Consider the following 144,179-nt stretch of genomic DNA (forward strand, 5'->3'; position numbering starts at 1 on the left):
AAAGATTTCTGCTTCAAAAAAGTTAAACATTTTCATGAAAAGATTTCGGCTTCAAACAAGTTGAACATTTTCATGAAAAGATTTCGGCTTCAAAAAAGTCGAAAATTTTCATGAACTATTTCGGTTGAAATTTTTCATGAAAAGAATTCTGCTTCAAAAAAGTTGAAAATTTTCATGAAAAGATTTCGGTTTCAAAAAAGTTGAACATTTTCATGAAAAGATTTCGGCTTCAAAAAAGTTGAACATTTTCATGAAAAGATTTCGGCTTCAAAAAAGTTGAAAATTTTCATGAAAAGATTTCGGTTTCAAAAAAGTTGAACATTTTCATGAAAAGATTTCGGCTTCAAAAAAATGGAACATTTTCATGAAAAGATTTCGGCTTCAAAAAAGTTGAACATTTTCATGAAAAGATTTCTGCTTCAAAAAAGTTGAAAATTTACATGAAAAGATTTCGACTTCTAAAAAGTTGAAAATTTTCATGAAGTATTTCGGCTTCAAAAAAATGGAACATTTTCATGAAAATATTTCGGCTTCAAAAAAGTTGAAAATTTACATGAAAAGATTTCGACTTCAAAAAAGTCTAAGATTTTCATGAAAAGATTTCTGCTTCAAAAAAGTTGAAAATTTTCATGAAAAGATTTCGGCTTCAAAAAGTTGAAAATTTTCATGACAAGATTTCGGCTTCAAAAAAGTTGACCATTTTCATGAAAAGATTTCGGCTTAAAAAAAGTTGACCATTTTCATGAAAAGATTTCGGCTTCAAAAAAGTTGAAAATTTTCATGAAAAGATTTCGACTTCAAAAAAGTCTAAGATTTTCATGAAAAGATTTCTGCTTCAAAAAAGTTGAAAATTTTCATGAAAAGATTTCGGCTTCAAAAAAGTTGAACATTTTCATGAAAAGATTTCGGCTTCAAAAAAGTCGAAAATTTTCATGAACTATTTCGGCATCAAAGAAGTTGAACATTTTCATGAAAAGATTTCTGCTTCAAAAAAGTTGAACATTTTCATGAAAAGATTTCGGCTTCAAACAAGTTGAACATTTTCATGAAAAGATTTCGGCTTCAAGAAAGTCGAAATTTTTCATGAACTATTTCGGCATCAAAAAAGTTGAAATTTTTCATGAAAAGATTTCTGCTTCAAAAAAGTTGAAAATTTTCATGAAAAGATTTCGGTTTCAAAAAAGTTGAACATTTTCATGAAAAGATTTCGGCTTCAAAAAAGTTGAACATTTTCATGAAAAGATTTCGGCTTCAAAAAAGTTGAAAATTTTCATGAAAAGATTTCGGCTTCAAAAAAGATGAAAATTTTCATGAAGTATTTCGGCTTCAAAAAAATGGAACATTTTCATGAAAAGATTTCGGCTTCAAAAAAGTTGAACATTTTCATGAAAAGATTTCGGCTTCAAAAAAGTTGAAAATTTTCATGAACTATTTCGGTTGAAATTTTTCATGAAAAGAATTCTGCTTCAAAAAAGTTGAAAATTTTCATGAAAAGATTTCGGTTTCAAAAAAGTTGAACATTTTCATGAAAAGATTTCGGCTTCAAAAAAGTTGAACATTTTCATGAAAAGATTTCGGCTTCAAAAAAGTTGAAAATTTTCATGAAAAGATTTCGGTTTCAAAAAAGTTGAACATTTTCATGAAAAGATTTCGGCTTCAAAAAAATGGAACATTTTCATGAAAAGATTTCGGCTTCAAAAAAGTTGAACATTTTCATGAAAAGATTTCTGCTTCAAAAAAGTTGAAAATTTACATGAAAAGATTTCGACTTCTAAAAAGTTGAAAATTTTCATGAAGTATTTCGGCTTCAAAAAAATGGAACATTTTCATGAAAATATTTCGGCTTCAAAAAAGTTGAAAATTTACATGAAAAGATTTTGACTTCAAAAAAGTCTAAGATTTTCATGAAAAGATTTCTGCTTCAAAAAAGTTGAAAATTTTCATGAAAAGATTTCGGCTTCAAAAAGTTGAAAATTTTCATGAAAAGATTTCGGCTTCAAAAAAGTTGACCATTTTCATGAAAAGATTTCGGCTTCAAAAAAGTTGACCATTTTCATGAAAAGATTTCGGCTTCAAAAAAGTTGAAAATTTTCATGAAAAGATTTCGACTTCAAAAAAGTCTAAGATTTTCATGAAAAGATTTCTGCTTCAAAAAAGTTGAAAATTTTCATGAAAAGATTTCGGCTTCAAAAAAGTTGAACATTTTCATGAAAAGATTTCGGCTTCAAAAAAGTCGAAAATTTTCATGAACTATTTCGGCATCAAAGAAGTTGAACATTTTCATGAAAAGATTTCTGCTTCAAAAAAGTTGAACATTTTCATGAAAAGATTTCGGCTTCAAACAAGTTGAACATTTTCATGAAAAGATTTCGGCTTCAAGAAAGTCGAAATTTTTCATGAACTATTTCGGCATCAAAAAAGTTGAAATTTTTCATGAAAAGATTTCTGCTTCAAAAAAGTTGAAAATTTTCATGAAAAGATTTCGGTTTCAAAAAAGTTGAACATTTTCATGAAAAGATTTCGGCTTCAAAAAAGTTGAACATTTTCATGAAAAGATTTCGGCTTCAAAAAAGTTGAAAATTTTCATGAAAAGATTTCGGCTTCAAAAAAGATGAAAATTTTCATGAAGTATTTCGGCTTCAAAAAAATGGAACATTTTCATGAAAAGATTTCGGCTTCAAAAAAGTTGAACATTTTCATGAAAAGATTTCGGCTTCAAAAAAGATGAAAATTTTCATGAAGTATTTCGGCTTCAAAAAAATGGAACATTTTCATGAAAAGATTTCGGCTTCAAAAAAGTTGAACATTTTCATGAAAAGATTTCGGCTTCAAAAAAGTTGAAAATTTTCATGAAAAGATTTCGGCTTCAAAAAAGATGAAAATTTTCATGAAGTATTTCGGCTTCAAAAAAATGGAACATTTTCATGAAAAGATTTCGGCTTCAAAAAAGTTGAACATTTTCATGAAAAGATTTCTGCTTCAAAAAAGTTGAAAATTTTCTTGAAAAGATTTCGGCTTCAAAAAGTTGAAAATTTTCATGAAAAGATTTCGACTTCAAAAAAGTCTAAGATTTTCATGAAAAGATTTCTGCTTCAAAAAAGTTGAACATTTTCATGAAAAGATTTCTGCTTCAAAAAAGTTAAACATTTTCATGAAAAGATTTCGGCTTCAAACAAGTTGAACATTTTCATGAAAAGATTTCGGCTTCAAAAAAGTCGAAAATTTTCATGAACTATTTCGGCATCAAAAAAGTTGACCATTTTCATGAAAAGATTTCGGCTTCAAAAAAGTTGACCATTTTCATGAAAAGATTTCGGCTTCAAAAAAGTTGAAAATTTTCATGAAAAGATTTCGACTTCAAAAAAGTCTAAGATTTTCATGAAAAGATTTCTGCTTCAAAAAAGTTGAAAATTTTCATGAAAAGATTTCGGCTTCAAAAAAGTTGAAAATTTACATGAAAAGATTTCGACTTCTAAAAAGTTGAAAATTTTCATGAAGTATTTCGGCTTCAAAAAAATGGAACATTTTCATGAAAATATTTCGGCTTCAAAAAAGTTGAAAATTTACATGAAAAGATTTCGACTTCAAAAAAGTCTAAGATTTTCATGAAAAGATTTCTGCTTCAAAAAAGTTGAACATTTTCATGAAAAGATTTCGGCTTCAAAAAAGTCGAAAATTTTCATGAACTATTTCGGCATCAAAAAAGTTGAAAATTTTCATGAAAAGATTTCGGCTTCAAAAAAGATGAAAATTTTCATGAAGTATTTCGGCTTCAAAAAAATGGAACATTTTCATGAAAAGATTTCGGCTTCAAAAAAGTTGAACATTTTCATGAAAAGATTTCGGCTTCAAAAAAGTTGAAAATTTTCATGAAAAGATTTCGGCTTCAAAAAAGATGAAAATTTTCATGAAGTATTTCGGCTTCAAAAAAATGGAACATTTTCATGAAAAGATTTCGGCTTCAAAAAAGTTGAAAATTTTCATGAAAAGATTTCGGTTTCAAAAAAGTTGAACATTTTCATGAAAAGATTTCGGCTTCAAAAAAGTTGAACATTTTCATGAAAAGATTTCGGCTTCAAAAAAGTTGAAAATTTTCATGAAAAGATTTCGGCTTCAAAAAAGATGAAAATTTTCATGAAGTATTTCGGCTTCAAAAAAATGGAACATTTTCATGAAAAGATTTCGGCTTCAAAAAAGTTGAACATTTTCATGAAAAGATTTCGGCTTCAAAAAAGTTGAAAATTTTCATGAAAAGATTTCGGCTTCAAAAAAGATGAAAATTTTCATGAAGTATTTCGGCTTCAAAAAAATGGAACATTTTCATGAAAAGATTTCGGCTTCAAAAAAGTTGAACATTTTCATGAAAAGATTTCGGCTTCAAAAAAGTTGAAAATTTTCATGAAAAGATTTCGGCTTCAAAAAAGATGAAAATTTTCATGAAGTATTTCGGCTTCAAAAAAATGGAACATTTTCATGAAAAGATTTCGGCTTCAAAAAAGTTGAACATTTTCATGAAAAGATTTCGGCTTCAAAAAAGTTGAAAATTTTCATGAAAAGATTTCGGCTTCAAAAAGTTGAAAATTTTCATGAAAAGATTTCGGCTTCAAAAAAGTTGACCATTTTCATGAAAAGATTTCGGCTTCAAAAAAGTTGACCATTTTCATGAAAAGATTTCGGCTTCAAACAAGTTGAACATTTTCATGAAAAGATTTCGACTTCAAAAAAGTCTAAGATTTTCATGAAAAGATTTCTGCTTCAAAAAAGTTGAAAATTTTCATGAAAAGATTTCGACTTCAAAAAAGTCGAAAATTTTCATGAAAAGATTTCGGTTTCAAAAAGTTGAAAATTTTCATGAAAAGATCTCGGCTTCAAAAAAGTTGAAAATTTTCATGAAAAGATTTCGGCTTCAAAAAAGTTGAAAATTTTCATGAAAAGATTTCGGCTTCAAAAAAGATGAAAATTTTCATGAAGTATTTCGGCTTCAAAAAAATGGAACATTTTCATGAAAAGATTTCGGCTTCAAAAAAGTTGAACATTTTCATGAAAAGATTTCTGCTTCAAAAAAGTTGAAAATTTACATGAAAAGATTTCGACTTCTAAAAAGTTGAAAATTTTCATGAAGTATTTCGGCTTCAAAAAAATGGAACATTTTCATGAAAAGATTTCGGCTTCAAAAAAGTTGAAAATTTACATGAAAAGATTTCGACTTCAAAAAAGTCTAAGATTTTCATGAAAAGATTTCTGCTTCAAAAAAGTTGAAAATTTTCATGAAAAGATTTCGGCTTCAAAAAGTTGAAAATTTTCATGAAAAGATTTCGGCTTCAAAAAAGTTGACCATTTTCATGAAAAGATTTCGGCTTCAAAAAAGTTGACCATTTTCATGAAAAGATTTCGGCTTCAAAAAAGTTGAAAGTTTTCATGAAAAGATTTCAGATTCAAAAAGGTTGAAAACCTTCATGAACTATTTCGACTTCAAAAAAGTTGAACATTTTCATGAAAAGATTTCTGCTTCAAAAAAGTTGAACATTTTCATGAAAAGATTTCGGCTTCAAAAAAGTTTAAAATTTTCATGAAAAGATTTCTGCTTCAAACAAGTCTAAGATTTTCATGAAAAGATTTCTGCTTCAAAAAAGTTGAAAATTTTCATGAAAAGATTTCGGCTTCAAAAATTTCAAAATTTTCATGAAAAGATTTCGGCTTCAAAAAGTTGAAAATTTTCATGAAAAGATTTCGGCTTCAAAAAAGTTGACCATATTCATGAAAAGATTTCGGCTTCAAAAAAGTTGAAAATTTTCATGAAAAGATTTCGGTTTCAAAAAGTTGAAAATTTTCATGAAAAGATTTCGGCTTCAAAAAAGTTGAAAATTTTCATGAAAAGATTTTGGTTTCAAAAAGTTGAACATTTTCATGAAAAGATTTCGGCTTCAAAAAAGTTGACCATTTTCATGAAAAGATTTCGGCTTCAAAAAAGTTTAAAATTTTCATGAAAAGATTTTGGTTTCAAAAAGTTGAACATTTTCATGAAAAGATTTCAGCTTCAAAAAGGTTGAAAACTTTCATGAACTATTTCGACTTCAAAAAAGTCGAAGATGTTCATGAAAAGATTTCGGCTTAAAAAAAAGTTGAACATTTTCATGAAGTATTTCGGCTGCAAAAAAGTCGAAGATTTTCATGAAAAGATTTCTGCTTCAAAAAAGTTGAACATTTTCATGAAAAGATTTCTGCTTCAAAAAAGTTGAAGATTTTCATGAAAAGATTTCGGCTTCAAAAAGTTGAAAATTTTCATGAAAAGATTTCGGCTTCAAAAAAGTTGACCATTTTCATGAAAAGATTTCGGCTTCAAAAAAGTTGACCATTTTAATGAAAAGATTTCGGCTTCAAAAAAGTTGAAAATTTTCATGAAAAGATTTTGGTTTCAAAAAGTTGAAAATTTTCATGAAAAGATTTCAGCTTCAAAAAGGTTGAAAACTTTCATGAACTATTTCGACTTCAAAAAAGTCTAAGATTTTCATGAAAAGATTTCTGCTTCAAAAAAGTTGAAAATTTTCATGAAAAGATTTCGGCTTCAAAAAAGTTGACCATTTTCATGAAAAGATTTCGGCTTCAAAAAAGTTGAAAATTTTCATGAAAAGATTTCGGCTTCAAAAAAGTCGAAAATTTTCATGAACTATTTCGGCATCAAAAAAGTTGAACATTTTCATGAAAAGATTTCTGCTTCAAAAAAGTTAAACATTTTCATGAAAAGATTTCGGCTTCAAACAAGTTGAACATTTTCATGAAAAGATTTCGGCTTCAAAAAAGTCGAAAATTTTCATGAACTATTTCGGTTGAAATTTTTCATGAAAAGATTTCTGCTTCAAAAAAGTTGAAAATTTTCATGAAAAGATTTCGGTTTCAAAAAAGTTGAACATTTTCATGAAAAGATTTCGGCTTCAAAAAAGTTGAACATTTTCATGAAAAGATTTCGGCTTCAAAAAAGTTGAAAATTTTCATGAAAAGATTTCGGTTTCAAAAAAGTTGAACATTTTCATGAAAAGATTTCGGCTTCAAAAAAATGGAACATTTTCATGAAAAGATTTCGGCTTCAAAAAAGTTGAACATTTTCATGAAAAGATTTCTGCTTCAAAAAAGTTGAAAATTTACATGAAAAGATTTCGACTTCTAAAAAGTTGAAAATTTTCATGAAGTATTTCGGCTTCAAAAAAATGGAACATTTTCATGAAAATATTTCGGCTTCAAAAAAGTTGAAAATTTACATGAAAAGATTTCGGCTTCAAAAAGTTGAAAATTTTCATGAAAAGATTTCGGCTTCAAAAAAGTTGAAAATTTTCATGAAAAGATTTCGGCTTCAAAAAGTTGAAAATTTTCATGAAAAGATTTCGGCTTCAAAAAAGTTGACCATTTTCATGAAAAGATTTCGGCTTCAAAAAAGTTGACCATTTTCATGAAAAGATTTCGGCTTCAAAAAAGTTGAAAATTTTCATGAAAAGATTTCGACTTCAAAAAAGTCTAAGATTTTCATGAAAAGATTTCTGTTTCAAAAAAGTTGAAAATTTTCATGAAAAGATTTCGGCTTCAAAAAAGTTGAATATTTTCATGAAAAGATTTCGGCTTCAAAAAAGTCGAAAATTTTCATGAACTATTTCGGCATCAAAAAAGTTGAACATTTTCATGAAAAGATTTCTGCTTCAAAAAAGTTGAACATTTTCATGAAAAGATTTCGGCTTCAAACAAGTTGAACATTTTCATGAAAAGATTTCGGCTTCAAGAAAGTCGAAATTTTTCATGAACTATTTCGGCATCAAAAAAGTTGAAATTTTTCATGAAAAGATTTCTGCTTCAAAAAAGTTGACCATTTTCATGAAAAGATTTCGGTTTCAAAAAAGTTGAACATTTTCATGAAAAGATTTCGGCTTCAAAAAAGTTGAACATTTTCATGAAAAGATTTCGGCTTCAAAAAAGTTGAAAATTTTCATGAAAAGATTTCGGCTTCAAAAAAGATGAAAATTTTCATGAAGTATTTCGGCTTCAAAAAAATGGAACATTTTCATGAAAAGATTTCGGCTTCAAAAAAGTTGAACATTTTCATGAAAAGATTTCGGCTTCAAAAAAGTTGAAAATTTTCATGAAAAGATTTCGGCTTCAAAAAAGATGAAAATTTTCATGAAGTATTTCGGCTTCAAAAAAATGGAACATTTTCATGAAAAGATTTCGGCTTCAAAAAAGTTGAACATTTTCATGAAAAGATTTCGGCTTCAAAAAAGTTGAAAATTTTCATGAAAAGATTTCGGCTTCAAAAAAGATGAAAATTTTCATGAAGTATTTCGGCTTCAAAAAAATGGAACATTTTCATGAAAAGATTTCGGCTTCAAAAAAGTTGAACATTTTCATGAAAAGATTTCTGCTTCAAAAAAGTTGAAAATTTTCATGAAAAGATTTCGGCTTCAAAAAGTTGAAAATTTTCATGAAAAGATTTCGGCTTCAAAAAAGTTGACCATTTTCATGAAAAGATTTCGGCTTCAAAAAAGTTGACCATTTTCATGAAAAGATTTCGGCTTCAAAAAAGTTGAAAATTTTCATGAAAAGATTTCGACTTCAAAAAAGTCTAAGATTTTCATGAAAAGATTTCTGCTTCAAAAAAGTTGAACATTTTCATGAAAAGATTTCTGCTTCAAAAAAGTTAAACATTTTCATGAAAAGATTTCGGCTTCAAACAAGTTGAACATTTTCATGAAAAGATTTCGGCTTCAAAAAAGTTGAAAATTTTCATGAACTATTTCGGCATCAAAAAAGTTGAACATTTTCATGAAAAGATTTCGGCTTCAAAAAAGTTGAAAATTTTCATGAAAAGATTTCGGTTTCAAAAAGTTGAAAATTTTCATGAAAAGATCTCGGTTTCAAAAAGTTGAACATTTTCATGAAAAGATTTCGGCTTCAAAAAAGTTGAACATTTTCATGAAAAGATTTCGGCTTCAAAAAAGTTGACCATTTTCATGAAAAGATTTCGGCTTCAAAAAAGTTGACCATTTTCATGAAAAGATTTCGGCTTCAAAAAAGTTGAAAATTTTCATGAAAAGATTTCGACTTCAAAAAAGTCTAAGATTTTCATGAAAAGATTTCTGCTTCAAAAAAGTTGAAAATTTTCATGAAAAGATTTCGGCTTCAAAAAAGTTGAAAATTTACATGAAAAGATTTCGACTTCTAAAAAGTTGAAAATTTTCATGAAGTATTTCGGCTTCAAAAAAATGGAACATTTTCATGAAAATATTTCGGCTTCAAAAAAGTTGAACATTTTCATGAAAAGATTTCGGCTTCAAAAAAGTTGAAAATTTTCATGAAAAGATTTCGGCTTCAAAAAAGATGAAAATTTTCATGAAGTATTTCGGCTTCAAAAAAATGGAACATTTTCATGAAAAGATTTCGGCTTCAAAAAAGTTGAACATTTTCATGAAAAGATTTCGGCTTCAAAAAAGTTGAAAATTTTCATGAAAAGATTTGGGCTTCAAAAAAGATGAAAATTTTCATGAAGTATTTCGGCTTCAAAAAAATGGAACATTTTCATGAAAAGATTTCGGCTTCAAAAAAGTTGAACATTTTCATGAAAAGATTTCGGCTTCAAAAAAGTTGAAAATTTTCATGAAAAGATTTCGGCTTCAAAAAGTTGAAAATTTTCATGAAAAGATTTCGGCTTCAAAAAAGTTGACCATTTTCATGAAAAGATTTCGGCTTCAAAAAAGTTGACCATTTTCATGAAAAGATTTCGGCTTCGAAAAAGTTGAACATTTTCATGAAAAGATTTCGACTTCAAAAAAGTCTAAGATTTTCATGAAAAGATTTCTGCTTCAAAAAAGTTGAAAATTTTCATGAAAAGATTTCGGCTTCAAAAAAGTTGAACATTTTCATGAAAAGATTTCGGCTTCAAAAAAGTCGAAAATTTTCATGAACTATTTCGGCATCAAAAAAGTTGAACATTTTCATGAAAAGATTTCTGCTTCAAAAAAGTTAAACATTTTCATGAAAAGATTTCGGCTTCAAACAAGTTGAACATTTTCATGAAAAGATTTCGACTTCAAAAAAGTCTAAGATTTTTATGAAAAGATTTCTGCTTCAAAAAAGTTGAAAATTTTCATGAAAAGATTTCGACTTCAAAAAAGTCGAAAATTTTCATGAAAAGATTTCGGTTTCAAAAAGTTGAAAATTTTCATGAAAAGATTTCGGTTTCAAGAAAGTCGAAATTTTTCATGAACTATTTCGGCATCAAAAAAGTTGAAATTTTTCATGAAAAGATTTCTGCTTCAAAAAAGTTGAAATTTTTCATGAAAAGATTTCTGCTTCAAAAAAGTTGAAAATTTTCATGAAAAGATTTCGGCTTCAAGAAAGTCGAAATTTTTCATGAACTATTTCGGCATCAAAAAAGTTGAAATTTTTCATGAAAAGATTTCTGCTTCAAAAAAGTTGAAAATTTTCATGAAAAGATTTCGGTTTCAAAAAAGTTGAACATTTTCATGAAAAGATTTCGGCTTCAAAAAAGTTGAACATTTTCATGAAAAGATCTCGGCTTCAAAAAAGTTGAAAATTTTCATGAAAAGATTTCGGCTTCAAAAAAGTTGAAAATTTTCATGAAAAGATTTCGGCATCAAAAAAGTTGAAAATTTTCATGAAGTATTTCGGCTTCAAAAAAATGGAACATTTTCATGAAAAGATTTCGGCTTCAAAAAAGTTGAACATTTTCATGAAAAGATTTCTGCTTCAAAAAAGTTGAAAATTTACATGAAAAGATTTCGACTTCTAAAAAGTTGAAAATTTTCCTGAAGTATTTCGTTTTCAAAAAAATGGAACATTTTCATGAAAATATTTCGGCTTCAAAAAAGTTGAAAATTTACATGAAAAGATTTCGACTTCAAAAAAGTCTAAGATTTTCATGAAAAGATTTCTGCTTCAAAAAAGTTGAAAATTTTCATGAAAAGATTTCGGCTTCAAAAAGTTGAAAATTTTCATGAAAAGATTTCGGCTTCAAAAAAGTTGACCATTTTCATGAAAAGATTTCGGCTTCAAAAAAGTTGACCATTTTCATGAAAAGATTTCGGCTTCAAAAAAGTTGAAAATTTTCATGAAAAGATTTCGACTTCAAAAAAGTCTAAGATTTTCATGAAAAGATTTCTGCTTCAAAAAAGTTGAAAATTTTCATGAAAAGATTTCGGCTTCAAAAAAGTTGAACATTTTCATGAAAAGATTTCGGCTTCAAAAAAGTCGAAAATTTTCATGAACTATTTCGGCATCAAAAAAGTTGAACATTTTCATGAAAAGATTTCTGCTTCAAAAAAGTTGAACATTTTCATGAAAAGATTTCGGCTTCAAAAAAGTTGAAAATTTACATGAAAAGATTTTGACTTCAAAAAAGTCTAAGATTTTCATGAAAAGATTTCTGCTTCAAAAAAGTTGAAAATTTTCATGAAAAGATTTCGGCTTCAAAAAGTTGAAAATTTTCATGAAAAGATTTCGACTTCAAAAAAGTCTAAGATTTTCATGAAAAGATTTCTGCTTCAAAAAAGTTGAACATTTTCATGAAAAGATTTCGGCTTCAAAAAAGTCGAAAATTTTCATGAACTATTTCGGCATCAAAAAAGTTGAACATTTTCATGAAAAGATTTCTGCTTCAAAAAAGTTGAAAATTTTCATGAAAAGATTTCGGTTTCAAAAAGTTGAAAATTTTCATGAAAAGATCTCGGTTTCAAAAAGTTGAACATTTTCATGAAAAGATTTCGGCTTCAAAAAAGTTGAACATTTTCATGAAAAGATTTCGGCTTCAAAAAAGTTGAACATTTTCATGAAAAGATTTCGGCTTCAAACAAGTTGAAAATTTTCATGAAAAGATTTCGGCTTCAAGAAAGTCGAAATTTTTCATGAACTATTTCGGCATCAAAAAAGTTGAAATTTTTCATGAAAAGATTTCTGCTTCAAAAAAGTTGAAAATTTTCATGAAAAGATTTCGGTTTCAAAAAAGTTGAACATTTTCATGAAAAGATTTCGGCTTCAAAAAAGTTAAACATTTTCATGAAAAGATTTCGGCTTCAAAAAAGTTGAAAATTTTCATGAAAAGATTTCGGCTTCAAAAAAGATGAAAATTTTCATGAAGTATTTCTGCTTCAAAAAAGTTGAAAATTTTCATGAAAAGATTTCGGCTTCAAAAAAGTTGAACATTTTCATGAAAAGATTTCGGCTTCAAAAAAGTTGAAAATTTTCATGAAAAGATTTCGGCTTCAAAAAAGATGAAAATTTTCATGAAGTATTTTGGCTTCAAAAAAATGGAACATTTTCATGAAAAGATTTCGGCTTCAAAAAAGTTGAACATTTTCATGAAAAGATTTCGGCTTCAAAAAAGTTGAAAATTTTCATGAAAAGATTTCGGCTTCAAAAAAGATGAAAATTTTCATGAAGTATTTCGGCTTCAAAAAAATGGAACATTTTCATGAAAAGATTTCGGCTTCAAAAAAGTTGAAAATTTTCATGAAAAGATTTCGGCTTCAAAAAGTTGAAAATTTTCATGAAAAGATTTCGGCTTCAAAAAAAGTTGACCATTTTCATGAAAAGATTTCGGCTTCAAAAAAGTTGACCATTTTCATGAAAAGATTTCGGCTTCAAAAAAGTTGAAAATTTTCAAGAAAAGATTTCGACTTCAAAAAAGTCTAAGATTTTCATGAAAAGATTTCTGCTTCAAAAAAGTTGAAAATTTTCATGAAAAGATTTCGGCTTCAAAAAAGTTGAACATTTTCATGAAAAGATTTCGGCATCAAAAAAGTCGAAAATTTTCATGAAGTATTTCGGCTTCAAAAAAATGGAACATTTTCATGAAAAGATTTCTGCTTCAAAAAAGTTGAAAATTTTCATGAAAAGATTTCGGCTTCAAAAAGTTGAAAATTTTCATGAAAAGATTTCGGCTTCAAAAAAGTTGACCATTTTCATGAAAAGATTTCGGCTTCAAAAAAGTTGACCATTTTCATGAAAAGATTTCGGCTTCAAAAAAGTTGAAAATTTTCAAGAAAAGATTTCGACTTCAAAAAAGTCTAAGATTTTCATGAAAAGATTTCTGCTTCAAAAAAGTTGAAAATTTTCATGAAAAGATTTCGGCTTCAAAAAAGTTGAACATTTTCATGAAAAGATTTCGGCATCAAAAAAGTCGAAAATTTTCATGAACTATTTCGGCATCAAAAAAGTTGAACATTTTCATGAAAAGATTTCGACTTCAAAAAAGTTGAAAATTTTCATGAAAAGATTTCGGTTTCAAAAAAGTTGAACATTTTCATGAAAAGATTTCGGCTTCAAAAAAGTTGAACATTTTCATGAAAAGATTTCGGCTTCAAAAAAGTTGAAAATTTTCATGAAAAGATTTCGGCTTCAAAAAAGATGAAAATTTTCATGAAGTATTTCGGCTTCAAAAAAATGGAACATTTTCATGAAAAGATTTCGGCTTCAAAAAAGTTGAACATTTTCATGAAAAGATTTCGGCTTCAAAAAAGTTGAAAATTTTCATGAAAAGATTTCGGCTTCAAAAAAGATGAAAATTTTCATGAAGTATTTCGGCTTCAAAAAAATGGAACATTTTCATGAAAAGATTTCGGCTTCAAAAAAGTTGAACATTTTCATGAAAAGATTTCTGCTTCAAAAAAGTTGAAAATTTTCATGAAAAGATTTCGGCTTCAAAAAAGTTGACCATTTTCATGAAAAGATTTCGGCTTCAAAAAAGTTGACCATTTTCATGAAAAGATTTCGGCTTCAAAAAAGTTGAACATTTTCATGAAAAGATTTCGGCATCAAAAAAGTCGAAAATTTTCATGAACTATTTCGGCATCAAAAAAGTTGAACATTTTCATGAAAAGATTTCTGCTTCAAAAAAGTTAAACATTTTCATGAAAAGATTTCGGCTTCAAACAAGTTGAACATTTTCATGAAAAGATTTCGGCTTCAAAAAAGTCGAAAATTTTCATGAACTATTTCGGCATCAAAAAAGTTGAACATTTTCATGAAAAGATTTCGGCTTCAAAAAAGTTGAAAATTTTCATGAAAAGATTTCGGTTTCAAAAAGTTGAAAATTTTCATGAAAAGATCTCGGTTTCAAAAAGTTGAACATTTTCATGAAAAGATTTCGGCTTCAAAAAAGTTGAACATTTTCATGAAAAGATTTCGGCTTCAAAAAAGTTGACCATTTTCATGAAAAGATTTCGGCTTCAAAAAAGTTGACCATTTTCATGAAAAGATTTCGGCTTCAAAAAAGTTGAAAATTTTCATGAAAAGATTTCGACTTCAAAAAAGTCTAAGATTTTCATGAAAAGATTTCTGCTTCAAAAAAGTTGACCATTTTCATGAAAAGATTTCGGCTTCAAAAAAGTTGAAAATTTACATGAAAAGATTTCGACTTCTAAAAAGTTGAAAATTTTCATGAAGTATTTCGGCTTCAAAAAAATGGAACATTTTCATGAAAATATTTCGGCTTCAAAAAAGTTGAACATTTTCATGAAAAGATTTCGGCTTCAAAAAAGTTGAAAATTTTCATGAAAAGATTTCGGCTTCAAAAAAGATGAAAATTTTCATGAAGTATTTCGGCTTCAAAAAAATGGAACATTTTCATGAAAAGATTTCGGCTTCAAAAAAGTTGAAAATTTTCATGAAAAGATTTGGGCTTCAAAAAAGATGAAAATTTTCATGAAGTATTTCGGCTTCAAAAAAATGGAACATTTTCATGAAAAGATTTCGGCTTCAAAAAAGTTGAACATTTTCATGAAAAGATTTCGGCTTCAAAAAAGTTGAAAATTTTCATGAAAAGATTTCGGCTTCAAAAAGTTGAAAATTTTCATGAAAAGATTTCGGCTTCAAAAAAGTTGACCATTTTCATGAAAAGATTTCGGCTTCAAAAAAGTTGACCATTTTCATGAAAAGATTTCGGCTTCAAAAAAGTTGAACATTTTCATGAAAAGATTTCGACTTCAAAAAAGTCTAAGATTTTCATGAAAAGATTTCTGCTTCAAAAAAGTTGAAAATTTTCATGAAAAGATTTCGGCTTCAAAAAAGTTGAACATTTTCATGAAAAGATTTCGGCTTCAAAAAAGTCGAAAATTTTCATGAACTATTTCGGCATCAAAAAAGTTGAACATTTTCATGAAAAGATTTCTGCTTCAAAAAAGTTAAACATTTTCATGAAAAGATTTCGGCTTCAAACAAGTTGAACATTTTCATGAAAAGATTTCGACTTCAAAAAAGTCTAAGATTTTCATGAAAAGATTTCTGCTTCAAAAAAGTTGAAAATTTTCATGAAAAGATTTCGACTTCAAAAAAGTCGAAAATTTTCATGAAAAGATTTCGGTTTCAAAAAGTTGAAAATTTTCATGAAAAGATCTCGGCTTCAAAAAAGTTGAAAATTTTCATGAAAAGATTTCGGCTTCAAAAAAGTTGAAAATTTTCATGAAAAGATTTCTGCTTCAAAAAAGTTGAAAATTTTCATGAAAAGATTTCGGTTTCAAGAAAGTCGAAATTTTTCATGAACTATTTCGGCATCAAAAAAGTTGAAATTTTTCATGAAAAGATTTCTGCTTCAAAAAAGTTGAAAATTTTCATGAAAAGATTTCGGTTTCAAAAAAGTTGAACATTTTCATGAAAAGATTTCGGCTTCAAAAAAGTTGAACATTTTCATGAAAAGATCTCGGCTTCAAAAAAGTTGAAAATTTTCATGAAAAGATTTCGGCTTCAAAAAAGTTGAAAATTTTCATGAAAAGATTTCGGCATCAAAAAAGTTGAAAATTTTCATGAAGTATTTCGGCTTCAAAAAAATGGCACATTTTCATGAAAAGATTTCGGCTTCAAAAAAGTTGAACATTTTCATGAAAAGATTTCGGCTTCAAAAAAGTTGAAAATTTTCATGAAAAGATTTCGGCTTCAAAAAAGTTGAAAATTTTCATGAAAAGATTTCGGCTTCAAAAAAGATGAAAATTTTCATGAAGTATTTCGGCTTCAAAAAAATGGAACATTTTCATGAAAAGATTTCGGCTTCAAAAAAGTTGAACATTTTCATGAAAAGATTTCTGCTTCAAAAAAGTTGAAAATTTACATGAAAAGATTTCGACTTCTAAAAAGTTGAAAATTTTCCTGAAGTATTTCGTTTTCAAAAAAATGGAACATTTTCATGAAAATATTTCGGCTTCAAAAAAGTTGAAAATTTACATGAAAAGATTTCGACTTCAAAAAAGTCTAAGATTTTCATGAAAAGATTTCTGCTTCAAAAAAGTTGAAAATTTTCATGAAAAGATTTCGGCTTCAAAAAGTTGAAAATTTTCATGAAAAGATTTCGGCTTCAAAAAAGTTGACCATTTTCATGAAAAGATTTCGGCTTCAAAAAAGTTGACCATTTTCATGAAAAGATTTCGGCTTCAAAAAAGTTGAAAATTTTCATGAAAAGATTTCGACTTCAAAAAAGTCTAAGATTTTCATGAAAAGATTTCTGCTTCAAAAAAGTTGAAAATTTTCATGAAAAGATTTCGGCTTCAAAAAAGTTGAACATTTTCATGAAAAGATTTCGGCTTCAAAAAAGTCGAAAATTTTCATGAACTATTTCGGCATCAAAAAAGTTGAACATTTTCATGAAAAGATTTCTGCTTCAAAAAAGTTGAACATTTTCATGAAAAGATTTCGGCTTCAAAAAAGTTGAAAATTTACATGAAAAGATTTTGACTTCAAAAAAGTCTAAGATTTTCATGAAAAGATTTCTGCTTCAAAAAAGTTGAAAATTTTCATGAAAAGATTTCGGCTTCAAAAAGTTGAAAATTTTCATGAAAAGATTTCGACTTCAAAAAAGTCTAAGATTTTCATGAAAAGATTTCTGCTTCAAAAAAGTTGAACATTTTCATGAAAAGATTTCGGCTTCAAAAAAGTCGAAAATTTTCATGAACTATTTCGGCATCAAAAAAGTTGAACATTTTCATGAAAAGATTTCTGCTTCAAAAAAGTTGAAAATTTTCATGAAAAGATTTCGGTTTCAAAAAGTTGAAAATTTTCATGAAAGGATCTCGGTTTCAAAAAGTTGAACATTTTCATGAAAAGATTTCGGCTTCAAAAAAGTTGAACATTTTCATGAAAAGATTTCGGCTTCAAAAAAGTTGAACATTTTCATGAAAAGATTTCGGCTTCAAACAAGTTGAACATTTTCATGAAAAGATTTCGGCTTCAAGAAAGTCGAAATTTTTCATGAACTATTTCGGCATCAAAAAAGTTGAAATTTTTCATGAAAAGATTTCTGCTTCAAAAAAGTTGAAAATTTTCATGAAAAGATTTCGGTTTCAAAAAAGTTGAACATTTTCATGAAAAGATTTCGGCTTCAAAAAAGTTGAACATTTTCATGAAAAGATTTCGGCTTCAAAAAAGTTGAAAATTTTCATGAAAAGATTTCGGCTTCAAAAAAGATGAAAATTTTCATGAAGTATTTCGGCTTCAAAAAAATGGAACATTTTCATGAAAAGATTTCGGCTTCAAAAAAGTTGAACATTTTCATGAAAAGATTTCGGCTTCAAAAAAGTTGAAAATTTTCATGAAAAGATTTCGGCTTCAAAAAAGATGAAAATTTTCATGAAGTATTTCGGCTTCAAAAAAATGGAACATTTTCATGAAAAGATTTCGGCTTCAAAAAAGTTGAACATTTTCATGAAAAGATTTCGGCTTCAAAAAAGTTGAAAATTTTCATGAAAAGATTTCGGCTTCAAAAAAGATGAAAATTTTCATGAAGTATTTCGGCTTCAAAAAAATGGAACATTTTCATGAAAAGATTTCGGCTTCAAAAAAGTTGAAAATTTTCATGAAAAGATTTCGGCTTCAAAAAGTTGAAAATTTTCATGAAAAGATTTCGGCTTCAAAAAAGTTGACCATTTTCATGAAAAGATTTCGGCTTCAAAAAAGTTGACCATTTTCATGAAAAGATTTCGGCTTCAAAAAAGTTGAAAATTTTCAAGAAAAGATTTCGACTTCAAAAAAGTCTAAGATTTTCATGAAAAGATTTCTGCTTCAAAAAAGTTGAAAATTTTCATGAAAAGATTTCGGCTTCAAAAAAGTTGAAAATTTTCATGAAGTATTTCGGCTTCAAAAAAATGGAACATTTTCATGAAAAGATTTCTGCTTCAAAAAAGTTGAAAATTTTCATGAAAAGATTTCGGCTTCAAAAAGTTGAAAATTTTCATGAAAAGATTTCGGCTTCAAAAAAGTTGACCATTTTCATGAAAAGATTTCGGCTTCAAAAAAGTTGACCATTTTCATGAAAAGATTTCGGCTTCAAAAAAGTTGAAAATTTTCAAGAAAAGATTTCGACTTCAAAAAAGTCTAAGATTTTCATGAAAAGATTTCTGCTTCAAAAAAGTTGAAAATTTTCATGAAAAGATTTCGGCTTCAAAAAAGTTGAACATTTTCATGAAAAGATTTCGGCATCAAAAAAGTCGAAAATTTTCATGAAGTATTTCGGCTTCAAAAAAATGGAACATTTTCATGAAAAGATTTCTGCTTCAAAAAAGTTGAAAATTTTCATGAAAAGATTTCGGCTTCAAAAAGTTGAAAATTTTCATGAAAAGATTTCGGCTTCAAAAAAGTTGACCATTTTCATGAAAAGATTTCGGCTTCAAAAAAGTTGACCATTTTCATGAAAAGATTTCGGCTTCAAAAAAGTTGAAAATTTTCAAGAAAAGATTTCGACTTCAAAAAAGTCTAAGATTTTCATGAAAAGATTTCTGCTTCAAAAAAGTTGAAAATTTTCATGAAAAGATTTCGGCTTCAAAAAAGTTGAACATTTTCATGAAAAGATTTCGGCATCAAAAAAGTCGAAAATTTTCATGAACTATTTCGGCATCAAAAAAGTTGAACATTTTCATGAAAAGATTTCTGCTTCAAAAAAGTTAAACATTTTCAAGAAAAGATTTCGGCTTCAAACAAGTTGAACATTTTCATGAAAAGATTTCGGCTTCAAAAAAGTCGAAAATTTTCATGAACTATTTCGGTTGAAATTTTTCATGAAAAGATTTCTGCTTCAAAAAAGTTGAAAATTTTCATGAAAAGATTTCGGTTTCAAAAAAGTTGAACATTTTCATGAAAAGATTTCGGCTTCAAAAAAGTTGAACATTTTCATGAAAAGATTTCGGCTTCAAAAAAGTTGAAAATTTACATGAAAAGATTTTGACTTCAAAAAAGTCTAAGATTTTCATGAAAAGATTTCTGCTTCAAAAAAGTTGAAAATTTTCATGAAAAGATTTCGGCTTCAAAAAGTTGAAAATTTTCATGAAAAGATTTCGGCTTCAAAAAAGTTGAAAATTTTCATGAAAAGATTTCGGTTTCAAAAAGTTGAAAATTTTCATGAAAAGATCTCGGTTTCAAAAAGTTGAACATTTTCATGAAAAGATTTCGGTTTCAAAAAAGTTGAACATTTTCATGAAAAGATTTCGGCTTCAAAAAAGTTGAACATTTTCATGAAAAGATTTCGGCATCAAAAAAGTTGAACATTTTCATGAAAAGATTTCGGCTTCAAAAAAGTCGAAAATTTTCATGAACTATTTCGGCTTCAAAAAAGTTGAACATTTTCATGAAAAGATTTCTGCTTCAAAAAAGTTGAAAATTTTCATGAAAAGATTTCGGCTTCAAAAAAGATGAAAATTTTCATGAAAAGATTTCGGTTTCAAAAAGTTGAACATTTTCATGAAAAGATCTCGGCTTCAAAAAAGTTGAACATTTTCATGAAAAGATTTCGGCTTCAAAAAAGTTGAACATTTTCATGAAAAGATTTTGGTTTCAAAAAGTTGAAAATTTTCATGAAAAGATTTCGGCTTCAAAAAAGTTGAAAATTTTCATGAAAAGATTTCGGCTTCAAAAAAGTTGAAAATTTTCATGAAGTATTTCGGCTTCAAAAAAGTCTAAGATTTTCATGAAAAGATTTCTGCTTCAAAAAAGTTGAAAATTTTCATGAAAAGATTTCGGCTTCAAAAAAGTTGAACATTTTCATGAAAAGATTTCTGCTTCAAAAAAGTTGAACATTTTCATGAAAAGATTTCGGCTTCAAACAAGTTGAACATTTTCATGCAAAGATTTCGGCTTCAAGAAAGTCGAAATTTTTCATGAACTATTTCGGCATCAAAAAAGTTGAAATTTTTCATGAAAAGATTTCTGCTTCAAAAAAGTTGAAAATTTTCATGAAAAGATTTCGGTTTCAAAAAAGTTGAACATTTTCATGAAAAGATTTCGGCTTCAAAAAAGTTGAACATTTTCATGAAAAGATTTCGGCTTCAAAAAAGTTGAAAATTTTCATGAAAAGATTTCGGCTTCAAAAAAGATGAAAATTTTCATGAAGTATTTCGGCTTCAAAAAAATGGAACATTTTCATGAAAAGATTTCGGCTTCAAAAAAGTCGAAAATTTTCATGAACTATTTCGGCATCAAAAAAGTTGAACATTTTCATGAAAAGATTTCTGCTTCAAAAAAGTTAAACATTTTCATGAAAAGATTTCGGCTTCAAACAAGTTGAACATTTTCATGAAAAGATTTCGGCTTCAAAAAAGTCGAAAATTTTCATGAACTATTTCGGTTGAAATTTTTCATGAAAAGATTTCTGCTTCAAAAAAGTTGAAAATTTTCATGAAAAGATTTCGGTTTCAAAAAAGTTGAACATTTTCATGAAAAGATTTCGGCTTCAAAAAAGTTGAACATTTTCATGAAAAGATTTCGGCTTCAAAAAAGTTGAAAATTTACATGAAAAGATTTTGACTTCAAAAAAGTCTAAGATTTTCATGAAAAGATTTCTGCTTCAAAAAAGTTGAAAATTTTCATGAAAAGATTTCGGCTTCAAAAAGTTGAAAATTTTCATGAAAAGATTTCGACTTCAAAAAAGTCTAAGATTTTCATGAAAAGATTTCTGCTTCAAAAAAGTTGAACATTTTCATGAAAAGATTTCGGCTTCAAAAAAGTCGAAAATTTTCATGAACTATTTCGGCATCAAAAAAGTTGAACATTTTCATGAAAAGATTTCGGCTTCAAAAAAGTTGAAAATTTTCATGAAAAGATTTCGGTTTCAAAAAGTTGAAAATTTTCATGAAAAGATCTCGGTTTCAAAAAGTTGAACATTTTCATGAAAAGATTTCGGCTTCAAAAAAGTTGAACATTTTCATGAAAAGATTTCGGCTTCAAACAAGTTGCACATTTTCATGAAAAGATTTCGGCTTCAAGAAAGTCGAAATTTTTCATGAACTATTTCGGCATCAAAAAAGTTGAAATTTTTCATGAAAAGATTTCTGCTTCAAAAAAGTTGAAAATTTTCATGAAAAGATTTCGGTTTCAAAAAAGTTGAACATTTTCATGAAAAGATTTCGGCTTCAAAAAATTTGAACATTTTCATGAAAAGATTTCGGCTTCAAAAAAGTTGAAAATTTTCATGAAAAGATTTCGGCTTCAAAAAAGATGAAAATTTTCATGAAGTATTTCGGCTTCAAAAAAATGGAACATTTTCATGAAAAGATTTCGGCTTCAAAAAAGTTGAAAATTTTCATGAAAAGATTTCGGCTTCAAAAAAATGGAACATTTTCATGAAAAGATTTCTGCTTCAAAAAAGTTGAAAATTTTCATGAAAAGATTTCGGCTTCAAAAAGTTGAAAATTTTCATGAAAAGATTTCGGCTTCAAAAAAGTTGACCATTTTCATGAAAAGATTTCGGCTTCAAAAAAGTTGACCATTTTCATGAAAAGATTTCGGCTTCAAAAAAGTTGAAAATTTTCAAGAAAAGATTTCGACTTCAAAAAAGTCTAAGATTTTCATGAAAAGATTTCTGCTTCAAAAAAGTTGAAAATTTTCATGAAAAGATTTCGGCTTCAAAAAAGTTGAACATTTTCATGAAAAGATTTCGGCATCAAAAAAGTCGAAAATTTTCATGAAGTATTTCGGCTTCAAAAAAATGGAACATTTTCATGAAAAGATTTCTGCTTCAAAAAAGTTGAAAATTTTCATGAAAAGATTTCGGCTTCAAAAAGTTGAAAATTTTCATGAAAAGATTTCGGCTTCAAAAAAGTTGACCATTTTCATGAAAAGATTTCGGCTTCAAAAAAATGGAACATTTTCATGAAAAGATTTCTGCTTCAAAAAAGTTGAAAATTTTCATGAAAAGATTTCGGCTTCAAAAAGTTGAAAATTTTCATGAAAAGATTTCGGCTTCAAAAAAGTTGACCATTTTCATGAAAAGATTTCGGCTTCAAAAAAGTTGACCATTTTCATGAAAAGATTTCGGCTTCAAAAAAGTTGAAATTTTTCAAGAAAAGATTTCGACTTCAAAAAAGTCTAAGATTTTCATGAAAAGATTTCTGCTTCAAAAAAGTTGAAAATTTTCATGAAAAGATTTCGGCTTCAAAAAAGTTGAACATTTTCATGAAAAGATTTCGGCATCAAAAAAGTCGAAAATTTTCATGAACTATTTCGGCATCAAAAAAGTTGAACATTTTCATGAAAAGATTTCTGCTTCAAAAAAGTTAAACATTTTCATGAAAAGATTTCGGCTTCAAACAAGTTGAACATTTTCATGAAAAGATTTCGGCTTCAAAAAAGTCGAAAATTTTCATGAACTATTTCGGTTGAAATTTTTCATGAAAAGATTTCTGCTTCAAAAAAGTTGAAAATTTTCATGAAAAGATTTCGGTTTCAAAAAAGTTGAACATTTTCATGAAAAGATTTCGGCTTCAAAAAAGTTGAACATTTTCATGAAAAGATTTCGGCTTCAAAAAAGTTGAAAATTTACATGAAAAGATTTTGACTTCAAAAAAGTCTAAGATTTTCATGAAAAGATTTCTGCTTCAAAAAAGTTGAAAATTTTCATGAAAAGATTTCGGCTTCAAAAAGTTGAAAATTTTCATGAAAAGATTTCGACTTCAAAAAAGTCTAAGATTTTCATGAAAAGATTTCTGCTTCAAAAAAGTTGAACATTTTCATGAAAAGATTTCGGCTTCAAAAAAGTCGAAAATTTTCATGAACTATTTCGGCATCAAAAAAGTTGAACATTTTCATGAAAAGATTTCGGCTTCAAAAAAGTTGAAAATTTTCATGAAAAGATTTCGGTTTCAAAAAGTTGAAAATTTTCATGAAAAGATCTCGGTTTCAAAAAGTTGAACATTTTCATGAAAAGATTTCGGTTTCAAAAAAGTTGAACATTTTCATGAAAAGATTTCGGCTTCAAACAAGTTGAACATTTTCATGAAAAGATTTCGGCTTCAAAAAAGTCGAAAATTTTCATGAACTATTTCGGTTGAAATTTTTCATGAAAAGATTTCTGCTTCAAAAAAGTTGAACATTTTCATGAAAAGATTTCGGCTTCAAAAAAGTTGAAAATTTACATGAAAAGATTTTGACTTCAAAAAAGTCGAAGATTTTCATGAAAAGATTTCTGCTTCAAAAAAGTTGAAAATTTTCATGAAAAGATTTCGGCTTCAAAAAGTTGAAAATTTTCATGAAAAGATTTCGACTTCAAAAAAGTCTAAGATTTTCATGAAAAGATTTCTGCTTCAAAAAAGTTGAACATTTTCATGAAAAGATTTCGGCTTCAAAAAAGTCGAAAATTTTCATGAACTATTTCGGCATCAAAAAAGTTGAACATTTTCATGAAAAGATTTCGGCTTCAAAAAAGTTGAAAATTTTCATGAAAAGATTTCGGTTTCAAAAAGTTGAAAATTTTCATGAAAAGATCTCGGTTTCAAAAAGTTGAACATTTTCATGAAAAGATTTCGGCTTCAAAAAAGTTGAACATTTTCATGAAAAGATTTCGGCTTCAAAAAAGTTGAACATTTTCATGAAAAGATTTCGGCTTCAAAAAAGTTGAACATTTTCATGAAAAGATTTCGGCTTCAAAAAAGTCGAAAATTTTCATGAACTATTTCGGCATCAAAAAAGTTGAACATTTTCATGAAAAGATTTCGGCTTCAAAAAAGTTGAACATTTTCATGAAAAGATTTCGGCTTCAAACAAGTTGAACATTTTCATGAAAAGATTTCGGCTTCAAGAAAGTCGAAATTTTTCATGAACTATTTCGGCATCAAAAAAGTTGAAATTTTTCATGAAAAGATTTCTGCTTCAAAAAAGTTGAAAATTTTCATGAAAAGATTTCGGTTTCAAAAAAGTTGAACATTTTCATGAAAAGATTTCGACTTCAAAAAAGTCTAAGATTTTCATGAAAAGATTTCTGCTTCAAAAAAGTTGAAAATTTTCATGAAAAGATTTCGGCTTCAAAAAAGATGAAAATTTTCATGAAGTATTTCGGCTTCAAAAAAATGGAACATTTTCATGAAAAGATTTCTGCTTCAAAAAAGTTGAAAATTTTCATGAAAAGATTTCGGCTTCAAAAAGTTGAAAATTTTCATGAAAAGATTTCGGCTTCAAAAAAGTTGACCATTTTCATGAAAAGATTTCTGCTTCAAAAAAGTTGAAAATTTTCATGAAAAGATTTCGGCTTCAAAAAAGTTGAAAATTTTCAAGAAAAGATTTCGACTTCAAAAAAGTCTAAGATTTTCATGAAAAGATTTCTGCTTCAAAAAAGTTGAAAATTTTCATGAAAAGATTTCGGCTTCAAAAAAGTTGAAAATTTTCATGAAAAGATTTCGGCATCAAAAAAGTCGAAAATTTTCATGAAGTATTTCGGCTTCAAAAAAATGGAACATTTTCATGAAAAGATTTCTGCTTCAAAAAAGTTGAAAATTTTCATGAAAAGATTTCGGCTTCAAAAAGTTGAAAATTTTCATGAAAAGATTTCGGCTTCAAAAAAGTTGACCATTTTCATGAAAAGATTTCGGCTTCAAAAAAGTTGACCATTTTCATGAAAAGATTTCGGCTTCAAAAAAGTTGAAAATTTTCATGAAAAGATTTCTGCTTCAAAAAAGTTGAAAATTTTCATGAAAAGATTTCGGCTTCAAAAAAGTTGAACATTTTCATGAAAAGATTTCGGCATCAAAAAAGTCGAAAATTTTCATGAACTATTTCGGCATCAAAAAAGTTGAACATTTTCATGAAAAGATTTCTGCTTCAAAAAAGTTAAACATTTTCATGAAAAGATTTCGGCTTCAAACAAGTTGAACATTTTCATGAAAAGATTTCGGCTTCAAAAAAGTCGAAAATTTTCATGAACTATTTCGGTTGAAATTTTTCATGAAAAGATTTCTGCTTCAAAAAAGTTGAAAATTTTCATGAAAAGATTTCGGTTTCAAAAAAGTTGAACATTTTCATGAAAAGATTTCGGCTTCAAAAAAGTTGAACATTTTCATGAAAAGATTTCGGCTTCAAACAAGTTGAACATTTTCATGCAAAGATTTCGGCTTCAAGAAAGTCGAAATTTTTCATGAACTATTTCGGCATCAAAAAAGTTGAAATTTTTCATGAAAAGATTTCTGCTTCAAAAAAGTTGAAAATTTTCATGAAAAGATTTCGGTTTCAAAAAAGTTGAACATTTTCATGAAAAGATTTCGGCTTCAAAAAAGTTGAACATTTTCATGAAAAGATTTCGGCTTCAAAAAAGTTGAAAATTTTCATGAAAAGATTTCGGCTTCAAAAAAGATGAAAATTTTCATGAAGTATTTCGGCTTCAAAAAAATGGAACATTTTCATGAAAAGATTTCGGCTTCAAAAAAGTCGAAAATTTTCATGAACTATTTCGGCATCAAAAAAGTTGAACATTTTCATGAAAAGATTTCTGCTTCAAAAAAGTTAAACATTTTCATGAAAAGATTTCGGCTTCAAACAAGTTGAACATTTTCATGAAAAGATTTCGGCTTCAAAAAAGTCGAAAATTTTCATGAACTATTTCGGTTGAAATTTTTCATGAAAAGATTTCTGCTTCAAAAAAGTTGAAAATTTTCATGAAAAGATTTCGGTTTCAAAAAAGTTGAACATTTTCATGAAAAGATTTCGGCTTCAAAAAAGTTGAACATTTTCATGAAAAGATTTCGGCTTCAAAAAAGTTGAAAATTTACATGAAAAGATTTTGACTTCAAAAAAGTCTAAGATTTTCATGAAAAGATTTCTGCTTCAAAAAAGTTGAAAATTTTCATGAAAAGATTTCGGCTTCAAAAAGTTGAAAATTTTCATGAAAAGATTTCGACTTCAAAAAAGTCTAAGATTTTCATGAAAAGATTTCTGCTTCAAAAAAGTTGAACATTTTCATGAAAAGATTTCGGCTTCAAAAAAGTCGAAAATTTTCATGAACTATTTCGGCATCAAAAAAGTTGAACATTTTCATGAAAAGATTTCGGCTTCAAAAAAGTTGAAAATTTTCATGAAAAGATTTCGGTTTCAAAAAGTTGAAAATTTTCATGAAAAGATCTCGGTTTCAAAAAGTTGAACATTTTCATGAAAAGATTTCGGCTTCAAAAAAGTTGAACATTTTCATGAAAAGATTTCGGCTTCAAACAAGTTGCACATTTTCATGAAAAGATTTCGGCTTCAAGAAAGTCGAAATTTTTCATGAACTATTTCGGCATCAAAAAAGTTGAAATTTTTCATGAAAAGATTTCTGCTTCAAAAAAGTTGAAAATTTTCATGAAAAGATTTCGGTTTCAAAAAAGTTGAACATTTTCATGAAAAGATTTCGGCTTCAAAAAATTTGAACATTTTCATGAAAAGATTTCGGCTTCAAAAAAGTTGAAAATTTTCATGAAAAGATTTCGGCTTCAAAAAAGATGAAAATTTTCATGAAGTATTTCGGCTTCAAAAAAATGGAACATTTTCATGAAAAGATTTCGGCTTCAAAAAAGTTGAAAATTTTCATGAAAAGATTTCGGCTTCAAAAAAATGGAACATTTTCATGAAAAGATTTCTGCTTCAAAAAAGTTGAAAATTTTCATGAAAAGATTTCGGCTTCAAAAAGTTGAAAATTTTCATGAAAAGATTTCGGCTTCAAAAAAGTTGACCATTTTCATGAAAAGATTTCGGCTTCAAAAAAGTTGACCATTTTCATGAAAAGATTTCGGCTTCAAAAAAGTTGAAAATTTTCAAGAAAAGATTTCGACTTCAAAAAAGTCTAAGATTTTCATGAAAAGATTTCTGCTTCAAAAAAGTTGAAAATTTTCATGAAAAGATTTCGGCTTCAAAAAAGTTGAACATTTTCATGAAAAGATTTCGGCATCAAAAAAGTCGAAAATTTTCATGAAGTATTTCGGCTTCAAAAAAATGGAACATTTTCATGAAAAGATTTCTGCTTCAAAAAAGTTGAAAATTTTCATGAAAAGATTTCGGCTTCAAAAAGTTGAAAATTTTCATGAAAAGATTTCGGCTTCAAAAAAGTTGACCATTTTCATGAAAAGATTTCGGCTTCAAAAAAATGGAACATTTTCATGAAAAGATTTCTGCTTCAAAAAAGTTGAAAATTTTCATGAAAAGATTTCGGCTTCAAAAAGTTGAAAATTTTCATGAAAAGATTTCGGCTTCAAAAAAGTTGACCATTTTCATGAAAAGATTTCGGCTTCAAAAAAGTTGACCATTTTCATGAAAAGATTTCGGCTTCAAAAAAGTTGAAAATTTTCAAGAAAAGATTTCGACTTCAAAAAAGTCTAAGATTTTCATGAAAAGATTTCTGCTTCAAAAAAGTTGAAAATTTTCATGAAAAGATTTCGGCTTCAAAAAAGTTGAACATTTTCATGAAAAGATTTCGGCATCAAAAAAGTCGAAAATTTTCATGAACTATTTCGGCATCAAAAAAGTTGAACATTTTCATGAAAAGATTTCTGCTTCAAAAAAGTTAAACATTTTCATGAAAAGATTTCGGCTTCAAACAAGTTGAACATTTTCATGAAAAGATTTCGGCTTCAAAAAAGTCGAAAATTTTCATGAACTATTTCGGTTGAAATTTTTCATGAAAAGATTTCTGCTTCAAAAAAGTTGAAAATTTTCATGAAAAGATTTCGGTTTCAAAAAAGTTGAACATTTTCATGAAAAGATTTCGGCTTCAAAAAAGTTGAACATTTTCATGAAAAGATTTCGGCTTCAAAAAAGTTGAAAATTTACATGAAAAGATTTTGACTTCAAAAAAGTCTAAGATTTTCATGAAAAGATTTCTGCTTCAAAAAAGTTGAAAATTTTCATGAAAAGATTTCGGCTTCAAAAAGTTGAAAATTTTCATGAAAAGATTTCGACTTCAAAAAAGTCTAAGATTTTCATGAAAAGATTTCTGCTTCAAAAAAGTTGAACATTTTCATGAAAAGATTTCGGCTTCAAAAAAGTCGAAAATTTTCATGAACTATTTCGGCATCAAAAAAGTTGAACATTTTCATGAAAAGATTTCGGCTTCAAAAAAGTTGAAAATTTTCATGAAAAGATTTCGGTTTCAAAAAGTTGAAAATTTTCATGAAAAGATCTCGGTTTCAAAAAGTTGAACATTTTCATGAAAAGATTTCGGTTTCAAAAAAGTTGAACATTTTCATGAAAAGATTTCGGCTTCAAACAAGTTGAACATTTTCATGAAAAGATTTCGGCTTCAAAAAAGTCGAAAATTTTCATGAACTATTTCGGTTGAAATTTTTCATGAAAAGATTTCTGCTTCAAAAAAGTTGAACATTTTCATGAAAAGATTTCGGCTTCAAAAAAGTTGAAAATTTACATGAAAAGATTTTGACTTCAAAAAAGTCGAAGATTTTCATGAAAAGATTTCTGCTTCAAAAAAGTTGAAAATTTTCATGAAAAGATTTCGGCTTCAAAAAGTTGAAAATTTTCATGAAAAGATTTCGACTTCAAAAAAGTCTAAGATTTTCATGAAAAGATTTCTGCTTCAAAAAAGTTGAACATTTTCATGAAAAGATTTCGGCTTCAAAAAAGTCGAAAATTTTCATGAACTATTTCGGCATCAAAAAAGTTGAACATTTTCATGAAAAGATTTCGGCTTCAAAAAAGTTGAAAATTTTCATGAAAAGATTTCGGTTTCAAAAAGTTGAAAATTTTCATGAAAAGATCTCGGTTTCAAAAAGTTGAACATTTTCATGAAAAGATTTCGGCTTCAAAAAAGTTGAACATTTTCATGAAAAGATTTCGGCTTCAAAAAAGTTGAACATTTTCATGAAAAGATTTCGGCTTCAAAAAAGTTGAACATTTTCATGAAAAGATTTCGGCTTCAAAAAAGTCGAAAATTTTCATGAACTATTTCGGCATCAAAAAAGTTGAACATTTTCATGAAAAGATTTCGGCTTCAAAAAAGTTGAACATTTTCATGAAAAGATTTCGGCTTCAAACAAGTTGAACATTTTCATGAAAAGATTTCGGCTTCAAGAAAGTCGAAATTTTTCATGAACTATTTCGGCATCAAAAAAGTTGAAATTTTTCATGAAAAGATTTCTGCTTCAAAAAAGTTGAAAATTTTCATGAAAAGATTTCGGTTTCAAAAAAGTTGAACATTTTCATGAAAAGATTTCGGCTTCAAAAAAGTTGAACATTTTCATGAAAAGATTTCGGCTTCAAAAAAGTTGAAAATTTTCATGAAAAGATTTCGGCTTCAAAAAAGATGAAAATTTTCATGAAGTATTTCGGCTTCAAAAAAATGGAACATTTTCATGAAAAGATTTCGGCTTCAAAAAAGTTGAAAATTTTCATGAAAAGATTTCGGCTTCAAAAAGTTGAAAATTTTCATGAAAAGATTTCGGCTTCAAAAAAGTTGACCATTTTCATGAAAAGATTTCGGCTTCAAAAAAGTTGACCATTTTCATGAAAAGATTTCGGCTTCAAAAAAGTTGAAAATTTTCAAGAAAAGATTTCGACTTCAAAAAAGTCTAAGATTTTCATGAAAAGATTTCTGCTTCAAAAAAGTTGAAAATTTTCATGAAAAGATTTCGGCTTCAAAAAAGTTGAAAATTTTCATGAAGTATTTCGGCTTCAAAAAAATGGAACATTTTCATGAAAAGATTTCTGCTTCAAAAAAGTTGAAAATTTTCATGAAAAGATTTCGGCTTCAAAAAGTTGAAAATTTTCATGAAAAGATTTCGGCTTCAAAAAAGTTGACCATTTTCATGAAAAGATTTCTGCTTCAAAAAAGTTGAAAATTTTCATGAAAAGATTTCGGCTTCAAAAAAGTTGAAAATTTTCAAGAAAAGATTTCGACTTCAAAAAAGTCTAAGATTTTCATGAAAAGATTTCTGCTTCAAAAAAGTTGAAAATTTTCATGAAAAGATTTCGGCTTCAAAAAAGTTGAACATTTTCATGAAAAGATTTCGGCATCAAAAAAGTCGAAAATTTTCATGAAGTATTTCGGCTTCAAAAAAATGGAACATTTTCATGAAAAGATTTCTGCTTCAAAAAAGTTGAAAATTTTCATGAAAAGATTTCGGCTTCAAAAAGTTGAAAATTTTCATGAAAAGATTTCGGCTTCAAAAAAGTTGACCATTTTCATGAAAAGATTTCGGCTTCAAAAAAGTTGACCATTTTCATGAAAAGATTTCGGCTTCAAAAAAGTTGAAAATTTTCATGAAAAGATTTCTGCTTCAAAAAAGTTGAAAATTTTCATGAAAAGATTTCGGCTTCAAAAAAGTTGAACATTTTCATGAAAAGATTTCGGCATCAAAAAAGTCGAAAATTTTCATGAACTATTTCGGCATCAAAAAAGTTGAACATTTTCATGAAAAGATTTCTGCTTCAAAAAAGTTAAACATTTTCATGAAAAGATTTCGGCTTCAAACAAGTTGAACATTTTCATGAAAAGATTTCGGCTTCAAAAAAGTCGAAAATTTTCATGAACTATTTCGGTTGAAATTTTTCATGAAAAGATTTCTGCTTCAAAAAAGTTGAAAATTTTCATGAAAAGATTTCGGTTTCAAAAAAGTTGAACATTTTCATGAAAAGATTTCGGCTTCAAAAAAGTTGAACATTTTCATGAAAAGATTTCGGCTTCAAAAAAGTTGAAAATTTACATGAAAAGATTTTGACTTCAAAAAAGTCTAAGATTTTCATGAAAAGATTTCTGCTTCAAAAAAGTTGAAAATTTTCATGAAAAGATTTCGGCTTCAAAAAGTTGAAAATTTTCATGAAAAGATTTCGACTTCAAAAAAGTCTAAGATTTTCATGAAAAGATTTCTGCTTCAAAAAAGTTGAACATTTTCATGAAAAGATTTCGGCTTCAAAAAAGTCGAAAACTTTCATGAACTATTTCGGCATCAAAAAAGTTGAACATTTTCATGAAAAGATTTCGGCTTCAAAAAAGTTGAAAATTTTCATGAAAAGATTTCGGTTTCAAAAAGTTGAAAATTTTCATGAAAAGATCTCGGTTTCAAAAAGTTGAACATTTTCATGAAAAGATTTCGGTTTCAAAAAAGATGAACATTTTCATGAAAAGATTTCGGCTTCAAAAAAGTTGAACATTTTCATGAAAAGATTTCTGCTTCAAAAAAGTTGAACATTTTCATGAAAAGATTTCGGCTTCAAAAAAGTCGAAAATTTTCATGAACTATTTCGGCTTCAAAAAAGTCTAAGATTTTCATGAAAAGATTTCTGCTTCAAAAAAGTTGAAAATTTTCATGAAAAGATTTCGGCTTCAAAAAAGTTGAAAATTTTCATGAAGTATTTCGGCTTCAAAAAAATGGAACATTTTCATGAAAAGATTTCTGCTTCAAAAAAGTTGAAAATTTTCATGAAAAGATTTCGGCTTCAAAAAGTTGAAAATTTTCATGAAAAGATTTCGGCTTCAAAAAAGTTGACCATTTTCATGAAAAGATTTCGGCTTCAAAAAAGTTGACCATTTTCATGAAAAGATTTCGGCTTCAAAAAAGTTGAAAATTTTCAAGAAAAGATTTCGACTTCAAAAAAGTCTAAGATTTTCATGAAAAGATTTCTGCTTCAAAAAAGTTGAAAATTTTCATGAAAAGATTTCGGCTTCAAAAAAGTTGAACATTTTCATGAAAAGATTTCGGCATCAAAAAAGTCGAAAATTTTCATGAAGTATTTCGGCTTCAAAAAAATGGAACATTTTCATGAAAAGATTTCTGCTTCAAAAAAGTTGAAAATTTTCATGAAAAGATTTCGGCTTCAAAAAGTTGAAAATTTTCATGAAAAGATTTCGGCTTCAAAAAAGTTGACCATTTTCATGAAAAGATTTCGGCTTCAAAAAAGTTGACCATTTTCATGAAAAGATTTCGGCTTTAAAAAAGTTGAAAATTTTCATGAAAAGATTTCGGCTTCAAACAAGTTGAACATTTTCATGAAAAGATTTCGGCTTCAAAAAAGTCGAAAATTTTCATGAACTATTTCGGTTGAAATTTTTCATGAAAAGATTTCTGCTTCAAAAAAGTTGAAAATTTTCATGAAAAGATTTCGGTTTCAAAAAAGTTGAACATTTTCATGAAAAGATTTCGGCTTCAAAAAAGTTGAACATTTTCATGAAAAGATTTCGGCTTCAAAAAAGTTGAAAATTTACATGAAAAGATTTTGACTTCAAAAAAGTCTAAGATTTTCATGAAAAGATTTCTGCTTCAAAAAAGTTGAAAATTTTCATGAAAAGATTTCGGCTTCAAAAAGTTAAAAATTTTCATGAAAAGATTTCGACTTCAAAAAAGTCTAAGATTTTCATGAAAAGATTTCTGCTTCAAAAAAGTTGAACATTTTCATGAAAAGATTTCGGCTTCAAAAAAGTCGAAAATTTTCATGAACTATTTCGGCATCAAAAAAGTTGAACATTTTCATGAAAAGATTTCGGCTTCAAAAAAGTTGAAAATTTTCATGAAAAGATTTCGGTTTCAAAAAGTTGAAAATTTTCATGAAAAGATCTCGGTTTCAAAAAGTTGAACATTTTCATGAAAAGATTTCGGTTTCAAAAAAGATGAACATTTTCATGAAAAGATTTCGGCTTCAAAAAAGTTGAACATTTTCATGAAAAGATTTCTGCTTCAAAAAAGTTGAACATTTTCATGAAAAGATTTCGGCTTCAAAAAAGTCGAAAATTTTCATGAACTATTTCGGCTTCAAAAAAGTTGAACATTTTCATGAAAAGATTTCTGCTTCAAAAAAGTTGAAAATTTTCATGAAAAGATTTCGGCTTCAAAAAAGATGAAAATTTTCATGAAAAGATTTCGGTTTCAAAAAGTTGAAAATTTTCATGAAAAGATCTCGGCTTCAAAAAAGTTGAACATTTTCATGAAAAGATTTCGGCTTCAAAAAAGTTGAACATTTTCATGAAAAGATTTTGGTTTCAAAAAGTTGAAAATTTTCATGAAAAGATTTCGGCTTCAAAAAAGTTGAAAATTTTCATGAAAAGATTTCGGCTTCAAAAAAGTTGAAAATTTTCATGAAGTATTTCGGCTTCAAAAAAGTCTAAGATTTTCATGAAAAGATTTCTGCTTCAAAAAAGTTGAAAATTTTCATGAAAAGATTTCGGCTTCAAAAAAGTTGAACATTTTCATGAAAAGATTTCGGCTTCAAAAAAGTCGAAAATTTTCATGAACTATTTCGGCATCAAAAAAGTTGAACATTTTCATGAAAAGATTTCTGCTTCAAAAAAGTTGAACATTTTCATGAAAAGATTTCGGCTTCAAAAAAGTTGAACATTTTCATGAAAAGATTTCGGCTTCAAAAAAGTCGAAAATTTTCATGAACTATTTCGGCATCAAAAAAGTTGAACATTTTCATGAAAAGATTTCGGCTTCAAAAAAGTTGAACATTTTCATGAAAAGATTTCGGCTTCAAACAAGTTGAACATTTTCATGAAAAGATTTCGGCTTCAAGAAAGTCGAAATTTTTCATGAACTATTTCGGCATCAAAAAAGTTGAAATTTTTCATGAAAAGATTTCTGCTTCAAAAAAGTTGAAAATTTTCATGAAAAGATTTCGGTTTCAAAAAAGTTGAACATTTTCATGAAAAGATTTCGGCTTCAAAAAAGTTGAAAATTTTCAAGAAAAGATTTCGACTTCAAAAAAGTCTAAGATTTTCATGAAAAGATTTCTGCTTCAAAAAAGTTGAAAATTTTCATGAAAAGATTTCGGCTTCAAAAAAGTTGAAAATTTTCATGAAGTATTTCGGCTTTAAAAAAATGGAACATTTTCATGAAAAGATTTCTGCTTCAAAAAAGTTGAAAATTTTCATGAAAAGATTTCGGCTTCAAAAAGTTGAAAATTTTCATGAAAAGATTTCGGCTTCAAAAAAGTTGACCATTTTCATGAAAAGATTTCGGCTTCAAAAAAGTTGACCATTTTCATGAAAAGATTTCGGCTTCAAAAAAGTTGAAAATTTTCAAGAAAAGATTTCGACTTCAAAAAAGTCTAAGATTTTCATGAAAAGATTTCTGCTTCAAAAAAGTTGAAAATTTTCATGAAAAGATTTCGGCTTCAAAAAAGTTGAACATTTTCATGAAAAGATTTCGGCATCAAAAAAGTCGAAAATTTTCATGAAGTATTTCGGCTTCAAAAAAATGGAACATTTTCATGAAAAGATTTCTGCTTCAAAAAAGTTGAAAATTTTCATGAAAAGATTTCGGCTTCAAAAAGTTGAAAATTTTCATGAAAAGATTTCGGCTTCAAAAAAGTTGAACATTTTCATGAAAAGATTTCGGCATCAAAAAAGTCGAAAATTTTCATGAACTATTTCGGCATCAAAAAAGTTGAACATTTTCATGAAAAGATTTCTGCTTCAAAAAAGTTAAACATTTTCATGAAAAGATTTCGGCTTCAAACAAGTTGAACATTTTCATGAAAAGATTTCGGCTTCAAAAAAGTCGAAAATTTTCATGAACTATTTCGGTTGAAATTTTTCATGAAAAGATTTCTGCTTCAAAAAAGTTGAAAATTTTCATGAAAAGATTTCGGTTTCAAAAAAGTTGAACATTTTCATGAAAAGATTTCGGCTTCAAAAAAGTTGAACATTTTCATGAAAAGATTTCGGCTTCAAAAAAGTTGAAAATTTACATGAAAAGATTTTGACTTCAAAAAAGTCTAAGATTTTCATGAAAAGATTTCTGCTTCAAAAAAGTTGAAAATTTTCATGAAAAGATTTCGGCTTCAAAAAGTTGAAAATTTTCATGAAAAGATTTCGACTTCAAAAAAGTCTAAGATTTTCATGAAAAGATTTCTGCTTCAAAAAAGTTGAACATTTTCATGAAAAGATTTCGGCTTCAAAAAAGTTGAAAATTTTCATGAAAAGATTTCGGTTTCAAAAAGTTGAAAATTTTCATGAAAAGATCTCGGTTTCAAAAAGTTGAACATTTTCATGAAAAGATTTCGGTTTCAAAAAAGTTGAACATTTTCATGAAAAGATTTCGGCTTCAAAAAAGTTGAACATTTTCATGAAAAGATTTCGGCTTCAAAAAAGTTGAACATTTTCATGAAAAGATTTCGGCTTCAAAAAAGTCGAAAATTTTCATGAACTATTTCGGCATCAAAAAAGTTGAACATTTTCATGAAAAGATTTCTGCTTCAAAAAAGTTGAACATTTTCATGAAAAGATTTCGGCTTCAAACAAGTTGAACATTTTCATGCAAAGATTTCGGCTTCAAGAAAGTCGAAATTTTTCATGAACTATTTCGGCATCAAAAAAGTTGAAATTTTTCATGAAAAGATATCTGCTTCAAAAAAGTTGAAAATTTTCATGAAAAGATTTCGGCTTCAAAAAAGTTGAAAATTTACATGAAAAGATTTTGACTTCAAAAAAGTCTAAGATTTTCATGAAAAGATTTCGGCTTCAAAAAAGTTGAAAATTTACATGAAAAGATTTTGACTTCAAAAAAGTCTAAGATTTTCATGAAAAGATTTCTGCTTCAAAAAAGTTGAAAATTTTCATGAAAAGATTTCGGCTTCAAAAAGTTGAAAATTTTCATGAAAAGATTTCGACTTCAAAAAAGTCTAAGATTTTCATGAAAAGATTTCTGCTTCAAAAAAGTTGAACATTTTCATGAAAAGATTTCGGCTTCAAAAAAGTTGAAAATTTTCATGAAAAGATTTCGGTTTCAAAAAAGTTGAACATTTTCATGAAAAGATTTCGGCTTCAAAAAAGTTGAACATTTTCATGAAAAGATTTCGGCTTCAAAAAAGTTGAAAATTTTCATGAAAAGATTTCGGTTTCAAAAAGTTGAAAATTTTCATGAAAAGATCTCGGTTTCAAAAAGTTGAACATTTTCATGAAAAGATTTCGGCTTCAAAAAAGTTGAACATTTTCATGAAAAGATTTCGGCTTCAAAAAAGTTGAACATTTTCATGAAAAGATTTCGGCTTCAAAAAAGTTGAACATTTTCATGAAAAGATTTCGGCTTCAAAAAAGTCGAAAATTTTCATGAACTATTTCGGCATCAAAAAAGTTGAACATTTTCATGAAAAGATTTCGGCTTCAAAAAAGTTGAACATTTTCATGAAAAGATTTCGGCTTCAAACAAGTTGAACATTTTCATGAAAAGATTTCGGCTTCAAGAAAGTCGAAATTTTTCATGAACTATTTCGGCATCAAAAAAGTTGAAATTTTTCATGAAAAGATTTCTGCTTCAAAAAAGTTGAAAATTTTCATGAAAAGATTTCGGTTTCAAAAAAGTTGAACATTTTCATGAAAAGATTTCGGCTTCAAAAAAGTTGAACATTTTCATGAAAAGATTTCGGCTTCAAAAAAGTTGAAAATTTTCATGAAAAGATTTCGGCTTCAAAAAAGATGAAAATTTTCATGAAGTATTTCGGCTTCAAAAAAATGGAAGAATTTCATGAAAAGATTTCGGCTTCAAAAAAGTTGAACATTTTCATGAAAAGATTTCGGCTTCAAAAAAGTTGAAAATTTTCATGAAAAGATTTCGGCTTCAAAAAAGTTGACCATTTTCATGAAAAGATTTCGGCTTCAAAAAAGTTGACCATTTTCATGAAAAGATTTCGGCTTCAAAAAAGTTGAAAATTTTCAAGAAAAGATTTCGACTTCAAAAAAGTCTAAGATTTTCATGAAAAGATTTCTGCTTCAAAAAAGTTGAAAATTTTCATGAAAAGATTTCGGCTTCAAAAAAGTTGAAAATTTTCATGAAGTATTTCGGCTTCAAAAAAATGGAACATTTTCATGAAAAGATTTCTGCTTCAAAAAAGTTGAAAATTTTCATGAAAAGATTTCGGCTTCAAAAAGTTGAAAATTTTCATGAAAAGATTTTGGCTTCAAAAAAGTTGACCATTTTCATGAAAAGATTTCGGCTTCAAAAAAGTTGACCATTTTCATGAAAAGATTTCGGCTTCAAAAAAGTTGAAAATTTTCAAGAAAAGATTTCGACTTCAAAAAAGTCTAAGATTTTCATGAAAAGATTTCTGCTTCAAAAAAGTTGAAAATTTTCATGAAAAGATTTCGGCTTCAAAAAAGTTGAACATTTTCATGAAAAGATTTCGGCATCAAAAAAGTCGAAAATTTTCATGAACTATTTCGGCATCAAAAAAGTTGAACATTTTCATGAAAAGATTTCTGCTTCAAAAAAGTTAAACATTTTCATGAAAAGATTTCTGCTTCAAAAAAGTTAAATATTTTCATGAAAAGATTTCGGCTTCAAACAAGTTGAACATTTTCATGAAAAGATTTCGGCTTCAAAAAAGTCGAAAATTTTCATGAACTATTTCGGTTGAAATTTTTCATGAAAAGATTTCTGCTTCAAAAAAGTTGAAAATTTTCATGAAAAGATTTCGGTTTCAAAAAAGTTGAACATTTTCATGAAAAGATTTCGGCTTCAAAAAAGTTGAACATTTTCATGAAAAGATTTCGGCTTCAAAAAAGTTGACCATTTTCATGAAAAGATTTCGGCTTCAAAAAAGTTGAAAATTTTCATGAAAAGATTTCGACTTCAAAAAAGTCTAAGATTTTCATGAAAAGATTTCTGCTTCAAAAAAGTTGAAAATTTTCATGAAAAGATTTCGGTTTCAAAAAGTTGAAAATTTTCATGAAAAGATCTCGGCTTCAAAAAAGTTGAACATTTTCATGAAAAGATTTCGGCTTCAAAAAAGTTGAAAATTTTCATGAAAAGATTTCGGCTTCAAAAAAGTTGAAAATTTTCATGAAAAGATTTCGGCATCAAAAAAGTTGAAAATTTTCATGAAGTATTTCGGCTTCAAAAAAATGGCACATTTTCATGAAAAGATTTCGGCTTCAAAAAAGTTGAACATTTTCATGAAAAGATTTCGGCTTCAAAAAAGTTGAAAATTTTCATGAAAAGATTTCGGCTTCAAAAAAGTCGAAAATTTTCATGAAGTATTTCGGCTTCAAAAAAATGGAACAATTTCATGAAAAGATTTCGGCTTCAAAAAAGTTGAACATTTTCATGAAAAGATTTCTGCTTCAAAAAAGTTGAAAATTTACATGAAAAGATTTCGACTTCTAAAAAGTTGAAAATTTTCATGAAGTATTTCGGCTTCAAAAAAATGGAACATTTTCATGAAAAGATTTCGGCTTCAAAAAAGTTGAAAATTTACATGAAAAGATTTCGACTTCAAAAAAGTCTAAGATTTTCATGAAAAGATTTCTGCTTCAAAAAAGTTGAAAATTTTCATGAAAAGATTTCGGCTTCAAAAAGTTGAAAATTTTCATGAAAAGATTTAGGCTTCAAAAAAGATGAAAATTTTCATGAAAAGATTTCTGCTTCAAACAAGTTGAACATTTTCATGAAAAGATTTCGGCTTCAAAAAAGTTGAAAATTTTCATGAAAAGATTTCGGTTTCAAAAAAGTTGAACATTTTCATGAAAAGATTTCGGCTTCAAAAAAGTTGAAAATTTACATGAAAAGATTTTGACTTCAAAAAAGTCTAAGATTTTCATGAAAAGATTTCTGCTTCAAAAAAGTTGAAAATTTTCATGAAAAGATTTCGGCTTCAAAAAGTTGAAAATTTTCATGAAAAGATTTCGACTTCAAAAAAGTCTAAGATTTTCATGAAAAGATTTCTGCTTCAAAAAAGTTGAACATTTTCATGAAAAGATTTCGGCTTCAAAAAAGTCGAACATTTTCATGAAAAGATTTCGGCTTCAAAAAAGTTGAACATTTTCATGAAAAGATTTCGGCTTCAAAAAAGTCGAAAATTTTCATGAACTATTTCGGCATCAAAAAAGTTGAACATTTTCATGAAAAGATTTCTGCTTCAAAAAAGTTGAAAATTTTCATGAAAAGATTTCGGTTTCAAAAAGTTGAAAATTTTCATGAAAAGATCTCAGCTTCAAAAAAGTTGAACATTTTCATGAAAAGATTTCGGCTTCAAAAAAGTTGAAAATTTACATGAAAAGATTTTGACTTCAAAAAAGTCTAAGATTTTCATGAAAAGATTTCTGCTTCAAAAAAGTTGAAAATTTTCATGAAAAGATTTCGGCTTCAAAAAGTTGAAAATTTTCATGAAAAGATTTCGACTTCAAAAAAGTCTAAGATTTTCATGAAAAGATTTCGGCTTCAAAAAAGTTGAACATTTTCATGAAAAGATTTCGGCTTCAAAAAAGTTGAAAATTTTCATGAAAAGATTTCGGCTTCAAAAAAGATGAAAATTTTCATGAAGTATTTCGGCTTCAAAAAAATGGAAGAATTTCATGAAAAGATTTCGGCTTCAAAAAAGTTGAACATTTTCATGAAAAGATTTCGGCTTCAAAAAAGTTGAAAATTTTCATGAAAAGATTTCGGCTTCAAAAAAGATGAAAATTTTCATGAAGTATTTCGGCTTCAAAAAAATGGAACATTTTCATGAAAAGATTTCGGCTTCAAAAAAGTTGAAAATTTTCATGAAAAGATTTCGGCTTCAAAAAGTTGAAAATTTTCATGAAAAGATTTCGGCTTCAAAAAAGTTGACCATTTTCATGAAAAGATTTCGGCTTCAAAAAAGTTGACCATTTTCATGAAAAGATTTCGGCTTCAAAAAAGTTGAAAATTTTCAAGAAAAGATTTCGACTTCAAAAAAGTCTAAGATTTTCATGAAAAGATTTCTGCTTCAAAAAAGTTGAAAATTTTCATGAAAAGATTTCGGCTTCAAAAAAGTTGAAAATTTTCATGAAGTATTTCGGCTTCAAAAAAATGGAACATTTTCATGAAAAGATTTCTGCTTCAAAAAAGTTGAAAATTTTCATGAAAAGATTTCGGCTTCAAAAAGTTGAAAATTTTCATGAAAAGATTTCGGTTTCAAAAAAGTTGAACATTTTCATGAAAAGATTTCGGCTTCAAAAAAGTTGAACATTTTCATGAAAAGATTTCGGCTTCAAAAAAGTTGAAAATTTTCATGAAAAGATTTCGGTTTCAAAAAGTTGAAAATTTTCATGAAAAGATCTCGGTTTCAAAAAGTTGAACATTTTCATGAAAAGATTTCGGCTTCAAAAAAGTTGAACATTTTCATGAAAAGATTTCGGCTTCAAAAAAGTCGAAAATTTTCATGAACTATTTCGGCATCAAAAAAGTTGAACATTTTCATGAAAAGATTTCGGCTTCAAAAAAGTTGAACATTTTCATGAAAAGATTTCGGCTTCAAACAAGTTGAACATTTTCATGAAAAGATTTCGGCTTCAAGAAAGTCGAAATTTTTCATGAACTATTTCGGCATCAAAAAAGTTGAAATTTTTCATGAAAAGATTTCTGCTTCAAAAAAGTTGAAAATTTTCATGAAAAGATTTCGGTTTCAAAAAAGTTGAACATTTTCATGAAAAGATTTCGGCTTCAAAAAAGTTGAACATTTTCATGAAAAGATTTCGGCTTCAAAAAAGTTGAAAATTTTCATGAAAAGATTTCGGCTTCAAAAAAGATGAAAATTTTCATGAAGTATTTCGGCTTCAAAAAAATGGAACATTTTCATGAAAAGATTTCGGCTTCAAAAAAGTTGAACATTTTCATGAAAAGATTTCGGCTTCAAAAAAGTTGAAAATTTTCATGAAAAGATTTCGGCTTCAAAAAAGATGAAAATTTTCATGAAGTATTTCGGCTTCAAAAAAATGGAAGAATTTCATGAAAAGATTTCGGCTTCAAAAAAGTTGAACATTTTCATGAAAAGATTTCGGCTTCAAAAAAGTTGAAAATTTTCATGAAAAGATTTCGGCTTCAAAAAAGATGAAAATTTTCATGAAGTATTTCGGCTTCAAAAAAATGGAACATTTTCATGAAAAGATTTCGGCTTCAAAAAAGTTGAAAATTTTCATGAAAAGATTTCGGCTTCAAAAAGTTGAAAATTTTCATGAAAAGATTTCGGCTTCAAAAAAGTTGACCATTTTCATGAAAAGATTTCGGCTTCAAAAAAGTTGACCATTTTCATGAAAAGATTTCGGCTTCAAAAAAGTTGAAAATTTTCAAGAAAAGATTTCGACTTCAAAAAAGTCTAAGATTTTCATGAAAAGATTTCTGCTTCAAAAAAGTTGAAAATTTTCATGAAAAGATTTCGGCTTCAAAAAAGTTGAAAATTTTCATGAAGTATTTCGGCTTCAAAAAAATGGAACATTTTCATGAAAAGATTTCTGCTTCAAAAAAGTTGAAAATTTTCATGAAGTATTTCGGCTTCAAAAAAATGGCACATTTTCATGAAAAGATTTCGGCTTCAAAAAAGTTGAACATTTTCATGAAAAGATTTCGGCTTCAAAAAAGTTGAAAATTTTCATGAAAAGATTTCGGCTTCAAAAAAGTCGAAAATTTTCATGAAGTATTTCGGCTTCAAAAAAATGGCACATTTTCATGAAAAGATTTCGGCTTCAAAAAAGTTGAACATTTTCATGAAAAGATTTCGGCTTCAAAAAAGTTGAAAATTTTCATGAAAAGATTTCGGCTTCAAAAAAGTCGAAAATTTTCATGAAGTATTTCGGCTTCAAAAAAATGGAACAATTTCATGAAAAGATTTCGGCTTCAAAAAAGTTGAACATTTTCATGAAAAGATTTCGGCTTCAAAAAAGTTGAAAATTTTCATGAAAAGATTTCGGCTTCAAAAAAGATGAAAATTTTCATGAAGTATTTCGGCTTCAAAAAAATGGAACATTTTCATGAAAAGATTTCGGCTTCAAAAAAGTTGAACATTTTCATGAAAAGATTTCTGCTTCAAAAAAGTTGAAAATTTACATGAAAAGATTTCGACTTCTAAAAAGTTGAAAATTTTCATGAAGTATTTCGGCTTCAAAAAAATGGAACATTTTCATGAAAAGATTTCGGCTTCAAAAAAGTTGAAAATTTACATGAAAAGATTTCGACTTCAAAAAAGTCTAAGATTTTCATGAAAAGATTTCTGCTTCAAAAAAGTTGAAAATTTTCATGAAAAGATTTCGGCTTCAAAAAGTTGAAAATTTTCATGAAAAGATTTCGGCTTCAAAAAAGATGAAAATTTTCATGAAAAGATTTCTGCTTCAAAAAAGTTGAACATTTTCATGAAAAGATTTCGGCTTCAAAAAAGTCGAAAATTTTCATGAACTATTTCGGCATCAAAAAAGTTGAACATTTTCATGAAAAGATTTCTGCTTCAAAAAAGTTGAACATTTTCATGAAAAGATTTCTGCTTCAAACAAGTTGAACATTTTCATGAAAAGATTTCGGCTTCAAAAAAGTTGAAAATTTTCATGAAAAGATTTCGGTTTCAAAAAAGTTGAACATTTTCATGAAAAGATTTCGGCTTCAAAAAAGTTGAAAATTTACATGAAAAGATTTTGACTTCAAAAAAGTCTAAGATTTTCATGAAAAGATTTCTGCTTCAAAAAAGTTGAAAATTTTCATGAAAAGATTTCGGCTTCAAAAAGTTGAAAATTTTCATGAAAAGATTTCGACTTCAAAAAAGTCTAAGATTTTCATGAAAAGATTTCTGCTTCAAAAAAGTTGAACATTTTCATGAAAAGATTTCGGCTTCAAAAAAGTCGAACATTTTCATGAAAAGATTTCGGCTTCAAAAAAGTTGAACATTTTCATGAAAAGATTTCGGCTTCAAAAAAGTCGAAAATTTTCATGAACTATTTCGGCATCAAAAAAGTTGAACATTTTCATGAAAAGATTTCTGCTTCAAAAAAGTTGAAAATTTTCATGAAAAGAATTCGGTTTCAAAAAGTTGAAAATTTTCATGAAAAGATCTCGGCTTCAAAAAAGTTGAACATTTTCATGAAAAGATTTCGGCTTCAAAAAAGTTGAAAATTTACATGAAAAGATTTTGACTTCAAAAAAGTCTAAGATTTTCATGAAAAGATTTCTGCTTCAAAAAAGTTGAAAATTTTCATGAAAAGATTTCGGCTTCAAAAAGTTGAAAATTTTCATGAAAAGATTTCGACTTCAAAAAAGTCTAAGATTTTCATGAAAAGATTTCGGCTTCAAAAAAGTTGAACATTTTCATGAAAAGATTTCGGCTTCAAAAAAGTCGAAAATTTTCATGAACTATTTCGGCATCAAAAAAGTTGAACATTTTCATGAAAAGATTTCTGCTTCAAAAAAGTTGAAAATTTTCATGAAAAGATTTCGGTTTCAAAAAGTTGAAAATTTTCATGAAAAGATCTCGGCTTCAAAAAAGTTGAACATTTTCATGAAAAGATTTCGGCTTCAAAAAAGTTGAACATTTTCATGAAAAGATTTTGGTTTCAAAAAGTTGAAAATTTTCATGAAAAGATTTCGGCTTCAAAAAAGTTGAAAATTTTCATGAAAAGATTTCGGCTTCAAAAAAGTTGAAAATTTTCATGAAGTATTTCGGCTTCAAAAAAATGGAACATTTTCATGAAAAGATTTCGGCTTCAAAAAAGTTGAAAATTTACATGAAAAGAATTCGACTTCTAAAAAGTTGAAAATTTTCATGAAGTATTTCGGCTTCAAAAAAATGGAACATTTTCATGAAAAGATTTCGGCTTCAAAAAAGTTGAAAATTTACATGAAAAGATTTCGGCTTCAAAAAAGTTGAACATTTTCATGAAAAGATTTCGGCTTCAAAAAAGTCGAAAATTTTCATGAACTATTTCGGCATCAAAAAAGTTGAACATTTTCAAGAAAAGATTTCTGCTTCAAAAAAGTTGAAAATTTTCATGAAAAGAATTCGGTTTCAAAAAGTTGAAAATTTTCATGAAAAGATCTCGGCTTCAAAAAAGTTGAACATTTTCATGAAAAGATTTCGGCTTCAAAAAAGTTGAAAATTTACATGAAAAGATTTTGACTTCAAAAAAGTCTAAGATTTTCATGAAAAGATTTCTGCTTCAAAAAAGTTGAAAATTTTCATGAAAAGATTTCGGCTTCAAAAAGTTGAAAATTTTCATGAAAAGATTTCGACTTCAAAAAAGTCTAAGATTTTCATGAAAAGATTTCGGCTTCAAAAAAGTTGAACATTTTCATGAAAAGATTTCGGCTTCAAAAAAGTCGAAAATTTTCATGAACTATTTCGGCATCAAAAAAGTTGAACATTTTCATGAAAAGATTTCGGCTTCAAAAAAGTTGAACATTTTCATGAAAAGATTTCGGCTTCAAACAAGTTGAACATTTTCATGAAAAGATTTCGGCTTCAAGAAAGTCGAAATTTTTCATGAACTATTTCGGCATCAAAAAAGTTGAAATTTTTCATGAAAAGATTTCTGCTTCAAAAAAGTTGAAAATTTTCATGAAAAGATTTCGGTTTCAAAAAAGTTGAACATTTTCATGAAAAGATTTCGGCTTCAAAAAAGTTGAACATTTTCATGAAAAGATTTCGGCTTCAAAAAAGTTGAAAATTTTCATGAAAAGATTTCGGCTTCAAAAAAGATGAAAATTTTCATGAAGTATTTCGGCTTCAAAAAAATGGAACATTTTCATGAAAAGATTTCGGCTTCAAAAAAGTTGAACATTTTCATGAAAAGATTTCGGCTTCAAAAAAGTTGAAAATTTTCATGAAAAGATTTCGGCTTCAAAAAAGATGAAAATTTTCATGAAGTATTTCGGCTTCAAAAAAATGGAAGAATTTCATGAAAAGATTTCGGCTTCAAAAAAGTTGAACATTTTCATGAAAAGATTTCGGCTTCAAAAAAGTTGAAAATTTTCATGAAAAGATTTCGGCTTCAAAAAAGATGAAAATTTTCATGAAGTATTTCGGCTTCAAAAAAATGGAACATTTTCATGAAAAGATTTCGGCTTCAAAAAAGTTGAAAATTTTCATGAAAAGATTTCGGCTTCAAAAAGTTGAAAATTTTCATGAAAAGATTTCGGCTTCAAAAAAGTTGACCATTTTCATGAAAAGATTTCGGCTTCAAAAAAGTTGACCATTTTCATGAAAAGATTTCGGCTTCAAAAAAGTTGAAAATTTTCAAGAAAAGATTTCGACTTCAAAAAAGTCTAAGATTTTCATGAAAAGATTTCTGCTTCAAAAAAGTTGAAAATTTTCATGAAAAGATTTCGGCTTCAAAAAAGTTGAAAATTTTCATGAAGTATTTCGGCTTCAAAAAAATGGAACATTTTCATGAAAAGATTTCTGCTTCAAAAAAGTTGAAAATTTTCATGAAGTATTTCGGCTTCAAAAAAATGGCACATTTTCATGAAAAGATTTCGGCTTCAAAAAAGTTGAACATTTTCATGAAAAGATTTCGGCTTCAAAAAAGTTGAAAATTTTCATGAAAAGATTTCGGCTTCAAAAAAGTCGAAAATTTTCATGAAGTATTTCGGCTTCAAAAAAATGGCACATTTTCATGAAAAGATTTCGGCTTCAAAAAAGTTGAACATTTTCATGAAAAGATTTCGGCTTCAAAAAAGTTGAAAATTTTCATGAAAAGATTTCGGCTTCAAAAAAGTCGAAAATTTTCATGAAGTATTTCGGCTTCAAAAAAATGGAACAATTTCATGAAAAGATTTCGGCTTCAAAAAAGTTGAACATTTTCATGAAAAGATTTCGGCTTCAAAAAAGTTGAAAATTTTCATGAAAAGATTTCGGCTTCAAAAAAGATGAAAATTTTCATGAAGTATTTCGGCTTCAAAAAAATGGAACATTTTCATGAAAAGATTTCGGCTTCAAAAAAGTTGAACATTTTCATGAAAAGATTTCTGCTTCAAAAAAGTTGAAAATTTACATGAAAAGATTTCGACTTCTAAAAAGTTGAAAATTTTCATGAAGTATTTCGGCTTCAAAAAAATGGAACATTTTCATGAAAAGATTTCGGCTTCAAAAAAGTTGAAAATTTACATGAAAAGATTTCGACTTCAAAAAAGTCTAAGATTTTCATGAAAAGATTTCTGCTTCAAAAAAGTTGAAAATTTTCATGAAAAGATTTCGGCTTCAAAAAGTTGAAAATTTTCATGAAAAGATTTCGGCTTCAAAAAAGATGAAAATTTTCATGAAAAGATTTCTGCTTCAAAAAAGTTGAACATTTTCATGAAAAGATTTCGGCTTCAAAAAAGTCGAAAATTTTCATGAACTATTTCGGCATCAAAAAAGTTGAACATTTTCATGAAAAGATTTCTGCTTCAAAAAAGTTGAACATTTTCATGAAAAGATTTCTGCTTCAAACAAGTTGAACATTTTCATGAAAAGATTTCGGCTTCAAAAAAGTTGAAAATTTTCATGAAAAGATTTCGGTTTCAAAAAAGTTGAACATTTTCATGAAAAGATTTCGGCTTCAAAAAAGTTGAAAATTTACATGAAAAGATTTTGACTTCAAAAAAGTCTAAGATTTTCATGAAAAGATTTCTGCTTCAAAAAAGTTGAAAATTTTCATGAAAAGATTTCGGCTTCAAAAAGTTGAAAATTTTCATGAAAAGATTTCGACTTCAAAAAAGTCTAAGATTTTCATGAAAAGATTTCTGCTTCAAAAAAGTTGAACATTTTCATGAAAAGATTTCGGCTTCAAAAAAGTCGAACATTTTCATGAAAAGATTTCGGCTTCAAAAAAGTTGAACATTTTCATGAAAAGATTTCGGCTTCAAAAAAGTCGAAAATTTTCATGAACTATTTCGGCATCAAAAAAGTTGAACATTTTCATGAAAAGATTTCTGCTTCAAAAAAGTTGAAAATTTTCATGAAAAGAATTCGGTTTCAAAAAGTTGAAAATTTTCATGAAAAGATCTCGGCTTCAAAAAAGTTGAACATTTTCATGAAAAGATTTCGGCTTCAAAAAAGTTGAAAATTTACATGAAAAGATTTTGACTTCAAAAAAGTCTAAGATTTTCATGAAAAGATTTCTGCTTCAAAAAAGTTGAAAATTTTCATGAAAAGATTTCGGCTTCAAAAAGTTGAAAATTTTCATGAAAAGATTTCGACTTCAAAAAAGTCTAAGATTTTCATGAAAAGATTTCGGCTTCAAAAAAGTTGAACATTTTCATGAAAAGATTTCGGCTTCAAAAAAGTCGAAAATTTTCATGAACTATTTCGGCATCAAAAAAGTTGAACATTTTCATGAAAAGATTTCTGCTTCAAAAAAGTTGAAAATTTTCATGAAAAGATTTCGGTTTCAAAAAGTTGAAAATTTTCATGAAAAGATCTCGGCTTCAAAAAAGTTGAACATTTTCATGAAAAGATTTCGGCTTCAAAAAAGTTGAACATTTTCATGAAAAGATTTTGGTTTCAAAAAGTTGAAAATTTTCATGAAAAGATTTCGGCTTCAAAAAAGTTGAAAATTTTCATGAAAAGATTTCGGCTTCAAAAAAGTTGAAAATTTTCATGAAGTATTTCGGCTTCAAAAAAATGGAACATTTTCATGAAAAGATTTCGGCTTCAAAAAAGTTGAAAATTTACATGAAAAGAATTCGACTTCTAAAAAGTTGAAAATTTTCATGAAGTATTTCGGCTTCAAAAAAATGGAACATTTTCATGAAAAGATTTCGGCTTCAAAAAAGTTGAAAATTTACATGAAAAGATTTCGGCTTCAAAAAAGTTGAACATTTTCATGAAAAGATTTCGGCTTCAAAAAAGTCGAAAATTTTCATGAACTATTTCGGCATCAAAAAAGTTGAACATTTTCAAGAAAAGATTTCTGCTTCAAAAAAGTTGAAAATTTTCATGAAAAGAATTCGGTTTCAAAAAGTTGAAAATTTTCATGAAAAGATCTCGGCTTCAAAAAAGTTGAAAATTTTCATGAAAAGATTTCGGCTTCAAAAAAGTTGAAAATTTACATGAAAAGATTTTGACTTCAAAAAAGTCTAAGATTTTCATGAAAAGATTTCTGCTTCAAAAAAGTTGAAAATTTTCATGAAAAGATTTCGGCTTCAAAAAGTTGAAAATTTTCATGAAAAGATTTCGACTTCAAAAAAGTCTAAGATTTTCATGAAAAGATTTCGGCTTCAAAAAAGTTGAACATTTTCATGAAAAGATTTCGGCTTCAAAAAAGTCGAAAATTTTCATGAACTATTTCGGCATCAAAAAAGTTGAACATTTTCATGAAAAGATTTCTGCTTCAAAAAAGTTGAAAATTTTCATGAAAAGATTTCGGTTTCAAAAAGTTGAAAATTTTCATGAAAAGATCTCGGCTTCAAAAAAGTTGAACATTTTCATGAAAAGATTTCGGCTTCAAAAAAGTTGAACATTTTCATGAAAAGATTTTGGTTTCAAAAAGTTGAAAATTTTCATGAAAAGATTTCGGCTTCAAAAAAGTTGAAAATTTTCATGAAAAGATTTCGGCTTCAAAAAAGTTGAAAATTTTCATGAAGTATTTCGGCTTCAAAAAAATGGAACATTTTCAAGAAAAGATTTCGGCTTCAAAAAAGTTGAAAATTTACATGAAAAGATTTCGACTTCTAAAAAGTTGAAAATTTTCATGAAGTATTTCGGCTTCAAAAAAATGGAACATTTTCATGAAAAGATTTCGGCTTCAAAAAAGTTGAAAATTTACATGAAAAGATTTCGACTTCAAAAAAGTCTAAGATTTTTATGAAAAGATTTCTGCTTCAAAAAAGTTGAAAATTTTCATGAAAAGATTTCGGCTTCAAAAAGTTGAAAATTTTCATGAAAAGATTTACACTTCAAAAAAGATGAAAATTTTCATGAAAAGATTTCTGCTTCAAAAAAGTTGAACATTTTCATGAAAAGATTTCGGCTTCAAAAAAGTCGAAAATTTTCATGAACTATTTCGGCATCAAAAAAGTTGAACATTTTCATGAAAAGATTTCTGCTTCAAAAAAGTTGAACATTTTCATGAAAAGATTTCGGCTTCAAACAAGTTGAACATTTTCATGAAAAGATTTCGGCTTCAAAAAAGTCGAAAATTTTCATGAACTATTTCGGCATCAAAAAAGTTGAAATTTTTCATGAAAAGATTTCTGCTTCAAAAAAGTTGAAAATTTTCATGAAAAGATTTCGGTTTCAAAAAAGTTGAACATTTTCATGAAAAGATTTCGGCTTCAAAAAAGTTGAAAATTTTCATGAAAAGATTTCGGCTTCAAAAAAGATGAAAATTTTCATGAAGTATTTCGGCTTCAAAAAAATGGAACATTTTCATGAAAAGATTTCGGCTTCAAAAAAGTTGAACATTTTCATGAAAAGATTTCTGCTTCAAAAAAGTTGAAAATTTACATGAAAAGATTTCGACTTCTAAAAAGTTGAAAATTTTCATGAAGTATTTCGGCTTCAAAAAAATGGAACATTTTCATGAAAAGATTTCGGCTTCAAAAAAGTTGACCATTTTCATGAAAAGATTTCGGCTTCAAAAAAGTTGACCATTTTCATGAAAAGATTTCGGCTTCAAAAAAGTTGAAAATTTTCATGAAAAGATTTCGACTTCAAAAAAGTCTAAGATTTTCATGAAAAGATTTCTGCTTCAAAAAAGTTGAAAATTTTCATGAAAAGATTTCGGTTTCAAAAAGTTGAAAATTTTCATGAAAAGATCTCGGCTTCAAAAAAGTTGAACATTTTCATGAAAAGATTTCGGCTTCAAAAAAGATGAAAATTTCATGAAGTATTTCGGCTTCAAAAAAATGCAACATTTTCATGAAAAGATTTCGGCTTCAAAAAGTTGAAAATTTTCAAGAAAAGATCTCGGCTTCAAAAAAGTTGACCTTTTTCATGAAAAGATTTCGGCTTCAAAAAAGTTGACCATTTTCATGAAAAGATTTCGGCTTCAAAAAAGTTGAAAATTTTCATGAAAAGATTTCGACTTCAGAAAAGTCTAAGATTTTCATGAAAAGATTTCTGCTTCAAAAAAGTTGAAAATTTTCATGAAAAGATTTCGGTTTCAAAAAGTTGAAAATTTTCATGAAAAGATCTCGGCTTCAAAAAAGTTGAACATTTTCATGAAAAGATTTCGGCTTCAAAAAAGTTGAACATTTTCATGAAAAGATTTCTGCTTCAAAAAAGTTGAAAATTTTCATGAAAAGATTTCGACTTCTAAAAAGTTGAAAATTTTCATGAAGTATTTCGGCTTCAAAAAAATGGAACATTTTCATGAAAAGATTTCGGCTTCAAAAAAGTTGAACATTTTCATGAAAAGATTTCTGCTTCAAAAAAGTTGAAAATTTACATGAAAAGATTTCGACTTCAAAAAAGTCTAAGATTTTCATGAAAAGATTTCTGCTTCAAAAAAGTTGAAAATTTTCATGAAAAGATTTCGACTTCTAAAAAGTTGAAAATTTTCATGAAGTATTTCGGCTTCAAAAAAATGGAACATTTTCATGAAAAGATTTCGGCTTCAAAAAAGTTGAACATTTTCATGAAAAGATTTCTGCTTCAAAAAAGTTGAAAATTTAAATGAAAAGATTTCGACTTCAAAAAAGTCTAAGATTTTCATGAAAAGATTTCGGCTTCAAAAAAGTTGAAAATTTTCATGAAAAGATTTCGACATCAAAAAAGTCGAAAATTTTCATGAAAAGATTTCGGTTTCAAAAAGTTGAAAATTTTCATGAAAAGATTTCGGCTTCAAAAAAGTTGAAAATTTTCATGAAAAGATTTCGGCATCAAAAAAGTTGAAAATTTTCATGAAGTATTTCGGCTTCAAAAAAATGGCACATTTTCATGAAAAGATTTCGGCTTCAAAAAAGTTGAACATTTTCATGAAAAGAATTCGGCTTCAAAAAAGTTGAAAATTTTCATGAAGTATTTCGGCTTCAAAAAAATGGAACAATTTCATGAAAAGATTTCGGCTTCAAAAAAGTTGAACATTTTCATGAAAAGATTTCGGCTTCAAAAAAGTTGAAAATTTTCATGAAAAGATTTCTGCTTCAAAAAAGTTGAAAATTTACATGAAAAGATTTCGACTTCAAAAAAGTCTAAGATTTTCATGAAAAGATTTCTGCTTCAAAAAAGTTGAAAATTTCATGAAAAGATTTCGGCTTCAAAAAGTTGAAAATTTTCATGAAAAGATTTCGGCTTTAAAAAAGATGAAAATTTTCATGAAAAGATTTCTGCTTCAAAAAAGTTGAACATTTTCATGAAAAGATTTCGGCTTCAAAAAAGTTGAACATTTTCATGAAAAGATTTCTGCTTCAAAAAAGTTGAAAATTTACATGAAAAGAATTCGACTTCTAAAAAGTTGAAAATTTTCATGAAGTATTTCGGCTTCAAAAAAATGGAACATTTTCATGAAAAGATTTCGGCTTCAAAAAAGTTGAAAATTTACATGAAAAGATTTCGACTTCAAAAAAGTCTAAGATTTTCATGAAAAGATTTCTGCTTCAAAAAAGTTGAAAATTTTCATGAAAAGATTTCGGCTTCAAAAAGTTGAAAATTTTCATGAAAAGATTTCGGCTTCAAAAAAGTTGACCATTTTCATGAAAAGATTTCGGCTTCAAAAAAGTTGACCATTTTCATGAAAAGATTTCGGCTTCAAAAAAGTTGAAAATTTTCATGAAAAGATTTCGACTTCAAAAAAGTCTAAGATTTTCATGAAAAGATTTCTGCTTCAAAAAAGTTGAAAATTTTCATGAAAAGATTTCGGCTTCAAAAAAGTTGAACATTTTCATGAAAAGATTTTGGCTTCAAAAAAGTCGAAAATTTTCATGAACTATTTCGGCATCAAAAAAGTTGAACATTTTCATGAAAAGATTTCTGCTTCAAAAAAGTTGAACATTTTCATGAAAAGATTTCGGCTTCAAACAAGTTGAAAATTTTCATGAAAAGATTTCGACTTCAAAAAAGTCTAAGATTTTCATGAAAAGATTTCTGCTTCAAAAAAGTTGAAAATTTTCATGAAAAGATTTCGGCTTCAAAAAGTTGAACATTTTCATGAAAAGATTTCGGCTTCAAAAAGTTGACCATTTTCATGAAAAGATTTCGGCTTCAAAAAAGTTGAAAATTTTCATGAAAAGATTTCGGTTTCAAAAAGTTGAAAATTTTCATGAAAAGATCTCGGCTTCAAAAAAGTTGAACATTTTCATGAAAAGATTTCGGCTTCAAAAAAGTTGAAAATTTTCATGAAGTATTTCGGCTTCAAAAAAATGGAACATTTTCATGAAAAGATTTCGGCTGCAAAAAGTTGAAAATTTTCATGAAAAGATTTCGGCTTCAAAAAAGTTGAACATTTTCATGAAATGATTTCGGCTTCAAAAAAGTCGAAAATTTTCATGAACTATTTCGGCATCAAAAAAGTTGAACATTTTCATGAAAAAATTTCGGCTTCAAAAAAGTCGAAAATTTTCATGAACTATTTCGGCATCAAAAAAGTTGAACATTTTCATGAAAAGATCTCGGCTTCAAAAAAGTTGAACATTTTCATGAAAAGATTTCGGCTTCAAAAAAGTTGAAAATTTTCATGAAAAGATTTCGGCTTCAAAAAAGATGAAAATTTTCATGAAGTATTTCGGCTTCAAAAAAATGGAACATTTTCATGAAAAGATTTCGGCTTCAAAAAAGTTGAACATTTTCATGAAAAGATTTCTGCTTCAAAAAAGTTGAAAATTTACATGAAAAGATTTCGACTTCTAAAAAGTTGAAAATTTTCATGAAGTATTTCGGCTTCAAAAAAGTTGAACATTTTCATGAAAAGATTTCGACTTCAAAAAAGTCTAAGATTTTCATGAAAAGATTTCTGCTTCAAAAAAGTTGAAAATTTTCATGAAAAGATTTCGGCTTCAAAAAGTTGAAAATTTTCATGAAAAGATTTCGGCTTCAAAAAAGTTGACCATTTTCATGAAAAGATTTCGGCTTCAAAAAAGTTGAAAATTTTCATGAAAAGATTTCGACTTCAAAAAAGTCGAAGATTTTCATGAAAAGATTTCTGCTTCAAAAAAGTTGAACATTTTCATGAAAAGATTTCGGCTTCAAAAAAGTCGAAAATTTTCATGAACTATTTCGGCATCAAAAAAGTTGAACATTTTCATGAAAAGATTTCTGCTTCAAAAAAGTTGAAAATTTTCATGAAAAGATTTCGGCTTCAAACAAGTTGAACATTTTCATGAAAAGATTTCGGATTCAAAAAAGTCGAATATTTTCATGAACTATTTCGGCATCAAAAAAGTTGAACATTTTCATGAAAAGATTTCTGCTTCAAAAAAGTTGAAAATTTTCATGAAAAGATTTCGGCTTCAAAAAAGTTGAAAATTTTCATGAAGTATTTCGGCTTCAAAAAAATGGAACATTTTCATGAAAAGATTTCGGCTTCAAAAAAGTTGAACATTTTCATGAAAAGATTTCGGCTTCAAAAAAGTTGAAAATTTTCATGAAAAGATTTCGGCTTCAAAAAAGATGAAAATTTTCATGAAGTATTTCGACTTCAAAAAAATGGAACATTTTCATGAAAAGATTTCGGCTTCAAAAAAGTTGAACATTTTCATGAAAAGATTTCTGCTTCTAAAAAGTTGAAAATTTTCATGAAGTATTTCGGCTTCAAAAAAATGGAACATTTTCATGAAAAGATTTCGGCTTCAAAAAAGTTGAAAATTTACATGAAAAGATTTTGACTTCAAAAAAGTCTAAGATTTTCATGAAAAGATTTTGACTTCAAAAAAGTCTAAGATTTTCATGAAAAGATTTCGGCTTCAAAAAGTTGAAAATTTTCATGAAAAGATTTCGGCTTCAAAAAAGTTGACCATTTTCATGAAAAGATTTCGGCTTCAAAAAAGTTGACCATTTTCATGAAAAGATTTCGGCTTCAAAAAAGTTGAAAATTTTCATGAAAAGATTTCGACTTCAAAAAAGTCGAAGATTTTCATGAAAAGATTTCTGCTTCAAAAAAGTTGAACATTTTCATGAAAAGATTTCGGCTTCAAAAAAGTCGAAAATTTTCATGAACTATTTCGGCATCAAAAAAGTTGAACATTTTCATGAAAAGATTTCTGCTTCAAAAAAGTTGAAAATTTTCATGAAAAGATTTCGGCTTCAAACAAGTTGAACATTTTCATGAAAAGATTTCGGATTCAAAAAAGTCGAATATTTTCATGAACTATTTCGGCATCAAAAAAGTTGAACATTTTCATGAAAAGATTTCTGCTTCAAAAAAGTTGAAAATTTTCATGAAAAGATTTCGGCTTCAAAAAAGTTGAAAATTTTCATGAAGTATTTCGGCTTCAAAAAAATGGAACATTTTCATGAAAAGATTTCGGCTTCAAAAAAGTTGAACATTTTCATGAAAAGATTTCGGCTTCAAAAAAGTTGAAAATTTTCATGAAAAGATTTCGGCTTCAAAAAAGATGAAAATTTTCATGAAGTATTTCGACTTCAAAAAAATGGAACATTTTCATGAAAAGATTTCGGCTTCAAAAAAGTTGAACATTTTCATGAAAAGATTTCTGCTTCTAAAAAGTTGAAAATTTTCATGAAGTATTTCGGCTTCAAAAAAATGGAACATTTTCATGAAAAGATTTCGGCTTCAAAAAAGTTGAAAATTTACATGAAAAGATTTTGACTTCAAAAAAGTCTAAGATTTTCATGAAAAGATTTTGACTTCAAAAAAGTCTAAGATTTTCATGAAAAGATTTCGGCTTCAAAAAGTTGAAAATTTTCATGAAAAGATTTCGGCTTCAAAAAAGTTGACCATTTTCATGAAAAGATTTCGGCTTCAAAAAAGTTGACCATTTTCATGAAAAGATTTCGGCTTCAAAAAAGTTGAAAATTTTCATGAAAAGATTTCGACTTCAAAAAAGTCTAAGATTTTCATGAAAAGATTTCTGCTTCAAAAAAGTTGAAAATTTTCATGAAAAGATTTCGGCTTCAAAAAAGTTGAACATTTTCATGAAAAGATTTCGGCTTCAAAAAAGTTGAAAATTTTCATGAAAAGATTTCGGCTTCAAAAAAGTTGAAAATTTTCATGAAGTATTTCGGCTTCAAAAAAATGGAACATTTTCATGAAAAGATTTCGGCTTCAAAAAAGTTGAACATTTTCATGAAAAGATTTCGGCTTCAAAAAAATGGATCAATTTCATGAAAAGATTTCGGCTTCAAAAAAGTTGAACATTTTCATGAAAAGATTTCGGTTTCAAAAAGTTGAAAATTTTCATGAAAAGATTTCGGCTTCAAAAAGTTGAAAATTTTCATGAAAAGATTTCGGCTTCAAAAAAGTTGAACATTTTCATGAAAAGATTTCGGTTTCAAAAAGTTGAAAATTTTCATGAAAAGATTTCGGCTTCAAAAAAGTTGAACATTTTCATGAAAAGATTTCTGCTTCAAAAAAGTTGAAAATTTACATGAAAAGATTTCGACTTCAAAAAAGTCTAAGATTTTCATGAAAAGATTTCTGCTTCAAAAAAGTTGAAAATTTTCATGAAAAGATTTCGACTTCAAAAAAGTCGAAAATTTTCATGAAAAGATTTCGGTTTCAAAAAGTTGAAAATTTTCATGAAAAGATTTCGGCTTCAAAAAAGTTGAAAATTTTCATGAAAAGATTTCGGCATCAAAAAAGTTGAAAATTTTCATGAAGTATTTCGGCTTCAAAAAAATGACACATTTTCATGAAAAGATTTCGGCTTCAAAAAAGTTGAACATTTTCATGAAAAGATTTCTGCTTCAAAAAAGTTGAAAATTTTCATGAAAAGAATTCGGCTTCAAAAAAGTTGAAAATTTTCATGAAGTATTTCGGCTTCAAAAAAATGGAACAATTTCATGAAAAGATTTCGGCTTCAAAAAAGTTTAACATTTTCATGAAAAGATTTCGGCTTCAAAAAAGTTGAAAATTTTCATGAAAAGATTTCGGCTTCAAAAAAGTTGAAAATTTTCATGAAGTATTTCGGCTTCAAAAAAATGGAACATTTTCATGAAAAGATTTCGGCTTCAAAAAAGTTGACCATTTTCATGAAAAGATTTCGGCTTCAAAAAAGTTGAAAATTTACATGAAAAGATTTCGACTTCAAAAAAGTCTAAGATTTTCATGAAAAGATTTCTGCTTCAAAAAAGTTGAAAATTTTCATGAAAAGATTTCGGCTTCAAAAAAGTTGAACATTTTCATGAAAAGATTTCGGCTTCAAAAAAGTTGAAAATTTTCATGAACTATTTCGGCATCAAAAAAGTTGAACATTTTCATGAAAAGATTTCTGCTTCAAAAAAGTTGAACATTTTCATGAAAAGATTTCGGCTTCAAACAAGTTGAACATTTTCATGAAAAGATTTCGGCTTCAAAAAAGTCGAAAATTTTCATGAACTATTTCGGCATCAAAAAAGTTGAAATTTTTCATGAAAAGATTTCTGCTTAAAAAAAGTTGAAAATTTTCATGAAAAGATTTCGGTTTCAAAAAAGTTGAACATTTTCATGAAAAGATTTCGGCTTCAAAAAAGTTGAACATTTTCATGAAAAGATTTCTGCTTCAAAAAAGTTGAAAATTTACATGAAAAGATTTCGACTTCTAAAAAGTTGAAAATTTTCATGAAGTATTTCGGCTTCAAAAAAGTTGAACATTTTCATGAAAAGATTTCGGCTTCAAAAAAGTTGAAAATTTACATGAAAAGATTTCTGCTTAAAAAAAGTTGAAAATTTTCATGAAAAGATTTCGGTTTCAAAAAAGTTGAACATTTTCATGAAAAGATTTCGGCTTCAAAAAAGTTGAACATTTTCATGAAAAGATTTCGGCTTCAAAAAAGTTGAAAATTTTCATGAAAAGATTTCGGCTTCAAAAAAGATGAAAATTTTCATGAAGTATTTCGGCTTCAAAAAAATGGAACATTTTCATGAAAAGATTTCGGCTTCAAAAAAGTTGAACATTTTCATGAAAAGATTTCTGCTTCAAAAAAGTTGAAAATTTACATGAAAAGATTTCGACTTCTAAAAAGTTGAAAATTTTCATGAAGTATTTCGGCTTCAAAAAAATGGAACATTTTCATGAAAAGATTTCGGCTTCAAAAAAGTTGAAAATTTTCATGAAGTATTTCGGCTTCAAAAAAATGGAACATTTTCATGAAAAGATTTTGGTTTCAAAAAGTTGAAAATTTTCATGAAAAGATTTCGGCTTCAAAAAAGTTGAACATTTTCATGAAATGATTTCGGCTTCAAAAAAGTCGAAAATTTCCTTGAACTATTTCGGCATCAAAAAAGTTGAACATTTTCATGAAAAGATTTCTGCTTCAAAAAAGTTGAAAATTTTCATGAAAAGATTTCGGTTTCAAAAAGTTGAAAATTTTCATGAAAAGATCTCGGCTTCAAAAAAGTTGACCATTTTCATGAAAAGATTTCGGCTTCAAAAAAGTTGAAAATTTTCATGAAAAGATTTCGGCTTCAAAAAAGATGAAAATTTTCATGAAGTATTTCGGCTTCAAAAAAATGGAACATTTTCATGAAAAGATTTCGGCTTCAAAAAAGTTGAACATTTTCATGAAAAGATTTCTGCTTCAAAAAAGTTGAACATTTTCATGAAAAGATTTCTGCTTCAAAAAAGTTGAAAATTTACATGAAAAGATTTCGACTTCTAAAAAGTTGAAAATTTTCATGAAGTATTTCGGCTTCAAAAAAATGGAACATTTTCATGAAAAGATTTCGACTTCAAAAAAGTCTAAGATTTTCATGAAAAGATTTCTGCTTCAAAAAAGTTGAAAATTTTCATGAAAAGATTTCGGCTTCAAAAAGTTGAAAATTTTCATGAAAAGATTTCTGCTTCAAAAAAGTTGAAAATTTTCATGAAAAGATTTCGGTTTCAAAAAGTTGAAAATTTTCATGAAAAGATCTCGGCTTCAAAAAAGTTGAACATTTTCATGAAAAGATTTCTGCTTCAAAAAAGTCGAAAATTTTCATGAAAAGATTTCGGTTTCAAAAAGTTGAAAATTTTCATGAAAAGATTTCGGCTTCAAAAAAGTTGAAAATTTTCATGAAAAGATTTCGGCATCAAAAAAGTTGAAAATTTTCATGAAGTATTTCGGCTTCAAAAAAATGACACATTTTCATGAAAAGATTTCGGCTTCAAAAAAGTTGAACATTTTCATGAAAAGATTTCGGCTTCAAAAAAGTTGAAAATTTTCATGAAAAGAATTCGGCTTCAAAAAAGTTGAAAATTTTCATGAAGTATTTCGGCTTCAAAAAAATGGAACAATTTCATGAAAAGATTTCGGCTTCAAAAAAGTTTAACATTTTCATGAAAAGATTTCGGCTTCAAAAAAGTTGAAAATTTTCATGAAAAGATTTCGGCTTCAAAAAAGTTGAAAATTTTCATGAAGTATTTCGGCTTCAAAAAAATGGAACATTTTCATGAAAAGATTTCGGCTTCAAAAAAGTTGACCATTTTCATGAAAAGATTTCGGCTTCAAAAAAGTTGAAAATTTACATGAAAAGATTTCGACTTCAAAAAAGTCTAAGATTTTCATGAAAAGATTTCTGCTTCAAAAAAGTTGAAAATTTTCATGAAAAGATTTCGGCTTCAAAAAAGTTGAACATTTTCATGAAAAGATTTCGGCTTCAAAAAAGTCGAAAATTTTCATGAACTATTTCGGCATCAAAAAAGTTGAACATTTTCATGAAAAGATTTCTGCTTCAAAAAAGTTGAACATTTTCATGAAAAGATTTCGGCTTCAAACAAGTTGAACATTTTCATGAAAAGATTTCGGCTTCAAAAAAGTCGAAAATTTTCATGAACTATTTCGGCATCAAAAAAGTTGAAATTTTTCATGAAAAGATTTCTGCTTAAAAAAAGTTGAAAATTTTCATGAAAAGATTTCGGTTTCAAAAAAGTTGAACATTTTCATGAAAAGATTTCGGCTTCAAAAAAGTTGAACATTTTCATGAAAAGATTTCTGCTTCAAAAAAGTTGAAAATTTACATGAAAAGATTTCGACTTCTAAAAAGTTGAAAATTTTCATGAAGTATTTCGGCTTCAAAAAAATGGAACATTTTCATGAAAAGATTTCGGCTTCAAAAAAGTTGAAAATTTACATGAAAAGATTTCTGCTTAAAAAAAGTTGAAAATTTTCATGAAAAGATTTCGGTTTCAAAAAAGTTGAACATTTTCATGAAAAGATTTCGGCTTCAAAAAAGTTGAACATTTTCATGAAAAGATTTCGGCTTCAAAAAAGTTGAAAATTTTCATGAAAAGATTTCGGCTTCAAAAAAGATGAAAATTTTCATGAAGTATTTCGGCTTCAAAAAAATGGAACATTTTCATGAAAAGATTTCGGCTTCAAAAAAGTTGAACATTTTCATGAAAAGATTTCTGCTTCAAAAAAGTTGAAAATTTACATGAAAAGATTTCGACTTCTAAAAAGTTGAAAATTTTCATGAAGTATTTCGGCTTCAAAAAAATGGAACATTTTCATGAAAAGATTTCGGCTTCAAAAAAGTTGAAAATTTTCATGAAGTATTTCGGCTTCAAAAAAATGGAACATTTTCATGAAAAGATTTCGGCTTCAAAAAGTTGAAAATTTTCATGAAAAGATTTCGGCTTCAAAAAAGTTGAACATTTTCATGAAATGATTTCGGCTTCAAAAAAGTCGAAAATTTCCTTGAACTATTTCGGCATCAAAAAAGTTGAACATTTTCATGAAAAGATTTCTGCTTCAAAAAAGTTGAAAATTTTCATGAAAAGATTTCGGTTTCAAAAAGTTGAAAATTTTCATGAAAAGATCTCGGCTTCAAAAAAGTTGAACATTTTCATGAAAAGATTTCGGCTTCAAAAAAGTTGAAAATTTTCATGAAAAGATTTCGGCTTCAAAAAAGATGAAAATTTTCATGAAGTATTTCGGCTTCAAAAAAATGGAACATTTTCATGAAAAGATTTCGGCTTCAAAAAAGTTGAACATTTTCATGAAAAGATTTCTGCTTCAAAAAAGTTGAAAATTTACATGAAAAGATTTCGACTTCTAAAAAGTTGAAAATTTTCATGAAAAGATCTCGGCTTCAAAAAAGTTGAACATTTTCATGAAAAGATTTCGGCTTCAAAAAAGTTGAAAATTTTCATGAAAAGATTTCGGCTTCAAAAAAGATGAAAATTTTCATGAAGTATTTCGGCTTCAAAAAAATGGAACATTTTCATGAAAAGATTTCGGCTTCAAAAAAGTTGAACATTTTCATGAAAAGATTTCTGCTTCAAAAAAGTTGAAAATTTACATGAAAAGATTTCGACTTCTAAAAAGTTGAAAATTTTCATGAAGTATTTCGGCTTCAAAAAAATGGAACATTTTCATGAAAAGATTTCGACTTCAAAAAAGTCTAAGATTTTCATGAAAAGATTTCTGCTTCAAAAAAGTTGAAAATTTTCATGAAAAGATTTCGGCTTCAAAAAGTTGAAAATTTTCATGAAAAGATTTCGGCTTCAAAAAAGTTGACCATTTTCATGAAAAGATTTCGGCTTCAAAAAAGTTGAAAATTTTCATGAAAAGATTTCGACTTCAAAAAAGTCGAAGATTTTCATGAAAAGATTTCTGCTTCAAAAAAGTTGAACATTTTCATGAAAAGATTTCGGCTTCAAAAAAGTCGAAAATTTTCATGAACTATTTCGGCATCAAAAAAGTTGAACATTTTCATGAAAAGATTTCGGCTTCAAAAAAGTTGAAAATTTTCATAAAAAGATTTTGGTTTCAAAAAGTTGAAAATTTTCATGAAAAGATTTCGGCTTCAAAAAAGTTGAACATTTTCATGAAAAGATTTCGTCTTCAAAAAAGTCGAAAATTTTCATGAACTATTTCGGCATCAAAAAAGTTGAACATTTTCATGAAAAGATTTCTTCTTCAAAAAAGTTGAACATTTTCATGAAAAGATTTCGGCTTCAAAAAAGTTGAAAATTTTCATGAAAAGATTTTGGTTTCAAAAAGTTGAAAATTTTCATGAAAAGATTTCGGCTTCAAAAAAGTTGAACATTTTCATGAAAAGATTTCGTCTTCAAAAAAGTCGAAAATTTTCATGAACTATTTCGGCATCAAAAAAGTTGAACATTTTCATGAAAAGATTTCTGCTTCAAAAAAGTTGAAAATTTTCATGAAAAGATTTCGGCTTCAAAAAAGTCGAAAATTTTCATGAACTATTTCGGCATCAAAAAAGTTGAACATTTTCATGAAAAGATTTCGGCTTCAAAAAAGTTGAAAATTTTCATGAAAAGATTTCGGCTTCAAAAAAGTTGAAAATTTTCATGAAAAGATTTCGGCTTCAAAAAAGATGAAAATTTTCATGAAGTATTTCGACTTCAAAAAAATCGAACATTTTCATGAAAAGATTTCGGCTTCAAAAAAGTTGAACATTTTCATGAAAAGATTTCTGCTTCTAAAAAGTTGAACATTTTCATGAAAAGATTTCGGCTTCAAAAAAATGGAACATTTTCATGAAAAGATTTCGGCTTCAAAAAAGTTGAAAATTTACATGAAAAGATTTTGACTTCAAAAAAGTCTAAGATTTTCATGAAAAGATTTTGACTTCAAAAAAGTCTAAGATTTTCATGAAAAGATTTCTGCTTCAAAAAAGTTGACCATTTTCATGAAAAGATTTCTGCTTCAAAAAAGTTGACCATTTTCATGAAAAGATTTCGACTTCAAAAAAGTCTAAGATTTTCATGAAAAGATTTCTGCTTCAAAAAAGTTGAAAGTTTTCATGAAAAGATTTCGGCTTCAAAAAGTTGAAAATTTTCATGAAAAGATTTCTGCTTCAAAAAAGTTGAAAATTTTCATGAAAAGATTTCGGTTTCAAAAAGTTGAAAATTTTCATGAAAAGATCTCGGCTTCAAAAAAGTTGAACATTTTCATGAAAAGATTTCGGCTTCAAAAAAGTTGAAAATTTTCATGAAAAGATTTCGGCTTCAAAAAAGATGAAAATTTTCATGAAGTATTTCGGCTTCAAAAAAATGGAACATTTTCATGAAAAGATTTCGGCTTCAAAAAAGTCGAAGATTTTCATGAAAAGATTTCTGCTTCAAAAAAGTTGAACATTTTCATGAAAAGATTTCGGCTTCAAAAAAGTCGAAAATTTTCATGAACTATTTCGGCATCAAAAAAGTTGAACATTTTCATGAAAAGATTTCGGCTTCAAAAAAGTTGAAAATTTTCATGAAAAGATTTCGGCTTCAAACAAGTTGAACATTTTCATGAAAAGATTTCGGCTTCAAAAAAGTTGAAAATTTTCATGAAAAGATTTCGGCTTCAAAAAAGATGAAAATTTTCATGAAGTATTTCGGCTTCAAAAAAATGGAACATTTTCATGAAAAGATTTCGGCTTCAAAAAAGTTGAACATTTTCATGAAAAGATTTCTGCTTCAAAAAAGTTGAACATTTTCATGAAAAGATTTCTGCTTCAAAAAAGTTGAAAATTTACATGAAAAGATTTCGACTTCTAAAAAGTTGAAAATTTTCATGAAGTATTTCGGCTTCAAAAAAATGGAACATTTTCATGAAAAGATTTCGACTTCAAAAAAGTCTAAGATTTTCATGAAAAGATTTCTGCTTCAAAAAAGTTGAAAATTTTCATGAAAAGATTTCGGCTTCAAAAAGTTGAAAATTTTCATGAAAAGATTTCTGCTTCAAAAAAGTTGAAAATTTTCATGAAAAGATTTCGGTTTCAAAAAGTTGAAAATTTTCATGAAAAGATCTCGGCTTCAAAAAAGTTGAACATTTTCATGAAAAGATTTCGGCTTCAAAAAAGTTGAAAATTTTCATGAAAAGATTTCGGCTTCAAAAAAGATGAAAATTTTCATGAAGTATTTCGGCTTCAAAAAAATGGAACATTTTCATGAAAAGATTTCGGCTTCAAAAAAGTTGAAAATTTTCATGAAAAGATTTCTGCTTCAAAAAAGTTGAAAATTTACATGAAAAGATTTCGACTTCTAAAAAGTTGAAAATTTTCATGAAGTATTTCGGCTTCAAAAAAATGGAACATTTTCATGAAAAGATTTCGACTTCAAAAAAGTCTAAGATTTTCATGAAAAGATTTCTGCTTCAAAAAAGTTGAAAATTTTCATGAAAAGATTTCGGCTTCAAAAAGTTGAAAATTTTCATGAAAAGATTTCGGCTTCAAAAAAGTTGACCATTTTCATGAAAAGATTTCGGCTTCAAAAAAGTTGAAAATTTTCATGAAAAGATTTCGACTTCAAAAAAGTCGAAGATTTTCATGAAAAGATTTCTGCTTCAAAAAAGTTGAACATTTTCATGAAAAGATTTCGGCTTCAAAAAAGTCGAAAATTTTCATGAACTATTTCGGCATCAAAAAAGTTGAACATTTTCATGAAAAGATTTCGGCTTCAAAAAAGTTGAAAATTTTCATAAAAAGATTTTGGTTTCAAAAAGTTGAAAATTTTCATGAAAAGATTTCGGCTTCAAAAAAGTTGAACATTTTCATGAAAAGATTTCGTCTTCAAAAAAGTCGAAAATTTTCATGAACTATTTCGGCATCAAAAAAGTTGAACATTTTCATGAAAAGATTTCTTCTTCAAAAAAGTTGAACATTTTCATGAAAAGATTTCGGCTTCAAAAAAGTTGAAAATTTTCATGAAAAGATTTTGGTTTCAAAAAGTTGAAAATTTTCATGAAAAGATTTCGGCTTCAAAAAAGTTGAACATTTTCATGAAAAGATTTCGTCTTCAAAAAAGTCGAAAATTTTCATGAACTATTTCGGCATCAAAAAAGTTGAACATTTTCATGAAAAGATTTCTGCTTCAAAAAAGTTGAAAATTTTCATGAAAAGATTTCGGCTTCAAAAAAGTCGAAAATTTTCATGAACTATTTCGGCATCAAAAAAGTTGAACATTTTCATGAAAAGATTTCGGCTTCAAAAAAGTTGAAAATTTTCATGAAAAGATTTCGGCTTCAAAAAAGTTGAAAATTTTCATGAAAAGATTTCGGCTTCAAAAAAGATGAAAATTTTCATGAAGTATTTCGACTTCAAAAAAATCGAACATTTTCATGAAAAGATTTCGGCTTCAAAAAAGTTGAACATTTTCATGAAAAGATTTCTGCTTCTAAAAAGTTGAACATTTTCATGAAAAGATTTCGGCTTCAAAAAAATGGAACATTTTCATGAAAAGATTTCGGCTTCAAAAAAGTTGAAAATTTACATGAAAAGATTTTGACTTCAAAAAAGTCTAAGATTTTCATGAAAAGATTTTGACTTCAAAAAAGTCTAAGATTTTCATGAAAAGATTTCTGCTTCAAAAAAGTTGACCATTTTCATGAAAAGATTTCTGCTTCAAAAAAGTTGACTATTTTCATGAAAAGATTTCGGCTTCAAAAAGTTGACCATTTTCATGAAAAGATTTCGACTTCAAAAAAGTCTAAGATTTTCATGAAAAGATTTCTGCTTCAAAAAAGTTGAAAATTTTCATGAAAAGATTTCGGCTTCAAAAAGTTGAAAATTTTCATGAAAAGATTTCTGCTTCAAAAAAGTTGAAAATTTTCATGAAAAGATTTCGGTTTCAAAAAGTTGAAAATTTTCATGAAAAGATCTCGGCTTCAAAAAAGTTGAACATTTTCATGAAAAGATTTCGGCTTCAAAAAAGTTGAAAATTTTCATGAAAAGATTTCGGCTTCAAAAAAGATGAAAATTTTCATGAAGTATTTCGGCTTCAAAAAAATGGAACATTTTCATGAAAAGATTTCGGCTTCAAAAAAGTCGAAGATTTTCATGAAAAGATTTCGGTTTCAAAAAAGTTGAACATTTTCATGAAAAGATTTCGGCTTCAAAAAAGTCGAAAATTTTCATGAACTATTTCGGCATCAAAAAAGTTGAACATTTTCATGAAAAGATTTCGGCTTCAAAAAAGTTGAAAATTTTCATGAAAAGATTTCGGCTTCAAACAAGTTGAACATTTTCATGAAAAGATTTCGTCTTCAAAAAAGTCGAAAATTTTCATGAACTATTTCGGCATCAAAAAAGTTGAACATTTTCATGAAAAGATTTCTGCTTCAAAAAAGTTGAAAATTTTCATGAAAAGATTTCGGCTTCAAACAAGTTTAACATTTTCATGAAAAGATTTCGGCTTCAAAAAAGTCGAAAATTTTCATGAACTATTTCGGCATCAAAAAAGTTGAACATTTTCATGAAAAGATTTCGGCTTCAAAAAAGTTGAAAATTTTCATGAAAAGATTTCGGCTTCAAAAAAGTTGAAAATTTTCATGAAAAGATTTCGGCTTCAAAAAAGATGAAAATTTTCATGAAGTATTTCGACTTCAAAAAAATCGAACATTTTCATGAAAAGATTTCGGCTTCAAAAAAGTTGAACATTTTCATGAAAAGATTTCTGCTTCTAAAAAGTTGAACATTTTCATGAAAAGATTTCGGCTTCAAAAAAATGGAACATTTTCATGAAAAGATTTCGGCTTCAAAAAAGTTGAAAATTTACATGAAAAGATTTTGACTTCAAAAAAGTCTAAGATTTTCATGAAAAGATTTTGACTTCAAAAAAGTCTAAGATTTTCATGAAAAGATTTCTGCTTCAAAAAAGTTGACCATTTTCATGAAAAGATTTCTGCTTCAAAAAAGTTGACTATTTTCATGAAAAGATTTCGGCTTCAAAAAGTTGAAAATTTTCATGAAAAGATTTCGACTTCAAAAAAGTCTAAGATTTTCATGAAAAGATTTCTGCTTCAAAAAAGTTGAAAATTTTCATGAAAAGATTTCGGCTTCAAATATTTGAACATTTTCATGAAAAGATTTCGGCTTCAAAAAGTTGACCATTTTCATGAAAAGATTTCGGCTTCAAAAAAGTTGAAAATTTTCATGAAGTATTTCGGCTTCAAAAAAATGGAACATTTTCATGAAAAGATTTCGGCTTCAAAAAAGTTGAACATTTAAATGAAAAGATTTTGACTTCAAAAAAGTCTAAGATTTTCATGAAAAGATTTTGACTTCAAAAAAGTCTAAGATTTTCATGAAAAGATTTCGGCTTCAAAAAGTTGAAAATTTTCATGAAAAGATTTCGGCTTCAAAAAAGTTGACCATTTTCATGAAAAGATTTCGGCTTCAAAAAAGTTGAAAATTTTCATGAAAAGATTTCGACTTCAAAAAAGTCTAAGATTTTCATGAAAAGATTTCTGCTTCAAAAAAGTTGAAAATTTTCATGAAAAGATTTCGGCTTCAAAAAAGTTGAAAATTTTCATGAAGTATTTCGACTTCAAAAAAATGGAACATTTTCATGAAAAGATTTCGGTTTCAAAAAGTTGTAAATTTTCATGAAAAGATCTCGGCTTCAAAAAAGTTGAACATTTTCATGAAAAGATTTCGGCTTCAAAAAAGTTGAAAATTTTCATGAAAAGATTTTGGTTTCAAAAAGTTGAAAATTTTCATGAAAAGATTTTGGTTTCAAAAAGTTGAAAATTTTCATGAAAAGATTTCGGCTTCAAAAAAGTTGAACATTTTCATGAAAAGATTTCGTCTTCAAAAAAGTCGAAAATTTTCATGAACTATTTCGGCATCAAAAAAGTTGAACATTTTCATGAAAAGATTTCTGCTTCAAAAAAGTTGAAAATTTTCATGAAAAGATTTCGGCTTCAAACAAGTTGAACATTTTCATGAAAAGATTTCGGCTTCAAAAAAGTCGAAAATTTTCATGAACTATTTCGGCATCAAAAAAGTTGAACATTTTCATGAAAAGATTTCGGCTTCAAAAAAGTTGAAAATTTTCATGAAAAGATTTCGGCTTCAAAAAAGTTGAAAATTTTCATGAAAAGATTTCGGCTTCAAAAAAGATGAAAATTTTCATGAAGTATTTCGACTTCAAAAAAATGGAACATTTTCATGAAAAGATTTCGGCTTCAAAAAAGTTGAACATTTTCATGAAAAGATTTCTGCTTCTAAAAAGTTGAACATTTTCATGAAAAGATTTCGACTTCAAAAAAATGGAACATTTTCATGAAAAGATTTCGGCTTCAAAAAAGTTGAAAATTTTCATGAAAAGATTTCGACTTCAAAAAAGTTGAACATTTTCATGAAAAGATTTCTGCTTCAAAAAAGTTGAAAATTTTCATGAAAAGATTTCGGCTTCAAACAAGTTTAACATTTTCATGAAAAGATTTCGGCTTCAAAAAAGTCGAAAATTTTCATGAACTATTTCGGCATCAAAAAAGTTGAACATTTTCATGAAAAGATTTCGGCTTCAAAAAAGTTGAAAATTTTCATGAAAAGATTTCGGCTTCAAAAAAGTTGAAAATTTTCATGAAAAGATTTCGGCTTCAAAAAAGATGAAAATTTTCATGAAGTATTTCGACTTCAAAAAAATCGAACATTTTCATGAAAAGATTTCGGCTTCAAAAAAGTTGAACATTTTCATGAAAAGATTTCTGCTTCTAAAAAGTTGAACATTTTCATGAAAAGATTTCGGCTTCAAAAAAATGGAACATTTTCATGAAAAGATTTCGGCTTCAAAAAAGTTGAAAATTTACATGAAAAGATTTTGACTTCAAAAAAGTCTAAGATTTTCATGAAAAGATTTTGACTTCAAAAAAGTCTAAGATTTTCATGAAAAGATTTCGACTTCAAAAAAGTCTAAGATTTTCATGAAAAGATTTCTGCTTCAAAAAAGTTGAAAATTTTCATGAAAAGATTTCGGCTTCAAATATTTGAACATTTTCATGAAAAGATTTCGGCTTCAAAAAGTTGACCATTTTCATGAAAAGATTTCGGCTTCAAAAAAGTTGAAAATTTTCATGAAGTATTTCGGCTTCAAAAAAATGGAACATTTTCATGAAAAGATTTTGGCTTCAAAAAAGTTGAAAATTTACATGAAAAGATTTTGACTTCAAAAAAGTCTAAGATTTTCATGAAAAGATTTTGACTTCAAAAAAGTCTAAGATTTTCATGAAAAGATTTCGGCTTCAAAAAGTTGAAAATATTCATGAAAAGATTTCGGCTTCAAAAAAGTTGACCATTTTCATGAAAAGATTTCGGCTTCAAAAAAGTTGACCATTTTCATGAAAAGATTTCGGCTTCAAAAAAGTTGAAAATTTTCATGAAAAGATTTCGACTTCAAAAAAGTCTAAGATTTTCATGAAAAGATTTCTGCTTCAAAAAAGTTGAACATTTTCATGAAAAGATTTCGGCTTCAAAAAAGTTGAAAATTTTCATGAAGTATTTCGACTTCAAAAAAATGGAACATTTTCATGAAAAGATTTCGGTTTCAAAAAGTTGTAAATTTTCATGAAAAGATCTCGGCTTCAAAAAAGTTGAACATTTTCATGAAAAGATTTCGGCTTCAAAAAAGTTGAAAATTTTCATGAAAAGATTTTGGTTTCAAAAAGTTGAAAATTTTCATGAAAAGATTTTGGTTTCAAAAAGTTGAAAATTTTCATGAAAAGATTTCGGCTTCAAAAAAGTTGAACATTTTCATGAAAAGATTTCGTCTTCAAAAAAGTCGAAAATTTTCATGAACTATTTCGGCATCAAAAAAGTTGAACATTTTCATGAAAAGATTTCTGCTTCAAAAAAGTTGAAAATTTTCATGAAAAGATTTCGGCTTCAAACAAGTTGAACATTTTCATGAAAAGATTTCGGCTTCAAAAAAGTCGAAAATTTTCATGAACTATTTCGGCATCAAAAAAGTTGAACATTTTCATGAAAAGATTTCGGCTTCAAAAAAGTTGAAAATTTTCATGAAAAGATTTCGGCTTCAAAAAAGTTGAAAATTTTCATGAAAAGATTTCGGCTTCAAAAAAGATGAAAATTTTCATGAAGTATTTCGACTTCAAAAAAATGGAACATTTTCATGAAAAGATTTCGGCTTCAAAAAAGTTGAACATTTTCATAAAAAGATTTCTGCTTCTAAAAAGTTGAACATTTTCATGAAAAGATTTCGACTTCAAAAAAATGGAACATTTTCATGAAAAGATTTCGGCTTCAAAAAAGTTGAAAATTTTCATGAAAAGATTTCGACTTCAAAAAAGTCTATGATTTTCATGAAAAGATTTCTGCTTCAAAAAAGTTGAAAATTTTCATGAAAAGATTTCGGCTTCAAATATTTGAACATTTTCATGAAAAGATTTCGGCTTCAAAAAAGTTGAAAATTTTCATGAAAAGATTTTGGTTTCAAAAAGTTGAAAATTTTCAAGAAAAGATTTCGACTTCAAAAAAGTTGACCATTTTCATGAAAAGATTTCGGCTTCAAAAAAGTCGAAAATTTTCATGAACTATTTCGGCCTTAAAAAAAGTTGAACATTTTCATGAAAAGATTTCGGCTTCAAAAAAGTTGAAAATTTTCATGAAAAGATTTCTGCTTCAAAAAAGGTGAACATTTTCATGAAAAGATTTCTGCTTCAAAAAAGTTGAAAATTTTCATGAAAAGATTTCGGCTTCAAAAAGTTGAAAATTTTCATGAAAAGATTTCGGCTTCAAAAAAGTTGAACATTTTCATGAAAAGATTTCTGCTTCAAAAAAGTTGAAAATTTTCATGAAAAGATTTTGGTTTCAAAAAGTTGAAAATTTTCATGAAAAGATTTTGGTTTCAAAAAGTTGAATATTTTCATGAAAAGATTTCTGCTTCAAAAAAGTTGAAAATTTTCATGAAGTATTTCGGCTTCAAAAAAATGGAACATTTTCATGAAAAGATTTCGGCTTCAAAAAAGTTGAACATTTTCATGAAAAGATTTCTGCTTCAAAAAAGTTGAAAATTTACATGAAAAGATTTCGACTTCTAAAAAGTTGAAAATTTTCATGAAGTATTTCGGCTTCAAAAAAATGGAACATTTTCATGAAAAGATTTCGGCTTCAAAAAAGTTGAAAATTTACATGAAAAGATTTCGACTTCAAAAAAGTCTAAGATTTTCATGAAAAGATTTCTGCTTCAAAAAAGTCGAAAATTTTCATGAAAAGATTTCGGCTTCAAAAAGTGGAAAATTTTCATGAAAAGATTTCGGCTTCAAAAAAGTTGACCATTTTCATGAAAAGATTTCGGCTTCAAAAAAGTTGACCATTTTCATGAAAAGATTTCGGCTTCAAAAAAGTTGACCATTTTCATGAAAAGATTTCGGCTTCAAAAAAGTTGAAAATTTTCATGAAAAGATTTCGACTTCAAAAAAGTCTAAGATTTTCATGAAAAGATTTCTGCTTCAAAAAAGTTGAAAATTTTCATGAAAAGATTTTGGCTTCAAAAAGTTGAACATTTTCATGAAAAGATTTCGGCTTCAAAAAGTTGACCATTTTCATGAAAAGATTTCGGCTTCAAAAAAGTTGAACATTTTCATGAAAAGATTTCGGTTTCAAAAAGTTGAAAATTTTCATGAAAAGATCTCGGCTTCAAAAAAGTTGAACATTTTCATGAAAAGATTTCGGCTTCAAAAAAGTTGAAAATTTTCATGAAGTATTTCGGCTTCAAAAAAATGGAACATTTTCATGAAAAGATTTCGGCTTCAAAAAGTTGAAAATTTTCATGAAAAGATTTCGGCTTCAAAAAAGTTGAACATTTTCATGAAATGATTTCGGCTTCAAAAAAGTCGAAAATTTCCTTGAACTATTTCGGCATCAAAAAAGTTGAACATTTTCATGAAAAGATTTCTGCTTCAAAAAAGTTGAAAATTTTCATGAAAAGATTTCGGTTTCAAAAAGTTGAAAATTTTCATGAAAAGATCTCGGCTTCAAAAAAGTTGAACATTTTCATGAAAAGATTTCGGCTTCAAAAAGTTGAAAATTTTCATGAAGTATTTCGACTTCAAAAAAATCGAACATTTTCATGAAAAGATTTCGGCTTCAAAAAAGTTGAACATTTTCATGAAAAGATTTCTGCTTCTAAAAAGTTGAAAATTTTCATGAAAAGATTTCGGCTTCAAAAAAGATGAAAATTTTCATGAAGTATTTCGACTTCAAAAAAATCGAACATTTTCATGAAAAGATTTCGGCTTCAAAAAAGTTGAACATTTTCATGAAAAGATTTCTGCTTCTAAAAAGTTCAACATTTTCATGAAAAGATTTCGGCTTCAAAAAAATGCAACATTTTCATGAAAAGATTTCGGCTTCAAAAAAGTTGAAAATTTACATGAAAAGATTTCGGCTTCAAAAAAGTCGAAGATTTTCATGAAAAGATTTCTGCTTCAAAAAAGTTGAAAATTTACATGAAAAGATTTCGACTTCTAAAAAGTTGAAAATTTTCATGAAGTATTTCGGCTTCAAAAAAATGGAACATTTTCATGAAAAGATTTCGACTTAAAAAAAGTCTAAGATTTTCATGAAAAGATTTCTGCTTCAAAAAAGTTGACCATTTTCATGAAAAGATTTCTGCTTCAAAAAAGTTGACTATTTTCATGAAAAGATTTCGGCTTCAAAAAGTTGAAAATTTTCATGAAAAGATTTCGACTTCAAAAAAGTCTAAGATTTTCATGAAAAGATTTCTGCTTCAAAAAAGTTGAAAATTTTCATGAAAAGATTTCGGCTTCAAATATTTGAACATTTTCATGAAAAGATTTCGGCTTCAAAAAGTTGACCATTTTCATGAAAAGATTTCGACTTCAAAAAAGTCTAAGATTTTCATGAAAAGATTTCTGCTTCAAAAAAGTTGAAAATTTTCATGAAAAGATTTCGGTTTCAAAAAGTTGAAAATTTTCATGAAAAGATCTCGGCTTCAAAAAAGTTGAACATTTTCATGAAAAGATTTCGGCTTCAAAAAAGTTGAAAATTTTCATGAAAAGATCTCGGCTTCAAAAAAGTTGAACATTTTCATGAAAAGATTTCGGCTTCAAAAAAGTTGAAAATTTTCATGAAAAGATTTCGGCTTCAAAAAAGATGAAAATTTTCATGAAGTATTTCGGCTTCAAAAAAATGGAACATTTTCATGAAAAGATTTCGGCTTCAAAAAAGTTGAACATTTTCATGAAAAGATTTCTGCTTCAAAAAAGTTGAAAATTTACATGAAAAGATTTCGACTTCTAAAAAGTTGAAAATTTTCATGAAGTATTTCGGCTTCAAAAAAATGGAACATTTTCATGAAAAGATTTCGACTTCAAAAAAGTCTAAGATTTTCATGAAAAGATTTCTGCTTCAAAAAAGTTGAAAATTTTCATGAAAAGATTTCGGCTTCAAAAAGTTGAAAATTTTCATGAAAAGATTTCGGCTTCAAAAAAGTTGACCATTTTCATGAAAAGATTTCGGCTTCAAAAAAGTTGAAAATTTTCATGAAAAGATTTCGACTTCAAAAAAGTCGAAGATTTTCATGAAAAGATTTCTGCTTCAAAAAAGTTGAACATTTTCATGAAAAGATTTCGGCTTCAAAAAAGTCGAAAATTTTCATGAACTATTTCGGCATCAAAAAAGTTGAACATTTTCATGAAAAGATTTCTGCTTCAAAAAAGTTGAAAATTTTCATGAAAAGATTTCGGCTTCAAACAAGTTGAACATTTTCATGAAAAGATTTCGTCTTCAAAAAAGTCGAAAATTTTCATGAACTATTTCGGCATCAAAAAAGTTGAACATTTTCATGAAAAGATTTCGGCTTCAAAAAAGTTGAAAATTTTCATGAAAAGATTTTGGTTTCAAAAAGTTGAAAATTTTCATGAAAAGATTTCGGCTTCAAAAAAGTTGAACATTTTCATGAAAAGATTTCGTCTTCAAAAAAGTCGAAAATTTTCATGAACTATTTCGGCATCAAAAAAGTTGAACATTTTCATGAAAAGATTTCTGCTTCAAAAAAGTTGAAAATTTTCATGAAAAGATTTCGGCTTCAAACAAGTTTAACATTTTCATGAAAAGATTTCGGCTTCAAAAAAGTCGAAAATTTTCATGAACTATTTCGGCATCAAAAAAGTTGAACATTTTCATGAAAAGATTTCGGCTTCAAAAAAGTTGAAAATTTTCATGAAAAGATTTCGGCTTCAAAAAAGTTGAAAATTTTCATGAAAAGATTTCGGCTTCAAAAAAGATGAAAATTTTCATGAAGTATTTCGACTTCAAAAAAATCGAACATTTTCATGAAAAGATTTCGGCTTCAAAAAAGTTGAACATTTTCATGAAAAGATTTCTGCTTCTAAAAAGTTGAACATTTTCATGAAAAGATTTCGGCTTCAAAAAAATGGAACATTTTCATGAAAAGATTTCGGCTTCAAAAAAGTTGAAAATTTACATGAAAAGATTTTGACTTCAAAAAAGTCTAAGATTTTCATGAAAAGATTTTGACTTCAAAAAAGTCTAAGATTTTCATGAAAAGATTTCTGCTTCAAAAAAGTTGACCATTTTCATGAAAAGATTTCTGCTTCAAAAAAGTTGACTATTTTCATGAAAAGATTTCGGCTTCAAAAAGTTGAAAATTTTCATGAAAAGATTTCGACTTCAAAAAAGTCTAAGATTTTCATGAAAAGATTTCTGCTTCAAAAAAGTTGAAAATTTTCATGAAAAGATTTCGGCTTCAAATATTTGAACATTTTCATGAAAAGATTTCGGCTTCAAAAAGTTGACCATTTTCATGAAAAGATTTCTGCTTCTAAAAAGTTGAACATTTTCATGAAAAGATTTCGGCTTCAAAAAAATGGAACATTTTCATGAAAAGATTTCGGCTTCAAAAAAGTTGAAAATTTACATGAAAAGATTTTGACTTCAAAAAAGTCTAAGATTTTCATGAAAAGATTTTGACTTCAAAAAAGTCTAAGATTTTCATGAAAAGATTTCGGCTTCAAAAAGTTGAAAATTTTCATGAAAAGATTTCGGCTTCAAAAAAGTTGACCATTTTCATGAAAAGATTTCGGCTTCAAAAAAGTTGACCATTTTCATGAAAAGATTTCGGCTTCAAAAAAGTTGAAAATTTTCATGAAAAGATTTCGACTTCAAAAAAGTCTAAGATTTTCATGAAAAGATTTCTGCTTCAAAAAAGTTGAAAATTTTCATGAAAAGATTTCGGCTTCAAAAAAGTTGAAAATTTTCATGAAGTATTTCGGCTTCAAAAAAATGGAACATTTTCATGAAAAGATTTCGGTTTCAAAAAGTTGTAAATTTTCATGAAAAGATCTCGGCTTCAAAAAAGTTGAACATTTTCATGAAAAGATTTCGGCTTCAAAAAAGTTGAAAATTTTCATGAAAAGATTTTGGTTTCAAAAAGTTGAAAATTTTCATGAAAAGATTTTGGTTTCAAAAAGTTGAAAATTTTCATGAAAAGATTTCGGCTTCAAAAAAGTTGAACATTTTCATCAAAAGATTTCGTCTTCAAAAAAGTCGAAAATTTTCATGAACTATTTCGGCATCAAAAAAGTTGAACATTTTCATGAAAAGATTTCTGCTTCAAAAAAGTTGAAAATTTTCATGAAAAGATTTCGGCTTCAAACAAGTTGAACATTTTCATGAAAAGATTTCGGCTTCAAAAAAGTCGAAAATTTTCATGAACTATTTCGGCATCAAAAAAGTTGAACATTTTCATGAAAAGATTTCGGCTTCAAAAAAGTTGAAAATTTTCATGAAAAGATTTCGGCTTCAAAAAAGTTGAAAATTTTCATGAAAAGATTTCGACTTCAAAAAAATGGAACATTTTCATGAAAAGATTTCGGCTTCAAACAAGTTGAACATTTTCATGAAAAGATTTCGGCTTCAAAAAAGATGAAAATTTTCATGAACTATTTCGACTTCAAAAAAATGGAACATTTTCATGAAAAGATTTCGGCTTCAAAAAAGTTGAACATTTTCATGAAAAGATTTCTGCTTCTAAAAAGTTGAACATTTTCATGAAAAGATTTCGACTTCAAAAAAATGGAACATTTTCATGAAAAGATTTCGGCTTCAAAAAAGTTGAAAATTTTCATGAAAAGATTTCGACTTCAAAAAAGTCTAAGATTTTCATGAAAAGATTTCTGCTTCAAAAAAGTTGAAAATTTTCATGAAAAGATTTCGGCTTCAAATATTTGAACATTTTCATGAAAGGATTTCGGCTTCAAAAAGTTGACCATTTTCATGAAAAGATTTCGGCTTCAAAAAAGTTGAAAATTTTCATGAAAAGATTTCGGTTTCAAAAAGTTGAAAATTTTCATGAAAAGATTTCGGCTTCAAAAAAGTTGAACATTTTCATGAAAAGATTTCGGCTTCAAAAAAGTTGAAAATTTTCATGAAAAGATTTTGGTTTCAAAAAGTTGAAAATTTTCAAGAAAAGATTTCGACTTCAAAAAAGTTGAACATTTTCATGAAAAGATTTCGGCTTCAAAAAAGTCGAAAATTTTCATGAACTATTTCGGCCTTAAAAAAAGTTGAACATTTTCATGAAAAGATTTCTGCTTCAAAAAAGGTGAACATTTTCATGAAAAGATTTCTGCTTCAAAAAAGTTGAAAATTTTCATGACAGGATTTTGGCTTCAAAAAAGTTGAAAATTTTCATGAAAAGATTTCGGCTTCAAAAAGTTGAAAATTTTCATGAAAAGATTTCGGCTTCAAAAAAGTTGAACATTTTCATGAAAAGATTTCTGCTTCAAAAAAGTTGAAAATTTTCATGAAAAGATTTTGGTTTCAAAAAGTTGAAAATTTTCATGAAAAGATTTCGGCTTCAAAAAAGTTGAACATTTTCATGAAAAGATTTCGTCTTCAAAAAAGTCGAAAATTTTCATGAACTATTTCGGCATCAAAAAAGTTGAACATTTTCATGAAAAGATTTCAGCTTCAAAAAAGTTGAAAATTTTCATGAAAAGATTTTGGTTTCAAAAAGTTGAAAATTTTCATGAAAAGATTTCGGCTTCAAAAAAGTTGAACATTTTCATGAAAAGATTTCGTCTTCAAAAAAGTTGAACATTTTCATGAAAAGATTTCGGCTTCAAAAAAGTTGAAAATTTTCATGAAAAGATTTCTGCTTCAAAAAAGTTGAACATTTTCATGAAAAGATTTCTGCTTCAAAAAAGTTGAAAATTTACATGAAAAGATTTCGGCTTCAAATATTTGAACATTTTCATGAAAAGATTTCGGCTTCAAAAAGTTGACCATTTTCATGAAAAGATTTCGGCTTCAAAAAAGTTGAAAATTTTCATGAAAAGATTTCGGTTTCAAAAAGTTGAAAAATTTTCATGAAAAGATTTCGGCTTCAAAAAAGTTGAACATTTTCATGAAAAGATTTCGGCTTCAAAAAAGTTGAAAATTTTCATGAAAAGATTTTGGTTTCAAAAAGTTGAAAATTTTCAAGAAAAGATTTCGACTTCAAAAAAGTTGAACATTTTCATGAAAAGATTTCGGCTTCAAAAAAGTCGAAAATTTTCATGAACTATTTCGGCCTTAAAAAAAGTTGAACATTTTCATGAAAAGATTTCTGCTTCAAAAAAGGTGAACATTTTCATGAAAAGATTTCTGCTTCAAAAAAGTTGAAAATTTTCATGACAGGATTTTGGCTTCAAAAAAGTTGAAAATTTTCATGAAAAGATTTCGGCTTCAAAAAGTTGAAAATTTTCATGAAAAGATTTCGGCTTCAAAAAAGTTGAACATTTTCATGAAAAGATTTCTGCTTCAAAAAAGTTGAAAATTTTCATGAAAAGATTTTGGTTTCAAAAAGTTGAAAATTTTCATGAAAAGATTTCGGCTTCAAAAAAGTTGAACATTTTCATGAAAAGATTTCGTCTTCAAAAAAGTCGAAAATTTTCATGAACTATTTCGGCATCAAAAAAGTTGAACATTTTCATGAAAAGATTTCAGCTTCAAAAAAGTTGAAAATTTTCATGAAAAGATTTTGGTTTCAAAAAGTTGAAAATTTTCATGAAAAGATTTCGGCTTCAAAAAAGTTGAACATTTTCATGAAAAGATTTCGGCTTCAAAAAAGTTGAACATTTTCATGAAAAGATTTCGGCTTCAAAAAAGTTGAAAATTTTCATGAAAAGATTTCTGCTTCAAAAAAGTTGAACATTTTCATGAAAAGATTTCTGCTTCAAAAAAGTTGAAAATTTACATGAAAAGATTTCGGCTTCAAATATTTGAACATTTTCATGAAAAGATTTCGGCTTCAAAAAGTTGACCATTTTCATGAAAAGATTTCGGCTTCAAAAAAGTTGAAAATTTTCATGAAAAGATTTCGGTTTCAAAAAGTTGAAAATTTTCATGAAAAGATTTCGGCTTCAAAAAAGTTGAACATTTTCATGAAAAGATTTCGGCTTCAAAAAAGTTGAAAATTTTCATGAAAAGATTTTGGTTTCAAAAAGTTGAAAATTTTCAAGAAAAGATTTCGACTTCAAAAAAGTTGAACATTTTCATGAAAAGATTTCGGCTTCAAAAAAGTCGAAAATTTTCATGAACTATTTCGGCCTTAAAAAAAGTTGAACATTTTCATGAAAAGATTTCTGCTTCAAAAAAGGTGAACATTTTCATGAAAAGATTTCTGCTTCAAAAAAGTTGAAAATTTTCATGACAGGATTTTGGCTTCAAAAAAGTTGAAAATTTTCATGAAAAGATTTCGGCTTCAAAAAGTTGAAAATTTTCATGAAAAGATTTCGGCTTCAAAAAAGTTGAACATTTTCATGAAAAGATTTCTGCTTCAAAAAAGTTGAAAATTTTCATGAAAAGATTTTGGTTTCAAAAAGTTGAAAATTTTCATGAAAAGATTTCGGCTTCAAAAAAGTTGAACATTTTCATGAAAAGATTTCGTCTTCAAAAAAGTCGAAAATTTTCATGAACTATTTCGGCATCAAAAAAGTTGAACATTTTCATGAAAAGATTTCAACTTCAAAAAAGTTGAAAATTTTCATGAAAAGATTTTGGTTTCAAAAAGTTGAAAATTTTCATGAAAAGATTTCGGCTTCAAAAAAGTTGAACATTTTCATGAAAAGATTTCGTCTTCAAAAAAGTTGAACATTTTCATGAAAAGATTTCGGCTTCAAAAAAGTTGAAAATTTTCATGAAAAGATTTCGGCTTCAAAAAAGTTGAACATTTTCATGAAAAGATTTCTGCTTCAAAAAAGTTGAAAATTTACATGAAAAGATTTCGACTTCTAAAAAGTTGAAAATTTTCATGAAGTATTTCGGCTTCAAAAAAATGGAACATTTTCATGAAAAGATTTCGACTTCAAAAAAGTTGAAAATTTACATGAAAAGATTTCGACTTCAAAAAAGTCGAACATTTTCATGAAAAGATTTCGGCTTCAAAAAAGTCGAAAATTTTCATGAACTATTTCGGCCTTAAAAAAAGTTGAACATTTTCATGAAAAGATTTCTGCTTCAAAAATGGTGAAAATTTTCATGAAAAGATTTAGACTTCAAAAAAGTTGAATATTTTCATCAAGTATTTCGGCTTCAAAAAAGTCGAAGATTTTCATGAAAAGATTTCTGCTTCAAAAAAGTTGAAAATTTTCATGACAGGATTTTGGCTTCAAAAAAGTTGAAAATTTTCATGAAAAGATTTCGGCTTCAAAAAAGTTGAACATTTTCATGAAAAGATTTCGGCTTCAAAAAAGTTGAACATTTTCATGAAAAGATTTCGGCTTGAAAAAAGTTGAAGAATTTCATGAAAAGATTTCGGCTTTAAAAAAAGTTGAAAATTTTCATGAAAAGATTTTGTTTTCAAAAAAGATGAAAATTTTCATGAAAAGATTTCGGCTTCAAAAAAGTTGAAAATTTTCATGAAGTATTTCGGCTTCAAAAAAATGGAACATTTTCATGAAAAGATTTCGGTTTCAAAAAGTTGAAAATTTTCATGAAAAGATTTCGGCTTCAAAAAAGTTGACCATTTTCATGAAAAGAATTCGGCTTCAAAAAAGTTGAAAATTTTCATGAAAAGATTTCGACTTCAAAAAAGTCTAAGATTTTCATGAAAAGATTTCTGCTTCAAAAAAGTTGAAAATTTTCATGAAAAGATTTCGGCTTCAAAAAGTTGAACATTTTCATGAAAAGATTTCGGCTTCAAAAAGTTGACCATTTTCATGAAAAGATTTCGGCTTCAAAAAAGTTGAAAATTTACATGAAAAGATTTCGACTTCTAAAAAGTTGAAAATTTTCATGAAGTATTTCGGCTTCAAAAAAATGGAACATTTTCATGAAAAGATTTCGACTTCAAAAAAGTTGAAAATTTACATGAAAAGATTTCGACTTCAAAAAAGTCGAACATTTTCATGAAAAGATTTCGGCTTCAAAAAAGTCGAAAATTTTCATGAACTATTTCGGCCTTAAAAAAAGTTGAAAATTTTCATGAAAAGATTTAGACTTCAAAAAAGTTGAATATTTTCATCAAGTATTTCGGCTTCAAAAAAGTCGAAGATTTTCATGAAAAGATTTCTGCTTCAAAAAAGTTGAAAATTTTCATGACAGGATTTCGGCTTCAAAAAAATGGAACATTTTCATGAAAAGATTTCGACTTCAAAAAAGTTGAAAATTTACATGAAAAGATTTCGACTTCAAAAAAGTCGAACATTTTCATGAAAAGATTTCGGCTTCAAAAAAGTCGAAAATTTTCATGAACTATTTCGGCCTTAAAAAAAGTTGAACATTTTCATGAAAAGATTTCTGCTTCAAAAATGGTGAAAATTTTCATGAAAAGATTTAGACTTCAAAAAAGTTGAATATTTTCATCAAGTATTTCGGCTTCAAAAAAGTCGAAGATTTTCATGAAAAGATTTCTGCTTCAAAAAAGTTGAAAATTTTCATGACAGGATTTTGGCTTCAAAAAAGTTGAAAATTTTCATGAAAAGATTTCGGCTTCAAAAAAGTTGAACATTTTCATGAAAAGATTTCGGCTTCAAAAAAGTTGAACATTTTCATGAAAAGATTTCGGCTTGAAAAAAGTTGAAGAATTTCATGAAAAGATTTCGGCTTTAAAAAAAGTTGAAAATTTTCATGAAAAGATTTTGTTTTCAAAAAAGATGAAAATTTTCATGAAAAGATTTCGGCTTCAAAAAAGTTGAAAATTTTCATGAAGTATTTCGGCTTCAAAAAAATGGAACATTTTCATGAAAAGATTTCGGTTTCAAAAAGTTGAAAATTTTCATGAAAAGATTTCGGCTTCAAAAAAGTTGACCATTTTCATGAAAAGAATTCGGCTTCAAAAAAGTTGAAAATTTTCATGAAAAGATTTCGACTTCAAAAAAGTCTAAGATTTTCATGAAAAGATTTCTGCTTCAAAAAAGTTGAAAATTTTCATGAAAAGATTTCGGCTTCAAAAAGTTGAACATTTTCATGAAAAGATTTCGGCTTCAAAAAGTTGACCATTTTCATGAAAAGATTTCGGCTTCAAAAAAGTTGAAAATTTACATGAAAAGATTTCGACTTCTAAAAAGTTGAAAATTTTCATGAAGTATTTCGGCTTCAAAAAAATGGAACATTTTCATGAAAAGATTTCGACTTCAAAAAAGTTGAAAATTTACATGAAAAGATTTCGACTTCAAAAAAGTCGAACATTTTCATGAAAAGATTTCGGCTTCAAAAAAGTCGAAAATTTTCATGAACTATTTCGGCCTTAAAAAAAGTTGAAAATTTTCATGAAAAGATTTAGACTTCAAAAAAGTTGAATATTTTCATCAAGTATTTCGGCTTCAAAAAAGTCGAAGATTTTCATGAAAAGATTTCTGCTTCAAAAAAGTTGAAAATTTTCATGACAGGATTTTGGCTTCAAAAAAGTTGAAAATTTTCATGAAAAGATTTCGGCTTCAAAAAAGTTGAACATTTTCATGAAAAGATTATGGCTTCAAAAAAGTTGAACATTTTCATGAAAAGATTTCGGCTTGAAAAAAGTTGAAGAATTTCATGAAAAGATTTCTGCTTTAAAAAAAGTTGAAAATTTTCATGAAAAGATTTTGTTTTCAAAAAAGATGAAAATTTTCATGAAAAGATTTCGGCTTCAAAAAAGTTGAAAATTTTCATGAAGTATTTCGGCTTCAAAAAAATGGAACATTTTCATGAAAAGATTTCGGTTTCAAAAAGTTGAAAATTTTCATGAAAAGATTTCGGCTTCAAAAAAGTTGACCATTTTCATGAAAAGAATTCGGCTTCAAAAAAGTTGAAAATTTTCATGAAAAGATTTCGACTTCAAAAAAGTCTAAGATTTTCATGAAAAGATTTCTGCTTCAAAAAAGTTGAAAATTTTCATGAAAAGATTTCGGCTTCAAAAAGTTGAACATTTTCATGAAAAGATTTCGGCTTCAAAAAGTTGACCATTTTCATGAAAAGATTTCGGCTTCAAAAAAGTTGAAAATTTTCATGAAAAGATTTCGGTTTCAAAAAGTTGAAAATTTTCATGAAAAGATTTCGGCTTCAAACAAGTTGAACATTTTCATGAAAAGATTTCGGCTTCAAAAAAGTTGAACATTTTCATGAAAAGATTTCGGCTTCAAAAAAGTTGAAAATTTACATGAAAAGATTTTGACTTCAAAAAAGTCTAAGATTTTCATGAAAAGATTTTGTTTTCAAAAAAGATGAAAATTTTCATGAAAAGATTTCGGCTTCAAAAAAGTTGAAAATTTTCATGAAGTATTTCGGCTTCAAAAAAATGGAACATTTTCATGAAAAGATTTCGGCTTCAAAAAAATGGAACATTTTCATGAAAAGATTTCGGCTTCAAAAAAGTTGAACATTTTCATGAAAAGATTTCGGCTTCAAAAAAGTTGAACATTTTCATGAAAAGATTTCGGCTTCAAAAAAGTTGACCATTTTCATGAAAAGATTTCGGCTTCAAAAAAGTTGAAAATTTTCATGAAAAGATTTCGGCTTCAAAAAAGTCTAAGATTTTCATGAAAAGATTTCTGCTTCAAAAAAGTTGAAAATTTTCATGAAAAGAATTCGGTTTCAAAAAGTTGAAAATTTTTATGAAAAGATCTCGGCTTCAAAAAAGTTGAAAATTTTCATGAAAAGATTTAGACTTCAAAAAAGTTGAATATTTTCATCAAGTATTTCGGCTTCAAAAAAGTCGAATATTTTCATGAAAAGATTTCTGCTTCAAAAAAGTTGAAAATTTTCATGAAAAGATTTCGGCTTCAAAAAAGTTGAAAATTTTCATGAAAAGATTTAGACTTCAAAAAAGTTGAATATTTTCATCAAGTATTTCGGCTTCAAAAAAGTCGAATATTTTCATGAAAAGATTTCTGCTTCAAAAAAGTTGAAAATTTTCATGAAGTATTTCGGCTTCAAAAAAATGGAACATTTTCATGAAAAGATTTCGACTTCAAAAAAGTCTAAGATTTTCATGAAAAGATTTCGGCTTCAAAAAAGTTGAACATTTTCATGAAAAGATTTCGGCTTCAAAAAAGTCGAACATTTTCATGAAAAGATTTCGGCCTCAAAAAGTTGACCATTTTCATGAAAAGATTTCGGCTTCAAAAAAGTTGAAAATTTTCATGAAAAGATTTCGGTTTCAAAAAGTTGAAAATTTTCATGAAAAGATCTCGGCTTCAAAAAAGTTGAACATTTTCATGAAAAGATTTTGGTTTCAAAAAGTTGAAAATTTTCATGAAAAGATTTCGGCTTCAAAAAAGTTGACCATTTTCATGAAAAGAATTCGGCATCAAAAAAGTTGAAAATTTTCATGAAAAGATTTCGACTTCAAAAAAGTCTAAGATTTTCATGAAAAGATTTCTGCTTCAAAAAAGTTGAAAATTTTCATGAAAAGATTTCGGCTTCAAAAAGTTGAACATTTTCATGAAAAGATTTCGGCTTCAAAAAGTTGACCATTTTCATGAAAAGATTTCGGCTTCAAAAAAGTTGAAAATTTTCATGAAAAGATTTCGGTTTCAAAAAGTTGAAAATTTTCATGAAAAGATTTCGGCTTCAAACAAGTTGAACATTTTCATGAAAAGATTTCGGCTTCAAAAAAGTTGAACATTTTCATGAAAAGATTTCGGCTTGAAAAAAGTTGAAGATTTTCATGAAAAGATTTCTGCTTCAAAAAAGTTGAAAATTTTCATGAAAAGATTTTGTTTTCAAAAAAGATGAAAATTTTCATGAAAAGATTTCGGCTTCAAAAAAGTTGAAAATTTTCATGAAGTATTTCGGCTTCAAAAAAATGGAACATTTTCATGAAAAGATTTCAGCTTCAAAAAGTTGAAAATTTTCATGAAAAGATTTCGACTTCAAAAAAGTCTAAGATTTTCATGAAAAGATTTCTGCTTCAAAAAAGTTGAAAATTTTCATGAAAAGATTTCGGCTTCAAAAAGTTGAACATTTTCATGAAAAGATTTCGGCTTCAAAAAGTTGACCATTTTCATGAAAAGATTTCGGCTTCAAAAAAGTTGAAAATTTACATGAAAAGATTTCGACTTCTAAAAAGTTGAAAATTTTCATGAAGTATTTCGGCTTCAAAAAAATGGAACATTTTCATGAAAAGATTTCGGCTTCAAAAAAGTTGAAAATTTACATGAAAAGATTTCGACTTCAAAAAAGTCGAACATTTTCATGAAAAGATTTCGGCTTCAAAAAAGTTGAAAATTTTCATGAACTATTTCGGCCTTAAAAAAAGTTGAAAATTTTCATGAAAAGATTTAGACTTCAAAAAAGTTGAATATTTTCATCAAGTATTTCGGCTTCAAAAAAGTCGAAGATTTTCATGAAAAGATTTCTGCTTCAAAAAAGTTGAAAATTTTCATGACAGGATTTTGGCTTCAAAAAAGTTGAAAATTTTCATGAAAAGATTTCGGCTTCAAAAAAGTTGAACATTTTCATGAAAAGATTTCGGCTTCAAAAAAGTTGAACATTTTCATGAAAAGATTTCGGCTTGAAAAAAGTTGAAGAATTTCATGAAAAGATTTCTGCTTTAAAAAAAGTTGAAAATTTTCATGAAAAGATTTTGTTTTCAAAAAAGATGAAAATTTTCATGAAAAGATTTCGGCTTCAAAAAAGTTGAAAATTTTCATGAAGTATTTCGGCTTCAAAAAAATGGAACATTTTCATGAAAAGATTTTGGTTTCAAAAAGTTGAAAATTTTCATGAAAAGATTTCGGCTTCAAAAAAGTTGACCATTTTCATGAAAAGAATTCGGCATCAAAAAAGTTGAAAATTTTCATGAAAAGATTTCGACTTCAAAAAAGTCTAAGATTTTCATGAAAAGATTTCTGCTTCAAAAAAGTTGAAAATTTTCATGAAAAGATTTCGGCTTCAAAAAGTTGAACATTTTCATGAAAAGATTTCGGCTTCAAAAAGTTGACCATTTTCATGAAAAGATTTCGGCTTCAAAAAAGTTGAAAATTTTCATGAAAAGATTTCGGTTTCAAAAAGTTGAAAATTTTCATGAAAAGATTTCGGCTTCAAACAAGTTGAACATTTTCATGAAAAGATTTCGGCTTCAAAAAAGTTGAACATTTTCATGAAAAGATTTCGGCTTGAAAAAAGTTGAAGATTTTCATGAAAAGATTTCTGCTTCAAAAAAGTTGAAAATTTTCATGAAAAGATTTTGTTTTCAAAAAAGATGAAAATTTTCATGAAAAGATTTCGGCTTCAAAAAAGTTGAAAATTTTCATGAAGTATTTCGGCTTCAAAAAAATGGAACATTTTCATGAAAAGATTTCAGCTTCAAAAAGTTGAAAATTTTCATGAAAAGATTTCGACTTCAAAAAAGTCTAAGATTTTCATGAAAAGATTTCTGCTTCAAAAAAGTTGAAAATTTTCATGAAAAGATTTCGGCTTCAAAAAGTTGAACATTTTCATGAAAAGATTTCGGCTTCAAAAAGTTGACCATTTTCATGAAAAGATTTCGGCTTCAAAAAAGTTGAAAATTTACATGAAAAGATTTCGACTTCTAAAAAGTTGAAAATTTTCATGAAGTATTTCGGCTTCAAAAAAATGGAACATTTTCATGAAAAGATTTCGGCTTCAAAAAAGTTGAAAATTTACATGAAAAGATTTCGACTTCAAAAAAGTCGAACATTTTCATGAAAAGATTTCGGCTTCAAAAAAGTCGAAAATTTTCATGAACTATTTCGGCCTTAAAAAAAGTTGAAAATTTTCATGAAAAGATTTAGACTTCAAAAAAGTTGAATATTTTCATCAAGTATTTCGGCTTCAAAAAAGTCGAAGATTTTCATGAAAAGATTTCTGCTTCAAAAAAGTTGAAAATTTTCATGACAGGATTTTGGCTTCAAAAAAGTTGAAAATTTTCATGAAAAGATTTCGGCTTCAAAAAAGTTGAACATTTTCATGAAAAGATTTCGGCTTCAAAAAAGTTGAACATTTTCATGAAAAGATTTCGGCTTGAAAAAAGTTGAAGAATTTCATGAAAAGATTTCTGCTTTAAAAAAAGTTGAAAATTTTCATGAAAAGATTTTGTTTTCAAAAAAGATGAAAATTTTCATGAAAAGATTTCGGCTTCAAAAAAGTTGAAAATTTTCATGAAGTATTTCGGCTTCAAAAAAATGGAACATTTTCATGAAAAGATTTCGGTTTCAAAAAGTTGAAAATTTTCATGAAAAGATTTCGGCTTCAAAAAAGTTGACCATTTTCATGAAAAGAATTCGGCTTCAAAAAAGTTGAAAATTTTCATGAAAAGATTTCGACTTCAAAAAAGTCTAAGATTTTCATGAAAAGATTTCTGCTTCAAAAAAGTTGAAAATTTTCATGAAAAGATTTCGGCTTCAAAAAGTTGAACATTTTCATGAAAAGATTTCGGCTTCAAAAAGTTGACCATTTTCATGAAAAGATTTCGGCTTCAAAAAAGTTGAAAATTTTCATGAAAAGATTTCGGTTTCAAAAAGTTGAAAATTTTCATGAAAAGATTTCGGCTTCAAACAAGTTGAACATTTTCATGAAAAGATTTCGGCTTCAAAAAAGTTGAACATTTTCATGAAAAGATTTCGGCTTCAAAAAAGTTGAAAATTTACATGAAAAGATTTTGACTTCAAAAAAGTCTAAGATTTTCATGAAAAGATTTTGTTTTCAAAAAAGATGAAAATTTTCATGAAAAGATTTCGGCTTCAAAAAAGTTGAAAATTTTCATGAAGTATTTCGGCTTCAAAAAAATGGAACATTTTCATGAAAAGATTTCGGCTTCAAAAAAATGGAACATTTTCATGAAAAGATTTCGGCTTCAAAAAAGTTGAACATTTTCATGAAAAGATTTCGGCTTCAAAAAAGTTGAACATTTTCATGAAAAGATTTCGGCTTCAAAAAAGTTGACCATTTTCATGAAAAGATTTCGGCTTCAAAAAAGTTGAAAATTTTCATGAAAAGATTTCGGCTTCAAAAAAGTCTAAGATTTTCATGAAAAGATTTCTGCTTCAAAAAAGTTGAAAATTTTCATGAAAAGAATTCGGTTTCAAAAAGTTGAAAATTTTTATGAAAAGATCTCGGCTTCAAAAAAGTTGAAAATTTTCATGAAAAGATTTGGACTTCAAAAAAGTTGAATATTTTCATCAAGTATTTCGGCTTCAAAAAAGTCGAATATTTTCATGAAAAGATTTCTGCTTCAAAAAAGTTGAAAATTTTCATGAAAAGATTTCGGCTTCAAAAAAGTTGAAAATTTTCATGAAAAGATTTAGACTTCAAAAAAGTTGAATATTTTCATCAAGTATTTCGGCTTCAAAAAAGTCGAATATTTTCATGAAAAGATTTCTGCTTCAAAAAAGTTGAAAATTTTCATGAAGTATTTCGGCTTCAAAAAAATGGAACATTTTCATGAAAAGATTTCGACTTCAAAAAAGTCTAAGATTTTCATGAAAAGATTTCGGCTTCAAAAAAGTTGAACATTTTCATGAAAAGATTTCGGCTTCAAAAAAGTCGAACATTTTCATGAAAAGATTTCGGCTTCAAAAAAGTTGAACATTTTCATGAAAAGATTTCGGCTTCAAAAAAGTTGAAAATTTTCATGAAAAGATTTCGGTTTCAAAAAGTTGAAAATTTTCATGAAAAGATCTCGGCTTCAAAAAAGTTGAACATTTTCATGAAAAGATTTTGGTTTCAAAAAGTTGAAAATTTTCATGAAAAGATTTCGGCTTCAAAAAAGTTGACCATTTTCATGAAAAGAATTCGGCATCAAAAAAGTTGAAAATTTTCATGAAAAGATTTCGACTTCAAAAAAGTCTAAGATTTTCATGAAAAGATTTCTGCTTCAAAAAAGTTGAAAATTTTCATGAAAAGATTTCGGCTTCAAAAAGTTGAACATTTTCATGAAAAGATTTCGGCTTCAAAAAGTTGACCATTTTCATGAAAAGATTTCGGCTTCAAAAAAGTTGAAAATTTTCATGAAAAGATTTCGGTTTCAAAAAGTTGAAAATTTTCATGAAAAGATTTCGGCTTCAAACAAGTTGAACATTTTCATGAAAAGATTTCGGCTTCAAAAAAGTTGAACATTTTCATGAAAAGATTTCGGCTTGAAAAAAGTTGAAGATTTTCATGAAAAGATTTCTGCTTCAAAAAAGTTGAAAATTTTCATGAAAAGATTTTGTTTTCAAAAAAGATGAAAATTTTCATGAAAAGATTTCGGCTTCAAAAAAGTTGAAAATTTTCATGAAGTATTTCGGCTTCAAAAAAATGGAACATTTTCATGAAAAGATTTCAGCTTCAAAAAGTTGAAAATTTTCATGAAAAGATTTCGGCTTCAAAAAAGTTGAACATTTTCATGAAAAGATTTCGGCTTCAAAAAAGTCGAAAATTTTCATGAACTATTTCGGCATCAAAAAAGTTGAACATTTTCATGAAAAGATTTCTGCTTCAAAAAAGTTGAAAATTTTCATGAAAAGATTTCGGTTTCAAAAAGTTGAAAATTTTCATGAAAAGATCTCGGCTTCAAAAAAGTTGAACATTTTCATGAAAAGATTTTGGCTTCAAAAAAGTTGAAAATTTTCATGAAAAGATTTCGGCTTCAAAAAAGATGAAAATTTTCATGAAGTATTTCGGCTTCAAAAAAATGGAACATTTTCATGAAAAGATTTCGGCTTCAAAAAAGTTGAACATTTTCATGAAAAGATTTCTGCTTCAAAAAAGTTGAAAATTTACATGAAAAGATTTCGACTTCTAAAAAGTTGAAAATTTTCATGAAGTATTTCGGCTTCAAAAAAATGGAACATTTTCATGAAAAGATTTCGACTTCAAAAAAGTCTAAGATTTTCATGAAAAGAATTCTGCTTCAAAAAAGTTGAAAATTTTCATGAAAAGATTTCGGCTTCAAAAAGTGGAAAATTTTCATGAAAAGATTTTGGTTTCAAAAAGTTGAAAATTTTCATGAAAAGATTTCGGCTTCAAAAAAGTTGAACATTTTCATGAAAAGATTTCGGCTTCAAAAAAGTCGAACATTTTCATGAAAAGATTTCGGCCTCAAAAAGTTGACCATTTTCATGAAAAGATTTCGGCTTCAAAAAAGTTTAAAATTTTCATGAAAAGATTTCGGTTTCAAAAAGTTGAAAATTTTCATGAAAAGATCTCGGCTTCAAAAAAGTTGAACATTTTCATGAAAAGATTTCGGCTTCAAAAAAGTTGAACATTTTCATGAAAAGATTTTGGTTTCAAAAAGTTGAAAATTTTCATGAAAAGATTTCGGCTTCAAAAAAGTTGAACATTTTCATGAAAAGATTTCGGCTTCAAAAAAGTCGAAAATTTTCATGAACGATTTCGGCATCAAAAAAGTTGAAAATTTTCATGAAAAGATTTCGGCTTCAAAAAAGTTGACCATTTTCATGAAAAGATTTCGGCTTCAAAAAAGTTGACCATTTTCATGAAAAGATTTCGGCTTCAAAAAAGTTGAAAATTTTCATGAAAAGATTTCGACTTCAAAAAAGTCTAAGATTTTCATGAAAAGATTTCTGCTTCAAAAAAGTTGAAAATTTTCATGAAAAGAATTCGGTTTCAAAAAGTTGAAAATTTTTATGAAAAGATCTCGGCTTCAAAAAAGTTGAACATTTTCATGAAAAGATTTCTGCTTCAAAAAAGTGGAACATTTTCATGAAAAGATTTCGGCTTCAAAAAAGTTGAACATTTTCATGAAAAGATTTAGACTTCAAAAAAGTTGAATATTTTCATCAAGTATTTCGGCTTCAAAAAAGTCGAATATTTTCATGAAAAGATTTCTGCTTCAAAAAAGTTGAAAATTTTCATGAAGTATTTCGGCTTCAAAAAAATGGAACATTTTCATGAAAAGATTTAGACTTCAAAAAAGTTGAATATTTTCATCAAGTATTTCGGCTTCAAAAAAGTCGAATATTTTCATGAAAAGATTTCTGCTTCAAAAAAGTTGAAAATTTTCATGAAAAGATTTCGGCTTCAAAAAAGATGAAAATTTTCATGAAGTATTTCGGCTTCAAAAAAATGGAACATTTTCATGAAAAGATTTCGGCTTCAAAAAAGTTGAACATTTTCATGAAAAGATTTCTGCTTCAAAAAAGTTGAAAATTTACATGAAAAGATTTCGACTTCTAAAAAGTTGAAAATTTTCATGAAGTATTTCGGCTTCAAAAAAATGGAACATTTTCATGAAAAGATTTCGACTTCAAAAAAGTCTAAGATTTTCATGAAAAGAATTCTGCTTCAAAAAAGTTGAAAATTTTCATGAAAAGATTTCGGCTTCAAAAAGTGGAAAATTTTCATGAAAAGATTTTGGTTTCAAAAAGTTGAAAATTTTCATGAAAAGATTTCGGCTTCAAAAAAGTTGAACATTTTCATGAAAAGATTTCGGCTTCAAAAAAGTCGAACATTTTCATGAAAAGATTTCGGCCTCAAAAAGTTGACCATTTTCATGAAAAGATTTCGGCTTCAAAAAAGTTTAAAATTTTCATGAAAAGATTTCGGTTTCAAAAAGTTGAAAATTTTCATGAAAAGATCTCGGCTTCAAAAAAGTTGAACATTTTCATGAAAAGATTTCGGCTTCAAAAAAGTTGAACATTTTCATGAAAAGATTTTGGTTTCAAAAAGTTGAAAATTTTCATGAAAAGATTTCGGCTTCAAAAAAGTTGAACATTTTCATGAAAAGATTTCGGCTTCAAAAAAGTCGAAAATTTTCATGAACGATTTCGGCATCAAAAAAGTTGAAAATTTTCATGAAAAGATTTCGGCTTCAAAAAAGTTGACCATTTTCATGAAAAGATTTCGGCTTCAAAAAAGTTGACCATTTTCATGAAAAGATTTCGGCTTCAAAAAAGTTGAAAATTTTCATGAAAAGATTTCGACTTCAAAAAAGTCTAAGATTTTCATGAAAAGATTTCTGCTTCAAAAAAGTTGAAAATTTTCATGAAAAGAATTCGGTTTCAAAAAGTTGAAAATTTTTATGAAAAGATCTCGGCTTCAAAAAAGTTGAACATTTTCATGAAAAGATTTCTGCTTCAAAAAAGTGGAACATTTTCATGAAAAGATTTCGGCTTCAAAAAAGTTGAACATTTTCATGAAAAGATTTAGACTTCAAAAAAGTTGAATATTTTCATCAAGTATTTCGGCTTCAAAAAAGTCGAATATTTTCATGAAAAGATTTCTGCTTCAAAAAAGTTGAAAATTTTCATGAAGTATTTCGGCTTCAAAAAAATGGAACATTTTCATGAAAAGATTTAGACTTCAAAAAAGTTGAATATTTTCATCAAGTATTTCGGCTTCAAAAAAGTTGAAAATTTTCATGAAGTATTTCGGCTTCAAAAAAATGGAACATTTTCATGAAAAGATTTCGGCTTCAAAAAAGTTGAAAATTTTCATGAAAAGATTTCGGTTTCAAAAAGTTGAAAATTTTCATGAAAAGATTTCGGCTTCAAACAAGTTGAACATTTTCATGAAAAGATTTCGGCTTCAAAAAAGTTGAACATTTTCATGAAAAGATTTCGGCTTCAAAAAAGTTGAACATTTTCATGAAAAGATTTCTGCTTCAAAAAAGTTGAAAATTTTCATGAAAAGATTTTGTTTTCAAAAAAGATGAAAATTTTCATGAAAAGATTTCGGCTTCAAAAAAGTTGAAAATTTTCATGAAGTATTTCGGCTTCAAAAAAATGGAACATTTTCATGAAAAGATTTCAGCTTCAAAAAGTTGAAAATTTTCATGAAAAGATTTCGGCTTCAAAAAAGTTGAACATTTTCATGAAAAGATTTCGGCTTCAAAAAAGTCGAAAATTTTCATGAACTATTTCGGCATCAAAAAAGTTGAACATTTTCATGAAAAGATTTCGGCTTCAAACAAGTTGAACATTTTCATGAAAAGATTTCGGCTTCAAAAAAGTTGAACATTTTCATGAAAAGATTTCGGCTTGAAAAAAGTTGAAGATTTTCATGAAAAGATTTCTGCTTCAAAAAAGTTGAAAATTTTCATGAAAAGAATTCGGTTTCAAAAAGTTGAAAATTTTTATGAAAAGATCTCGGCTTCAAAAAAGTTGAACATTTTCATGAAAAGATTTCTGCTTCAAAAAAGTTGAAAATTTTCATGAAAAGATTTCGGCTTCAAAAAAGTTGAAAATTTTCATGAAAAGATTTAGACTTCAAAAAAGTTGAATATTTTCATCAAGTATTTCGGCTTCAAAAAAGTCGAATATTTTCATGAAAAGATTTCTGCTTCAAAAAAGTTGAAAATTTTCATGAATTATTTCGGATTCAAAAAAATGGAACATTTTCATGAAAAGATTTAGACTTCAAAAAAGTTGAATATTTTCATCAAGTATTTCGGCTTCAAAAAAGTCGAATATTTTCATGAAAAGATTTCTGCTTCAAAAAAGTTGAAAATTTTCATGAAGTATTTCGGCTTCAAAAAAATGGAACATTTTCATGAAAAGATTTCGGCTTCAAACAAGTTGAACATTTTCATGAAAAGATTTCGGCTTCAAAAAAGTTGAACATTTTCATGAAAAGATTTCGGCTTGAAAAAAGTTGAAGATTTTCATGAAAAGATTTCTGCTTCAAAAAAGTTGAAAATTTTCATGAAAAGATTTTGTTTTCAAAAAAGATGAAAATTTTCATGAAAAGATTTCGGCTTCAAAAAAGTTGAAAATTTTCATGAAGTATTTCGGCTTCAAAAAAATGGAACATTTTCATGAAAAGATTTCAGCTTCAAAAAGTTGAAAATTTTCATGAAAAGATTTCGGCTTCAAAAAAGTTGAACATTTTCATGAAAAGATTTCGGCTTCAAAAAAGTCGAAAATTTTCATGAACTATTTCGGCATCAAAAAAGTTGAACATTTTCATGAAAAGATTTCTGCTTCAAAAAAGTTGAAAATTTTCATGAAAAGATTTCGGTTTCAAAAAGTTGAAAATTTTCATGAAAAGATCTCGGCTTCAAAAAAGTTGAACATTTTCATGAAAAGATTTTGGCTTCAAAAAAGTTGAAAATTTTCATGAAAAGATTTTGGCTTCAAAAAAGTTGAAAATTTTCATGAAAAGATTTCGGCTTCAAAAAAGATGAAAATTTTCATGAAGTATTTCGGCTTCAAAAAAGTTGACCATTTTCATGAAAAGATTTCGGCTTCAAAAAAGTTGACCATTTTCATGAAAAGATTTCGGCTTCAAAAAAGTTGAAAATTTTCATGAAAAGATTTCGACTTCAAAAAAGTCTAAGATTTTCATGAAAAGATTTCTGCTTCAAAAAAGTTGAAAATTTTCATGAAAAGATTTCGGCTTCAAAAAAGTTGAAAATTTTCATGAAAAGATTTAGACTTCAAAAAAGTTGAATATTTTCATCAAGTATTTCGGCTTCAAAAAAGTCGAATATTTTCATGAAAAGATTTCTGCTTCAAAAAAGTTGAAAATTTTCATGAAGTATTTCGGCTTCAAAAAAATGGAACATTTTCATGAAAAGATTTCGGCTTCAAAAAGTTGAAAATTTTCATGAAAAGATTTCGGCTTCAAAAAAGTTGACCATTTTCATGAAAAGAATTCGGCTTCAAAAAAGTTGAAAATTTTCATGAAAAGATTTCGACTTCAAAAAAGTTGAAAATTTTCATGAAAAGATTTAGGTTTCAAAAAGTTGAAAATTTTCATGAAAAGATTTCTGCTTCAAAAAGGTTGAAAATTTTCATGACAGGATTTTGGCTTCAAAAAGGTTGAAAACTTTCATGAACTATTTCGACTTCAAAAAAGTTGAAAATTTACATGAAAAGATTTCGACTTCAAAAAAGTCTAAGATTTTCATGAAAAGATTTCTGCTTCAAAAAAGTTGAAAATTTTCATGAAAAGATTTCGGCTTCAAAAAAGTCGACCATTTTCATGAAAAGATTTCGGCTTCAAAAAAGTTGAACATTTTCATGAAAAGATTTCGGTTTCAAAAAGTTGAAAATTTCATGAAAAGATCTCGGCTTCAAAAAAGTTTAACATTTTCATGAAAAGATTTCGGCTTCAAAAAAGTTGAAAATTTTCATGAAAAGATTTTGGTTTCAAAAAAGTTGAACATTTTCATGAAAAGATTTCTGCTTCAAAAAAGTTGAAAATTTTCATGAAGTATTTCGGCTTCAAAAAAATGGAACATTTTCATGAAAAGATTTCGGCTTCAAAAAACTTGAACATTTTCATGAAAAGATTTCGGCTTCAAAAAAGTTGAACATTTTCATGAAAAGATTTCTGCTTCAAAAAAGTTGAAAATTTTCATGAAGTATTTCGGCTGCAAAAAAGTCTAAAATTTTCATGAAAAGATTTATGCTTCAAAAAAGATGAAAATTTTCATGACAGGATTTTGGCTTCAAAAAGGTTGAAAACTTTCATGAAAAGATTTCGGCTTCAAAAAAGTTGAAAATTTACATGAAAAGATTTCGGCTTCAAAAAAGTCTAAGGTTTTCATGAAAAGATTTCGGCATCAAAAAAGTTGACCATTTTCATGAAAAGATTTCGGCTTTAAAAAAGTTGAAAATTTTCATGAAAAGATTTCGGTTTCAAAAAGTTGAAAATTTTCATGAAAAGATTTCTGCTTCAAAAAAGTTGAAAATTTTCATGACAGGATTTTGGCTTCAAAAAGGTTGAAAACTTTGATGAACTATTTCAACTTCAAAAAAGTCGAAGATTTTCATGAAAAGATTTCGGCTTCAAAAAAGTTGAACATTTTCATGAAGTATTTCGGCTGCAAAAAAGTCGAAGATTTTCATGAAAAGATTTCTGCTTCAAAAAAGTTGAAAATTTACATGAAAAGATTTCGACTTCAAAAAAGTCTAAGGTTTTCATGAAAAGATTTCTGCTTCAAAAAAGTTGAAAATTTTTCATGAAAAGATTTGGGCTTCTAAAAGTTGAAAATTTTCATGAAAAGATTTCGGCTTCAAAAAAGTTGACCATTTTCATGACAGGATTTTGGCTTTACAAAAAGTAAAAATTTTCATAAAGTATTTCAGCTTCAAAAAGGTTGAAAACTTTCATGAACTATTTCGACTTCAAAAAAGTCGAAGATTTTCATGAAAAGATTTAGGCTTCAAAAAAGTTGAAAATTTTCATGACGTATTTCGGTGGCAAAAAATTGGAACATTTTCATGAAAAGATTTCTGCTTCAAAAAAGTTTAAAATTTACATGAAAAGATTTCGACTTCAAAAAAGTCTAAGGTTTTCATGAAAAGATTTCGGCTTCAAAAAACTTGAAAAATTTCATGAAAAGATCTCGGCTTCAAAAAAATGGAACATTTTCATGAAAAGATTTCTGCTTCAAAAAAGTTGAAAATTTTCATGAAAAGATTTCAGCTTCAAAAAAGTTGAAAATTATCATGACAGGATTTTGGCTTTACAAAAAGTAAAAATTTTCATAAAGTATTTCAGCTTCAAAAAGGTTGAAAACTTTCATGAACTATTTCGACTTCAAAAAAGTCGAAGATTTTCATGAAAAGATTTAGGCTTCAAAAAAGTTGAAAATTTTCATGAAGTATTTTGGTTGCAAAAAATTGGAACATTTTCATGAAAAGATTTCGGTTTCAAAAAGTTCAAAATTTTCATGAAAAGATTTCGGCTTCAAAAAAGTTGAAAATTTTCATGAAAAGATTTCGGCTTCAAAAAGTTGAAAATTTTCATGAAAAGATTTCAGCTTCAAAAAGGTTGAAAACTTTCATGAACTATTTCGACTTCAAAAAAGTCGAACATTTTCATGAAAAGATTTCGGCTTCAAAAAAGTTGAAAATTTTCATGAAAAGATTTAGACTTCAAAAAAGTTGAATATTTTCATCAAGTATTTCGGCTTCAAAAAAGTTGAAAATTTTCATGACAGGATTTTGGCTTCAAAAAAGTTGAAAATTTTCATGAAAAGATTTTGGTTTCAAAAAGTTGAAAATTTTCATGAAAAGATTTCTGCTTCAAAAAAGTTGAAAATTTTCATGAAAAGATTTTGGTTTCAAAAAGTTGAAAATTTTCATGAAAAGATTTCTGCTTCAAAAAAGTTGAAAATTTTCATGAAAAGATTTCGGTTTCAAAAAAGTTGAACATTTTCATGAAAAGATTTCGGCTTCAAAAAAGTTGAAAATTTTCATGAAGTATTTCGGCTTCAAAAAAATGGAACATTTTCATGAAAAGATTTCGGCTTCAATAAAGTTGAAAATTTACATGAAAAGATTTCGACTTCAAAAAAGTCTAAGATTTTCATGAAAAGATTTCTGCTTCAAAAAAGTTGAAAATTTTCATGAAGTATTTCGGCTTCAAAAAAATGGAACATTTTCATGAAAAGATTTCTGCTTCAATAAAGTTGAAAATTTACATGAAAAGATTTCGACTTCAAAAAAGTTGAAAATTTTCATGAAGTATTTCGACTACAAAAAAGTCTAAAATTTTCATGAAAAGATTTTTGTTTCAAAAAAGACGAAAATTTTCATGAAAAGATTTGGGCTTCAAAAAGTTGAAAATTTTCATGAAAAGATTTCGGCATCAAAAATGTTGAACATTTTCATGAAAAGATTTTGCTTCAAAAAAGTTGAAAATTTTCTTGAAGTATTTCGGCTTCAAAAAAGTCGAAAATTTTCATGAACTATTTTGGCATCAAAAAAGTCGAAAATTTTCATGAAAAGATTTTGGTTTCAAAAAGGTTGAAAACTTTCATGAACTATTTCGACTTCAAAAAAGTGGAAGATTTTCATGAAAAGATTTCGGCTTCAAAAAAGTTGAAAATTTTCATGAATTATTTCGGCTTCAAAAAAGTCGAAAATTTTCATGAACTATTTCGGCATCAAAAAAGTTGAAAATTTTCATGAAAAGATTTCTTTTTCCAAAATTTGAAAATTTTCATGAAAAGATTTCTGCTTCAAAAAAGTTGAAAATTTTCATGAAAAGATTTAGACTTCAAAAAAGTTGAATATTTTCATAAAGTATTTCGGGTTCAAAAAAGTCGAAGATTTTCATGAAAAGATTTCTGCTTCAAAAAAGTTGAAAAATTTCATGACAGGATTTCGGCTTCAAAAAAGTTGAACATTTTCATGAAAAGATTTCGGCTTCAAAAAAGTTGAACATTTTCATGAAAAGATTTTTGCTTCAAAAAAGTTGAAAATTTACATGAAAAGATTTCGACATCAAAAAAGTCTAAGATTTTCAAGAAAAGATTTCGGCTTCAAAAAAGTTGAAAATTTTCATGAACTATTTCGGCTTCAAAAAAGTTGAAAATTTACATGAAAAGATTTCGGCTTCAAAAAAGTCAAAAACTTTCATGAAGTATTTCGGCTTCAAAAAAGTTGAACATTTTCATGAAAAGATTTCTGCTTCAAAAAAGTTGAAAATTTACATTAAAAGAATTCGACTTCAAAAAAGTCTAAAATTTTCATGAAGAGATCTTGGCTTCAAAAAAGTTGAACATTTTCATGAAGTATTTCGGCTTCAAAAAAATTGAACATTTTCATGAAAAGATTTCGGCTTCAAAAAAGTTGAACATTTCATGAAAAGATTTCGGCTTCAAAAAAGTTGAACATTTTCATTAAAAGATTTCGGCTTCAAAAAAGTCAAAAACTTTCATGAAGTATTTCGGCTTCAAAAAAGTTGAACATTTTCATGAAAAGATTTCTGCTTCAAAAAAGTTGAAAATTTACATTAAAAGATTTCGGCTTCAAAAAGTTGAAAATTTTCATGAAAAGATTTCGGCTTCAAAAAAGTTGACCATTTTCATGAAAAGATTTCGGCTTCAAAAAAGTTGAAAATTTTCATGAAAAGATCTCGGCTTCAAAAAAATTGAAAATTTTCATGAAATGATTTCAGCTTCAAAAAAGTTGAAAATTTTCATGACAGGATTTTGGATTTACAAAAAGTAAAAATTTTCATAAAGTATTTCAGCTTCAAAAAGGTTGAAAACTTTCATGAACTATTTCGACTTCAAAAAAGTCGAAGATTTTCATGAAAAGATTTCGGCTTCAAAAAAGTTAAACATTTTCATGAAAAGATTTCGGCTTCAAAAAAGTTGAAAATTTTCATGAAGTATTTCTGCTTCAAAAAGTTGAAAATTTAAATAAAAAGATTTCGGCTTCAAAAAAGTCAAAAACTTTCATGAAGTATTTCGGCTTCAAAAAAGTTGAAAAATTTCATGAAAAGATTTCTACTTCAAAAAATTGAAAATTTTCATGAAAATATTTCTGCTTCAAAAAAGTTGAACATTTTCATGAAGTATTTCGGCTTGAAAAAAGTTGAAAATTTAAATAAAAAGATTTCGGCTTCAAAAAAGTCAAAAATTTTCATGAAAATATTTCTGCTTCAAAAAAGTTGAACATTTTCATGAAAAGATTTCGGCTTCAAAAAAGTCGAAAATTTTCATGAAAAGATTTCGGCTTCAAAAAAGTTGAAGATTTTCATGAAAAGATTTCTGCTTCAAAAAAGTTGAAAATTTTCATGACAGGATTTTGGCTTTAAAAAAGGTGAAAATTTTCATGAAGTATTTCGGCTTCAAAAAAGTTGAACATTTTCATGAAAAGATTTCGGCTTCAAAAAAGTTGAAAATTTTCATGAAAAGATTTCGGCTTCAAAAAAGTCTAAGATTTTCATGAAAAGATTTCGGCTTCAAAAAAGTTGAAAATTTTCATGAACTATTTCGGCTTCAAAAAAGTTGAAAATTTACATGAAAAGATTTCGGCTTCAAAAAAGTCAAAAATTTTCATGAAAAGATTTCGGCTTCAAAAAAGTTGAAGATTTTCATGAAAAGATTTCTGCTTCAAAAAAGTTGAACATTTTCATGAAGTATTTCGGCTTCAAAAAAGTTGAACATTTTCATGAAAAGATTTCGGCTTCAAAAAAGTTTAAAATTTTCATGAAAAGATTTCGGCTTCAAAAAAGTTGAACATTTTCATGAAAAGATTTCTGCTTCAAAAAAGTTGAAAATTTACATTAAAAGATTTCGACTTCAAAAAAGTCTAAGATTTTCATGAAAAGAATTCTGCTTCAAAAAAGTTGAAAATTTTCATGAAGTATTTCGGCTTCAAAAAAATTGAACATTTTCATGAAAAGATTTCGGCTTCAAAAAAGTTGAACATTTTCATGAAAAGATTTCGGCTTCAAAAAAGTTGAACATTTTCATGAAAAGATTTCGGCTTCAAAAAAGTTGAAAATTTTCATGACAGGATTTTGGCTTTAAAAAAGGTGAAAATTTTCATGAAAAGATTTCGGCTTCAAAAAAGTTGAAAATTTTCATTAAAAGATTTCGGCTTCAAAAAAGTCAAAAACTTTCATGAAGTATTTCGGCTTCAAAAAAGTTGAACATTTTCATGAAAAGATTTCTGCTTCAAAAAAGTTGAAAATTTACATTAAAAGATTTCGACTTCAAAAAAGTCTAAGATTTTCATGAAAAGATTTCGGCTTCAAAAAAGTTGAAAATTTTCATGAAGTATTTCGGCTTCAAAAAAATTGAACATTTTCATGAAAAGATTTCGGCTTCAAAAAAGTTGAACATTTTCATGAAAAGATTTCGGCTTCAAAAAAGTTGAAAATTTTCATGACAGGATTTTGGCTTTAAAAACGGTGAAAATTTTCATGAAAAGATTTCGGCTTCAAAAAGTTGAAAATTTTCATTAAAAGATTTCGGCTTCAAAAAAGTCAAAAACTTTCATGAAGTATTTCGGCTTCAAAAAAGTTGAACATTTTCATGAAAAGATTTCTGCTTCAAAAAAGTTGAAAATTTACATTAAAAGATTTCGACTTCAAAAAAGTCTAAGATTTTCATGAAAAGATTTCGGCTTCAAAAAAGTTGAAAATTTTCATGAAGTATTTCGGCTTCAAAAAAATTGAACATTTTCATGAAAAGATTTCGGCTTCAAAAAAGTTGAACATTTTCATGAAAAGATTTCGGCTTCAAAAAAGTTGAACATTTTCATGAAAAGATTTCTGCTTCAAAAAAGTTGAAAATTTACATGAAAAGATTTCGACTTCAAAAAAGTCTAAGATTTTCATGAAAAGATTTCTGCTTCAAAAAAGTTGAAAATTTTCATGAAAAGATCTCGGCTTCAAAAAAGTTGAAAATTTTCATGAAAAGATTTCTGCTTCAAAAAAGTTGAAAATTTTCATGAAAAGATTTCGGCTTCAAGAAAGTTGAAAATTTTCATGACAGGATTTTGGCTTTACAAAAAGTAAAAAATTTCATAAAGTATTTCAGCTTCAAAAAGGTTAAAAACTTTCATGAACTATTTCAACTTCAAAAAAGTCGAAGATTTTCATGAAAAGATTTCGGCTTCAAAAAAGTTTAAAATTTTCATGAAAAGATTTCGGCTTGAAAAAAGTTGAACATTTTCATGAAGTATTTTGGCTTGAAAAAAGTTGAAAATTTACATTAAAGGTTTCGGCTTCAAAAAAGTCAAAAACTTTCATGAAGTATTTCGGCATCAAAAAAGTCGAAAATTTTCATGAAAAGATTTCGGCTTCAAAAAAGTTGAAAATTTTCATGAAGTATTTCGGCATCAAAAAAGTCGAAAATTTTCATGAAAAGATTTCGGCTTCAAAAAAGTTGAAAATTTTCATGAACTTTTTCGGCTTCAAAAAAGTTGAAAATTTACATGAAAAGATTTCGGCTTCAAAAAAGTCAAAAATTTTCATGAAAAGATTTCGGCTTCAAAAAAGTTGAACATTTTCATGAAAAGATTTCGGCTTCAAAAAAGTTTAAAATTTTCATGAAAAGATTTCGGCTTGAAAAAAGTTGAAGATTTTCATGAAGTATTTTGGCTTTAAAAAAGTTGAAAATTTACATTAAAAGATTTCGGCTTCAAAAAAGTCAAAAACTTTCATGAAGTATTTCGGTTTCAAAAAAGTTGAAAATTTTCATGAAAAGATTTCTACTTCAAAAAAGTTGAAGATTTTCATGAAAAGATTTCTGCTTCAAAAAAGTTGAAAATTTTCATGACAGGATTTTAGCTTTAAAAAAGGTAACAATTTTCATGAAGTATTTCGGCTTCAAAAAGGTTGAAGATTTTCATGAAAAGATTTCGGCTTCAAAAAAGTCGAAGATTTTCATGAAAAGATTTCTGCTTCAAAAAAGTTGAAAATTTTCATGACAGGATTTTGGCTTTAAAAAAAGTAAAAATTTTCATAAAGTATTTCGGCTTCAAAAAAGTCGAAGTATTTCATGAAAAGATTTCTGCTTCAAAAAAGTTGAAAATTTTCATGAAAAGATTTCAGCTTCAAAAAAGTTGAAAATTTACATGAAAAGATTCCGGCTTCAAAAAAGTTGAAAATTTTCATGAAAAGATTTCAGCTTCAAAAAAGTTGAAAATTTTCATGAAAAGATTTTGGCATCAAAAAAGTTGAAAACTTTCATGAAGTATTTCTGCTTTAAAAATGTCAAAGTGACCCGGTTGAGTTTTTATTTTCTATATCTTTGCAATAAATTCATCTCATCATTCAGTATTCAAGGTATTCCTCAATTACCTTGTTTTTGATCATCATACATCCTTATTTTATTTTTTCCTTTCTTACTTTTTGAATAAAAAACATTTTTGTATCATTACCCTTCTAATGCACAACATGGGTCAAAAATGAATCCACTTTCTATGTTATTTCATGTATGGCTGAGTGTTTCTATGATATATCTTTGAAATAAATACATTTTATCATTTAGTTTTCCAAGTATGCAGTAAATATCTTGTTTTTGTTAAGCACAAATCATCATTTGTATTTTTCCTTTCTTACTTTATGAACGAGCACAGCTTTTGTATTTCTACATCAAGTTTACACACATGGGTCAGAAACGACCCACATGCATTTACTATAGCATTTGCTGTGAAACGTGGTTGTTTCAGACATTTCACAGCTCAGCACAGCTCCCTTGGAACATCTAATACATGTAAGTATTGTTTTTAAATTGTTCTAACATCACTTTAGAAAATATTTGATGACAATTGTGAAAGATAACTGTACATAACATTTGATTAGGTTTAGGTTACCTTGAGAGTGAGTACATTACTTGTCAGAAAGTTACAAGTAATTACTATTAGCTAGCTAGCTGTTGACACTTCTATTTTAGTTAGCTAATTCTATTGTAGTTAGCTAACTATTATGTAGATTGCTAGGCTACTTAGCAAAGTACTTAGCTAAGCTACTTAGCCAAGTCACCAAAATAAAACTCTATGTATGTGTATGTATATTGATGTGCATCTGAAAATTTTATTGTGCTTTTGATTTTCTTTATCCAGAGTATGGCTGGTCCCAGATTTACTACTGAGATGGTTGTAGCGATGCTGCAGGAAGAACCAGATGAGGAGGCAATTTGTCTTGATTCAGAGTCTGAAATTTCTGATGATGATGACCCAGAATATTTGCCAGAGGGTCAAGCTGGAGTTGTGGGTGTGTCTGGGAATCCATGAAGAAGACTCCTCTGATGATACAGAAGACTCATCTGATGAGTCCTCTGAAGAGGAAACTCAGACCCAGTCCAATAGATTGAGTAAAAACGGATCTTACTGGAATGAGAATTCCCCCATTCATGGCAGAACAAGAAGCCATAACATTCTGAGGAGCTGCCCAGGACCTACACCTGGATCACCAGCTGTTTCACCAAAAGATGCCTGGGATATGTTCATGAGTGACAACATCATTGAGGAGGTTCTAATATGTACCAACTTAGAGGGACAAAGAACAGCCACAGCAAAAGGGAAAGAGTGGAGAAGCATTGATAAAGAAGAATTGATGGCCTTCATCAATTCTTGCAGGGGGGAGAAGAGCTGGGATGTGGCCTTGCGGGAGCTGTTTGTGGATCCGCTGCAAAATCCAATTTACAAGGCCACCATGGGGCTTAGGAGATATGAAGATATCCGCCGCGTCATACGGTTTGACGACAAGAGGACCAGGGCTCTGCGACTGGAAACAGACCACATGGCGGCATTTAGGTACTGTTTCCTGGACAACTGCAGAAGAAAGTTCATCCCCAGTGACTGTGTCACCATAGATGAGCAGCTTGTGCCATTCCGAGGCAGGTGCAAGTTACGGCAACACATGCCCAGCAAGCCTGCAAAATATGGGATAAAAATCTTCTGGATGTGCGACGCAAGGGTACCTTATGCAATAGATGGAATTGTCTATACCGGGAGACAGCCAGGTTCAGAGGAACCTTGGAGAGAATGTCGTCCAGCAATTGTGCAGTGGAATCAGACAGACAGGTGAATGTAAAGTACAATAGAGAAACTAATGTATTAAGTTTTAGCAAAATACCTACATACTTTTTCCCAATCTTTAATAATGTGTATTTTATTTTTTTATTTGATTTCTCTGTAAGCAAAATAGTAAAACAGAATAAAATGCAATGCAATGCAACAGATTATGGCGTTAGAGTTTAAAGAATTCCATGTTGAGTAAATTTACAATCTTTTCCCCCTCTCATAGGTCGCAACATCACAATTAGCAACTTCTTGAGATTCATAGTTCAGAATTCGGATTCAATGGCAACATGACCATGGTGAGCTATGTGCAGAAGAAGGGAAAAGCTGTTGTCCTCCTGAGCACTATGCATGATGACAAAGCAGTGGATGACAGCAGTCAGAAGAAGAAACAATGGGAAGATGTGGGTTTAAAAAACAAAACACAGCCACCACCCAGCCACAAGAGGACATCAGACAGGAGGGCCAAAGGAAGAGGAAGAGGTGCACGATCTGCCCAGTTACCAAAGACAGAAAAGTCAGCAGCTAGTGTTCCCAGTGCACCAGGCCTGTGTGCAAGGAGCACAAACTCTTAGTGATCATTTGTGAGGCATGTCAAAATTGAGATGGCAATTTGTGCTCTAGTGATGTGTTCAGTTGTATTTCATTTTGTTTGGTCACATTCACCAGTTTACAGTTGTTAAATTACAGATACAGTTCAGTTCAACAGCCGTGTTATCTGTTATCAGAGGTATGTGTATGTGTGACAAAATGACAAATAAACATGTTGCAAATATGAAATACATAAGTGTTTGGCTCCACTCACTGCTAAAGTAATTACTTGAAACAAATTATTATTATAGTATTAATACATTTAATTTTAAATCACACTTGGATGTATGGGTCATTTTTGACCCATGTGTGTAAACTTGATGTAGTAAAAAAAAAAAAGCATAAAGCATTAAAAACCATTAAAACCATAAAACCATTTTTACTTTCATGCTTCATAAAGCATGAAAGTAAAAATGGAATTAATGATTGGTGGTAATCAAAAATAAGATATTTAAAGAATACTTGGAATATTCAAACATAAAATAAATTGATTTCAAAAGATAGAACAAAGAAAAACTCAGCCAGCATGAAGAAAGTCAAAGATTTTCATGAAAATTTTCAACTTTTTTGAAGCCGAAATACTTCATGAAAATTTTCAACTTTTTTGGAGCAGAAATCTTTTCATGAAAATCTTCGACTTTTTTGAAGCCGAAATCTTTTCATGAAAATTTTCAACTTTTTTGAAGCAGAAATCTTTTCATGAAAATCTTCAACTTTTTTGAAGCCAAAATCTTTTCATGAAAATTTTCAACTTTTTGTAAGCCGAAATCTTTTCATGTAAATTTTCAACTTTTTTTGAATCTGAAGTACTTCATGAAAATGTTCAACTTTGTTGAAGCAGAAATCTTTTCATGAAAATTTTCAACTTTGTTGAAGCAGAAATCTTTTCATGAAATTTTTCAATCAGAAATCTTTTCATGAAAATTTTCAACTTTTTTGAAGCAGAAATCTTTTCATGTACATTTTCAACTTTTTTGAAGCCGAAATACTTCAGGAAAATGTTTGACTTTTTTGAAGCCGAAATCTTTTCATGGAAAATTTCAACTTTTTTGAAGTCGAAATACTTCATAAAAGTTTTCAACTTTTTTGAAGCCGAAATCTTTTCATGAAAATGTTCAACATTTTTGAAGCCGAAATCTTTTCATGTAAGTTTTCAACTTTTTTGAATCTGAAGTACTTCATGAAAATTTTCAACTTTTTTGAAGCCGAAATCTATTCATGTTAATTTTCAACTTTTTTGAATCCGACATACTTCATGAAAATTTTCGACTTTTTTAAAGCCGAAATCTTTTCATGAAAATTTTCAACTTTTTTGCAGCCGAAATACTTCATGAAAGTTTTCAACTTATTCAAAGCTGAAATCTTTTCATGTAAATTTTCAACTTTTTTGAAGCCGAAATCTTTTCATTTAAATTTTCAACTTTTTTGAAGACGAAAAACTTGATGAAAATTTTCAACTTTTTGGAAGCCGAAATCTTTTCATGAAAATTTTCAACTTTTTTGAAGCCGAAATCTTTTCATGTAAATTTTCAACTTTTTTGAAGACGAAAAACTTGATGAAAATTTTCAACTTTTTTGAAGCCGAAATCTTTTCATGAAAATGTTCAACTTTTTTGAAGCCGAAATACTTCATGAAAGTTATCAACTTTTTTGAAGCCGAAATACTTCATGAAAATTTTCAACTTTTTTGAAGCAGAAATCGTTTCAAGAAAATCAACTTTTTTGAAGCAGAAATCTTTTCATGTAAATTTTCAACTGTTTTGAAGCCCAAATAATTCATGAAAATCTTCAACTTTTTTGAAGCCGAAAACTTTTCATGAAAATTTTCAACTTTTTTGAAGCCGAAATCTTTTCATGAAAATCTTCTTCTTTTTTGAAGCCGAAATACTTCCTGAAACTTTTCAATTTTTTTGATGCCGAAATACTTCCTGAAAATTTTCAACTTTTTTAAAGCCGAAATCTTTTCATGAAAATCTTCAACTTTTTTGGAGCCGAAATACTGCATGAAAATTTTCAACTTTTTTGAAGCCGAAATCTTTTCATGAAAATTTTCAACTTTTTTGAAGCAGAAATCTTTTCATGAAAAATTTCAACTTTGTTGAAGCAGAAATCTTTTCATGAAATTTTTCAATCAGAAATCTTTTCATGAAAATTTTCAACTTTTTTGAAGCCGAAATCTTTTCATGAAAATCTTCTTCTTTTTTGAAGCCGAAATACTTCCTGAAACTTTTCAATTTTTTTGATGCCGAAATACTTCCTGAAAATTTTCAACTTTTTTAAAGCCGAAATCTTTTCATGAAAATCTTCAACTTTTTTGGAGCCGAAATACTGCATGAAAATTTTCAACTTTTTTGAAGCCGAAATCTTTTCATGAAAATTTTCAACTTTTTTGAAGCAGAAATCTTTTCATGAAAAATTTCAACTTTGTTGAAGCAGAAATCTTTTCATGAAATTTTTCAATCAGAAATCTTTTCATGAAAATTTTCAACTTTTTTGAAGCAGAAATCTTTTCATGTACATTTTCAACTTTTTTGAAGCCGAAATACTTCATGAAAATTTTCAACTTTTTTGAAGCCAAAATCTATTCATGAAAATTTTCAACTTTTTGTAAGCCGAAATCTTTTCATGTAAATTTTCAACTTTTTTGAATCCGAAATACTTCATGAAAATTTTTGACTTTTTTGAAGCCGAAATCTTTTCATGAAAATGTTCAACTTTTTTGAAGCCGAAATCTTTTCATGAAAGTTTTCAACTTTTTTGAAACTAAAATCTTTTCATGGAAAATTTCAACTTTTTTGAAGCCGAAATCTTTTCATGAAGATTTTCAACTTTTTTGAAGCCGAAATCTTTTCATGTAAATTTTCAACTTTTTTGAAGCAGAAATCTTTTCATGAAAATTTTCAACTTTTTTAAATCCGAAATCTTTTCATGAAAATCTTTGACTTTTTTGAAGCCGAAATACTTCATGAAAATTTTCAACTTTGTTGAAGCAGAAATCTTTTCATGAAAATTTTCAACTTTTTTGAAGCCGAAATCTTTTCATGTAAATTTTCAACTTTTTTGAAGTCGAAATACTTCATGAAAGTTTTCAACTTTTTCAAAGCTGAAATACATCATGAAAATTTTCAACTTTGTTGAAGCAGAAATCTTTTCATGAAAATTTTCAATCAGAAATCTTTTCATGAACATTTTCAACTTTTTTGAAGCAGAAATCTTTTCATGTACATTTTCAACTTTTTTGAAGCCGAAATACTTCATGAAAAATTTCAACTTTTTTGAAGCCGAAATCCTGTCATGAAAATTTTCAACTTTTTTGAAGCCGAAATCTTTTCATGAAAATCTTCGACTTTTTTGAAGCCGAAATACTTCCTGAAACTTTTCAACTTTTTTGAAGCCGAAATACTTCCTGAAAATTTTCAACTTTTTTAAAGCCGAAATCTATTCATGAAAATCTTCGACTTTTTTGGAGCCGAAATACTGCATGAAAATTTTCAACTTTTTTGAAGCAGAAATCTTTTCATGAAAATTTTCAACTTTTTTGAAGCAGAAATCTTTTCATGAAAATTTTCAACTTTTTTGAAGCCAAAATACTTCATGAAAATTTTCAACTTTTTTGAAGCAGAAATCTTTTCATGAAAATTTTAAACTTTTTTGAAGCCAAAATAGTTCATGAAAATTTTTAACTTTTTTAAAGCCAAAATCATGTCATGAAAATTTTACACTTTTTTGAAGCCGAAATCGTTTCAAGAAAATCAACTTTTTTGGGGCCGAAATCTTTTCATGTAAATTTTCAACTGTTTTGAAGCCCAAATACTTCATGAAAATCTTCAACTTTTTTGAAGCCGAAATCTTTTCATGAAAATTTTCAACTTTTTTGACGCCGAAATCTTTTCATGTAAATTTTCAAATTTTTTGAATCCGAAATACGTCATGAAAATTTTCAAATTTTTTGAATCCGAAATCTTTTCATGTAAATTTTGAACTTTTTTGAAAATGAAATCTTCTCATGAAAACTTTCAACTTTTTTTAAGCCGAAATACTTCATGAAAGTTTTTGACTTTTTTGAAGCCGAAATCTTTTCATGTAAATTTTCAACTTTTTTGAATATGAAAAACTTGATGAAAATTTTCAACTTTTTTGAAGCCGAAATCTTTTCATGAAAATCTTTGACTTTTTTGAAGCCGAAATCTTTTCATGAAAATTTTCAACTTTTTTGAAGCAGAAATCTTTTCATGAAAATTTTCAACTTTTTTGAAGCAGAAATACTTCATGAAAGTTTTCAACTTTTTTGAAGCCGAAATACTTCATGAAAATTTTCAACTTTTTTGAAGCAGAAATCTTTACATGTAAATTTTCAATTTTTTTTCAGCCGAAATACTTATTGAAAATTTTCAACTTTTTTGAAGTCGAAATACTTCATGATAGTTTTCAACTTTTTCAAAGCTGAAATACATCATGAAAATTTTCAACTTTGTTTAAGCAGAAATGTTTTCATGAAAATTTTGAATCAGAAATCTTTTCATTAAAATTTTCAACTTTTTTGAAGCAGAAATCTTTTCATGAAAATTTTCAACTTTTTTGAAGCAGAAATCTTTTCATGAAAATTTTCAACTTTTTTGATGCCGAAATACTTCCTGAAAATTTTCAAATTTTTTAAAGCCGAAATCTTTTCATGAAAATCTTCGACTTTTTTGGAGCCGAAATACTGCATGAAAATTTTCAACTTTTTTGAAGCCGAAATCTTTTCATGAAAATTATCAACTTTTTTGAAAATGAAAACTTTTCATGAAAATTTTCAACTTTTTTGAAGCCGAAATCTTTTCATGTAAATTTTCAACTTTTTTGAAGTCGAAATACTTCATGAAAGTTTTCAACTTTTTCAAAGCTGAAATACATCATGAAAATTTTCAACTTTGTTTAAGCAGAAATGTTTTCATGAAAATTTTGAATCAGAAATCTTTTCATTAAAATTTTCAACTTTTTTGAAGCAGAAATCTTTTCATGAAAATTTTCAACTTTTTTGAAGCAGAAATCTTTTCATGAAAATTTTCAACTTTTTTGAAGCCGAAATACTTCATGAAAGTTTTCAACTTTTTTGATGCCGAAATACTTCCTGAAAATTTTCAAATTTTTTAAAGCCGAAATCTTTTCATGAAAATCTTCGACTTTTTTGGAGCCGAAATACTGCATGAAAATTTTCAACTTTTTTGAAGCCGAAATCTTTTCATGTAAATTTTCAACTTTTTTGAAGCTAAAATACTTCATGAAACTTTTTTACTTTTTTAAAGCCAAAATCCTGTCATGAAAATTTTCAACTTTTTTGAAGTAGAAATCGTTTCATGAAGATCTTCAATTTTTTTGAAGCATAAATCTTTTAATGAAAATCTTTAACTTTTTTGAAGCAGAAATCTTTTCATGTAAATTTTCAACTTTTTTGAAGCCGAAATACTTCATGAAAATTTGTAACTTTTTTAAAGCCAAAATCCTGTCATGAAAATTTTACACTTTTTTTAAGCAGAAATCTTTTCCTGTAAATTTTCAACTTTTTTGAAACCAAAATACTTCATGAAAATTTTCAACTTTTTTGAAGCCGAAATCTTTTCATGAAAATTTTCATGCAGAAATCTGTTCATGAAAATCTTCGACTTTATTGAAGCCGAAATACTTCATGAAAATTTTCAACTTTTTTGAAGCCGAAATCTTTTCATGTAAATTTTCAACTTTTTTGAAACCAAAATACTTCATGAAAATTTTCAACTTTTTTGAAGCAGAAATCTTTTCATGAAAATTTTCATGCAGAAATCTGTTCATGAAAATCTTCGACTTTTTTGAAGCCGAAATCTTTTCATGAAAATCTTCGCCTTTTTTGAAGCCGAAATACTTCATGAAACTTTTCAACTTTTTTGAAGCAGAAATCTTTACATGAAAATCTTCGACTTTTTTGAAGCTGAAATCTTTTCATGAAAATTTTCATGCAGAAATCTGTTCATGAAAATCTTCGACTTTATTGAAGCCGAAATACTTCATGAAAATTTTCAACTTTTTTGAAGCCGAAATCTTTTCATGTAAATTTTCAACTTTTTTGAAACCAAAATACTTCATGAAAATTTTCAACTTTTTTGAAGCAGAAATCTTTTCATGAAAATTTTCATGCAGAAATCTGTTCATGAAAATCTTCGACTTTATTGAAGCCGAAATACTTCATGAAACTTTTCAACTTTTTTGAAGCAGAAATCTTTTCATGAAAATCTTCGACTTTTTTGAAGCCGAAATCTTTTCATGAAAATTTTTAACTTTTTTAAAGCCAAAATCCTGTCATGAAAATTTCAACTTTTTTGAAGCCGAAATCGTTTCATGAAAATTTTCAACTTTTTTGAAGCAGAAATCTTTCCATGAAAATTTTCGACTTTTTTGAAGCAGAAATCTTTTCATGAACATTTTCAACTTTTTTGAAGCAGAAATCTTTTCATGAAAATGTTCAACTTTTTTGAAGCAGAAATACTTCATGAAAATTTTAAACTTTTTTGTAGCAGAAATGTTTTCATGAAAATTATCAACTTTTTTGAAGCCGAAATCTTTTCACGTAAATTTTCAACTTTTTTGAAGCCGAAATCTATTCATGAAAGTTTTCAACTTTTTGAAGCAAAAATACTTATTGAAAATTTTCTACTTTTTTTAAGCCGAAATACTTCATGTTAAATTTTTAACTTTTTAAAAAGCTTGAAATTTTCAAACTTTTTTGAAACAGAAATCTTTTATGTAAATTTAAAAACAGTAAGTGTCACTTTATGTCTCAAAAACATGTTTCATGTCACTTTCGAGCTCAGCTTCGCAAGATACGCTCAATTTGATCACTAAAGCTGTTAATATCGTTGTTTGTTACCAGTACAGCTGTTTCATCTAATTTTGTCTGAATCACTCCTTCTAACAGTATTTTTACTTTGAAACGACACTTTGAGTTAGAAAATGTTGTCAGAACAGGTATTCACTGTAAGTGTCACTTTATGTCTCAAAAACATGTTTCATGTCACTTTCGAGCTCAGCTTCACAAGATACGCTCAATTTGATCACTAAAGCTGTTAATATCGTTGATTGTTACCAGTACAGCTGTTTTAACTAATTTTGTCTGAATCACTCCTTCTAACAGTATTTTTACTTTGAAACGACGCTTTGAGTTAGAAAATGTAGTCAGAACAGGTATTCACTGTAAGTGTCACTTTATGTCTCAAAAACATGTTTCATGTCACTTTCGAGCTCATCTTCGCAAGATACGCTCAATTTGATCACTAAAGCTGTTAATAGCGTTGTATGGCTCAGGGAATGTTGATTTTGATGTCATTTCATGTAACTGCGTTCATTTGTTACCAGTACAGCTGTTTCATCTAATTTTGTCTGAATCACTCCTTCTAACAGTATTTTTACTTTGAAACGACACTTTGAGTTAGAAAATGTAGAATATCAGTTTGAATAAAGTCGAAAATTTTCATGAAAAGATTTCTGCTTCAAAAAAGTGTAAATTTTTCATGACAGGATTTTGGCTTTAAAAAAGGTAAAAATTTTCATGAAAAGATTTCTGCTTCAAAAAAGTGTAAATTTTTCATGACAGGATTTTGGCTTTAAAAAAGGTAAAAATTTTCATGAAGTATTTCAGCTTCAAAAAAATTGAAAAATTTCATGAAGTATTTCGTCATCAAAAAAGTTGAAAATTTTCATGAAAAGATTTCGGCTTCAAAAAAGGTGAAAATTTTCATGATAAGATTTAGGCTTCAAAAAAGTTGAAAATTTTCATGAAGTATTTCGGCTTCAAATAGTTGAAAATTTACATGAAGAGATTTCGGCTTCAAAAAAGTTGAAAATTGACATTAAAAGATTTCTGCTTAAAAAAAGTTGAAAATTTTCATGAAAAGATTTCGGCTTCAAAAAAGTTGAACATTTTCATGAAAAGATTTCGGTTTCAAAAAAGTTGAAAATTTTCATGAACTATTTCTGCTTAAAAAAAGTTGAAAATTTTCATGAACTATTTCGGCTTCAAAAAAGTTGAAAATTTTCATGAACAGATTTCGGCTTCAAAAAAGTTGAAAATTTACATTAAAAGATTTCGACTTCAAAAAAGTCTAAGATTTTCATGAAAAGATTTCTGCTTCAAAAAAGTTAAAAATTTTCATGAAAAGATTTCTGCTTCAAAAAAGTTGAACATTCTTACGAAAAGATTTCGGCTTCAAAAAAGTTGAACATTTTCATGAACTATTTCCGCATCAAAAAAGTTGAACATTTTCATGAAAAGCTTTAGGTTTCAAAAAAGTTGAAAATTTTCATGAAGTATTTCGGCATCAAAAAAGTTGAAAATTTTCATGAAAAGATTTCTGCTTCAAAAAAGTTGAAGATTTTCATGACAGGATTTTGGCTTTAAAAAAGGTGAAAATTTTCATGAAGTTTTTCGGCTTCAAAAAAATGGAACATTTTCATGAAAAGATTTCGGATTCAAAAAAGTTGAACATTTTCATGAAAAGATTTCTGCTTCAAAAAAGTTGAAAATTTACATTAAAAGATTTCGACTTCAAAAAAGTCTAAGATTTTCATGAAAAGATTTCTGCTTCAAAAAAGTTGAAAATTTTCATGAAAAGATTTCGGCTTCAAAAAGTGGAAAATTTTCATGAAAAGATTTCGGCTTCAAAAAAGTTGACCATTTTCATGAAAAGATTTCGGCTTCAAAAAAGTTAAAAAAAATTTCATGAAAAGATTTCGGTTTCAAAAAGTTGAAAATTTTCATGAAAAGATTTCAGCTTCAAAAAAGTTGAACATTTTCATGAACTATTTCGGCTTCAAAAATGTTGAACATTCTCACGAAAAGATTTCGGCTTCAAAAAACTTGAAAATGTTCATGAATTTTTTCGACTTCAAAAAAGTCTAAAATTTTCATGAAAAGATTTATGCTTCAAAAAAGATGAAAATTTTCATGAAAAGATTTCCGCTTCAAAAAGTTGAAAATTTTCATGAAAAGATTTCGACTTCAAAAAAGTTGAACATTTTCATGAAAAGATTTCGGCTTCAAAAAAGTTGAACATTTTCATGAAAAGATTTCGGGTTCAAAAAAGTTGAAAATTTTCATGAACTATTTCGGCATCAAAAAAGTTGAAAATTTTCATGACAGGATTTTGGCTTTAAAAAAGGTGAAAATTTTCATGAAAAGATTTCGGCTTCAAAAAAGTTGAAAATTTTCATTAAAAGATTTCGGCTTCAAAAAAGTTGAAAATTTTCATGAAGTTTTTCGGCTTCAAAAAAATGGAACATTTTCATGAAAAGGTTTCGGATTAAAAAAAGTTGAACATTTTCATGAACTATTTCGGCTTCAAAAAAGTTGAAAATTTACATTAAAAGATTTCGGCTTCAAAAAAGTCTAAGATTTTCATGAAAAGATTTCTGCTTCAAAAAAGTTGAAAATTTTCATGAAAAGATTTGGGCTTCAAAAAAGTTAAAAATTTTCATGAAAAGATTTGGGCTTCAAAAAAGTTAAAAATTTTCATGAAAAGATTTCTGCTTCAAAAAACTTGAACATTCTCACAAAAAGATTTCGGCTTCAAAAAAGTTGAACATTTTCATGAACTATTTCGGCATCAAAAAAGTTGAACATTTTCATGAAAAGATTTAGGTTTCAAAAAAGTTGAAAATTTTCATGAAGTATTTCGGCTTCAAAAAAGTTGAAAATTTTCATGAAAAGATTTCTGCTTCAAAAAAGTTGAAGATTTTCATGACAAGATTTTGGCTTTAAAAAAGGTGAAAATTTTCATGCAAAGATTTCGGCTTCAAAAAGTTAAAAATTTTCATGAAAAGATTTCTGCTTCAAAAAACTTGAACATTCTCACGAAAAGATTTCGGCTTCAAAAAAGTTGAACATTTTCATGAACTATTTCGACATCAAAAAAGTTGATCATTTTCATGAAAAGATTTAGGTTTCAAAAAAGTTGAAAATTTTCATGAAGTATTTCGGCTTTAAAAAAGGTGAAAATTTTCATGCAAAGATTTCGGCTTCAAAAAAGTTGAACATTCTCACGAAAAGATTTCGGCTTCAAAAAAGTTGAACATTTTCATGAACTATTTCGGCATCAAAAAAGTTGAACATTTTCATGAAAAGATTTCTGCTTCAAAAAAGTTGAAGATTTTCATGACAGGATTTTGGCTTTAAAAAAGGTGAAAATTTTCATGCAAAGATTTCGGCTTCAAAAAAGTTGACCATTTTCATGAAAAGAGTTCTGCTTCAAAAAAGTTGAAAATTTTCATGAAAAGATTTCGGCTTCAAAAAGTGGAAAATTTTCATGAAAAGATTTCGGCTTCAAAAAAGTTGACCATTTTCATGAAAAGATTTCGGCTTCAAAAAATTTAAAAAAATTTTCATGAAAAGATTTCGGTTTCAAAAAGTTGAAAATTTTCATGAAAAGATTTCGGTTTCAAAAAAGTCGATAATTTTCATGAACTATTTCGGCATCAAAAAAGTTGAAAATTTTCATGAAAAGATTTCGGCTTCAAAAAAGATGAAAATTTTCATGAAGTATTTCGGCTTCGAAAAGGTTGAAAATTTTTCATGACAGGATTTTGGCTTTAAAAAAAGTAAAAATTTTCATGACAGGATTTTGGCTTCAAAAAGGTTGAAAACTTTCATGAACTATTTCGGCTTCAAAAAAGTCGAAGATTTTCATGAAAAGATTTCTGCTTCAAAAAAGTTGAAAATTTTCATGAAAAGATTTCTGCTTCAAAAAAGTTGAAAATTTTTCATGACAGGATTATGGCTTCAAAAAAGTTGAAAATTTTCATGAAAAGATTTCGGCTTCAAAAAAGTTGAACATTTTCATGAAAAGATTTAGACTTCAAAAAAGTCTAAGATTTTCATGAAAAGATTTCTGCTTCAAAAAAGTTGAAAAGATTTCTGCTTCAAAAAAGTTGAACATTCTCACGAAAAGATTTCGGCTTCAAAAAAGTTGAACATTTTCATGAACTATTTCCGCATCAAAAAAGTTGAACATTTTCATGAAAAGATTTAGGTTTCAAAAAAGTTGAAAATTTTCATGAAGTATTTCGGCATCAAAAAAGTTGAAAATTTTCATGAAAAGATTTCTGCTTCAAAAAAGTTGAAGATTTTCATGACAGGATTTTGATTTAAAAAAGGTGAAAATTTTCATGGAAAGATTTCAACTTCAAAAAAGTTGAAAATTTTCATTAAAAGATTTCGGCTTCAAAATAGTTGAAAATTTTCATGAAGTTTTTCGGCTTCAAAAAAATGGAACATTTTCATGAAAAGATTTCGGCTTCAAAAAAGTTGAAAATTTACATTAAAAGATTTCGACTTCAAAAAAGTCTAAGATTTTCATGAAAAGATTTCTCCTTCAAAAAAGTTGAAAATTTTCATGAAAAGATTTCGGCTTCAAAAAGTGGAAAATTTTCATGAAAAGATTTCGGCTTCAAAAAGTGGAAAATTTTCAAGAAAAGATTTCGGCTTCAAAAAAGTTGACCATTTTCATGAAAAGATTTCGGCTTCAAAAAAGTTAAAAAAAATTTCATGAAAAGATTTCGGTTTCAAAAAGTTGAAAATTTTCATGAAAAGATTTCAGCTTCAAAAAAGTTGAACATTTTCAGGAACTATTTCGGCTTCAAAAATGTTGAACATTCTCACGAAAAGATTTCGGCTTCAAAAAACTTGAAAATGTTCATGAATTTTTTCGACTTCAAAAAAGTCAAAAATTTTCATGAAAAGATTTATGCTTCAAAAAAGATGAAAATTTTCATGAAAAGATTTCGGCTTCAAAAAGTTGAAAATTTTCATGAAAAGATTTCGGCATCAAAAAAGTTGAACATTTTCATGAAAAGATTTCGGCTTCAAAAAAGTTGAACATTTTCATGAAAAGATTTAGGTTTCAAAAAACTTGAAAATTTTCATGAAGTATTTCGGCTTCAAAAAAGTTGAAGATTTTCATGACAGGATTTTGGCTTTAAAAAAGGTGAAAATTTTCATGCAAAGATTTCTGCTTCAAAAAAGTTGAAAATTTTCATGAAAAGATTTCGGCTTCAAAAAAGTTGAACATTTTCATGAAAAGATTTCGGCTTCAAAAAAGTTGAACATTTTCATGAAAAGATTTCGGCTTCAAAAAAGTTGAACATTTTCATGAAAAGATTTTGGTTTCAAAAAGTTGAAAATTTTCATGAAAAGATTTCGGCTTCAAAAAAGTTGAACATTTTCATGAAAAGATTTTGGTTTCAAAAAGTTGAAAATTTTCATGAAAAGATTTCGGCTTCAAAAAAGTTGAACATTTTCATGAAAAGATTTCGGCTTCAAAAAAATGGAACATTTTCATGAAAAGATTTCGGCTTCAAAAAACATGAACATTTTCATGAAAAGATTTCTGCTTCAAAAAAGTTGAAAATTTACATGAAAAGATTTCGGCTTTAAAACAGTTGAACATTTTCATGAAAAGATTTTGGTTTCAAGAAGTTGAAAATTTTCCTGAAGTATTTCGGCTTTAAAAAAATGGAACATTTTCATGAAAAGATTTCTGCTTCAAAAAAGTTGAAAATTTTCATGAAAAGATTTCGGCTTCAAAAAAGTTGAAAATTTTCATGAAAAGATTTCGGCTTCAAAAAAGTTGAACATTTTCATGAAAAGATTTCTGCTTCAAAAAAGTTGAAAAATTACATGAAAAGATTTTGGTTTCAAAAACTTGAAAATTTTCATGAAGTATTTCGGCTTCAAAAAAGTTGAAGATTTTCATGACAGGATTTTGGCTTTAAAAAAGGTGAAAATTTTCATGCAAAGATTTTGGCTTCAAAAAAGTTGAAAATTTTCATGAAAAGATTTCGGCTTCAAAAAAGTCTAAGATTTTCATGAAAAGATTTCTGCTTCAAAAAAGTTGAAAATTTTCATGAAAAGATTTCGGCTTCAAAAAAGTTGAACATTTTCATGAAAAGATTTCGGCTTCAAAAAAGTTGAACATTTTCATGAAAAGATTTCGGCTTCAAAAAAGTTGAACATTTTCATGAAAAGATTTCGGCTTCAAAAAAGTTGAAAATTTTCATGAAAAGATTTCGGCTTCAAAAAAGTTGAACATTTTCATGAAAAGATTTCGGCTTCAAAAAAATGGAACATTTTCATGAAAAGATTTCGGCTTCAAAAAACATGAACATTTTCATGAAAAGATTTCTGCTTCAAAAAAGTTGAAAATTTACATGAAAAGATTTCGGCTTTAAAACAGTTGAACATTTTCATGAAAAGATTTTGGTTTCAAGAAGTTGAAAATTTTCCTGAAGTATTTCGGCTTTAAAAAAATGGAACATTTTCATGAAAAGATTTCTGCTTCAAAAAAGTTGAAAATTTTCATGAAAAGATTTCGGCTTCAAAAAAGTTGAAAATTTTCATGAAAAGATTTCGGCTTCAAAAAAGTTGAACATTTTCATGAAAAGATTTCTGCTTCAAAAAAGTTGAAAAATTACATGAAAAGATTTTGGTTTCAAAAAGTTGAAAATTTTCATGAAAAGATTTCGGCTTCAAAAAAGATGAACATTTTCATGAAAAGATTTTGGTTTCAAAAAGTTGAAAATTTTCATGAAAAGATTTCGGCTTCAAAAAAGTTGAACATTTTCATGAAAAGATTTCGTCTTCAAAAAAATGGAACATTTTCATGAAAAGATTTCGGCTTCAAAAAACTTGCACATTTTCATGAAAAGATTTCTGCTTCAAAAAAGTTGAAAATTTACATGAAAAGAATTTGGCTTCAAAAAAGTTGAACATTTTCATGAAAAGATTTTGGTTTCAAAAAGTTGAAAATTTTCATGAAAAGATTTCGGCTTCAAAAAAGTTGAAAATTTTCATGAAGTATTTTGGCTTCAAAAAAATGTAACATTTTCTTGAAAAGATTTCGGCTTCAAAAAAGTTGAACATTTTCATGAAAAGATTTCGGCTTCAAAAAAGTTGAAAATTTTCATGAAGTATTTCGGCTTCAAAAAAATGTAACATTTTCATGAAAAGATTTCGGCTTCAAAAAAGTTGAACATTTTCATGAAAAGATTTCGGCTTCAAAAAAGTTGAAAATTTTCATGAAAAGATTTCGGCTTCAAAAAATTTTCATGAAAAGATTTCGGCTTCAAAAAAGTTGAAAATTTTCATGAAGTATTTCGGCTTCAAAAAAATGTAACATTTTCATGAAAAGATTTCGGCTTCAAAAAAGTTGAAAATTTACATGAAAAGATTTCGATTTCAAAAAAGTTGAAAATTTACATGAAAAGATTTCGACTTCAAAAAAGTCTAATATTTTCATGAAAAGATTTCTGCTTCAAAAAAGTTGAAAATTTTCATGAAAAGATTTCGGCTTCAAAAAAATGGAACATTTTCATGAAAAGATTTCGGCTTCAAAAAACTTGAACATTTTCATGAAAAGATTTCTGCTTCAAAAAAGTTGAAAATTTTCATGAAAAGATTTTGGTTTCAAAAAGTTGAAAATTTTCATGAAAAGATTTCGGCTTCAAAAAAGTTAAACATTTTCATGAAAAGATTTAGGTTTCAAAAAAGTTGAAAATTTTCATGAAGTATTTTGGCTTCAAAAAAATGTAACATTTTCATGAAAAGATTTCGGCTTCAAAAAAGTTGAACATTTTCATGAAAAGATTTCTGCTTCAAAAAAGTTGAAAATTTTCATGAAAAGATTTTGGTTTCAAAAAGTCGAAAATTTTCATGAAAAGATTTCGGCTTCAAAAAAGATAAACATTTTCATGAAAAGATTTCGGCTTCAAAAAAGTTGAAAATTTTCATGAAGTATTTCGGCTTCAAAAAAATGTAACATTTTCATGAAAAGATTTCGGCTTCAAAAAAGTTGAAAATTTACATGAAGTTTTTCGGCTTCAAAAAAATGGAAGATTTTCATGAAAAGATTTCGGCTTCAAAAAAGTTGAACATTTTCATGAAAAGATTTCTGCTTCAAAAAAGTTAAAAATTTTCATGAAAAGATTTCGGCTTCAAAAAGTGGAAAATTTTCATGAAAAGATTTCAGCTTCAAAAAAGTTGACCATTTTCATGAAAAGATTTCGGCTTCAAAAAAGTTAAAAAAATTTTCATGAAAAGATTTCGGTTTCAAAAAGTTGAAAATTTTCATGAAAAGATTTCAGCTTCAAAAAGTTGAACATTTTCATGAACTATTTCGGCTTCAAAAATGTTGAACATTCTCACGAAAAGATTCCGGCTTCAAAAAAGTTGAAAATGTTCATGAATTTTTTCGACTTCAAAAAAGTCTAAGATTTTCATGAAAAGATTTATGCTTCAAAAAAGATGAAAATTTTCATGAAAAGATTTCGGCTTCAAAAAAGTTGAAAATTTTCATGAAGTATTTCTGCTTCAAAAAAGTTGAAAATTTTCATGAAAAGATTTAGGTTTCAAAAAAGTTTAAAATTTTCATAAAGTATTTCGGCTTTCAAAAAAGTCGAAAATTTTCATGAACTATTTCGGCATCAAAAAAGTTGAAAATTTTCATGAAAAGATTTCGGCTTCAAAAAAGTTGAACATTTTCATGAAAAGATTTCAGATTAAAAAAAGTTGAACATTTTCATGAACTATTTCGGCTTCAAAAAAGTTGAAAATTTACATTAAAAGATTTCGGCTTCAAAAAAGTCTAAGATTTTGATGAAAAGATTTCTGCTTCAAAAAAGTTGAAAATTTTCATGAAAAGATTTCGGCTTCAAAAAAGTTGAACATTTTCATGACAGGATTTTGGCTTTAAAAAAGGTGAAAATTTTCATGAAAAGATTTCGGCTTCAAAAAAGTTGAACATTTTCATGAAAAGATTTCGGATTAAAAAAAGTTGAACATTTTCATGAACTATTTCGGCTTCAAAAAAGTTGAAAATTTACATTAAAAGATTTCGGCTTCAAAAAAGTCTAAGATTTTGATGAAAAGATTTCTGCTTCAAAAAAGTTGAAAATTTTCATGAAAAGATTTCGGCTTCAAAAAAGTTGAACATTTTCATGAAAAGATTTCGGCTTCAAAAAAGTTGAACATTTTCATGAAAAGATTTCGGGTTCAAAAAAGTTGAAAATTTTCATGAAAAGATTTCGGCAACAAAAAAGTTGAACATTTTCATGAAAAGATTTCGGCTTCAAAAAAGTTGAACATTTTCATGAAAAGATTTCGGGTTCAAAAAAGTTGAAAATTTTCATGAAAAGATTTCTGCTTCAAAAAAGTTGAACATTCTCACGAAAAGATTTCGGCTTCAAAAAAGTTGAACATTTTCATAAACTATTTCCGCATCAAAAAAGTTGAACATTTTCATGAAAAGATTTAGGTTTCAAAAAAGTTGAAAATTTTCATGAAGTATTTCGGCATCAAAAAAGGTGAAAATTTTCATGGAAAGATTTCAGCTTCAAAAAAGTTGAAAATTTTCATTAAAAGATTTCGGCTTCAAAAAAGTTGAAAATTTTCATGAAGTTTTTCGGCTTCAAAAAAATGGAACATTTTCATGAAAAGATTTCGGCTTCAAAAAGTGGAAAATTTTCATGAAAAGATTTCGGCTTCAAAAAAGTTGACCATTTTCATGAAAAGATTTCGGCTTCAAAAAAGTTAAAAAAAATTTCATGAAAAGATTTCGGTTTCAAAAAGTTGAAAATTTTCATGAACTATTTCGGCTTCAAAAATGTTGAACATTCTCACGAAAAGATTTCGGCTTCAAAAAACTTGAAAATGTTCATGAATTTTTTCGACTTCAAAAAAGTCAAAAATTTTCATGAAAAGATTTCGGCTTCAAAAAAGATGAAAATTTTCATGAAAAGATTTCGGCTTCAAAAAAGTTGAAAATTTTCATGAAAAGATTTCGGCATCAAAAAAGTTGAACATTTTCATGAAAAGATTTCTGCTTCAAAAAAGTTGAACATTTTCATGAAAAGATTTCGGCTTCAAAAAAGTTGAAAATTTTCATGAAAAGATTTCGGCTTCAAAAAAGTTGAACATTTTCATGAAAAGATTTCGGCTTCAAAAAAGTTGAACATTTTCATGAAAAGATTTTGGGTTCAAAAAAGTTGAAAATTTTCATGAAAAGATTTCGGCATCAAAAAAGTTGAACATTTTCATGAAAAGATTTCGGCTTCAAAAAAGTTGAACATTTTCATGAAAAGATTTCGGGTTCAAAAAAGTTGAAAATTTTCATGAAGTATTTCGGCATCAAAAAAGTTGAAAATTTTCATGACAGGATTTTGGCTTTAAAAAAGGTGAAAATTTTCATGAAAAGATTTCGGCTTCAAAAAAGTTGAACATTTTCATGAACTATTTCGGCTTCAAAAAAGTTGAAAATTTACATTAAAAGATTTCGGCTTCAAAAAAGTCTAAGATTTTGATGAAAAGATTTCTGCTTCAAAAAAGTTGAAAATTTTCATGAAAAGATTTCGGCTTCAAAAAAGTTGAACATTTTCATGAAAAGATTTCGGCTTCAAAAAAGTTGAACATTTTCATGAAAAGATTTCGGGTTCAAAAAAGTTGAAAATTTTCATGAAAAGATTTCGGCATCAAAAAAGTTGAACATTTTCATGAAAAGATTTCGGCTTCAAAAAAGTTGAACATTTTCATGAAAAGATTTCGGGTTCAAAAAAGTTGAAAATTTTCATGAAGTATTTCGGCATCAAAAAAGTTGAAAATTTTCATGACAGGATTTTGGCTTTAAAAAAGGTGAAAATTTTCATGAAAAGATTTCGGCTTCAAAAAAGTTGAACATTTTCATGAAAAGATTTCGGATTAAAAAAAGTTGAACATTTTCATGAACTATTTCGGCTTCAAAAAAGTTGAAAATTTACATTAAAAGATTTCGGCTTCAAAAAAGTCTAAGATTTTGATGAAAAGATTTCTGCTTCAAAAAAGTTGAAAATTTTCATGAAAAGATTTCGGCTTCAAAAACTTGAAAATTTTCATGAAAAGATTTCGGCTTCAAAAAAGTTAAAAATTTTCATGAAAAGATTTCGGCTTCAAAAAGTGGAAAATTTTCATGAAAAGATTTCGGCTTCAAAAAAGTTGACCATTTTCATGAAAAGATTTCGGCTTCAAAAAAGTTAAAAAAAATTTCATGAAAAGATTTCGGTTTCAAAAAGTTGAAAATTTTCATGAAAAGATTTATGCTTCAAAAAAGATGAAAATTTTCATGAAAAGATTTCGGCTTCAAAAAAGTTGAAAATTTTCATGAAAAGATTTCGGCATCAAAAAAGTTAAAAAAAATTTCATGAAAAGATTTCGGTTTCAAAAAGTTGAAAATTTTCATGAAGTTTTTCGTCTTCAAAAAAATGGAACATTTTCATGAAAAGGTTTCGGATTAAAAAAAGTTGAACATTTTCATGAACTATTTCGGCTTCAAAAAAGTTGAAAATTTACATTAAAAGATTTCGGCTTCAAAAAAGTCTAAGATTTTCATGAAAAGATTTCGGCTTCAAAAAAGTTGAACATTTTCATGACAGGATTTTGGCTTTAAAAAAGGTGAAAATTTTCATGAAAAGATTTCGGCTTCAAAAAAGTTGAACATTTTCATGAAAAGATTTCGGATTAAAAAAAGTTGAACATTTTCATGAACTATTTCGGCTTCAAAAAAGTTGAAAATTTACATTAAAAGATTTCGGCTTCAAAAAAGTCTAAGATTTTGATGAAAAGATTTCTGCTTCAAAAAAGTTGAAAATTTTCATGAAAAGATTTCGGCTTCAAAAAAGTTGAACATTTTCATGAAAAGATTTCGGCTTCAAAAAAGTTGAACATTTTCATGAAAAGATTTCGGGTTCAAAAAAGTTGAAAATTTTCATGAAAAGATTTCGGCATCAAAAAAGTTGAACATTTTCATGAAAAGATTTCGGCTTCAAAAAAGTTGAACATTTTCATGAAAAGATTTCGGGTTCAAAAAAGTTGAAAATTTTCATGAAAAGATTTCTGCTTCAAAAAAGTTGAACATTCTCACGAAAAGATTTCGGCTTCAAAAAAGTTGAACATTTTCATAAACTATTTCCGCATCAAAAAAGTTGAACATTTTCATGAAAAGATTTAGGTTTCAAAAAAGTTGAAAATTTTCATGAAGTATTTCGGCATCAAAAAAGGTGAAAATTTTCATGGAAAGATTTCAGCTTCAAAAAAGTTGAAAATTTTCATTAAAAGATTTCGGCTTCAAAAAAGTTGAAAATTTTCATGAAGTTTTTCGGCTTCAAAAAAATGGAACATTTTCATGAAAAGATTTCGGCTTCAAAAAGTGGAAAATTTTCATGAAAAGATTTCGGCTTCAAAAAAGTTGACCATTTTCATGAAAAGATTTCGGCTTCAAAAAAGTTAAAAAAAATTTCATGAAAAGATTTCGGTTTCAAAAAGTTGAAAATTTTCATGAACTATTTCGGCTTCAAAAATGTTGAACATTCTCACGAAAAGATTTCGGCTTCAAAAAACTTGAAAATGTTCATGAATTTTTTCGACTTCAAAAAAGTCAAAAATTTTCATGAAAAGATTTCGGCTTCAAAAAAGATGAAAATTTTCATGAAAAGATTTCGGCTTCAAAAAAGTTGAAAATTTTCATGAAAAGATTTCGGCATCAAAAAAGTTGAACATTTTCATGAAAAGATTTCTGCTTCAAAAAAGTTGAACATTTTCATGAAAAGATTTCGGCTTCAAAAAAGTTGAAAATTTTCATGAAAAGATTTCGGCTTCAAAAAAGTTGAACATTTTCATGAAAAGATTTCGGCTTCAAAAAAGTTGAACATTTTCATGAAAAGATTTTGGGTTCAAAAAAGTTGAAAATTTTCATGAAAAGATTTCGGCATCAAAAAAGTTGAACATTTTCATGAAAAGATTTCGGCTTCAAAAAAGTTGAACATTTTCATGAAAAGATTTCGGGTTCAAAAAAGTTGAAAATTTTCATGAAGTATTTCGGCATCAAAAAAGTTGAAAATTTTCATGACAGGATTTTGGCTTTAAAAAAGGTGAAAATTTTCATGAAAAGATTTCGGCTTCAAAAAAGTTGAACATTTTCATGAAAAGATTTCGGGTTCAAAAAAGTTGAAAATTTTCATGAAGTATTTCGGCATCAAAAAAGTTGAAAATTTTCATGACAGGATTTTGGCTTTAAAAAAGGTGAAAATTTTCATGAAAAGATTTCGGCTTCAAAAAAGTTGAACATTTTCATGAACTATTTCGGCTTCAAAAAAGTTGAAAATTTACATTAAAAGATTTCGGCTTCAAAAAAGTCTAAGATTTTGATGAAAAGATTTCTGCTTCAAAAAAGTTGAAAATTTTCATGAAAAGATTTCGGCTTCAAAAAAGTTGAACATTTTCATGAAAAGATTTCGGCTTCAAAAAAGTTGAACATTTTCATGAAAAGATTTCGGGTTCAAAAAAGTTGAAAATTTTCATGAAAAGATTTCGGCATCAAAAAAGTTGAACATTTTCATGAAAAGATTTCGGCTTCAAAAAAGTTGAACATTTTCATGAAAAGATTTCGGGTTCAAAAAAGTTGAAAATTTTCATGAAGTATTTCGGCATCAAAAAAGTTGAAAATTTTCATGACAGGATTTTGGCTTTAAAAAAGGTGAAAATTTTCATGAAAAGATTTCGGCTTCAAAAAAGTTGAACATTTTCATGAAAAGATTTCGGATTAAAAAAAGTTGAACATTTTCATGAACTATTTCGGCTTCAAAAAAGTTGAAAATTTACATTAAAAGATTTCGGCTTCAAAAAAGTCTAAGATTTTGATGAAAAGATTTCTGCTTCAAAAAAGTTGAAAATTTTCATGAAAAGATTTCGGCTTCAAAAACTTGAAAATTTTCATGAAAAGATTTCGGCTTCAAAAAAGTTAAAAATTTTCATGAAAAGATTTCGGCTTCAAAAAGTGGAAAATTTTCATGAAAAGATTTCGGCTTCAAAAAAGTTGACCATTTTCATGAAAAGATTTCGGCTTCAAAAAAGTTAAAAAAAATTTCATGAAAAGATTTCGGTTTCAAAAAGTTGAAAATTTTCATGAAAAGATTTATGCTTCAAAAAAGATGAAAATTTTCATGAAAAGATTTCGGCTTCAAAAAAGTTGAAAATTTTCATGAAAAGATTTCGGCATCAAAAAAGTTAAAAAAAATTTCATGAAAAGATTTCGGTTTCAAAAAGTTGAAAATTTTCATGAAGTTTTTCGTCTTCAAAAAAATGGAACATTTTCATGAAAAGGTTTCGGATTAAAAAAAGTTGAACATTTTCATGAACTATTTCGGCTTCAAAAAAGTTGAAAATTTACATTAAAAGATTTCGGCTTCAAAAAAGTCTAAGATTTTCATGAAAAGATTTCTGCTTCAAAAAAGTTAAAAATTTTCATGAAAAGATTTCGGCTTCAAAAAAGTCGAAGATTTTCATGACAGGATTTTGGCTTTAAAAAAGGTGAAAATTTTCATGCAAAGATTTCGGCTTCAAAAAAGTTGAAAATTTACATTAAAAGATTTCGGCTTCAAAAAAGTCTAAGATTTTCATGAAAAGATTTCTGCTTCAAAAAAGTTGAAAATTTTCATGAAAAGATTTCGGCTTCAAAAACTTGAAAATTTTCATGAAAAGATTTCGGCTTCAAAAAAGTTGAAAATTTTCATGAAAAGATTTCTGCTTCAAAAAAGTTGAAGATTTTCATGACAGGATTTTGGCTTTAAAAAAGTTGAACATTTTCATGCAAAGATTTCGGCTTCAAAAAAGTTGAAAATTTTCATTAAAAGATTTCGGCTTCAAAAAAGTTAAAAATTTTCATGAAGTTTTTCGGCTTCAAAAAAATGGAACATTTTCATGAAAAGATTTCGGCTTCAAAAAAGTTGAACATTTTCATGAAAAGATTTCTGCTTCAAAAAAGTTGAAAATTTTCATGAAAAGATTTCGGCTTCAAAAAGTGGAAAATTTTCATGAAAAGATTTCGGCTTCAAAAAAGTTGACCATTTTCATGAACTATTTCGGCTTCAAAAAAGTTGAACATTCTCACGAAAAGATTCCGGCTTCAAAAAACTTGAAAATGTTCATGAATTTTTTCGACTTCAAAAAAGTCTAAAATTTTCATCAAAAGATTTATGCTTCAAAAAAGATGAAAATTTTCATGAAAAGATTTCGGGTTCAAAAAGTTGAACATTTGCATGACAGGATTTTGGCTTTAAAAAAGGTGAAAATTTTCATGAAAAGATTTCGGCTTCAAAAAAGTTGAAAATTTTCATGAAGTTTTTCGGCTTCAAAAAAATGGAACATTTTCATGAAAAGGTTTCGGATTAAAAAAAGTTGAACATTTTCATGAACTATTTCGGCTTCAAAAAAGTTGAAAATTTACATTAAAAGATTTCGGCTTCAAAAAAGTCTAAGATTTTCATGAAAAGATTTCGGCTTCAAAAAAGTTGAAAATTTTCATGAAAAGATTTCGGCTTCAAGAAAGTTGAAGATTTTCATGAAAAGATTTCGGCTTCAAAAAGTGGAAAATTTTCATGAAAAGATTTCGGCTTCAAAAAGTTGAAAATTTTCATGAAAAGATTTCAGCTTCAAAAAAGTTGAACATTTTCATGAACTATTCCGGCTTCAAAAAAGTTGAAAATTTTCATGAAAAGATTTCGGCTTCAAAAAGGTTGAACATTTTCATGAAAAGATTTCGGGTTCAAAAAAGTTGAAAATTTTCATGAACTATTTCGGCATCAAAACAGTTGAAAATTTTCATGAAAAGATTTAGGTTTCAAAAAAGTTGAAAATTTTCATGAAGTATTTCGGCTTCAAAAAAGTTGAACATTTTCATGAAAAGATTTAGACTTCAAAAAAGTTGAATATTTTCATCAAGTATTTCGGCTTCAAAAAAGTCGAAGATTTTCATGAAAAGATTTCTGCTTCAAAAAAGTTGAAAATTTTCATGACAGGATTTTGGCTTCAAAAAAGTTGAAAATTTTCATGAAAAGATTTCGGCTTCAAAAAAGTTGAAGATTTTCATGAAAAGATTTCTGCTTCAAAAAAGTTGAAAATTTTCATGACAGGATTTTAGCTGTAAAAAAGGTAAAAATTTTCATGAAGTATTTCGGCTTCAAAAAGGTTGAAAACTTTCATGAAGTATTTCAGCTTCAAAAAAGTCGAAGATTTTCATGAAAAGATTTCTGCTTCAAAAAAGTTGAAAATTTTCATGACAGGATTTTGGCTTCAAAAAAAGTAGAAATTTTCATAAAGTATTTCGGCTTCAAAAAGGTTGAAAACTTTCATGAACTATTTCGGCTTCAAAAAAGTCGAAGATTTTCATGAAAAGATTTCTGCTTCAAAAAAGTTGAACATTTTCATGAAAAGATTTCGGCTTCAAAAAGTTGAAAATTTTCATGAAAAGATTTCGGCTTCAAAAAAGTTGACCATTGTCATGAAAAGATTTCGGCTTCAAAAAAGTTAAAAATTTACATGAAAAGATTTCGGTTTCAAAAAGTTGAAAATTTTCATTAAAAGATTTCGGCTTCAAAAAAGTTGAAAATGTTCATGAAAAGATTTTGGTTTCAAACAGTTGAAAATTTTCATGAAAAGATTTCAGCTTCAAAAAGGTTGAAAACTTTCATGAACTATTTCGACTTCAAAAAAGTCGAAGATTTTCATGAAAAAATTTCTGCTTCAAAAAAGTTGAAAATTTTCATGACAGGATTTTGGCTTCAAAAAAGTTTAAAATTTTCATGAAAAGATTTCTGCTTCAAAAAAGTTGAACATTTTCATGAAAAGATTTCGGCTTCAAAAAGTTGAAAATTTTCATGAAAAGATTTCGGCTTCAAAAAAGTTGACCATTTTCATGAAAAAATTTCGGCTTCAAAAAAGTTGAAAATTTTCATGAAAAGATTTCGGTTTCAAAAAGTTGAAAATTTTCATGACAGGATTATGACTTTAAAAAAGGTAAGAATTTTCATCAAGTATTTCGGCTTCAAAAAAGTCGAAGTATTTCATGAACTATTTCGGCATCAAAAAAGTTGAAAAAATTCATGAAGTATTTCGGCTTCAAAAAAGTCGAAGATTTTCATGAAAATTTTCAACTTTTTTGAAGCCGAAATCTTTTCATGAAAATTTTCAACTTTTTGAAGCAGAAATACTTCATGAATTTTTTCAACTTTTTTGAAGCAGAAATACTTCATGAAAATTTTTACCTCTTTTAAAGCCAAAATCCTGTCATGAAAATTTTCAACTTTTTTGAAGCCGAAATCTTTTCATCAAAATTTTCAACTTTTTGAAGCCGAAATCTTTTCATGAAAATCTTCAACTTTTTTAAAGCAGAAATCTTTTCATGTAAATCTTCGACTTTTTTGAAGCCGAAATACTTCATGAAAGTTTTCAACTTTTTTGATGCAGAAATACTTCATGAAAATTTTCAACTTTTTTGAAGCCGAAATCTTTTCATGAAAATCTTCGACTTTTTTCAAGCCGGAATACTTGATGAAACTTTTCAAACTTTTTTGAAGCCGAAATCTTTTCATGAAAATTTTCAACTTTTTTGAAGCCGAAATCTTTTCATGAAAATTTTCAACTTTTTGAAGCAGAAATACTTCATGAATTTTTTCAACTTTTTTGAAGCAGAAATACTTCATGAAAATTTTTACCTCTTTTAAAGCCAAAATCCTGTCATGAAAATTTTCAACTTTTTTGAAGCCGAAATATTTTCATCAAAATTTTCAACTTTTTGAAGCCGAAATCTTTTCATGAAAATCTTCAACTTTTTTGAAGCAGAAATCTTTTCATGAAAATCTTCGACTTTTTTGAAGCCGAAATACTTCATGAAAGTTTTCAACTTTTTTGATGCCGAAATACTTCATGAAAATTTACAACTTTTTTGAAGCCGAAATCTTTTCATGAAAATCTTCGACTTTTTTGAAGCCGGAATACTTGATGAAACTGTTCAAACATTTTTGAAGCTGAAATCTTTTCATGAAAATTTTCAACTTTGTTGAAGCTGAAATCTTTTCATGAAAATTTTCAACTTTGTTGAAGCAGAAATCTTTTCATGAAAATTTTCAACTTTGTTGAAGCAGAAATCTTTTCATGAAAATTTTACACTTTTTTGAATCAGAAATCTTTTCATGAAAATTTTCAACTTTTTTGAAGCCGAAATACTTCATGAAAATCTTCAACTTTTTTGAAGCCAAAATCTTTTCATGAAAATTTTCAACTTTTTGGAAGCCGAAATCTTTTCATGTAAATTTTTAACTTTTTTGAAGACTAAAAACTTGATGAAAATTTTCAACTTTTTTGAAGCCGAAATCCTTTCATGTAAATTTTCAACTTTTTTGAATCCGAAATACTTCATGAAAATTTTTAACTTTTTTGAAACAGAAATCTTTTCATGTAAATTTTGAACTTTTTTGAAAATGAAATCTTTTCATGAAAATTTTCAACTTTTTTTAAGCCGAAATACTTATTGAAAGTTTTCAACTTTTTCAAAGCTGAAATACTTCATGAAAGTTTTCAACTTTTTTAAAGCTGAAATCTTTATATGTAAATTTTCAACTTTATTCAAACTGATATTCTACATTTTCTAACTCAAAGTGTCGTTTCAAAGTAAAAATACTGTTTGAAGGATTGATTCAGACAAAATTAGATGAAACAGCTGTACTGGTAAGAAATGAGCGCAGTTACATGAAATGATATCAAAATCAACATTCCCTGAGCCAGACAACGCTATTAACAGCTTTAGTGATCAAATTGAGCGTATCTTGCGAAGCTGAGCTCGAAAGTGACATGAAACATGTTTTTCAGACATAAAGTGACACTTACAGTGAATACCTGTTCTGACTACATTTTCTAACTCAAAGTGTCGTTTCAAAGTAAAAATACTGTTAGAAGGAGTGATTCAGACAAAATTAGATGAAACAGCTGTACTGGTAACAAATGAGCGCAGTTACATGAAATGACATCAAAATCAACATTGCCTAAGCCAGACAACGCTATTAACAGCTTTAGTGATCAAATTGAGCGTATCTTGCGAAGCTGTGCTCGAAAGTGACATGAAACATGTTTTGAACAGTAAGTGTCACTTTATGTCTCAAAAACTTGTTTCATGTCACTTTCGAGCTCAGCTTCGCAAGATACGCTCAATTTGATCACTAAATCTGTTAATAGCGTTGATTGTTACCAGTACAGCTGTTTCAACTAATTTTGTCTGAATCACTCCTTCTAACAGTATTTTTACTTTGAAACGACGCTTTGAGTTAGAAAATGTAGTCAGAACCGGTATTCACTGTAAGTGTCACTTTATGTCTCAAAAACATGTTTCATGTCACTTTCGAGCTCAGCTTCGCAAGAAACGCTCAATTTGAGCACTAAAGCTGTTAATAGCGTTGTCTGGCTCAGGGAATGTTGATTTTGATGTAATTTCATGTAACTGCACTCATTTCTTACCAGTACAGCTGTTTCATCTAATTTTGTCTGAATCACTCCTTCTAACAGTATTTTTACTTTGAAACGACACTTTGAGTTAGAAAATGTAGTCAGAACAGGTATTCACTGTAAATGTCACTTTATGTCTGAAAAACATGTTTCATGTCACTTTCGACCTCAGCTTCCCAAGATACGCTCAATTTGATCACGAAAGCTGTTAATATCATTGTTTGTTACCAGTACAGCTGTTTCATCTAATTTTGTCTGAATCACTCCTTCTAACAGTATTTTTACTTTGAAACTACACTTTGAGTTAGAAAATGTAGAATATCAGTTTGAATAAAGTCGAAAATTTTCATGAAAAGATTTTTGCTTCAAAAAAGTATAAATTTTTCATGACAGGATTTTGGCTTTAAAAAAGTTGAAAATTTTCATGAAAAGATTTCGGCTTCAAAAAAGTTGAACATTTTCATGAACTATTTCGGCATCAAAAAAGTTGAAAATTTTCATGAAAAGATTTAGACTGCAAAAAAGTTGAAAATGTCCATGAATTTTTTCGACTTCAAAAAAGTCTAAAATTTTCATGAAAAGATTTCTGCTTCAAAAAGTTGAACATTCTCAAGAAAAGATTTCGGCTTCAAAAAAGTTGAAAATTTTCATGAAGTATTTCTGCATCAAAAAAGTTGAAAATTTACATTAAAAGATTTCGGCTTCAAAAAAGTTGAAGATTTTCATGAAAAGATTTCGGCATCAAAAAAGTTGAAAATTTTCATGAAAAGATTTAGACTTCAAAAAAGGTGAAAATGTTCATGAATTTTTTCGACTTCAAAAAAGTCTAAAATTTTCATGAAAAGATTTATGCTTCAAAAAAGATGAAAATTTTAATGAAAAGATTTCGGCTTCAAAAAGTTGAAAATTTTCATGAAAAGATTTCGACTTCAAAAAAGTCAACGATTTTCATGAAAAGATTTATGCTTCAAAAAAGTTGAAAATTTTCATGAAAAGATTTCGGCTTCAAAAAAGTTGAAGATTTCCATGAAGTATTTCGGCTTCAAAAAAGTTGAAAATTTAAATGAAAAAATTTCGGCTTCAAAAAAGTCGAAAATTTTCATGAAGTATTTCGGCTTCAAAAAAGTCGACGATTTTCATGAAAAGATTTAGGCTTCAAAAAAGTTGAAAACTTTCATGAAAAGATTTCGGCTTCAAAAAAGTTGAAAATTTTCATTTAAAGATTTCGGCTTCAAAAAGTTGAAAATTTTGATTAAAAGATTTCGGCTTCAAGAAAGTTGAATATTTTCATGAAAAAATTTAGGCTTCAAAAAAGTTGAAAATTTTCATGAAAAGATTTCGGCTTCAAAAAAGTTGAAAATTTTCATGAACTAATTCGGCATCAAAAAAGTTTAAAATTTTCATGAAAAGATTTAGGTTTCAAAAAAGTTGAAAATTTACATTAAAAGATTTCGGCTTCAAAAAAGTTGAAAATTTACATTAAAAGATTTCGGCTTCAAAAAAGTCAAAAACTTTCATGAAGTATTTAGGCATCAAAAAAGTCGAAGATTTTCATGAAAAGATTTCTGCTTCAAAAAAGTTGAAGATTTCCATGAAGTATTTCGGCTTCAAAAAAGTTGAAAATTTACATGAAAAGATTTAGGCTTCAAAAAATTTGAAAGTTTTCATGAAGTTTTTCGACTTCAAAAAAGTCGAAGATTTTCATGAAAAGATTTCTCCTTCAAAAAAGTTGACCATTTTCATGAAAAGATTTCTGTTTCAAAAAAGTTGAACATTTTCATAAAAAGATTTCGGCTTCAAAAAAGTTGAAAATTTTCATGAAGTTTTTCGACTTCAAAAAAATCTAAGATTTTCATGAAAAGATTTCGGCTTCAAAAAAGTTGAAAATTTTCATGAAAAGATTTCGACTTCAAAAAAGTCAAAGATTTTCATAAAAAGATTTCTACTTCAAAAAAGTTGAAAATTTTCATGAAAAGATTTCGGCTTCAAAAAAGTTGAACATTTTCATGAAAAAATATTTCGGCTTCAAAAAAGTTGAAAATTTTCATGAAAAGATTTCAGCTTCAAAAGTTGAACATTTTCATGAAAAGATTTTGGCTTCAAAAAGGTCGAAAATTTTCATGAAAAGATTTCTGCTTCAAAAAAGTTTAAAATTTTCCTGAAAAGATTTCAGCTTCAAAAAAGTTGAACATTTTCATAAAGTATTTCGGCTTCAATAAAGTTGAAAATTTACATTGAAAGATTTCGGCTTCAAAAAAGTCAAAAACTTTCATGAAGTATTACGGCTTCAAAAAAAGTTGAAAATTTTCATGAAAAGATTTAGACTTCAAAAAAGTTGAAAATTTTCATCAAGTATTGCGTCTTCAAAAAAGTTGAAGCTTTTCATGAAAAGATTTCTGCTTCAAAAAAGTTGAAAATTTTCATGACAGGATTTTACCTTTAAAAAAGGTAAAGATTTTCATGAAGTATTTCGGCTTCAAAAAGGTTGAAAACTTTCATGAAGTATTTCAGCTTCAAGAAAGTCGAAGACTTTCATGAAAAGATTTCGGCTTCAAAAAAGTTGAAAATTTTCATGACAGGATTTTGGCTTTAAAAAAAGTAGAAATTTTCATAAAGTATTTCGGCTTCAAAAATGTTGAAAACTTTCATGAACTATTTCGGCTTCAAAAAAGTCGAAGATTTTCATGAAAAGATTTCGGCTTCAAAAAAGTTGAAAATTTTCATGAAAAGATTTCAGCTTCAAAAAAGTTGAAAATTTTCATGACAGGATTATGGCTTTAAAAAAGGTAAGAATTTTCATCAAGTATTTCGGCTGCAAAAAAGTCGAAGTATTTCATGAAAACATTTCTGCTTCAAGAAAGTTGAAAATTTTCATGAAAAGATTACAGCTTCAAAAAAGTTGAACATTTTCATGAAAAGATTTCGGCTTCAAAAAAGTTGAAAATTTTCATGAAAAGATTTCGGCTTCAAAAAAGTCAAAAACTTTCATGAAGTATTTCGGCTTCAAAAAAGTTTAAAATTTTCATGAAAAGGTTTAGACTTCAAAAAAGTTGAAAATTTTCATCAAGTATTTCGGCTTCAAAAAAGTCGAAGTATTTCATGAAAAGATTTCGGCTTCAAAAATGTTGAACATTTTCATGAAAAGATTTAGACTTCAAAAAAGTTGAAAATTTTCATCAAATATTTCGGCTTCAAAAAAGTCGAAGATTTTCATGAAAAGATTTCTGCTTCAAAAAAGTTGAAAATTTTCATGACAGGATTTTGGCTTTAAAAAAGGTGAAAATTTTCATGAAAAGATTTCGGGTTCAAAAAAGTTGAAAATTTACATTAAAAGATTTCGGCTTCAAAAAAGTTGAAAATTTTCATGAAAAGGTTTAGACTTCAAAAAAGTTGAAAATTTTCATCAAGTATTTCGGCTTCAAAAAAGTCGAAGTATTTCATGAAAAGATTTCGGCTTCAAAAATGTTGAACATTTTCATGAAAAGATTTAGACTTCAAAAAAGTTGAAAATTTTCATCAAGTATTTCGGCTTCAAAAAAGTCGAAGATTTTCATGAAAAGATTTCTGCTTCAAAAAAGTTGAAAATTTTCATGACAGGATTTTGGCTTTAAAAAAGGTGAAAATTTTCATGAAAAGATTTCGGGTTCAAAAAAGTTGAAAATTTACATTAAAAGATTTCGGCTTCAAAAAAATTGAAAATTTTCATGAAGTATTTCGGCTTTAAAAAAGGTAAACATTTTCATAAAGTATTTCGGCTTCAAAAAAGTTCAAAATTTTCATGAAAAGATATCGGCTTCAAAAAAGTTCAAAATTTTCATGAAAAGATTTCTGCTTCAAAAAATTTGAAAATTTTCATGAAAAGATTTATGCTTCAAAAAAGATGAAAATTTTCATTTAAAGATTTCGACTTCAAAAAAGTTGAAAATTTTCATGAAGTTTTTCGACTTCAAAAAAGTCGAAGATTTTCATGAAAAGATTTCTCCTTCAAAAAAGTCTAAGATTTTCATGAAAAGATTTCGGCTTCAAAAAAATGGAACATTTTCATGAAAAGATTTCGGCATCAAAAAAGTTGAACATTTTCATGAAAAGATTTCTGCTTCAAAAAAGTTGAAAATTTACATTAAAAGATTTCGACTTCAAAAAAGTCTATGATTTTCATAAAAAGATTTCTGCTTCAAAAAAGTTGAAAATTTTCATGAAAAGATTTCGGCTTCAAAAAAGTTGAACATTTTCATGAAAAGATTTCGGCTTCAAAAAAGTTGAAAATTTTCATGAAAAGATTTCGGCTTCAAAAAAGTTGAACATTTTCATGAAAAGATTTCGGCTTCAAAAAAGTTGAAAATTTTCATGAAGTATTTCGGCTTCAAAAAAGTTGAAAATTTTCATGAAGTATTTCGGCTTCAAAAAAGTCAATGATTTTCATGAAAAGATTTCTGCTTCAAAAAAGTTGAAAATTTTCATGAAAAGATTTAGACTTCAAAAAATTTGAAAATGTTCATGAATTTTTTCGACTTCAAAAAAGTCTAAGATTTTCATGAAAAGATTTATGCTTCAAAAAAGATGAAAATTTTCATTTAAAGATTTCGGCTTCAAAAAGTTGAAAATTTTCATTAAAAGATTTCGGCTTCAAGAAAGTTGAATATTTTCATGAAAAGATTTCGGCTTCAAAAAAGTTCAAAATTTTCATGAAAAGATTTCTGCTTCAAAAAAGATGAAAATTTTCATTTAAAGATTTCGACTTCAAAAAAGTTGAAAATTTTCATGAAGTTTTTCGACTTCAAAAAAGTCGAAGATTTTCATGAAAAGATTTCGGCTTCAAAAAAATGGAACATTTTCATGAAAAGATTTCGGCATCAAAAAAGTTGAACATTTTCATGAAAAGATTTCTGCTTCAAAAAAGTTGAAAATTTACATTAAAAGATTTCGACTTCAAAAAAGTCTATGATTTTCATAAAAAGATTTCTGCTTCAAAAAAGTTGAAAATTTTCATGAAAAGATTTCGGCTTCAAAAAAGTTGAACATTTTCATGAAAAGATTTCGGCTTCAAAAAAGTTGAAAATTTTCATGAAAAGATTTCGGCTTCAAAAAAGTTGAAAATTTTCATGAAGTATTTCGGCTTCAAAAAAGTTGAAAATTTACATTAAAAGATTTCGGCTTCAAAAAAGTCAAAAATTTTCATAAAGTATTTCGGCTTCAAAAAGGTTGAAAACTTTCATGAACTATTTCGGCTTCAAAAAAGTCGAAGATTTTCATGAAAAGATTTCTGCTGCAAAAAAGTTGAAAATTTTCATGAAAAGATTTCGGCTTCAAAAAAGTTGAAAATTTACATGAAAAGATTTCGGCTTCAAAAAAGTTTAAAATTTTCATGAAAAGATTTCAGCTTCAAAAAAGTTGAACATTTTCATGAAGTATTTCGGCTTCAAAAAAGTTGAAAATTTACATTAAAAGATTTCGGCTTCAAAAAAGTTGAAAACTTTCATGAAGTATTTCGGCTTCAAAAAAGTTGAAAATTTTCATGAAAAGATTTCTACTTCAAAAAAGTTGAAAATTTTCATGAAAAGATTTCGGCTTCAAAAAAGTTGAAAATTTTCATGAAAAGATTTAGACTTCAAAAAAGTTGAAAATTTTCATCAAGTATTTCGGCTTCAAAAAAGTCGAAGTATTTCATGAAAAGATTTCGGCTTCAAAAAAGTTGAACATTTTCATGAAAAGATTTAGACTTCAAAAAAGTTGAAAATTTTCATCAAGTATTTCGGCTTAAAAAAAGTCGAAGATTTTCATGAAAAGATTTCTGCTTCAAAAAAGTTGAAAATTTTCATGACAGGATTTTGGCTTTAAAAAAGGTGAAAATTTTCATGAAAAGATTTCGGCTTCAAAAAAGTTGAAAATTTACAATAAAAGATTTTGGCTTTAAAAAAGGTAAACATTTTCATAAAGTATTTCGGCTTCAAAAAAGTTCAAAATTTTCATGAAAAGATTTCTGCTTCAAAAAATTTGAAAATTTTCCTGACAAGATTTCGGCTCCAAAAAGTTGAACATGTTCATGAAGTATTTCGGCTTCAAAAAAGTTGAAAATTTACATTAAAAGATTTCGGCTTCAAAAAAGTCTAAGATTTTCATGAAAAGATTTCTGCTTCAAAAAAGTTGAAAATTTTCATGAAAAGATTTCGGCTTCAAAAAGTTGAAAATTTTCATGAAAAGATTTCGGCTTCAAAAAAGTTGAAAATTTTCATGAAAAGATTTCAGCTTCAAAAAAGTCAAAAAAAATTTATGACAGGATTATGGCTTTAAAAAAGGTAAGAATTTTCATCAAGTATTTCGGCTTCAAAAAAGTCGAAGTATTTCATGAAAAGATTTTTGCTTCAAAAAAGTTGAAAATTTTCATGAACCATTTCGGCATCAAAAAAGTTGAAAACTTTCATGAAGTATTTCTGCTTTAAAAATGTCATAGTGACCCGGTTGAGTTTTTATTTTCTACATCTTTGCAATAAATTCATCTCATCATTCAGTATTCAAGGTATTCCTCAATTAACTTGTTTTTGATCATCATACATCCTTATTTTATTTTTTCCTTTCTTACTTTTTGAATAAAAAACATTTTTGTATCATTACCCTTCTAATGCACAACATGGGTCAAAAATGAATCCACTTTCTATGTTATTTCATATATGGCTGAGTGTTTCTATGATATATCTTTGAAATAAATACATTTTATCATTTACTTTTCCAAGAATGCAGTAAATATCTTGTTTTTGTTAAGCACAAATCATCATTTTTATTTTTCCTTTCTTACTTTATGAATGAGCACAGCTTTTGTATTTCTACATCAAGTTTACACACATGGGTCAGAAACGACCCACATGCATTTACTACAGCATTTGCTGTGAAACATGGTTGTTTCAGACATTTCACAGCTCAGCACAGCTCCCTTGGAACATCTAATACATGTAAGTATTGTTTTTAAATTGTTCTAACATCACTTTAGAAAATATTTGATGACAATTGTGAAAGATAACTGTACATAACATTTGATTAGGTTTAGGTTACCTTGAGAGTGAGTACATTACTTGTCAGAAAGTTACAAGTAATTACTATTAGCTAGCTAGCTGTTGACACTTCTATTTTAGTTAGCTAATTCTATTGTAGTTAGCTAACTATTATGTAGATTGCTAGGCTACTTAGCAAAGTACTTAGCTAAGCTACTTAGCCAAGTCACCAAAATAAAACTCTATGTATGTGTATGTATATTGATGTGCATCTGAAAATTGTATTGTGCTTTTGATTTTCTTTATCCAGAGTATGGCTGGTCCCAGATTTACTACTGAGATGGTTGTAGCGATGCTGCAGGAAGAACCAGATGAGGAGGCAATTTGTCTTGATTCAGAGTCTGAAATTTCTGATGATGATGACCCAGAATATTTGCCAGAGGGTCAAGCTGGAGTTGTGGGTGTGTCTGGGAATCCAGCTCTCCTACATGAAGAAGACTCCTCTGATGATACAGAAGACTCATCTGATGAGTCCTCTGAAGAGGAAACTCAGACCCAGTCCAATAGATTGAGTAAAAACGGATCTTACTGGAATGAGAATCCCCCCATTCATGGCAGAACAAGAAGCCATAACATTCTGAGGAGCTGCCCAGGACCTACACCTGGATCACCAGCTGTTTCACCAAAAGATGCCTGGGATATGTTCATGAGTGACAACATCATTGAGGAGGTTCTAATATGTACCAACTTAGAGGGACGAAGAACAGCCACAGCAAAAGGGAAAGAGTGGAGAAGCATTGATAAAGAAGAATTGATGGCCTTCATTGGTTTGACCCTCCTTGCAGGGGGGGAGAAGAGCTGGGATGTGGCCTTGCGGGAGCTGTTTGTGGATCCACTGCAAAATCCAATTTACAAGGCCACCATGGGGCTTAGGAGATATGAAGATATCCGCCGCGTCATACGGTTTGACGACAAGAGGACCAGGGCTCTGCGACTGGAAACAGACCACATGGCGGCATTTAGGTACGTGTGGGACTGTTTCCTGGACAACTGCAGAAGAAAGTTCATCCCCAGTGACTGTGTCACCATAGATGAGCAGCTTGTGCCATTCCGAGGCAGGTGCAAGTTACGGCAATACATGCCCAGCAAGCCTGCAAAATATGGGATAAAAATCTTCTGGATGTGCGACGCAAGGGTACCTTATCCAATAGATGGAATTGTCTATACCGGGAGACAGCCAGGAGAGGAGGTTCAGAGGAACCTTGGAGAGAATGTCGTCCAACAATTGTGCAGTGGAATCAGACAGACAGGTGAATGTAAAGTACAATAGAGAAACTAATGTATTAAGTTTTAGCACAATACCTACATACTTTTTCCCAATCTTTAATAATGTGTATTTTATTTTTTTATTTGATTTCTCTGTAAGCAAAATAGTAAAACAGAATAAAATGCAATGCAATGCAACAGATTATGGCGTTAGAGTTTAGAGAATTCCATGTTGAGTAAATTTACAATCTTTTCCCCCTCTCATAGGTCACAACATCACAATTAGCAACTTCTTCACCAGTGTCCCGCTGGCTGAGAAGCTCCTCGAGAAGAACCTGACCATTGTTGGGACTCTTCGCCAGAACAAATCGGACATACCACCTATCATGAAGCCATCCAAATCACGGGAGATTCATAGTTCAGAATTCGGATTCAATGGCAACATGACCATGGTGAGCTATGTGCAGAAGAAGGGAAAAGCTGTTGTCCTCCTGAGCACTATGCATGATGACAAAGCAGTGGATGACAGCAGTCAGAAGAAGAAACAATGGGAAGATGTGGGTTTAAAAAACAAAACACAGCCACCACCCAGCCACAAGAGGACATCAGACAGGAGGGCCAAAGGAAGAGGAAGAGGTGCACGATCTGCCCAGTTACCAAAGACAGAAAAGTCAGCAGCTAGTGTTCCCAGTGCACCAGGCCTGTGTGCAAGGAGCACAAACTCTTAGTGATCATTTGTGAGGCATGTCAAAATTGAGATGGCAATTTGTGCTCTAGTGATGTGTTCAGTTGTATTTCATTTTGTTTGGTCACATTCACCAGTTTACAGTTGATAAATTACAGATACAGTTCAGTTCAACAGCCGTGTTATCTGTTATCAGAGGTATGTGTATGTGTGACAAAATGACAAATAAACATGTTGCAAATATGAAATACATAAGTGTTTGGCTCCACTCACTGCTAAAGTAATTACTTGAAACAAATTATTATTATAGTATTAATTCATTTAATTTTAAATCACACTTGGATGTATGGGTCATTTTTGACCCATACAAGAAAAAGTCAACAAAGTCGAAAATTTTCATGAAGTATTTCGGCTTCAAAAAAGACAAAGATTTTGATGAAAAGATTTCGGCTTCAAAAATGTTGAAAATTTTCACGAAGAATTTCGGCTTCAAAAAAGTCGAAGGTTTTCATGAAAAGATAAGTGCTTTAAAAAAGTTGAAAATTTTTATGAAGTTTTTCGACTTTAAAAAAGTTGAAGATTTTCATCAAGTATTTCGGCTTCAAAAAAGTTGAAAACTTTCGTGAAGTATTTCGGTTTCAAAAAAGTTGAAAACTTTCGTGAAGTATTTCGGTTTCAAAAAAGTTGAAAACTTTCATGAAGTATTTCGGCTTCAAAAAAGTGGAAGATTTTCATAAAAAGATTTCTGCTTCAAAAAAGTTTATAATTTTTATGAAAAGATTTCGGCATCAAAGAAGTTGAAAAGTTTTATTAAGTATTTCGGTTTTAAAAAAGTTGAAAAGTTTCATGAAGTATTTCGGCTTCAAAAAAGTTTAACATTTAAATGAAAAGATTTCGGCTTCAAAGAAGTTGAAAATTTTCATGATAAGATTGCAGCTTCAAAAAAGTTGAACATTTTCATGACAGTATTTCGGCTTTAAAAAAGGTAAAAAAAATTCATGAAGTACTTCGGCTTCAAAAAAGTTGAACATTTACATGAAAAGATTTCGGCTTCAAAAAAGTTAAAAATTTTCATGAAAAATTTTTGGCTTCAAAAAAGTCGAAAATTTTCACGACAGAATTTTGGCTTTTAAAAAGTTGAAATTTTCAAGAAAAGATTTCGGCTTCAAAAAAGTTTAAAATTTTCCTGTCAGGATTTCGGCTTAAAAAAGGTGGAAATTTTCATGAAGTATTTCGGCTTCAAAAAAGTCGAAAATTTTCATTACAGGATTTCGGCTTTAAAAAAGTTGAAAATTATCATAAAATTATTTCGGCTTCAAAAAAGTTGAAAATTTTTATGACAGGATTTCAGCTGTAATAAAGTTGAAAATTTTCCTGAAGTATTTTGGCTTCAAAAAAGTTGAAAATTTTCATGAAGTATTTCGGCTTCAAAAAGGTTGAAAATTTTCATGACAGAATTTCAGCTTTAAAAAAGTCGAAGATTATCATAAAATGATTTTTGCTTCAAAAAAGTTGAACATTTTTTATAAAAAGATGTTGGCGTCAAAAAAGTTGAAAATTTTCATGACAGGATTTTGGTTTAAAAATCGAAAATTTTCATGACAGGATTTCGGCTTTTAAAAGCTTCAAAATTTTAATGAAAAGATTTCGGCTCCAAAAAAGTTGAAAATGTCATGAAAATTTTAATGAAAAATTTTCGGCTTCTAAAAAGTAGAACATTTTCATGAAAAAATTTTGGCTTCCAAAAAGTTGAAAATTTCGTGAAAATTTTCTTGAAAATTTGTCGGCTTCAAAAAAGTTGAAAATTTTCATGAAAACTTGTCAGCTTCAAAAAAGTTGAAAATTTTCACGAAACATTTTCAACTTCAAAAAAGTTGAAAATTTTCCCAAAAAAAATTCGGCTTCAAAAGTTGAAGATTTTGTTGAAATTTTCATGAAAAATTTCATGAAAACTTGTCGGCTTCAAAAAAGTTTAAAAATGTGTGTAAATTTCAATTAAAAAAATTTGGCTTTGAAAAAGGTGAAAATTTTGGCTTCAAAAAAGTTATAAATTTTGATGAAAAATTTTGGCTTCAAAAGCTGAAAGATTTCATCAAAAGTTTTATGAAAAAATTTCGGCTTCAAAAAAGTTGAAAATTTTCTTGAAAACATGTTGGCTTCAAAAAAAGTTTAAAATTTTCACCTTCAAAAACGTTAAAAATTTCGTGAAAATTTTATTGAAAAATGTTTCAAATGTGAGTGGGGCACTTATCTTGGTTAAAACCCCCTTTCCTAACTCTAACCCCTTACCCTTTTTTCACTTAGTCATGTTGACAAAAAGTCTACTTCAAAGTATGTACCATTCGACTCCAAATGGCCTGAAACGTGCTCCTATGCACTTTCTGGGGGCACTTGTTTTCAAAAGACACTTTCAATCAATCAATCAATTTTCACTTACTATCATTTCACATGGGTGGACGTTTCTGCCTGTAACGGTTAGGCTTAGGAGTGTACTTGCTCACACTTGCAACACACCCCGACTGGTTAGGTTTAGGTTCAGGGTGTGGGAGAGGTTAGAATACTTGGCTTAGTACACTATTCTAACCTCTCCCACACCCTTTTACTAAACCTAACCAGTCACAGGGTGTCTTGCAAGTCCCCCCTGTGTTGCCCCTGTCTTGCAAGACCCCCCCTGCTCTTCCGGGGACGAGTCCAGTCCTCTCCAAATGGCCTGAAACATGGGGAGACACCCTTTCTGGGGACACTTTTGGAACAAAACACTTAGTCAATTTTCACATTTTTTTTCACTTAGTCATGTTGACAAAAAGTGGACTCCGGCTTTGGTACCAATCGAGTCGAAATGGCTTGAAACGTGCTCCTAGGCACTTTCTGGGGGCACTTTTTTCAAAAAACACAGCCAATTTTCACTTACTATCATTACACATGGGCAGACGTTTCCGCCTATAACTCCGGAACCAACAGACCTACAGACTCCAAAACCACCTCCGTCTGACATAAATCGCCCAAGCTGAACACGCTGGTGGTCTCCTCGAGTCTATAGGACCTTCCGGTCAAAAGATATGGCCAAGATAATGTCCGACCAATCAGGTTCAAGCACTTCCCGACGTCATAAACTCTCGAGAGTGGTACTGTTGGATAGGCCGTGACCCTTTATGGGGAGTTCCATCTTGGTTCCAAGTCTGTACCACCTTCCTATGAAGAGTCATTTAACTTGAACCACTTGAGCAATCACTCAAGTCGGGTTATTACCCCGTTTCCCTTACCCTAACCCTAACCCTTACACTTGGAAACCACTTCCGTCTGCAATAATTCAGCCACGCTGAACACGCAGGACTTGTCCCCAAGTCTCTACGACCTTGGGTTCCCAAGATGTGACCAAAACAAAGTCCGACCAACCAAGTTTGAGCACTTCCCGAAGTCATAGAGACTCGACAGTGGTACCAAAGGATAGGCCGTGCCTAAACCCCTAACCCTAACCCTACCCTTGTCTTTGTGTTGTTGTGTTTTTGTCTCTTTGTGTCTTTGTGTTGTTGTTGTTGTGTATCTGTGTTGTTGTTGTCTTTGTGTTGTTGTGTCTTTGTGTCGTTGTGTTGTGTTGTTGTGTCTTTGTGTCTCTGTGTCGTTGTTTTGTTGTGTCTTTGTGTTTTTTTGTCTTTGTGTCTTTATGTCTTTGTGTTGTTGTGTCTTGTGTTGTTGTGTTGTTGTGTCTTTGTGTCGTTGTGTTGTTTTGTTGTGTCTGTGTCGTTGTGTCTTTGTGTTGTTGTGTCTTTGTGTTGTTGTGTTGTGTCTTTGTGTTTTTGTGTTTTGGTCTCTGTGTCTTTGTGTTGTTGTGTCTTTATGTTGTGTCTTTGTGTCGTTGTGTCATTGTGTTGTTTTGTCTTTGTTGTGTATGTGTGTTGTGTTGTTGTGTCTTTGTGTCTTTGTGTCATTGTGTTGTTTTGTCTTTGTTGTGTATCTGTGTTGTATTGTTGTGTCTTTGTGTCATTGTGTTGTTTTGTCTTTGTTGTGTATCTGTGTTGTTTTGTTGTGTCTTTGTGTTGATGTGTCTTTGTTTCTTTCTGTCCTTGAGTTTTTGTGTCTTTGTGTTGTTGTGTCTTTGTGTCTTTGTGTCATTGTGTTATTTTGTCTTTGTTGTGTATCTGTGTTGTATTGTTGTGTCTTTGTGTCATTGTGTTGTTTTGTCTTTGTTGTGTATCTGTGTTGTTTTGTTGTGTCTTTGTGTTGATGTGTCTTTGTTTCTTTCTGTCCTTGAGTTTTTGTGTCTTTGTGTTGTTGTGTCTTTGTGTCTTTGTGTCATTGTGTTCTTTTGTCTTTGTTGTGTATCTGTGTTGTATTGTTGTGTCTTTGTGTCATTGTGTTGTTTTGTCTTTGTTGTGTATCTGTGTTGTTTTGTTGTGTCTTTGTGTTGATGTGTCTTTGTTTCTTTCTGTCCTTGAGTTTTTGTGTCTTTGTGTTGTTGTGTCTTTGTGTCTCTGTGTTGTTGTGTCTTTGTGTTAATGTGTCTTTGTGTCATTGTGTTCTTGTGTTTTTGTGTATCTGTGTTGTTGTGTTGTTGTGTCTTTTTGTCATTGTTTTTTTGTTGTGTCTTTGTGTGTTTGTGTCGTTGTGTTGTTTTGTTGTGTCTTTGTGTCCTTGTGTTGATGTGTCTTTGTTTCTTTGTGTTGTTGTGTCTTTGTGTTGTTGTGTCTTTTTATCTTGTTGTGTCTTTGTGTCTTTGTTCTTGTTGTGTAACTAGGGTTAGGGTTTTTGTCTCTGTGTCGTTGTGTCTTTTTGTTGTTGTGTCTTTGTGTCGTTGTGTTGTTTTGATGTGTCGTTGTGTCTTTGTGTCTTTGCGTCGATGTGTTGTTTTGTTGTGCCTCTGTGTCTTTGTTTCTTTGTGTTGTTGTGACTGAGTTGTTGTGTCTTTTGTGTCCTTGTGTCTCTGTGTTGTTTTGTTGTTTTGTTGTGTCTTTGTGTCATTGTTTCTTTGTGTCTTTGTGTTGTTGTGTCTTTGTGTTGTTGTATCTTTGCGTCGTTGTGTCTTTGTTGTGTATCTGTATTGTGTTGTTGTGTCTTTGTGTCGTTGTGTTGTTTCTTTGTGTCTGTGTCTTTGTGTTTATGTGTCTTTGTGTTGTTGTGTATCTGTGTTGTGTTGTTTTGTCTTTGTGTCTCTATGTTGTTGTGTCTTTGTGTTGTGTTGTTTTGTCTTTGTTGTTGTTGTGTATCTGTGTTGTGTTGTTTTGTCTTTGTTGTTGTTGTTGTGTATCTGTGTTGTGTTGTTGTGTCTTTGTGTCGTTGTGTTGTGTCTTTGTGTTGTTGTGTCTCTGTGTTGTTGTGTCTTTGTGTTGTGTCTGTGTCGTTGTGTTGTTTTCTTGTGTCTTTGTGTCGTTGTGTTGTTGTTGTTGTTGTTGTTGTGTATCTGTGTTGTGTTGTTGTGTCTTTGTGTCTCTGTGTTGTTGTGTCTCTGTGTCGTTGTGTTGTTTTGTTGATGTATCTTTGGGTCTTTCTGTCCTTGAGTTTTTGTGTTGTTGTGTCTTTGTGTCTGTGTTGTTGTGTCTTTCTGTCTTTGTGTCTGTGTTAATGTGTCTTTGCGTTGTTGTGTCTTTGTGTCATTGTGTATCTGTGTTGTTGTGTTGTGTCTTTTTGTCGTTGTGTTTTTTTGTTGTGTCTTTGTGTCTTTGTGTCATTGTGTTGTTTTGTTGTGTCTTTGTGTCCTTGTGTTGATGTGTCTTTGTTTTGTTGTGTCTTTGTGTCCTTGTGTTGATGTGTCTTTGTTTTGTTGTGTCTTTGTTCTTGTTGTGTAACTGTGTTGTGTTGTTGTGTCCTTGTGTCCTTGTGTTGATGTGTCTTTGTGTCGTTGTGTCCTTGTGTTGATGTGTCTTTGTTTCTTTGTGTCGTTGTGTCTTTGTTCTTGTTGTGTAACTGTGTTGTTGTGTCTTTGTGTCTCTGAGTCGTTTTGTTGTGTCTTTTTCTCTCTGTGTTGTTTTCTTGTGTCTTTTTGTCTCTGTGT

Source organism: Labrus bergylta, chromosome 10 (assembly GCF_963930695.1).
Source record: "Labrus bergylta chromosome 10, fLabBer1.1, whole genome shotgun sequence".
Lineage (NCBI taxonomy): Eukaryota > Metazoa > Chordata > Actinopteri > Labriformes > Labridae > Labrus > Labrus bergylta.